Genomic DNA, 123,717 nt, shown 5'->3' with positions numbered 1-123,717 from the left:
TTCAGTGTACGCGACAAGCCGTAAGAGGGCGTGACAAGACACCCGAGGATTGCGATGCGCGATAGCGGGCGGCGCGCAGTCTCACGATTGTCGCTATCAGAAAAATTGCCCCCCCCCCCCCCCGAGCTTGGTTTGTCGCAACTGGCAAAATATCGCACCAAGTAAAAAGGGACGGAGCACAGACTGGGGTCAACCATGGACCTACAACAACACTCTGCTCTGCCTTTTTTCTCATTTTTGTCGATCTCACAAGCTAAAACTATTACGTCGGTGGCGGATCGGGGGGGGGGGGGGGAGGGGGTGGGGGGGGCACGGGGGGCGGGGGGCACGGGGGCGCCCTCTTTAATTTGTTTTCTTTTTATAAAAGAAAAAATGAAAGGGGTCGTGCCCCTTTTATGAAATTGCACGATGACCAACGAATATTAAAAAAAGAAAAACTCTCCCTATCGTTGAGAGGGGACCCATCCCCCCCCCCCCTTGTCAGCCGATTGACATGAAGTGGCACCAAAAAAGTGATAGGGCCTATTAAAGCTGTTCATTCTCATCCCCACGCTAAAACCGGGTCATTTTCAATTCTAGCCAGCCTTCCCACTGCATGCATCCTTACGTTATCTAAAGAAAATTCGAAACCAAATGCTGTAAATACATGTACAGAAGTACAGATCATCCAACGGAGAAAACTCACACTCTATTTCAAGTAGTTTTAATGAAGACCATTTTTACACTTTAGTAATCAGTGAGCCTTATAGAACAATTGACATTAATAAACAAATATAAACATTCAAGTTGGAGAGAAGAGAAGAAGTCAACATTCATTTTATGCACAAAAGAAATCAAAGTTAATCAAAATAATCTAGGCCTTTATAATCAAACGTATAATGGCAGGTTAAAGGACAAGTTCACCTTCATAAACATAAGGATTGAGAGAATGCAACAATAATAGTAGAACACATCAGTGAAAGTTTGAGGAAAATTGGACAATCGATGCAAAAGTTATGAATTTTTAAAATTTTTGCGTTGGAACCGCTGGATGAGGAGACTACTACAGCTTGTGAGTCATATGCGTACAACAGTATAAAGAAAATGTAAAAGAAAATTCAACATATTTTCACTTTTTTCGCATAATAAAAGAGCACTTGACTTGCCTCTTTCTATGGGCGGGGGGAACAATATTACCCATAACATTTGTCGGTAACGAGTCAGGGGAATATGTACTTTTTTCAAAAGATGGAATTTTGTGAAATTCTCTTTATATTTTCCTTGTATTGTTGTACGCATGTGACATCTAAGTTATACATACACTGCAGTAGTCTTCTCATCCAGCGGTTACTGCACAAAAACTTCAAAAATTCAAAACTTTTGAACGGATTGTCTGATTTTCCTCAAACTTTCACTGATGTGTTCTACTAATATTGCTACATTCTCTCAATCCTTATGTTTATGAAGGTGAACTTGTCCTTTAATTCGTGTTTCGTTTATAGAGGGTTAACCAGTCTCATAATAGGTCTCTTGACTAATAAATAACTCTTTTGTCATTTGATATCCTATTGACTTATGAATAACTATCTTGCCATATATCCAAGAGGGTTTTAATGGATTCTCTATCTCTCAAAAAAATACACATGTAATTGATTTGTTGAATATTGTACTTGATCTGCACACCAGATCCATGGAAACACACATTAGACAACGTTTCAGAGAGTGGGGGGGGGGGGGGGCAGACTAGAGAGAGTGGGAGGGAGAGATGGAGGGAAAGACAGACAGAGGGGAGAGAGAGAAGGCGCCGTCAGACTGGCAAAAGATTTGCCAGTGTGACCAAGTTTTGCCAGTGTGACCGCAAACTTCCCGCAAAACTTCCCGCAAAACTTCTCACGAAACTTCCCACGTCAACTAGGAATTTTTCCCACTACTCCCTCCAAACTTCTCGATCTTTTGCCAGTGTGACCGCGAGAAATTCGCGATCTGCGTCACGTGACCAGTCCACCACCTGCATGCTTGCGGGAAGTGTCTCCGAAGCGCGAGGCCATTGTTATGTACAAGCGTGCATTGTTATGTCACAATTACTAGTCATCAGAAGGCGCGCTCTTTTTTCTTTCTTGCGCGCGCGCACCGATGACCCAAACTTCTCGATCCACAGAAGTTTGACTGCCAGTGTGACCGCATGACAAAAGATCGCGAAGACTTCGCGATCTTAAACTTCTCGATCTTTTGCCAGTCTGACCGCGCCTAATGACCACGTGATCGCCGTCAGTGTCACGTCTGTTAACACAGTAACTTGTTATAGCAGTGTAGCAAAAAAAGTAAATAAATAAATAAATAAAAGCTCTTGAAAACTGCTTATCCAATACTAGTAGTGGCGAGCCAAGCCCATGCCCCTTTTGACTCCAAAGCAACTTTTTGATAGATTGGAGGTGTTCCTGAAGCTTAGATATTACTTACTTCCTAAATTTCACATTTATGGCGAAAGTTTTATCATGACATTTTCGTTTAATATTTGTGTAAGTTTCTTCTCGAATATGGACTTCTGACTTATGTGAATTACAATCCATTCTCATTCTCAATGTAAGAAAGTGTTTCGTCACCTTTTCTGTTATCATTATTATTATTATTATTATTATTATATTATCATGAATATTGCTATTATCATCATTATAATCATTGTTATTATGATGATCGACATTGTGATTATCATTAGGCCCTATCATTATCATTGTCATTATAACTATCACTTTTGAGTGCAACATATTACTCCATATAACGTTGACTTGGATTGAGAGAGTGAAATCCAAAAGCCAACATATACAGTTGAATCATACTTGAACAAACAAGAAAACTTCACACGTTGTTATGACTCAATCATATCCGTAACGATTATTATGCAAACTACATGAAGTGATTATAAAACTCTTATAGTTCGTATACACTCAACAATGATCATGAAGATCATTATGCGATCAATAGTCATAACAATTGATGTGGCAACGTATATTTCCCTTTAGGCATGCACTGCTAAGTTATTTAAAGAATTACTGCAGAATGATTTGATACGAGGATCATGATTTCTTGTTTGCGAAGTCATAGAAAAGAACATTTAGATATTATAACGCAAATTTGAAGAACTAAATCAGTAACAGAAGAGAATGATAATGATCGCAAAGGCAAGATTGTGTGTGGTGTACAGGAATCACCGAGTACGAGCAGCAGCAATAAATGCATTTCCATGCCTTTCGAGGAACGCAGTATATCTAGCACATTCCCCTGACGTTACGTTGAGTCGATGGTCGATACCGATTGGGGCCCAATTTATTTCGCTGATACCCGTCCCCGTTCTTTAAAGCTTATTACATGGAAAAAACATCAATAACATCGGTGGCAGCGATGAAGTAGATTTGATAGTCTCAGTTTCCACAATCATAACTTAAATCTATTGTTATGCGCTTCGAACTTCCTTCTTTATAAAGTAGGCCTATGTATGTGTATGGATGTATGTATGTTTGTTTGTTTGTTTGTTCATTTCCATCTAAGAAGATGGCTGGATAGCCCATATTCAGCTACGTTAAAACGGTGTGGTGTGTACAGTTCTGGTCGTGGTGAAGATTTAGCTTTTAAAGGGATGGTACAGTATTGGTGGCGATGAGAATTGGGCTTTTAACTTTTTGTGAGATACCAAGAAAACACTTATGATAGAGTTCAGATCATACCATTTTAAGAGGAATTCAAAGTTTATTTGATGAAAATCGGGTTTGGAATTACTGAAACACCCAAAAACAAATTAAAACAAAGCGATCGTAATAAAGTGTGGGTCCCACACTTTATCAGAATCGCTCTTTTTTTGGCTATCATAGCCATTTCAAAACCAATTTTCATCAAATAAAACTTGAATTCCTCATAGAATTACATACTCTTTCATATTTCGTAAAAGGTTTCTCACTATCTCACCAAAAAATGTTAAAAACCTGAAATTAGGTCTCAACCAAAACTGTACGATCCCTTTAACGTTTTGCGAGATATTCAGAAACTACATATGAGATGTCAAAGAGCATGCAGTTGTAAGGGGTATCAAAAGTTTATTCGATGAAAATCGGTTTTGAAATGGCTGAGATATCCAAAAACAAGGTGAAACAAAGATATCCTAATAAAGTTGGGGCATGTCGCCTTTTATCATTGTTAGCACTTTTTTGGATATTTCAGCCATTTGAAAACCAATTTTCATCAAATAAACGTTGAATCTACCCATGCTCTTTCATATTTCATAAGAGGCTTTTCATAATTTTTCATAATGTTCAAAACATGAATCCCTACCTCAACCAGTACTGTACAGTCCCTTTAAGCTGGTCTTCCATGGGGTCCAGTTGGATGTGAGGTGGGGACCACTTCACCGGGTTAGACACCCTGCTCTTTGCGATGGATGAATGAAGCGGGATCTTTTACGTGCATGAGTTGTGACTCTCTCATACACGGGACCTCCATTATGTCCTATATCCGAGGGACAGCTATGTTTGTATGTGTGTATGTGTGTGTATGCATGTAGGGCCTGTGTATGCGTGTCTGCACATGTGTACATACAATGCATCTAACGTTAGGCCTATAATGTAGCTATGTAGGCTTCAGTGTATGTTATGCATGTAGTGTGTGGGCCTAGCCCTACCTATATCTCTTTGATAAAGTTAAACCCTATGCCGATCACATGATTGCGGGCCTATATGCCTATGCTTGTTTCGACAGGTTCACACACAAAATGATGATAATAGCCTATTTGTTCTTTTCTGATATTTTGTGTATCACATAACAGTTTTTACTTGAGTGACATGAGGAAACTTACTATAAGAGAGTAAAATACCTATTTAAATAAGTCAAATAAATGGCCCTAATGATGATACAACTCGACTTTTGTCTTTACAGATGATAATTTCCCGAGAGGCTTGTCTGTACAAATTCTAAAGTGAAGGAGCAAGATCTGTTATTATGCAAACCATAACTGTCTTCGCCAAATACAGGACATTTTATAATAATAATAATAATAATAATAACAGTGGCTACTTGTATGTATAGCGCACAGGTCTACTTTTCAGTGCTCATGGCGCTTCAAAAATGAAAAGATATCATATATTTACATGCATATACATATTCAAACATTTCAACAAATAAGAAAATGGTAAACAAAAACAAATATATACCAAATAAAGAATACAACATATACCAATTAAAAATACAATATTGATCCATGTAATTAATGACATACAGCAATTACAGCAATTACATTTTATGATATTGAAGTATGTAAAATAAGGGTGGAAACCCATATCGCTGATCACATGCATTTTCTTTGTTGTTGTTGTTGTTGTTGTTGTTGTTTTTGCATTTTGTCTGTTCGTTTGACAATATTGAAAGACGGCGTACCAGGCAGGAATTACACCGTGTCATTGCACTAAACAACGGCCTGCTGTTGATGTTATCAATATTTAGTGTTACAGCCTGGATGTCAGGCTAACCTTAGGCTGCCATATTGGAGAGAATGTATAGGAGTGCCTCGCATGTTCGGAAAGTGTTATTAAAATACACGGTTTAACCCGGTATATTTTAATGTCCAGTGAGTCGCTGGTGGTGACTGATTAGTGACCGAAGAAATTTGGATTTAAAAATGAGTTCAAATGACAGTAGGCGATCCAAAAGAAGGCGAAATAAACGGGGTGGTGGAAAGGCCAATTCTCGCCCTGTTAGCAGCAATGGCAACGCGATTAACGTTAGTAGTGCACCGTCTGCGAAGACAGATGGCCAGGTAAGGGGCGAGCGTGTGTGTGGAGTTGCGTTGTCTTGGCTCTGCGTGCGTGTGTGTCCTATTGATTGAACGTGTCATGTGTGAGTGCATGAATGTGGCAAGTGAACTTGTTTACAATTCAAACATTCATTCAGCAAAAATGCATTTGATCCAGGCAGACAGATACACTGAAAATTATAAAACTATACCGTATGAAGAAGGTGTACATGTAGAAAAAGTATAGTACTATGAGTGGATAATGCATTGTTACATCTACAAATCCACAATGTTAGAAAACGGTCAACTCCATGCCAGGCCATGACCCGTGTCCATGACATCATGACACGGCCTGGCCATGTCTTGGACTTCGTTGATAAGTTGGTCATCCTTCATAACATTTGTAAAAAAACGCGCACCAAGGTTCGTGCCAATATTCAACTGCGCACAAAAGCGTGGTTTTTACTAACCCCGGCGCGGGGCGCCGCGCTGTAACTTAGTTGTATTTGTAAGACTAGTGTAGTGTAAACATGCAGTAACGGCGCCCCGAACGAAGACTTGTATGCAAATTAGGGAGGTAATCAAGTACACTGTGATGCTTGCAATTCAGTAAACAACTCATCGTTCAAAACGACACTTGGATTTGCAACGAAAAGCCACATGTTGTAATATCCTATTGTTGAATATTAGAATCTATAGGCAACTAGATCTATAGTATCACTCGCCATTAATCTCCGAAAACAAGATTAATAGTCATCATCTTTGAGAACATCTCCACAAGATGCGAATCGCCATTTTGAGCATATCACGTAAATAAAATGATCTGCGCATGTGCAAATGAATATTCATGTCAGTTCTCAGCAAGCCGTCCTGTTTTTTTTTTCCACAGGCATACATTGTGTATTATAATATGTGCTACGTTTTATCCATACCCGATCGACAGCAAGGCTGTTGGCGCATGCACTGTGTAAGTTGTACTATGATACGAAGTGCGGAAAGACTAAAACCTCGCATAAAATCTTTCACTTGGCTCTTAAAACAGATCGTATTGTAAATTGATTTCGGCGGCTCTGATTGTAAGTATCTTATCTAACAGTACGGCAGTGATTTTCAATGTAAAACCCTGTATTTTGGTCTCTGGTCACCAAAATGCTACGCCATATCAGGCGTTTCTTCGATAGCCATAGGGCTGCCATGCGACCCCGACTCTGTACGGGTTGGAGTAGCTGGTGCGGTTAGGTTTTTACATGTAGTCAATTAGTTTGTCAAATTTTGGACATCGTTATGGTCTAAATATGTTAGATCTAATTACTTGTATAAATGGGCGGCTTGCTTTCTTTATGTCAGTGTACAGTGTAGGTGGTGCTAAACTGCTATATATTACTGCTAATCAATCGATATACTTTCATATCCATGTCAATATCTCAAAATCTGCAAACCCAAATTGCACCAAAAATCCCCACAGGATGTACATTGTACATATCGTACACATACAGTACTTGCTACAGTCTGACAGTTGCGGTTGTAGCTTACATGTATTTCAATCACTCTCATCAATTTGAACCAGATCTTGTATCGTATATTGGGAAGCTAAGAAGACATTTGCTGAAGCTGTTTGTTCATAACTGCTCAAAGGTTGTGTAAATGTGAAATGACTGGATATTTGAAACCCACACTTCTGAAAGGGTGCGTTTGGATTGGAAATCAACTCACTTCTGGCATAGAATTAAGGTTTCCAAAAGACTTTCAGGAAGATTTGGGCAGATGATAAACGCAAAGATGGTTTGATTACCATATGGGGTTAGAAACGGCTTTCTGAAACATGGGATAAAGTGCAATCTCGAATGAGTTTGAGCCAGAAATGCTTTTCTGTAGAGATGATAAATTTTTATGCAGGTTGTTTTGAAAGGCGTTTGTATCTCGGACCTGCCCATGCCAACTACATGACTTCTGCTCCTAGGGGTCAAACAGCGCACTGGTGCTGCCTTCCTCTTGACTCACGATGGAGATGATAAACGCAACAACTCGAGAAACGCGATCCAAAAGGCCTTTGCAAATGCGTTTTGAGTTGGGTATTGAAACATGTTTCAGTGATGGCTCACATATTTGGACATTTGTGCAAGTACATTGTGTATGCAGTTATAAATTGCTAAAACTCTTTGTGAATTACTTTACTCTAGGAAGATTGCACAGTATACTGATCATTATTTTTCTTTATTTTTGTAAGATTGTATTACCAAATGATTATTCCCTAGTATTCTATTGTTTGCATGAACTTATTGGTCCTTTCAATTATCTTACATCTTAATTGATTAGATGATGTCATCCATGCCTGCTTCTAATACCCTTTCTGAGTTGGACTTGGACAACATTCCTCAGGTGAGAGGCACTGTGTACCATAAGTTGTGAGACTGCCAGGAATCTATTAGTATACCTATTAGTATGACATGGCATGGAAATTAAAAGAGAAAATCTGTGCTCTTGCTTGAGTTTGAGAAGCAATATTGATTTGTGGGGCAAGCAAGAATGACACTTTCCTGTTACATAATGAAACATTTATTCCCATTGCCTCCTCTGCCCCGTCCAAACTATGAGTTATCTTTCATTTGCCCTGTAGGACAAATTTTTCAATTTTATTTGAATTGGCCATATTTTGCCGGCAAGTCCCTTTGTTCAGTTTTGTTCAGCTGATGACTGATCAGTGAAAATATCCGGAGAATTCTTAAATATGTAGCTTTATCTAGCTATACTAAACAATTGTACAATCTAGCTGTTTCTTACAGCTCTTGCTTCTATCTTCATTGCTTCTAGTTCTTCATGACTTTAAAAGTACCATATTTGCTTTTTCTGAGAGACCCCTGTATAGAGTCCCCTGGTTGTCTGGCATGAGGTTGGTATACGTTTCTATGGAAACAAGTGGGCACACGTTTCTCCTCGAGAGAAGTGGGCAGTTTCTTGTGTGTACATACTGTATGAGCACTCCGCCACATACAGCGCTGGTCACAGGAAGTGTGTGCCATCTCACCCGAGACAGTTTAGAGTCCCCTCAGGCCTCATCTAGCACAAGTTTAGCACAACCCTTGGAGGTTGTGCTAGACTCGTGCTAGGCTGTGTAGCGCAATCTTTACCTCGGACTTACGCCAGACTCACCCTAGACTTGTGCTTTGTGCCATGACCATGTAGAGTCCCCATCAGCTGGGGTAAACACGGCACAACTTGCGGAGTTTGTGCATGTTTTGGGGGACTCTAAACTGGTACAAGATAGGTCACTCTGGTTTTGATTCGTTTGTGGTTTTGTGTGTTTTGCTTGTTGTTATGAGGCGCTTGAGCTACATAGCTTATAATTGAAGGTCGTTCAAAAGAATCACACATTTCTACATGCACACACACATGTACACATACACATACACACATTCTTTTTTTTTTTTTTCTTTAGAGGAAAATGAAGCAAACAGAAATATGTTGAATGTTGTGTGTCTTAAAGTGTCTCTGGCTCAAGAAAAAAAAAATGTCTTTAAGATTTGCGTGATTGTATTCATTCTCATTTTTTTATTTTAAGGAGGAAGTGATTTGCAGAGAAAATCTACATTAGAAATATTGTTCGGCAACATTTTCAAAGTAATACTTTGACAAGCAAGAGGAAATCTACACTATCTCAAAATTTAAATTGCCATACAGTATGTGCCGGGACATACTTGAATAAGTGAAGATGATTATGATGAATTACACATCATTCATAATGCCTGTGGGAAAATCACTTTTGATTTTTTTTTCTTTTTTTTTCCATGATGAACTTAATCTTTAAGCATCCTGGTTTGATTGATATCTGTGAAATAATGGCACATTTATTACTGGAGAATTTTGAGGGGTTTGGGGCGTTCTACATGTAATTCCAGTTCTTAGATATCCTGTTAACATACTCATAAAACAGTATCTTCTGTTATGTGAGCAAGCATTTGAGAATACAATGCATTAGGTGTGGAAACCATTTTGTGGTCAACTTCAAATTTGTGTAGATTTTTCACTGTATAAGTTTGCTTGTGGTAGTGTGAGGGATAGGCAAGAATATGACAGTAAAACAGGCTAGCAGGTGATTTAGAAGTGAGTTCACTTTAAACAAGGTGTCCATCCCTTAGTCACATGAGAACCCTGCACAGTGCAGCTTGATCAAACTCCTCTGACATGGCTGCTCTCATACTCTGCTTGGTTTGTCATTTGTTAAGACATAGAGCTCTGAGTATGCCGAGTATTAGTGCGAAGGTTTTTTGCAGGCTTGCTCCTGGTCAGGTCTTGACTATAATAGACACCTTGGTTAGCTGTAGAATCATCTTGAATTATCACAATAGCTTTCAACTAATTTTACAATCTAAAAAGAATACTGTAAAACATTTATGATTGTCATGACAGTTATAAACAAAAAGAAAAAATACCCCCCCCCAAAAAAAGAAAGGAATCTACAAATGCATTTTCGTGAATAATGTGTTTTCACAAATACATGTATGTGATTATAATCGGTACCTATTTGACATGGTGTCAGCTCGTTCATCCGTTTTCTTCACTAAACCAGTCCACCGTTCCATGATTGTAATTTACACCTCTTGCATATAAACATAACTTCAGTGACACTGTAAGACAAATGTTCCCCCTTTTTTGTTGTTGTTGATTTACAGCTACCTTACTCAAACAAATGTCACAAGTACAGGTACAGTTTGTTGCAGTGAAACGTAATCAAACCTTTCACAAGACCAGATTGAATTGAGACATTTATGGGATTGAGTGAAGAAGTTGTGAGTGTGACTGATGATACATTAGTATTTGTAACAATATATAGTTTGTTGATACTCTATTATCATCTTTTCCTTTTTGTGGGGGGGGGGGGTCTATTTTGATAGTTAACTACTGTATACGGCGAATATTTCGTGAGGTTTTTATTTTCGCAAATTTCGCAAGTCGGGTGCTATTCGCGAAATTAAAGACACACGAAAATGTTGACTCTGATCCCGATATGAATGTGACGTAGGGGTTTACACTTCTCCGTTCAGTGTACAGGACTCCACGATCGCAAATTTAACCACTCGCGAAATAGTCGGGAATACCCGATTCTTGAAAATTTAGACTTACGAAATATATGGCGTATACAGTATCTCTACAGGCTGTTTCACTATTTAGCACTGTAATCAATCCCAAGTTCAATTCAACTGATCTTAGGGACAATTTGGGGATCAATCAGTCCTCAGATGTTAGGAACTGTTTCAACAAATCATTTGGGAACAGTATATTGTGCCTACCATGCCGCATTCTAGAATACATTTTTAATGTCTATGTATCCTTCCCAACTACACAACTAGCTCTTATCTGAATTTGTCCCAACTTTAGGTTCATTTTTCGGCTCGATATACAAGTTGTAGTTCCCATGTTAGTGAAACAGGGCCCAGGCCTGTTTGAGCTTATATCCTGGGTAAAGTGAACTAGAGCATAGAGTGGAGTTCTACTTGAACTTGTGTATCCATATTGAGTGTGGTAGACATTGCTGCATGAAGAGGGTGGTGACATGAAAAAGACAAAGCTGTCTTGCATAAAGGAAGGAAGGTGTAGGCTCTTGGAGGCAAAGAAAAAAAAAGAAGAAGAAGGAAATGTTTTACACTTGAGGTGTCTTTCAAGCCTGTGTGAAATTAGTAGGATTTATAACCATGGCATGTTACACACACCTGTAGGCCTACTTAATTATTGTTGACACTGGCGTTGGGACATGCGTATTGTACTTACAGGCAAGTACTGTGGACATCAAACAATGCCTTGTGCACAAACATTTGTGTAGTAGGGTCGCTACAAGTAACAACGCATCGTCACTATTGGACAGGAGGCTCTAAGTCTCCTGTTCTAATGTACATCATTGGTATGGTAGGAAGAAAGAGTAGGGCATTGCAGTACAGTGTAGTCTTGCAATAAGTGGTGTGGTGAGATCCATGATATCTTTTTCATTCGATCACATCAGTTGTGTACACGTAAGTACTCCTGCACTTTTGGTGTGGTGCTACAAAATGATGAATAGAAGGTAAAACGGTTCTCAGAAGGGCTCAAATTCATCTTACAACATTTGGAAGTTGCTTGCAACATGTCAAAAGGGTCTACAAGTACCAAGAAACTTGTCAGGCTGCGGCAATTTGCCAGGTTAATGATATGTTTTGGAATATTTTGAGATAAATAGTGAAAATTAATGAGAATAAAGTATACTTGACTTTTGTTCCTGGAGACCCCTTCCTGTTCAGCAGTGGGTTTGTAGAATGTTTCATAATGATCTACAATGTATCATGCCCTAGCAAATGTATTTACCAACAAACTGCATGCGATTTATACTCGCACAGAAGATCGATGGATACTTTTGTTAGTTATCAATAGTCAATTATAAAACATGACGTAGCAACCACAATTGAATAGTTCTCAGATTGCAATACAGTTCGCGTACCGTTTTAGCTAATATTTCAAATTTTCATCTACATATACCTACCCAACTAAAATTGTGTTATCACGGCATTATCTCACACATTTGTTTGAATGCACTATAAAAGATGTGTCCATTTTAGAGCAAATATTGACAGTTTGTGCCAGTGCATGGAAACGTATGTTTCACCTTTAATGTACAAAGAGTGGTGAGAATGATGTCTTGATGAGTGTATCTCTGCTGAATCAGGCAGGTGGAAACCTCTTCTTTCCACTTCCTGGGTTGAATCTACAGTACACGGCATGCTCCAACGGATGGTCTGTTGGGCACTGTGTGTTGCCGTATATTACTGGGTGACCATGATGTGGTTTTTGCATCTAATAAATGCCTTCCAAGTGCTCCCCATGAGTAGTCTTGTACCATGGAATACATTCCTAATCAATCTTTCTTTGAAGGTAAATTTGCTTATTACCTCCACGAAGGAGGTATATTTTTTGTGGTGTTTGTCTGTCTGTCTGTTTGCAAAGTAACTCAAAAGTTATGTATGGATTTCAATGAAATTTTCAGGAAGAGTCGATAATGACACAAGGAACAGATGATTGAAATTGTGTGAGCAGTAACTATTCTTTTTCTTTTCTTTTTAAAGGCCACATTATGTGAATCCCATTGATATATCTTATTGCAGAAAAAAGGAGAACAAGAATTTGGTAAGAAGTAAAAATCTATACCAATGTAAATGGATATTCAGTAAATCATATGAAAAAAAAACCACACATACGTGGAAACAAAAATATACTAGGCCCTATATATTGAGTTATCCTATACACTAAAGAGGAAAAAAAATCAACCAAAACCAAGCAACCATGAAGTCCTCTTCCACAATGGGTAGCTGTGTTGTAATGTTACAATAGTACTTACATTTGTACATACAATGGAATGTATTCTACCAAAATGTTCACATGAACCTACATTTACTTGCATTATAAAGAGTCTGCTGAGACAGCACATCAAGAAATAAACAGGATGACGATGTGATTCTCTTTGAGAAGAGGCAATAATGGTGCAAAAGTATTGCACGTTGGGAATTAGGAAAAAAGAAGAATAACTTGAAATGCTGTAAAGTGCATGTTGTGAGACATCATAGTTACCGGTATTGATGCGTGTGAGTGCTGCATGTGGGGTTTTGTAATGGCAGGTTTCATCATGACGCAAGGATGGTGTGCCTATCAATTGTGATTTCAAAGTCATTTTTGTGATGGTACAATATATGCCATGTTGTTTCCTTGTGTATATGGCACACCTTGTTTTCCCTGGAAAGTGGTCAGAGAACTGGGTGACTTTGGTGCCTCAAGAGCAGTGAAGTGTGTGATAGATAGATGTGTTTGGGCCTGATGAACAGCTTGTCTGTACTACCAGGGAGGTGAGACAACTCCCTGGTACTACCTACATTGTAGGTATGCATGTGCTGTGCTGTGAATGATTGCTCAGCCTTTGTGCTTTTAAACTGCTTGAGTGCTAGTCTGTATGTGCAATGTGTATGTTGCATATGATGTGTGTGTATGCATAAGCAATTGCCAAGACATATATTGTATACTTGTAATCATACATTGTGAGATATGAAAGACTTTGTATGCCTGTGTACCTTATGGCAGTTTTCGACAGAAGATGCATGTAAACCGTATCAGTTTACCAATCTACCAGCTCACCTCTCTAAGGCTACACATACTATAAAGAGGGTTCAAAACAAATTGTGTAACTGAAATTACAATATTAGTCACTCGTATAGTCCCTTCTTCATATCTTTTTCCTTAAGTAAAACAAGGGGGGGCTGGGGCATTATTTTTTTTTTAATTGTTAGAATTTCATTTCTCCAATATTGAGCTACAGTGTACAGTGCAACTATACTGTAGTTGTATGCTTGGAGTCCAGATGAGTACATTGTACAATGTGTCACTTCAGTTCATCATGTCTAGTCAGTTTTTATGAAAGTCGTAGATAATGTAGCTTGATTCTTCCATATTAGATTCAATCTAATACAGGTTTTATCAAAATCATATCTTGCAGCCAATGGCTGAATTGTACATGTCTAACTTGGTAAAGATAAAAGGTAAACTAAAAGGTACATGTGAAAATGATAAAGGTAATTACTACACACAGAATTAATGTTAATATATAACGATAATCTAAAATTCATGGAAAAACAAAAATGTAATTGAGGTTTTGTTAGATATGTAGGGCCGTACACAGATAAAAGAAATTGGATACAAAATGTAACAAATTGATTTATCCGTTAAAACTTATTTTCACTTGGTGTACAAAAATAGTAATGAATAGATATCATAACATAAATAAATGACCGAGTCTATTAGAATATGAATATCACATACTCTAAAACGAGGAATGTTCGCGTGCATTTTGATTTAGCGAATTTTGCGAGCGCCAAGATTCACAAAATTAAAATGCACGCGAAAGTTCTTGTTTACACTCTATGCTTTGAATGCCAGTGGCATTTTGCGAAAATTTCATGCTGCAAAAAAAGGCCATTGGCTCCAATTTCGCGAAAAATTCATGCCGCAAATATATCATGTTTTACAGTATTCATAAATTTTGTGTGACATTTGAGTCATTCCATTGGGTTTGGTCAACAAATTGCATGATGTCCATGTAATGGAGGTACAGCAGGGTTGCCAACCTTGAGCGAGAGTTTAGAGTGAGAGGGAGTGGATATTATGACATCTATTGTTGCCAAAAAGTGGGGGGGGGGGGGGGAGGATGGTACACCCCTGATGCTACATAGTGTTCCAGAGCTACATTTCAACAATGAAAATGAAAAGAAAAATGATTGAATGATTTTTGTCCGTTATACATTACAGACGACTACATCCTCTTGGTAGAAGGCATTCACAAGATAAAGTAGACCTACATGTAGGGCTATAGAACTCGGCAGCATCATCAACTGCAGTTTCATTGATAAAAGTGTGACCAGGAAATGCCTTAGGAAGTTATCATGCACAAGTAGAGACTGTTGCCAATATGTAGGATGTTGTTAACCACTGAATAGCTTTTTAGGCACTGACTACAAGTGAGATATAATGTAGAGAATGGCTAGGCAGTTAACGAACCCTACACTGTGTTATGCCAGTCTGACACTGAGTATAGTCACACTGTGAGCCCAGATCACAATTTCCCACGACCTGACAATGCACACATACACACAAACACACACTCCCCTTACTCCCAAGGGCTACACACACATAGCAGTCTTTGACACAGACATTCCTCTTGATGGAGCAGTGTGTATGTATGTGTGTGTGTGTATGTGTGTGTGTGTGCTTTTGTGCGTGTGCTTACATTTATATGACTGCATTCTCTGTTGTACTGTGGAGCTCAGGGTTCAGTGTGGTTTCACAGCCACCCTTCCAAATACCCATCCCCCCCCCCTCCCTACACTTCTGCTAGTAGTAGCCTGAGCTCCATGTGTGTTGCTTGTTTGCAAGGGTATTGACACAAGCCCTACAAATAAAAGTAGTAATGGCCTGTACCAGGCATTTACTGTGTTCTATCTGTGGTATGCATTTGGTCTCTCTCTTTCCTGCTCTGAGTGTATGCAGCTAGCTGTCATAGCAGTACATTCTACAAGTTTAATTATTATCAGGAATAGCAGCAGAAACAAAGGAATATGTAGGCCTACCCTCTTTAATGCAGGCTGTACAATCCCCCTTTCAGCAACTACAACTTTTGTACAGTACAGTGTGTTGTATTGTATTTAATCTTAGTATACAACAGTCAATAGACTGCTACATGTATGTTTAGCTGGTTTCTAGGGAATTCCCTGTAAGGAAATACATGCACACCCAATCTACATGGCGATGTGTGTACAATGTACATTATGTTCAGATAGCTTTGAGTAGAGGGAATTCCCTCAGGCTCAAGCAAGTGCACTCCCTACAAGAGAGCCATTTTTATAAAACAGGGGAAGCCCAATAAATAGGAGTTTGTATCATAGAACAATAGGCCAATGGTCTAATTGCTATGGGTGCTTGTAGAGGAAATGGATTGATTAGACAACAAAGAATGTAGTTTGGACATAACAAGACATCATCCTGTGATACTGGTACAGACCCACTAGAAAAGTTTGTGATCTTACAAAATTGTGAATGGGGCACATTTGGAAATATGAAATAGAGAAGAAGAAAAACATTTTTATTGTTGGTGCAGCATTCTGAAATCATAGTACAAGACAGTGCAATACATGTACAATATGCAGGCCTATTGTATCGTACGTCATTTCCTATGTTGCAGAGATCAGAGTTAGTTAGCTTACTTTGTAGAGCTGCGTTTGAGATTGACTTAGAAATCTTTGAAGGGATTGAGATTTTTATTTGAATGAGATAGGGTTTATTCTGATTTAATACACCATTTTAGTGATGTGGATAGCTGAAATGAGAATGTGTGATGATACATGTTTTGTTATTGGTCTTGGGGCTTATTGTTAATTCATATAATGTAGATTATTAACATAATGAGAATTGTACAATAAAACTGTTACTGAAAGGAAATCATCAGTATTAGTTGTTGTTTGCTATAGTTATAGGGTAGGGCCTATTTTTTTTTGGACCAGTGTACAAGCATGTAGGCCTAATATCATACATGGTTGTACTTGCACCAGAGTGCTTTCTGATTACAGAGATACAAACTTTACGTATAATATGGTGTCCACCCACTTGGGATTCATTATTGGGACAGGCTATTCAAAATTGTATCATATGTTGTCTTTCGACAGCTTGAAATACCTACAGTTTTGACCCTTTGGGCTGTCATTTTTTTTCTTCTTTTCTATCTTCAGATAGGCCCAACCTTGTTGTAGGAAATGCAGGTTATGATGTGATCACAATTTATCCTGGCCAATCTATTTGCTCCCCTGGTACAGTTATGACTGCATTCAACAGCCAAAAGTCCTAGCAGCATTTTAAATAATTGATTCTAGGACTAGGATCGCAGTATTTGTAGATCCCATCCTAACATTTTTACTGATGTTAGTTGAATTTGGTATGTGATATTACTTCTGGCAAGGAGTACATTTGTACATGAAAGGGAGTGCTGCTTGAATTCCTGTCTACCAACAGGGAGGGTAGGAATTTGACCTCCCCCATGTCTGGTCAAGTCAACATAGGTATACATGTACACACCCTGCTGTGTGAGCAGGATCCTTGAAACCAAAACTTGGTTCATGCTGGGCTTTTGACCTTGGATGTGTACATCATGGACTCCTGTACAGTCTTGAAGTTCCAAACACTTGTTATACAGGTTAAACCGCGTTTAATCAATGACTAACCATTGTTTTGATTTTAAATCAGATCTTCACTTTCTATATGGTCGTTGAGGACCTTGAATAGCCCTCTCTTTTATGGGTTGAAACAAAAAAAGAAGTTTTGGCATGCATGAATGGAATGAAATGAAAAATTAATAAGATTTGACCTGCATGTATTGGTATGCATCAAATAACCAGTTGGTAATAGAAACTGCAATTCAGATTTTATATCAGTATTGATACTAATGATAGCTAGGCAAAGAGACTGCACCTGCCGTGGTATAAATTACAGATTGTTTGATGTGACTACAGAGTAGGCCTATTCTCTTTTTCTGAGTGACACAGTCTGAAAAGAAAATAGTACCATGGAGTCACCAAAAGGTGATTCAGATTTTTACTGGAGCACATCAGGATGTGGTTCATATCATTTATATCTGTATCTAGGCCTACGTTAAAAAAAAACAAAACTTTTTTTTTAAACATTGAAAGGAGAAGTGGGTCAAAAATTTCCTTACTTTATACCATTTCATTCCAATGTACATTGTGCACATCCATATTTATCATGTGATTTTCTATTTTAGGCCCTACATCATGTTTATAGTTATTTTAAAGTTGCCACTCAAAGTCTGTGCTGTGTAGTGAGTAGGCCTACATTATAAACATGAAATCCAGAACTGCACAAAATCCAAAGACTCATAAGTTCCCACAATCAAACTGCAGCTCAGGATTGGTTACAGTAGTTTTGATTATTTGCCATGAGATTTCACCACACATACACGTATATGACAGTCATAATGTGGATATTTGCTTATACGTTGTAGTAAGCAGACCCATTGTAAGGTAATTGAAATGTATAGCATCAGAGTTTTCCATAATTGTGCAGCTTTCTTGTAAAACCATGACATTACGATTAAATGAAATTGCACCTTTTTTTTTTTTTTTTTTTTTGCAAAAATGCCGACATTACACATATCGTGATGCATTATGGTCACTACGGAAGTGAAGGAGGAACTATTCTGTGTTACTCAGGGCATCCCTGACCAATCCATGGGCACACATTTTTTAAAATGAAGGATTATGAACATGATATGCTCTGTTGCTGCTATTGATATTATACCAGCCCTTTGCTGTAAAGACAGACAAACCTTGTATGAGTTATTTGAGGGCATAGGGACACATGCATCATGTGTTTATGTATTTAATGTGCTATTCTAAGCACTGTTAATTATTGTTATTATTATCAACAATGCGCACATTTTATATTATGTTTATAGTATAGCTCGTAATATGTAGTCCAACCAAGTGTACAATGTATTTTCCACTCCTGAACACATTTAAGACAAGTTGTAATGAATTTTGATGCAGCATTGGTTTGCATGGTTCCTGAGAATTTGTATTAAATCAGAACTGGAGGTATTTGTGGGAAATGACCAAGAGTATAGTATCTGGGCCATCCGTTGCGGTAAAAGCATCGCAACACATCTGCTTTGATCAGCAGTCGCAGTTACGATGAAGTTGATATGGAGCCTTGTACGAAAGGTACCAACGTACAGTGTATAGCGTGCATTTTCACTTTACTTTCAGAGTCATTAGCAATAGATCATTCTAAATTTTTGAAGTGGGGTTGTGCAGAAAGATCCAGGCACTCAGTAATGAAAATAGACCTTGTGTATTCAAACATTATGGCCCGATTTCACAGAGGTAGTCTAAATTTTGCCCATGGATTATGCAAATTTTGTCTGTGTATTAAATGTATGTGACAGATTGTGCATGGTAACAGGCGTCCGATAATGAATGTGAGCTGATACGTGCATGTGAAAATTGCTTCTATTCAGCGCTTGTTTTTGGTCCTTGAATTAAATTGAAACCATGGATCTGATTTAAACCACCTTTGTGACTTTGGGCCGATGATTCTAAGCATACACACAGACACATACATACCCACTCAAATAGTGACATTGATAGACTACACACAGATGTTCATATGTGTGAGACTGCTGCAGTAAACCATTAGTTATTCTTTTTGCGTGTATTTTTTCTTCGATAAGGATGTGTAGAAGGTGACATATTTTTAACTGTGTATTCTTCATGATACTACTGCGCGAATAGTGGGATCTCTGCCAATTGTCAATAAGAAACACTTACTGTACATGTACAGTTCATCTCCTTTGTGACTACTTTCAAATCTTCTATGCAGGATTAATATTTTGTCAGAAGTCTCCTATCAGATATAAAAATGTTGTTTGCCAGAATTTGAGCCACCATCCGTCCGTGCTAAATCGATAGGGTTGTTTGCGGATGACAACCGCTAATTGCCCTTGCCTGGTGACCCCGCCGTCTTTCCATTCACCAGCTTGCGCAGACTGCAACAATAAACCCTGCTCCACTGCGAGGGCCGTGTGGTAACTTTCCTGTTTGGTAACACCAAGAAATGTGAAAGTCGTGAAATCGCCGTTCTGCCCTCTGACAGCTAATTCTCGCTGACTGTTTTTCCAGTTAACATGATGTCCTCAGTGGTATGGCAAAAGGAGGAGTTTGAACACAAAGACTGCATTGCATGAAGACATGGTGAGGTACAGACAAAGTGAAACTATTGGAGAGTGTATCCATTTCCTCCGCAGATTCGATCACCTTTGTTTCTCACATCTCTTACACCATATTGTAAATGCATGCTCATGTTCGAGACTTCAAAATATTTTGCTCGGATGATGGGCAATTTAGCAGTCTGACCATCCGCGCAAAAAAGTATTTCCGGCCAAAGAGGCTCCCATTAAAGATGGAAGTCTGCAGTATTTAAAGAGGCCATGGTTATGCAATGCTATTGCTTTGACAATGACTACATCTTGATGTGATCTCATTTGTGTCAGCCTCTTTAAGAAAAAAAAAAATTTGTCTATTCACCCCTGACTTCAAGGCCTCTGTCTCAAGGTGATTCCTGTTATTGGGGGACCTGAATTGTTAAAGGGAAAGTCCACGCGATGTTCAAGGTGACATTGGTAAAGCATGTAAAATCAGCCAAAAAAACCAAACCAAACCTAAGCAGTAAAGATTTCAGCAAATCTGCATGAAATAAGACAAGTTTTGGAATTTGACAATTTTTACATCTTTACAGAAACAGCGATTTGTCATAACCACAAAGTACATAAAGCATCATACGATTGAATGATATATATATATACATGTATTTTACTGTTTACCTCAGCCGGTTTGATTTTTCTGGAGTATGATAGAGAAGATTATGGATAATTGCTGAGGCACAGCTGTTTTTTTTTTTCCGAATAGTTGCTAACAAACAGTGTTTTCCAGGTTTTTGTTGTTAGAAAAGGAAAATTGTACATACCCTGTATCTCTGTGAAGACTCTGAGGTCCAATGACTCATAATTTAACATACCGGGTACTGTATACACAATATATCTAGCAAGTCTTTTTTTTTTTTTTTCAAATAGGGACTTCACAACAATTCTGCAAACAGTTAAATTTGCGATCGTGGAGTACAGTACTGAATGGAGAAATATATGCTGGCATGTCCAGCCATGTCTGAATGAGATTTGATATTTTTGTGCGTTTTTGAATTTATGAATAACAAAATTTGCGAAAATAAAAGCCTCGCAAAATATTTGGCCTGGTCACTACTCTTAGGTTACACAGAATTACTTGCAGTTTTCCACACATCTCATCAAATCTTTCTGGCAGTTACAGAGACTCCAACCCCAAGCACCTTCTGATCTGGAGATTCTCCCGCCCGAAACCCCTAGCAAACGGGAGACTCCAAGTTGATGTGTGCGAAGCGCGAAGTTCCTAGGGTTCTAGATGTTCTCTGGTGCTATCTAAGGCTTATTTTTTCAACATGCGATAGCAATAAGTAAGAAATCCTTTCCACCGGGAGACACAGAGCCAGGGCGGGAGAAATCAAGTCTCAAACGGGAGAACGGGAGATTTTGCAAAAAATGGGCTTTCGGCGGGAGATCTCCCGTCGAAAACGGGAGAGTTGGAGTCTCTGCAGTTAAGTCATCAGCGTGCAGTATACATTGTCAGTACTGTGCTATATTAACTGTACTGTAGTCTGTATTGATTTTCAAACGGTATATGCCTCTGTAGTGAATGTGAAAAGCTGGCATTGATCTTTGCCCTGGTTATTGTAGTTGTGAGTTCAGACTGTAAAGTGAATTGTATAATTTGCAGCCTTGTGGCAAGCCAAATTACAGTTGTATCAGAACTGCAGGTATGCATTATCTAAGAAAACTGCTTGAAAGTCAAGGTTACAACTGCCAGCAGCTGCCCCATACATCTTAGAATTTGTTTCTAGAGAGAGGGAAAAAACTTTTTTTTTTTTTTTGTCCCTCACACTCTTTGCAGTATTGAAATATTCTAGGCCTTTCTACTTGCTTAAATCAGTAATTAAAGAATGTAGTAAATTTTTTGTCAGTTTGCAATTTGGAATTCTAGGAATATGAATCATCAGCCATTCAGAATAAATTTGACATTTTGTTTCAAATAGTTTATTACTGAAACTTGACTTGTTTTTCTTCTCTTAAAGTGTACAACATACATACTTCAAACTATTGCAATATTCACCCAAGTTGGCTGTGGAAAATTGAATACACATAAATGAAATTAGTAAGATTTTAATTTTTTTTTTAATGAATGAGTATTTGCAATTTTTAGTGGTATTTGTTGCTGTTCTTTTAAATCTAAAAATTAATCAGCAGTCATGATTAAAAAATATTTGGAGATTATAAATGAAAAAAACAACAACAAACATTAATTTCGGCAATCTTTTTTCAGCCACTGACTTTCCCACTGGTGCATATGTACAATGTACATGCCCCATGTATTCTAATGTGGGTGTGATCACAACTCAAACATTCATGTGTTATAAGTTCCACTTGTTTGTGTGTTTTTGCCTCAAGGATGGTGGTAAACTCTCATCGTGAGTTTTTTTTTTTTTCATTCCCTTTGCTTTGTGATTCACAAAATGTGGCTAATTATATCCGTGCCAAATGATTAGCGTATTTGACTGTGACATTTTCAGTGCGTGGGGAGAAAAATCCAGTGTGAGGGAAAAAGATTCAGTGTGAATGAGGATAGACGATTGAACGCAGCCATAATGATATGAATAACATAGAGTAGAGTAGAGGCAGGCGGCTGGCAGGGGTGGTCTTTGTGGAAATGTCACAGGGGCCTTGTTGCAGCCAGCCCCAGCTCTCTCCGACACCCTTCCATTTCTGGTGGTGAGGACGGTAAATGCCATGGATCTACGTGTTCTGCTTTACCCTTTTACACTATCGCAGTGACTCCTCATCAATTATTACAAGGCTTTACCATACACACACTTATTTTATCTTCTTTTTTTTTTCAAGTGGATAATTAGCTTGTGTTTGCATATATTCTCCTTGGTTATTTTGGGCTAGTGCATAGCCTTCCTTGAATGATCGACAGAGTCGAAATTGAATTTTGAGACGGGCTTTGCACTCTTATGGCATACCCATGGCCTGTGATACTGTTTAATAATCATGATGACTAGTCATAGCATTTATTTGTGATAATTGAATATAAAGTGCTGAGGTGTGGTTGTGGAAAGAAGGATATTTCTAGATTGTTATACGGATTTATTCCCACGTAATTGCTCAAGGACCTTGGGTTTTATCATAGAAAAAAAAAAAAAAAAACACACACACACACACACTCACTCACTCACTCACTCACTCTGTCTCTATCTCTCGATATCTCTTGCATACTCTACGGTGGAAATAAGATTGAAATGTATCTAAATGATAAAGAAAGTATTATATAAGCTACATGGGTGTAGCATATCACCAGCCAGTGATTACTCAATGACTGTGTTTAACCTGTTTAGGATGGACTGATTTTGCTATAACACTCTTTTCCCATAGACACACACCTGAGTATACTGAGGACTACTGTAAAACGAGGAATTTTCGCGTGCACTTTAATTTCGCGAATTTCGCAAGCGCTAAGATTTGCGAAATTAAAATGCACGCGAAAGTTCTTGTTTACATTATATGCATTGAACGCCAGTGGCACTTCGCGAAAATTTCATGCCACGAAAAAGGCTGTCAGCTCCAATTCGCAAAAATTTCATGCCGCGAATATATCATGTTTTACAGTAGTCTTCAACGGGTTAATAGTATGACAGGCATTATGCATTAAAGATTGCTAAAAAAAAAAAACATTTCCGAATACCAGCTAAAAGAAATGTTAAGGTGCTATTTTAGGGGATGAAAATTTGTGGCCAGATCGATGGTGTAGGCCCCATTTCCTAAAAGACTTGCTTGTACTAATCACTTTGATAACTAATGGAATGGCAATAACCAGTCACTGGTTGGTACCGTGGTGATTCCTGTGGGGGGGGGGGGGGATGTTTGTGATGGTTCAAAAAAAAGGGGCATGTACAGATCAAAACAAAACAAATTGATTTAGTCATAGAATTTCTGGAATTCTAGAAGTAAATGTTCAAGATGTCATGGAGAATAATTATGTAAGTCTGTCTTACCTGGTATCTAGGCCCTATATAAATTGTATCTAAGAAACATAAACTCTGAATTTGACTGTTTTGCTGTGCAAAAAAACAACAACAACAACAAACAAACAACATTGTATTCTTGTAGTATGATACAGACTAACACCAGGTCAGCTTCTCAGAGAACTGGATAGGTTCCAGTAAACGTGTAATATTTTGTTGTAATTTTTTTTTGGACAAATTTGGTGCTCCATACAGAGATAATAGTGTCATGTGAATAGTTTTCGTTATGAAATATTAAATGATACATGAAAATTGTATCTTCTGCAAATCATACACACCTGAAGATCTCTGAAATGGGCCCAGTAGAATTTTCTTTAAGTATGAACAGGACCATTTCAAGACAATGAAGGATGAATAAGTTAATTTTTTAAAAGACATTTTAAATGCTCTTTGAACAGAAATGACACCCAACAAGACAGTATAATTTTCCCCAGCACATGCATTATATAATCAATCTTATGATATGCTGCATGTTCACAGTTTTACATGTATGTATTTTTGTAATACAAGTGCCTTTAATTACCTCTTCTAAATATAGGGCAAGTCCAAGATAATGTCCCCTCAGATGCTCAAAATTCATCTTGATTTAATCAAAAAGTTATTGATATCATGTTGTAGCCAAAGGGTTAAATCATATATTTCCAGCAAAGAAAATATTGAATTATGCAAATTTATGCAAGAAATATGGCCTTGATTTGCATAAATCAAAAACAAACCTTACGTATGGGACAAATTATAAATATTCACCTAAAATCAGTTGAATTTGTCCTTGACCTAGTTCCTTTATGGACATGACCCCTGTATGAGCTAGTATAATCTGCAATTGGTAAGACAAGGTCAGCACATTAATTATGCAAATTATGCACTTTTCCAGAACATAGTGTCCCATACGTAAGGATTTGAGTATGTTTTTTTAAGTTTTTTCTGAAGATTTCTTACATTGACCAATCATACTTTAGGAAGTTCTAATTTATTCATTTCAACTCCAAATTAGCAAAAATAAATGTGGAAATTTAATCAGTCCTTCATCTTATAACTAATTAAAGTTTGCTTACGTATGGGACAAATGCCTTACGTATGGGACATTACATGCAAAGTGAATGGGAAAACCGCCTTTTGACATGGATGCTATATGTCCTTACATTTGTTTGGTTAATGGCTATCTTTGCACCTACTCTGAAGGATATGTCTATATATCTGCCTCTCCTACTCAGTTGACCTCAGGGAGAGTGTAAGAACAGCATTATTGAGTCATTCTATGATTAAGAAAGGAAAATAAAGAATCTTCATTTATACTTGTATTTTCTTATTTTCATTAAAGGCTGTGCAGCTGGTCTTAAATTAACATTCCCCATTAACATTTTGATATTGGACATTTTCTTAATTCAGTTATCATTTTCAACTTTACCTCTCTACAAAATGACTTTGTCCAAGAGAATGGGATTCTCTGAGTGTCATTTTAGGTGCAGTACACTGTTCATCATGTACTACAGGTTGTACAGCCTCAAAAGGGAAATCAAAACAATTGTGCTTATGGCGCTCATCAATGACAACATTATAGGTCTACTGAAAAGAAAAATCACTTAAGGTGACAGCAAGTAACTTTGTCATTACTAGAGTTGATAGCAAAGGAAAAACCCTGTGAGAATACTTTTTATTTTGATATGATTGTTAATATTTCAACTGCCCACCCTCAGAATATGTCATGACTTATCAAGGTCATGAACATGATTTCTGAAAATCCTGTAAAATGAAGACTATAGTTTACATTTGCCATAAACCACAATATCAATACTGGTTCTTTGGTTGGAGTGCTAAAAACACAAATTACACAAACGAATAGGGAATTCAATATTCTTTTCTATTTTGTGTTTGAAGAGACAGATGTGCTCTGAGACACCTTCATCAACTCATACTTACTTTGTACCCCACATCTACACAATTATCAACATACATTGCAATCTGGTAGTGTATGATCAAATGAGGTTATTAGAATTTATTCAAAATTGTAAGTTGCAGATCAGTGAGTTACTTAAGTGTTTCAAATCTAGATTTGAATGTGCAAATGATAATCTTTCCTGTATCACTACACAAGCATGTATGTACAATTGTATGTACAAAGTAACACAAATTTTGTCGTCTTTGGTTTCATAGACATGAAGCCAAGCAATTTGAAAAAAAAAAGCCAGTATTGGTACATACATTCTTCTATCTCCTTAAAATCTAAAACTTTCATTAAAATTTGATTGATTTTGCAGTTCAGCTAAAATTCATATGGCAAAACATGATGATTACAGAGCAAAATGAAGTACTCTTGTTGTTGTTGTGTTTTGTGCTGCATTTCAAACAATTATAAAGCTTTATAAAAAATTAGACAACTTGCAAGGTAAGCCTAGAGCTACTGAAAGTACCCACTTCAAACTATATTTGCAAATTACATTGTACATGACATTTTGATTCTAAAGTTAAAATCATCAAGACTACAAATTAGTTACCGGTATTGTACATGTGCATGTATGCTATATCAAGGTCGCAAGCTAGAATTCGCTCATTTTTTTTTCATTTGATAAAAAAATATTGACTAGAGTATTACAAATGGGCTACAAATAAGAGTGTCAGTATATACTATATCTGTATGTGTAGACATCATGAGGACAGTGTTATGCATGACGGAATCCAAACTAAGACATTTAATTGTAAATCGGTAATTACTTTTATTTGTTTTATTTTAGCTTTGCTAGGTACCTGAACCGGGAAAGTACCCACTTAGAAGTCTATTTCATTTGTTACATGTTGTAGTATGATTTGTGGAACTGAATATGACACTATGGGGAAATTTAAAGTCATTCCCATGAATGCATTTGTGCACTAAAGACAAATGTCCCATACGTAAGTTGAGCCATGTCCCATACGTAAGGTGTACTTTCGTTAATTAAACCAACTTCATGAAAATATGCTTTATTCTTTTGCAGTGAAACTTTGTTGAAAGATACTTCAGTATTGTACCTTTCTTCACTTCTAAACAGAACTTGATCAGTAATGTACTTTCAGAGAATTTTCAGTTCAAACTTTATTTTGAAAAATCCAGTTTTTCTCTGGTCCCATACGTAAGTTGCCATATTTTTCTTAATAAAATACTTAACCCAAGGTCAAATGACATCAAACTTAAACACAATATTCTTCTCAGGGATACCAGTCCTCCTGATGATAAACAATAAAATCCAAGTGCTCCTTCAGTACTTTTCAGAGGTTTGAAATCTCTGAATGTCCCATACGTAAGGTGCGCGATATCTTGGACTTGCCCTATAACACATTGGGTATGCCTAGTGAATTATTGATAATGATTCTTCATGTATTGACATTGAGATCTGATTCATACCTTTAAAATTGTCACCTCCAGACAATTTCCTGTTTGGCAAGCACATATTCTTTTTTCTCTCTCTCTTTTGGTGAGATGAGGATGAATCAACATTGTGCCAAAGTGTTGAACTTTTTTTTTCCTCTCTTCTTGACCCCCCCCCCCCCCCCCCTTTTTGTGTGCATGTGTGTGTGTGCATGTGTGGGAGGGAGGTGACAGAGAATCAGGATATTTTGGTTCTGGAAGGCATGTCTATTTTTTTACCCCCTTGTTGAATAAGACTTTTAGCAGAATATGTCTTTGATGCAAACATGTATTAGTTGTGAAGAAAGTCATTAGTGGGCACGGAAGTCAGAGAATACGAGGGGGTAGTACAGTACATGATTATGAGTGACAGCCTTTCATACATGGTCCCCTGTCTTGCCTCGCCATGTTTGCCTTGTGCAGTGTTCACACATGCAAAATGATACATGTACTTTGCTTTTGGCACCCCGATGGCATGTCAAATGTGTTTTAAACTCATATCCTTTGAGAACAGTTGCTTAAGTTCAAATATTTGATGTTTTGTTTATGATTACTGCATTATCAGTATGTGGCAGTGCATCTATACAATGTATTTATGTAGAATGCAACAAAAATACAAAATCAACAGAGGACTGGTCAGTGAAATCAGTCCAATTGTTTAGATGTAGAGGTTTCATGGATGTTAAAGGCACGATGCAGCAATATATTTCAGTGCCTCGTGTCTCATATTGTGCATTCCAAAACTTTTGAATATTGTGCATTTTTCTTTACTTTTTTTGGGGGGGGGTTGGATGTGGGAGATGGGAATGGAAAGTGGATTTGTCCATTCTTGTTTTGTTTTAAAGAGAAGCATGAGACTGATGATTGTTTGAACAGTTACAATGACATGTACACGTGATAAAAATATCTTTATATTATATTGCTGGTTAAGGATTAGTCTTCTATTCCCACCTTGTAAACAAAATTTCATTTCATAGTGAACGAGTAACATGATTTCATTATTATCATTATCATTATTATATTTTGCTCTGTAGTTAATTTGACCAACTTCTGTTTCATTTCCATTTGTGCAGCCATTGAGTCAGATGCCACGTAGCCACAACCCCTACCTGGACCGAGACCACTGCGTGCTGTGTCACCAGGAGCGCCCTGACCTGCCCGGCAACCGCATCCCTCTAGGGTCTGGCGACGAGAAGGAGAACAACAGGCAGCCACACTCCACACATGTAAGCACTGTCTCTCTAGCTGTAGTGTATTAACAAAGGATCAGCAGATGGTGTAACGCAGTGTAGTGATAATGACGCTTAGTGTAAGTTAATCCTCTATTATAAAAGGAATTGAGAGGTTCATTCATTCAATTGAGTGGTAAAGAAAGGGGAAAACAGCGGGGATGTGTGTAATAGACAGAGACCATAAGTCTGAACCGGACAGTCACTGGAAGAGTGATATTTGAGATTTGAACCTCACATTGACTTAGTAAGATTGTCGTTCACCCAAGGAGAAGTTGGCAATCAGCATAACAAATGATGAAGACAGTGAACAGTTCTGTATACGTCATATATTTCGCGAGTCTAAATTTTCGCGAATCGGGAATTCCCGACGATTTCGTGAGTGGTTAAATTCGCGATCATGTAGTCCTGTACTGAACGAAGAAGTGTACACGCGTACGTCACATTCACATCAGGATCAGAGTCAATATTTTCGCACGTCTTTAATTTTGCGAATAGCACCTGACTCGCAAAATTCGCGAAAATAAAAACCTCGCGAAATATTCGGCGTATACAGTATGTACTGTGAGGGTGTTCACTATAAACCAGTATATGCATGCATGGAAATTGCATAATCAAGTCTCATTGTCTTCTACATGGACTACACTCTGTTCAGTAGCAGATGGTGTAGAAAAGTAGAATTACACTGTACTTGTTTCATTCGGCCATATTCATACAAATGAGTCCACGAATGGTGACCCAGTGATTAAGGGGCACTGTGGCTGTGTGTACATACCAGGTAGTCATCAGGTCAGAACTCCAAATGTTGTGAGAAACAAATTATTATGACACAGCCATCTACTATTTCGTACTTTTTGTATAGATTAGCATGACAGCTAACAAATATATCTTGATACAAATAGTAGCTGAAAACAGGTGCTCACTATCAGCAACTGATGTGTATGTTGTAGCATCTTTTTATTATTGCAAACTAATGAAAACCTTTTTCACCAAATCTGGATGGGGCTGACTAATAGGAAGTGAATATCCAGTGCATTGCAGTGCTTTAATGTGTATGTAGTCTGATATGGAATGGCTGCAGATCTCCAATAGTGAACAAGAAAAGATATTCAAAGATTTTATTAATTACAAACACTAATTAGATGTCTGTGAAGGATGATATGATTTCAGATAAAAGAGAAAAGAATCACAGAGGCAAAGTACCAGTCACAGACATGACCTTCTGGCACTTTACAAGATTCGAGTCTGAAGTGGAAGACTAGCTATGAGGGTTTTGACAGTCGTGAGAGCAAGCCATAAGCAGGAAGCTGCAGCTTGTTTGGCCAGAGAGTAACAGGAAAATTGGGGGATCATTTGAAAACGTGCCCTTTTTGTTGCCTGTGAAGCCCTTCCCCCCTCCCACATCCAGATTGGACGCAGATGTTTGAAGATCATGCATCACTTCTAATCAGTGCTATAATGTGTTTGGGTAGTGTTCCGCCATCATCCATATTGATGACTTGCTCTTGATTAGCATTTCTGAAAACACACAAAGTTAGAAGTATCAAGAAGCCCCTGTACAAATTACTGTATGTGCTAAAAATTGTGAGCTAAGAATAGCAGCTACTTGCATCTAATTCTCAAAGACACGCATCTTATAAATACTGTAGTAGGGACAAGATGCTTTTGCAGATGAGTTAGTAAGCCACAGTGTAAATGCTGGTTGTCAGGCCAGGCAATGTTTCTAGGGACTGCATAAAACGAATGATCTCAACAGTAAAGCAAAGCAAACAAGGCTGTAACTTTGCATACCTCAAGAAAGAAAACTTTCTCACACCTCAAGAAAGAAAACTTTCTCACATGGTAGACTGTAGTATGTATAAGTTTTCATGGTAAGCATCACAATTTCACACGATGCCAAATTAAAATCAATTTTTTTAATGGAATTGGTCCATTAGAGTGTTTTTGAAATCATGTCTTAAAGTATGGCAAATAATTTGGGATACCATTGTATCAGCAAGGCATTATGCCTTTACATGTGACAATATTTGTTGGTTATGTTATTCATAGCTACTATTGTAGTCCGTACACTCTGTAAAAACAGAGAATTAATCATTAAGAATATATCTTTTAAAAATCAGGTTTACAAAACTCATTTTAAACACTTGTTTATACATTGCATCTGTATTTGAAGTAAGTTTCTATGTACAGTCATTCATAGTGGATTTGAAGTGAAAACTAAATGTGAAATAAGACTAATGTATCTCATTTCACAGATGCCGTTGTGGTTGTGTCCAAACTGTCAGCGGACTGTACAACAGGGCGATGCTGGTACTAAGAGCTTTGATCCTTCAACCTTAGGGGTGAGTGTTTGACCCTTTCTTCTGTGTTCCTTATCCCATCAAACCATTTTTAGTGCTTCATCTTTTTATTATTTGTTTTCAAACTATCCATTTAGTGTTTCATAAGGTAAAGTGGTGAAATTATCTTTCGATGAGCCTTGTGTTGTGCGTTTGATTGTTACAGTTGCAGAATTATAGAGGAGTCTCATGTTTTCCTAATGTTGTAGTCGACTATTAAATGACATCATTAAGAAGATTCAAGTTGTTGTTTCCCTCTCTTATCGGCAAATTTTTGTAAATTTCTATCTGAATTTGTGCATATTTAATTAATTTGGTCGCTTCCATCATGGAGCTACAAACGTTTGTAGCTCCATGCTTCCATCTAGTCTTCCTCCAATAGCTGTGAAATGCAGGTTCCTTTTTAACAATGGACAAGGTAATACTTTCTACAGCAAACTTCCCCCAGTCCCCAGTTTTTATGGGTTACTGTAAACATTGAATATTTCACACGGTTTTTATTTTTGCAAATTCAAAAACACACACAAATCAGCTCTGAGCCGGACATACATGTGACATACATGTATACATTTCTCCATTCAGGTTGTACTCCACAATCGCTACTTTAACCACACGCTTAAGTGTTGGGAAGTCCCGGTTTGTGACAAATTAGACTCACTAGAAATATGGCACACACTTTAATGGCATTGACTCCAAAGGTCACTGAATTTCACAGAACTCGTGCTCGAATATTGATGCAAACTTCAAATACGTTTTTCCATAATGGTTGATACCATCTGTAAGTGCTTTAGTGCAAGGGTGCAAGGTACATACAAGTACTTGGTATAATTACTGGCTTAATCAATCATGTTTCTGAGCATGCCTCCATGTGTGAATTCTCCCAAAATCATGTCATGTGAAATGGTGAATGGTTTGAGTAAAGCTTGTGCTGTATTTTCCTTCAAACTGTTATGAAGTTTGGTCAGTGATGTATGATTCTATATCCTGAATTCCTCATTCTTTCCTGTGAAGTTGTACTGCACTTTTGAATAGCTCTGTGGTGGGAATAATTTCCTTTAGTGTCAGACAAATGGTCATTTTGACCTTGTATTGAGTTTGTGGTTCTATATATATATTTTGTGTGTGCATGTATATTTATAGGTATGAAGAGACCTTGAATTTTAGGGTGCTTTAAATCAATATTGCCAAAGCTATCCAACAGTGATATCCACATAAGGGTGACTTCATGGATTTACTTAAAAATCAGAGGCTGAAAGTTTTTCTTTTCAGATTTTTTTTCCCCCATCACTGTGTAAGTAGCAGCTCTTGAACATAGAATGTATGATGAGTTGTGGTGAAATGCATTTGCAAATTGTTATACTGAGCTGATTTTAAAGTAAACAAGACCAGATCATCATATCTGTTGTAGCTTATGGTACTCCAGTGATAAGTGTTCTGTATCGTAATGATGCAAAGCATCACTAACACTGGCTCTATGCATTATTTACATGTACTTCTATGAAGGAATCTGGCTTTATTAGCACATTTAAATGAAATAAAGTGATACTATACAGCTCTGTTGTAGACAGTATGAGAAAGATGTGACTCTTTTTAAATTTGATTCTATTGCATAATAATATACTCGTTTATATTAATTACATAGTCCGAGAAATAGACTTTATCCATACAAAGAGCATTGAGTATGATGACTTAGGTTGGTATTGTACATTCTGAATAAATACAGTGTAGTTGATTGGGCTGATGTATTGCATTCTGCTATTTTGATTCAAATTTGAACTGAATTTGAATAGGAACAGGATATTTATGGTATTAATCCTCATCAATAAATCATCATTTAGCAACATAATTCGTAAGACTAAATGTTCACATTATGATACGATAATATGGTGTTTCCTGTTTTTGAATTTGTCCACATCGCAGGAGCTTCTGCTACCACCTACACTCCCACTGTACCCCGGTCTGCAGAATTTTGATGTGACATTTAGTACGTCCCCTGGGGCAGGGGACTCTGTGTCCTCAGTTGTGACCAGCAAGGTGGGAAGTGGGGCTGGGAGTGGGGGAGGAGTAGGAGGAGGAGGCAGTGCTGTTGCAGGAGGCATAGGTGATGGACCGTGCCAGTGCGAGCCGTGCCGGGAGCGGAGGGAGATCGCAGCGGAGCAGGAGCATTCGCGCCAGCAGCTTGGGGAGTGTTGGACAGAGCTGAGTCATTTGGTTCGATGTGTGTACTGGGAGGCCGGTACCTCCCTCACAGGTGAGGAACACATGGCTTCACTTCATTGCATTCCATCCATTGTTCCTATTGCAATTCATGTATGATGATGATTCTAGCTACAAGTGATGGATAGAGCATTGTAGTCCATGCTGTATGGAATTTCTCAATTATGTTATTTGTGTAACAGCCACCAAATATACACGCAGCATAATGAAAGACTGCAGTAAACTACTCCAATCAAGATTTTCAAATGTTTATGGAAAGAATGTTAAGAAAGTTGTGTCAAAACAGAAAGTAGGATGTGGTCATTTTTATACCTTTCTATTTAGTGCTAGGCCTGTGGTAAGAAACTTCTGGTATTTGTTACACAACCTGTGAGAACTGGATGGAACAGCTGTGAAATATCACCTGGATGAGAAAGAGATATTGTTACCCACATCAGACATCTGAGCTGTGGTTTTGCAAAATCGTTTCCCCTTATATTAAGTGCCAGCTGTGAGAAAAAGGCATATTTCTTGTATTCTTCTTTGTACGAAAGCCTAAGGGATTTCCATGTTTTAAAGAGAGAGGGGAATATAGCATCCGGGCACTTGAGCACTGGATGATGAAGGTTTGTGGTTGATGAGAGTTTCGCGACAGGGGCAATTTCTCATATGTTAGCACGTTAAAAAGGAGACAATCACTGCAGCTGTCTTCTGTGTGACTGTGTGCACTGTACACGTATGCATGCCGCGGCTTGCCTAAACTGTGTATGTGTGCATGCATGGTATGGATGCAGCGCAGTGGTGTAGAGCTCGAACTGGGACTGAGTGGAAATATGTTGTATGGAATATGTAAACTGTTAACCTAGCACTAAATTCTAATATTGCTCAAGACGTTGAAAATTGGTAATAATAATGATATGGATGGGCTACATTCGGGGAATACGACATTGCCCTCATAGAATCGTAATATCGTAAATGTTGTATCCCCTCAAGGCCAGCCCATATCATGATATTGCCTTCAAATTCTTTTCATGGTAGGCAGATAAACTGCATTTAAATTTGTGTAACACTTTGAAAAATTGAAGAAAAGGGTTCCTTCTGTATTTTTTGTTTCTTTTTGTTTTTATATATTGTTTTACTACTGTAACATCGCATATTGTTGAAGTGTTCCCATCAAGAGAAGATAGCATACAGAATTAACCAAAACTAAAAAAAAAAAAAAAAAATCTTTAAATTGTGCAATATTCCTCACACTTTTTCAGAGTGTTTACTAATCTCGGTGCATGTTCAGGGGAAACTTACTTGTTACTGAGCCACTCAAGTGGATGAGATGTGGGTGTCTTCATGTCATCATTAATGTGGTGGATGAATTATATATATCTGATATTGGCAACCCAAATCCAATGTGCAGGTGAGGAGAGCACCACCAAGCTGAGTCTTCCACGCATGAAGGAGCTGGTGCACCGGCTGTGCGCCCACGACCCACACCTCCTCTACCTCTGCCTGGAAGCCGAGGTTGAGGACTTCATCAAGGAGATGCGGGAGCGTCTCCTCAAGCAGCTGGAAGGGGGCTTCCGCACCCCGCCCCTGGCCAAGCAGTTCATCACCATGCTCCTGGAGGAGTACGCGGCCCTGTGCTCGGCCGCCCAGACCCTTCTGGCTATTCTCGAAGAACTGGTGAGTGGCATTGAGCTAGCAGTCATATTACGAAGCTCCTATGACCCCATACATGGAAGGGAGGACTGGGATATGGTCAATTAGGTGGTGCACTCATTCACCCATCTCACAGACCCTTGGTTGGAATCTTAGCCAAGCCTACATTCTGTCCAAGGATGCATTATGAACTCCAGCCCTTGTGACCTAGGTGTATGAGTGGATACCTGGGAAACATTTCAGGAAGCAAATGTGCTCTTAGCTTATCAGGTGTAAAGATTTCAGTAGCTTATAACAGGCTATCAGAAATAAAATATCTGACAGAATGCTTCATAAAATGCCTCTCTGGCAGTACTTGGATGATGATAATGGCAAGGATTCATCATTTTCTTTTACAAGGAACCCATTTCTGTTTGAAGTATTTCCTTAGTTTTAGCAAACTAGGGTTAACCCTTTAATATCACAGAACAAAATAAGCCTTGTTTTGGTGTGGTTATGTACAGCATTTGGCTGTGTCTTGCTTCTTGATGTAAATACCATCGTTGTGTACCCTTTCAGGAAAAGGAACACCTGCACAAGTTTAACCTGACATGGCCGCTCCACAACAAGCACCTGTTTCACTCGCTCATCTACATGGAGCCTGGTCTCCATGACAACCTGGGCACGCTCATCAAGCAGCTGAGGGCCGTGGCCAATCAGAAGGAGCCATACTTGGAGGAGAGCTACGCTAGCCTCCTCCAGAGGTGAGTAGAAAAAAGGGGGTCAAGATGGCTCTGAATGATTGCCCAGTGCAGATGTGGAGTAGGGTATGTTTGTGACTTGGCAGGCTCCAAAATGTAGCAAGGTTGGCAGGACATGTTCTGACTATGTAGTGTCATACATGAACTGTGACCGAAGGGTCTTCTTCAAGAATTGTCACTTTTACTCCTACAAGCAAAACTCTGTTGTTTTAAATGTCCCATGGCCCAAGTGTTATCAAACTGGTGTCAATGATAATTTTTTTCCCCCTTCAAAACATAGTATAATTCTATTTGGAATAAGTAATAGATAGTTTTATTTTGGTCAAGAATGCAATGTGAATACGGGTATTGACCGATTCGGGTTCGTTGAGGGCAGCAGACATTTTATGGCACTGGGCGCAGCCATGAGGTGTCTCAGCTGACCCCCCCTGCTCTCCCCCACCCCCCGGGCAACATGTTTATCGCGCACTTGTAACAAAGGTTCGCGCACTAAGCAAGCATTCGCGCACTCAGTACGAGACGCCCATTGGCTAAAGCAACCATGCATCAGTTTTTCATTCTGCGCGCGTGCTAACGTAGGTAGAGGGGTGGGGGAGAGGGGAGGGGGGGGGGGTCGGCTAAGACACCGCGTAATGGCGCTGCCCATTTTAAAAATACACATAGCGCGTCACAGAATCGGTCAATACGCCATATATTTCATGGTGGCCATATTTCTATGAATTTCATGAGTTGTGAGTGATATTCCTGAAATAACAATATGCCAAAATACTGCATCCCTCCAACACAAATATAATGTTTATCATCTCCAATATAGGAAATTGCTTTCTCTCGCTCTTGAAAAAAGAACAATGCCCGTGGTCCATGATTTCCATGAGAGTATATGAAAATCATGATTATGGAAGTCCTAATTCACAAATTTTTATGCTCATGAAGTATATAATGTATTTGGGAAGCTGTAGCAGGATCATGCACTGAATGTGTGTGCTGATGACGGCTCCTCCACTCTCTTCTCTCCGACTTTTCTTGTAATAGGTATCTTCAGTTTGACAATGATATGTCGGTGGTAGGCGTGGTGTGGAGGGACTGCCAGCAGCTCATCGAGGATTATACCGACGAACAGGTGCGCTATCTCAGTTCTTTCACCCCTTTCCCCACATCCTTATTAAAGGGAGGGTATAGTATTGGTGCAGATGAGGATTGAGTTTTTAACTTTTTGTGAGATACTAAGAAAACACTGATGACATGTTAAAGAGCATACATTTATTCTAAGAGGAATTCAAAGATTATTTTATGACAGTTGGTCTTGAAATGGCTTAGATATCCAAAAACAAAGTGAAACAATGGGATCCTAATAAAAGATGGGTCCCACCTTTTATTAGGATCGCTCTTTATGGATATCTCAGGCATTTCAAAACCAATTTTCATCGAATAAACTTTGAATTCCTCTAAGAATTACATGCTCTTTTATATTTCGTAAGAAGTTTCCTCATCTCACAAAAAATTTGGAAACCTGAAGCTCCATCTCAACCAAAACTATACTATCCCTTTCATATGATATGGGAAAGGCTTATCAATATTGGAATTACTCCCTACCGAGAGGGGTAACAGAAACATTCCTTTATCTGTCCGTCCGTCCCACCCAGACGATGGTCTCATGTAGGAAGAAAAAAGCCTATTCAGTGTGTTTTTGTGATACCAGGTCCAGGTATGGTACACATAAAGTTTCTGTGCTAATTGAACATGGTGCACAATCCCTGAAGGTCAAAGATCAAAGGTCACTGAAACTCTGGCTAGAAATTACATTATTCAGCTGCAACTTCAGTTAGGAACTTTCATTGGTAATATGATTTGTTAGAAAAAGGTACAAACATATTACCTACATAGGTTGTTAGGGTTTTAGGTCAAAGCAATGGTTACTGTACTTTCACCACAAGAGGTCATTTCCAGCCATTTTTCAGGTGGAAACGTTTAGTGATAATGTGATTTGGCAGGCAGGGTAGTGAAAAATGAATGATTATTTGCCGTGTAAGTCGCAGTGGTTAAGTCGAAGGCTACTGTACTTTGTTCATTTTTGCATCTTGATGAAAGGCCATACTTTGGTGATATATATGATGAACAAATGAGAATGCAGAGACATTCCGGTTGACTGTACAGCCATTAACTTGCCTCTAGTCAGTGAGAAATCTTTTGATTTCTTCCCCAAACAACATTTACATTCATCTTTATGACAGCTGAATTTATCAACATTGTTGCCTTTCAGTAATCTCTATCCTTATTGTCCTGATATTAGTGGCATTTTGCCATATTTCATAGCTGTCAGCTCTGAAGATAGACATACATCTAGGCAACACATGACATGGGGAAAATATTCGAAAAGAATATTCCATGATTTGCAGATTAAAAGCTACCTCTTGTGGCACTCCTGTTTGAATGAATATTACGTGGATGGGAAAAATCTGAACTTGGACTCAAAATTTTTGACGAGTTTCTTACTTGCATGTACATAGCTGAACTGTATAGTAGAGTGTACCAAAGGGATGATGTCACAATCTTTTGTTTTAGCTTTGGTTGGAACCAGGTGTGAGCATGGTTAGCAGCAATAGTGCTCACAGATATTTGGGCTAGGTTAGATTGTTAAGAACCAGTTCTCATGGCGATGAATTGCTATGACATCACACTTTGGTACTCGCTCAAGGTTCAGGTATTAGCCTATTATTTTAACGTTTGTACTGCCTGCAATGTTGTGTTAGTACGTTGTATGTAGTGTGCCAAATAGGCTATGCATATGTGATATAAATTTTACTCATTGTAGAATGATTTGAGCATGCAAGGGTAGGATATTAAAAGTTTCAGAGGGCTCAGTGCTAGCCATTGAAGAACGGTTTGTCTCTTATATAGGTATGCCTTGCACATTGCTGTAAATTTATGTGATTTTATTTTTTGTGTGTGACTCAAAACAGGAATTGTATAAAGGGAAGGATGCACTGAACCGTTCGTGGGATGTGGGTGTGTCGTCATCCAAATCATGCCCGCTCTTCTCCGATGCCTCCAAGGCTGCAAACAGCAGGAGCATGTTTCACAGTCACTCAGCTCTGATTGGTCACATGGGAAACGGAGGCAGCCCGCACGACGCCACGATGAACCACAAGGGCTCGACCAAGAAAAAGTGAGTTTGCCAGTAGGAAGTGAAATTGAATAGATTGATAGATGTCAGTGTCTACTACTTGGACTCCTTTAGGTTTCGGGGCATAAGATCCTTCAATTTGACACGGTGGTGAAACCTCCTAAGCATTTTGTCTTCAAAGTTTGGTATTTATTAAACCAAAGAAACTATTAAGGTATGTCATTTTAAAACTAAGAAAAAAAAGTATGATAATATATGCCAGGCTGCTATCTTTCCAGTGACAACCAATTTCAACACCATGATACCTATGTAAACTCATCTAGACTGTTTCACAGCCCTCTGAGTTACTGTTACATTCTATGGTGATGGGCCTTGAAAACAGTAATATGTGTTAATCACGGTGCCCAAGTCGTAACTTCTGTGTATCATTGTAGTATCCATTGTAGTTGCCATTTCAGACTCTGAAGAAACAGGCTTTCATACATCCTTGTTCAAAACCAGTCTCAACATTTAAATTAATGAATTCTTGCATCGAGCTGTTTTTATTGCAATTCATTGACCCATTGCCTACATCGATTTAAATCAGCACTGATTAATCAGTGTTTTAGTAGTAGCCATGATGAAAAACTCAAAAGCATACATACTCGGGCTGGATTTGAACCAACAATCTTCTGGTAACTGGACAGGCATCTTATCCATTGGATCGTTGGTTTGAATCGAGCCAAGTATGTATTCCTTTGCTTTTTTATCATGGCTTCTATGAAAACACTGATTAATCGGTGCTTATTTACGCCGATATAGGCTCCTCTCAACAAGTTGTGGGATGTTGGGTCATGTGTACACAGTCAAAGCTACTGTATACGCCAATATTTTCGCGTACAGATATTTTCGCGAATCACGGTATCAGTGGCATTTTCGCGTGTTGTTAAATTCACGATTGATACTAAGTAGTAGTAGTAGGGTCTACTGCCAAGCCCGAGAAACACGTTCAAACACTTGCCAACAAACTCGTAACGTTTTTCCATTTGCATTGTGACTTCCCAAACATGAAAATAGAAAAGACACGGTAGAAGATTTATAAAATGAAACAATTATGGCATTCACAAGTACTCAGTACCTACCAAATGTTGCAACAAATAGATAGACGACAAAGTTTCAGAGCTGCGCTAGCGCTAGCGAAAGTTTTACATGCATCCGATTATACACGGCCCTGTCGCTGTACGTGTACACAAGTGTCGCGCTAGCCGCGCACGGTGTCTGGTCGGGCTAACATGCATCCTGCGCACACGGTGTCGGGTCGGGCTACATGCATCCCTAGGCCTCACCCATAAACCACGTCGAGCCAGTTTTCGTTCGCGTAGGGTAACGTAGCACGGAGATTATTGCACATTTTAATGCATGTTTAGCATCGTGCTGCACTTCCACAATCAGTCGCACCGTAGCGTACGTACTGTAGCGTACGTACTAGTAATACAGTGGAATATAGTATGTGTACGTACTGGCCGGTGTAACAGCCGCGTTCAGGTCCGGCCAGCGTTGGATGCATTTTGTCATCAATTTGTACACAAGGTATGAAGAGGTAATATTTTCGCGTGTCTTTAATTTCGCGATCAGCTCGAAGCACGCGAAAATAACGGCGTATACAGTAACTGTTCTCTCTCTCTCTCTCTCCTTTTAACAAGGTGCCTATGTGATGACTGCAGCCTGAATCGCATAACGTCCAGCCTCTTCACCCCTGACCTCTACGAGGAGATTGGCCTCAAGCGGCTGACCGAGGCGGCTCCCGGCGGTCAGCTGTCGACCCTGGACACATTTTTCCAGTCCATCAATCCCCCCGACCTGTCTTCCACAACCTCCTCCGAGTGCTCCTCTCAGGAGGATAGCGAGGAAGTCATCCCCATCTTCTCTCGGAACGATCTCATCTCGTCGGGGTGAGTCAAGCCATCTCCGATTCTATGGATCCACACATGTAGGGGCCAAAATATGCCAAATCACCCCTATATCAAATGGAGTGTAACGCTTAAGATGAGCTTACTGCTTTTTGCAATGTGCGAGGAAATTACTTTAGGTGTTTTTTTTTTATTAATTCATTTATCGTTATCAATTTTGTGATTGTGTGTTTTTTGTTAGTGGAAATGAAAGAGACCGCATTACACATACAGCGTTTGAAAAAAGAACAGCTGTGAGCAGATAAAGATGTACAATTTGTGTATTCTAAAAACAAGAAATGCTATGCTGTAGAGAGGTTACTGAGTGTCATTCTGATGATAAACTTCATAGTTCATATGTATTCAACGAAATTACGGCGAGTGGCAAATTCTTGGAGATGTATACAACTCGCCATTCTCTTATAGGCATAATTTACCATTTGCAGAAGAAACAAAAATGCAGCATTATTGCTTTAAAATAAATCTAAAATGTGAGTTATGGCTAGAAACAACCACTGTAAAAATTTACATCCGCATAACCGATGATAAGTATTGTTAAATACACAAAATGTGAACAATAGTTATAATAAAAAGTTTCCAGACTATAAACCGTCTACAGTTATGGTTTAGTGAGAAAAATACTGATATCTCCTTATATTTTAGGCTTTATTTCAAAACTTTTGTATGGTAGGATGTTTTGTGACACGACAGACCTACACATATGCATCAAATGTAATATCTTGAACATTTTTTCAGTCACTGCTCCCAAAGGTAACAGGACCTTTAAGGGTGTTGAAAGAGCAGATAAGAGAGTAGTTGTATCACCTTGTTCACTCACGATACAGCTTCTGTTCTCCGCGGAGCGAAGACTCGGATGACTCCGACGACCTCGACTCAGAGTCGTCCCCTTCACCGTCCCACGAGAACGCCTTCGAGGAGGAGGAAGATGACGAGGATGGGGAGAGACGGCATGGCCAGAACCAGTCAAGAGGGAGGGGCAGGCCAGACTGCCGAGCGGCTTCCCCGGGGCAAGTCGGGGAGAGGCAGACTGGTGGTGGGGACTTGAAAAAGGTGAGCCACCAGCCCTGTCCTCCACAATGCTGATCAAAGTTTGCATGCCATGCAAGATAGTTTTGTCATGTATGGAAGAGTTAAAAGACCTGGGGGATGTTTCATAAAGCTGTTCTCAAAGTTACGAATGACTGGTGATCACTTCTGATGTGCTATACTTATCAGAATTTCAATAATTAAGCACAGGAACTGATCACCAGTTGTTCGTAAGTCATTCGTAACTTTAAGAACAGCTTTATGAAACCCCCCAGGTAGAGTAGGGATACCATGGACTGGGAAGGCTAGTTTGACTTGGACATATTCGAGAATCTCCGGAACAACTTGTATACACCTTTTTTACTAATCTCTGTGTATCAATACACACAGCCAAAGAATTGACTGGAGTCGACCATTACAGATGAGCGCATGCTTTGATGCACATATTTGCTGACCGGTGCTATTCTTGGTTTTTAGCTCACCTGAGCCAAAGGCTCAAGTGAGCTATTGCGATCGCCCTTCGTCCGGCGTCCGTCGTGCGTCGTGCGTCGTGCGTCGTCCGTCGTCCGTCGTCCGTCGTCCGTCGTCCGTCGTGCGTCGTCCGTCGTGCGTCGTGCGTAAACTTTTTACATTTTCATCTTCTTCTTGAAAACCCCAAGACCGATTTTCATCAAACTTGGCAGGTAGCATCCCTAGGGGGTTAGGAACTCAATTTGTTAAAATGGGCACCATGCCCCACCCAGGGGGCCCCCAGGGGGGCCCAAACCCCCCAAAATTAAGGAATCTGTAAAAATCTTCTTCTCTAGAACCAGAAGTGATAGAGCTAAGTTAATACTATGAGTTAGTACATTGATGACTGTAGTTTCAAGTTTCTTCATGGCAGAATCAGGGGTGCCCCCCTTGGGACCCAGGGGAGGGGGTGGGGAAGGGTTCTAATGGGGCCTAAATTGTACATTTTCATCGTCTTCTTGAGAACCCCATGACCCATTTTCACCAAACTTGGCAGGTAGCATCCCTAGGGGGTTAGGAAATCAATTTGTGAAAATGGGCACCATGCCCCACCCAGGGGGCCCCCAGGGGGCCCAAACCCCCCAAAATTAAGGAATATCCGCACAAATCTTCTTCTCTAGAACCAGAAGTGATAGAGCTAAGTTAATACTATGAGTTAGTACATTGATGACTGTAGTTTCAAGTTTGTTCATGGCAGAATCAGGGGTGCCCCCCTTGGGACCCAGGGGAGGGAGGGGGTGAGGAGGGGTCCTAATGGGGCCTAAATTGTACATTTTTATCTTCTTCTTGAGAACCCCATGACCTATTTTCACCAAACTTGGCAGGTAGCATCCCTAGGGGGTTAGGATCTTAATTTGTTAAAATGGGCACCATGCCCCACCCAGGGGGCCCCCAGGGGTCCCAAATCCCCCAAATGAAGGAATCTTTATAAATCTTCTCTAGAATCAGAAGTTATATATAGAGCTGAGATAATACTATGAGTGAGTACATTAATGACTGTAGTTTCAAGTTTGTTCATAGGAGATCCAGGGGTGCCCCTCTTGGGTAGGGGGGGGGGGGGGTGGTGGTTGGAAAGGTCCAAATGGGGGCCTGAATTGTACATTTTCATCTTCTTCCTGAAAACCTCATGATGGATTTTTGTCAAACTTGGCAGGTAGCATCCCTAGGGGGTCAGGATCTCAATTTATCAAAATGGGCACCATGCCCCACCCAGAGGGCCCCAGGGGGCCCCCAATCCCCCCAAATTAAGGAATCTTAAAAAAATTGGGCCCTTATTGTACATTTTCATCTTCTACTTGAGAATGCCTGGTCAAATTTTGGTAGAGCTGTGAATAATTTAGATTAGTGACTGCGTGAAAGGTGAACTTGCGATACTCAGGTGAGCGCTAGACCCGCGGGTCTCTTGTTTAATGTACCCTGGTGGGCAGTGAATGAAATGGGCCACCCATGAATCCCCATGCTACCAGGCCTTTAATGCCGCTTTTCATTCAAAATTTGTGATAAATTTTTGTGTGGGGACCAGTGCGTCTCTGCATATCAAGCTTTTGATTGTCACTTTTTTCTGCCAGAGAATTTCTCTCGATGCAACTCCAGAATTCTTGACCAAGTGAGGCAATCTCAAGCAGATGTTTGAAGATGAGAAATATGATTATTCTGTAGTTGTGGCACAATCTGAGGAATTTTTATGTCCGAGAAGATTAACTTGTGGTCCCCAACACAATTACAGAATGCATTAAGCCGCCCAGTTGGGATTTCAGTGAGTTTTAAAAATTGTATACTTTTGGAAATAATCATCACAGATTCATCATGTTCATGATCATGTTAATGGAAATGCATAATCTTGGTCTCTCTAGAGTGACTGTAATTTTGACCAATGAAGGCATGAAATGTAGCTGATGATTATTACAAATCCACATTGTGTCTCTGTACCCTTTCCAAAATGAGTATCACTACATATTTAGAACTTAAATATTCAGGTAACCAGTCAATACAAATCTGTCTTCGCATTTACAAATCTATCTTAAAAAGTTTCCATATCAGTGAAAAGATGTTTTCTTGTTGATCATTCATGCAAGAGGTTGTTAATACTTCCTGCAGTGAAACCTGTGCAAGGGTGTGTTTTTATGCCAGCCAAAGGATTTCTCACATCTGTAGATAAACCTCTCAATTTCAAAGAAATGTATTGTTGAATACAGCAAGGCCATATTTGTTTTAACTTCAGGGGTTTTGACTGCTATTATTTGCTGGGTTTCTTTGTGCAGGACTCTTACATTTCCAATAGTCGACCCTGTGAGTGTCACGCCTGTACTGCCAACCTCAGTTCTCATCTCCCTGCTACTACCACAATGACGGCCAACATTGGGGACAAGAATACCCTGCCCAACAAGCCCTCGTACCTCTTCTATCCAAACCTCCCAAACCACCAACCACTAGACCTCAGTCATCACGGCATCACTGCCAAACACCCTCTCATCCACCCACACCTCTATAACATGGCTTCCCAGAAGCCCACCAAGATTCCCAACCACTCCCAGCAAGCATTCCAGCTCAACCTGGATACCACGGACGGCCTCCAGGCCTACAGTGACTGGAACAGTGCCTACGAGAGTGCGAAGATGGTTCTGCACTCCCACTCACACTCCCATGCCCACTACAGCCATGAGGATGCGCCTGACCTCGTCCAGAGTGTCAAGGCCACACTCCAGTCCAAGCAAGCATCAGTACACCAGGCACATCACGAGGCGGAGAGCAAGGCAACTAAGGAGGAGAAGGGCAGGAAGCATGGTCACGACTCCAGTGGAGTGATGGGCAGCATCTCTTCGCTACCCCTCAGCGAGTGGACGAAGCAGCACCGGCTGCCACACGGCCAACAACTGCACAACGACGGCATCGGGAAAGGGAAGATCCTTGGGCAGGCGCAGGAGCTATGTGCCAAGCACAATCTCCCCACAGTACCCAAGATACCAAACAACAACCGGTTCTTCCCACCCTTACTGCAGGAGGCTGATGCGATAGCTGCAGGCTCACTCACTTCCGAGGCGCTGGCGCAGCAGTTCAGCCAGGGTGTACTGACCCAGCAGGGGTTGGTGACGCCCAACATGTTGGCAGCTCCGGGGGCGGGGCTGCAGCTGCAGAATGCTGGCATTCATATGGCTGATGTACACCACCTCCAACAGCAGCAGCAACAGGCACCCAGTGGGGGAAAGAAGAAGAAGAGTCCGAGTGGGGAAGAAGCACTCCCTGCGGAGCCAGTCATCAGGGTACCTGGTGAGTTCATGTCCTGCATCTTTTACAAGGTTATACTGCAACCAGAATGGATGTTTAATTGTTGGGAAACAGCAACAACTACAGGATAGGTTACTTTAAAACCAGAAATGTTAGCGTGCATTTTAATTTCGCGAGAGCCAAGATTCGTAAAATTGAATTACACGCAAACGTTCTTGTCTACACTATATGCATTGAATGCCTGTGGCAATTCGAGAAAATTTCATGCTGCGAAAAAGCCACCGGCTCCTATTCGCAAACATTTCATGACACGAAATATCTTGCTTTACAGTATTTGCCCAGAATACAAACTGCAGTCTTCTGTCAACAGCTGTCCATTTTCATGTGCACAATGTCTGTTGCTGAACATGAGACGACTTAGCATGAATGATCTGCAAACATTTTTACTGATGTTTGTTGGTTCTTTGATGTCATGCAGATTACCTGAGCGAGCAGCAGCTTCAGCCGTGTTCCCACCACAACCCCATCTCTCACTCCTCCAGCATACTGGGCTCGGGTGCAGGGTTATGTAATAGCTCCATGCAGACCGCCAACAGCACCCCAACCTCGGCTAGTGTGTGCAGGTAAGGCATTCTCCCCACTGTCTCCTGCCCACATCCAAAAGAAATTTGTGTTTGATGTTACTAAAAACTTTCTGTAGAGATCTTTGTTCAAATAAATGTCTATAAGAGTGGGATGGTCCATAAGTATTTCATGATTGTCGCCTGCAAATTGTGATGATGATATATTGCTTGAGCACAGAAGTGGAAGAAGGAAGATTCTCCTGCATCAAAATAAATTAGTTTCCTGAAGTGCAGATTCTTCTGTTATTACCAGAATAGTCAGTTTACTATCAACAATTTTCAGACAAGTAATTTCATTTGCAAAAATGACCAGAGCTCAATGTAATTGGATTAAAACTGTCTGCTCAAGTTTTGTGGTTTGCATGTTTTTCAGAGCAGAACTCTTGATAGTCACACGTCAGGTTTGGCCAGCAGGGAGGATTCTTATTTTTTCTCCAAAGCTATGTATATTAGTCAGAATAAAATTGTCATATTCTGTTCAATCAGAAAATAGTTACTTTTGTGTTTTTCTATGTTAAGGTAGAGAGTGCTTAAGCAGACCTTGTTGGGCAAACCTCTGTAGAACTGATGATGTATCTCACTGGGCTTTCATGGGCTGCCCAAGGATTTGACGCAATGAACCCAGATTAAAATATCTTGATCCCGTCCTTCGTGCTCTTTCCCACCCACAGCAGTGAGCCAGACTACGAGACTCCAAACTACACCCAGGAGGAGGACATCCACGATGACAAAGACTCCAACGCCTCCAGCACCACCAGAGAACGAGAGTCCAAGCACTGCGAATGCTGCTACTGTGAATTCTTCGGGCAAGGGGTAGGTTGCGTCTTTGGTCATTGCCCACTATCAATTGTTCTAACGAAGTAAAAATGGTGTGAGGCAATTGTATTGATAAATTATCTGGCCATCCTTGTGTGTGCCCATTGGCAAACCATGAGTGATACCAGACTCTTCAGTTGTAGCTGTCCCTTTTTGTTACGGTGGTGGTGAGGGAGTGGGATGGGGACGGTGAGGTGTAGGGACGAGAGTAGTAATGAAAGTAAAGTGGCGTGGATGACTCTGCACCCTTCTTGTCCTCAAACAACTGTGCAATATTCTGAACTCGGCTGGTGTATGTTGTCATATCTTTCTCAAAGCTTACCAGACCTGTGTAAATGTGTCATCAGAATCAAGTGGCTCACTGGCATGCTTCTTGACTCCGCCATTCTTCAATGTATTGTCACCAAATTGTCCCCAAAGTCGAATGTTTGAGTTAGTGGCTATTCAACTTCACTGCATAAATTTCCATTTAATCCAAGATGGAAATCACATTGCACAGCTATGTGTCTCACCCAGCGTTAGTGTCTGTGTGTTACTTGTCGGTTGCGTCATATTTCCGGCAACATGGCTCAACCTACTGTAGTGGTCCCGTACAGGGAAGTCTTACACAGATATCAACGGAGAGAAAGAAATTTGTGGCTTACTGGAAAACTGGAAACATTTGCCGAATGAAACGATTTTGAGCCGACGGCCTTTTTCATGGAATGAAACTTTTGCAAATTGCCACTGGCATTCAATGCATTATGTAGGAAAAACCTTTCACATGCATTTTACTTTTACGAATTTACTTTTACGAATCTTTCTTTGCAAAATTGGCAAGAGTTTCACGCATGCAAAATTTCTGGTTTTACAATATATCATCGGAAGCCCACTTGTCGGTGCAATTTTTAGTGTCATAAAACAGACAGGCATTGGAATAAAACAGTGTTTCCTGTTAGAAATGAGCCATGTCACGTATACCTTCTTTTAAGAAATGATAATTAGCACATCAAATAACTTAATGTAATGTAATTTGGGAAGATCTGGGTAGATGTATGTTATTCAGTTTATCAGAGAGTTGTTACTAACACATCCTTTAATGCTCTACCCTCTTGCAGCCCCAACCTGCACCAACGAGTCGGAACTACACTGAAATCAGGGACAGACTCCGGCTGAGGCTGAGGGAGAGAAAGGTAAATGAGTCATGGGAGTGATGCACTGAAGTCTAGGGAGCTCTCGGAGGCACCATCTCATGGATAATTTGTACTGCGTGATGCCACGTGCCAACTACAAATTTTGCGTTCAATAACCATGGGTTCTGAATTGACACAAGTCTTTGACTCCTTGAGTGTCCATGTGAGAAGTAATAGAAATTTCGATCATGAGGGCAGTTCTCAATGGAAGTGCAATGTGCATTCACAAGCAGAGTAGAGATTGAAGAGCCTTTAAGATTTTACTGATAGAATCCAATGTCACCTTAGCTCACAGCTCACAGCATATTGTTCAAGAGCAGCCCATCAGATGTGTGGAAGTGTTTCTCCTTTTAAAGCTCCATGCATCAACTCATCAAGGGCTCGATTGATATTCTTCACAGGGCTTCAATATCTATTCAATATGTAGGTTTCTTGTAGTACTGATGCCCAAACAGGAAAGGACAACTTCTAAGTATATATGTCTTGACTCCATTTGTATACAGATTAGAATTATGATATCTATATACACTGTATATTTATATGATTATCTTCTGTGGTAAAGATGGGTTAACAGCCAGACATTAAATTCTTGGAAGATTGTTCTGAAATACAAAGGTACAGATGTTAAGTCATACTTTCTCACCAATTTCTCCACATAGCAACCCAAGGACCATTCACCCTCTCACGAACCCGTCAGGCCTCCACCAGCCACGGAACTGCTGCAGAACGACGACCGCACTGTGGAGGATTTGCTCTCGTTCATTGAGGGCGCCAAAAAGAGCAAGAGTAACTCTAAGGCGGCCAAGCGGCAGAGGCAGAGACAGAGAAAGGTGAGTTACAGGAGACCATGGACAAATACCCATTTAGTATGGAATTCTACTTAATATCATGAGACGAGTCTTACAGTTTTCACATGCGCATACATCAGGAAGAGTGTCGTGTTGATATAGAGACTTTGTGAGTGTCATGGAATTCTGCGCTGACCACTCTCCACTGGTTATACTGCCAATGTAACGATGTACATCTGGAATGACTTAATGTGCCAGGGTGATTGGGATAAACCTGTTTTGCCTTTTGTTCTAACATGTATGCGTATGGGATGCACCACATCACCATGCTGTTTGATGGGTGTGAAGTGGGAATGTGTGTGTATTGTGTTCATTTCCTGTCTGAGGTGTGGAGTGTTTTGCACCCTAAAAGAGGGAATGGCATGATAATGTACAACATGCTCAGCTACACTTGATTGATTAGACGTGATTGATAAGACTTGATTAATATTTAAGCACTTGCCCAATTTGATTCCCTGAATAACTTGCATGAAAAATACATGTACATTACATCATGCGATATGAACTCTCATGTCTGTAAATTTTAAATGTCTCTCTTTGTCACAGGCTGAGGAGAAAGCTAAGCATGTGCCCGACAATGGTCACAAAAACCCAGTCCATGTTCCAGTGTCTCTCCACCACCATCACCACCATCACCATCACCACCATGTAGAGGTGACGAGAGAGAAGCAGCTGGATGCTGTACGTCACAACACCAACTGCAAACTACAGCAGCAGCAGCAGCAACAACAGACAGAGGCACCATCACCACTTCCGCAACACCAAGCAGCGAAGCAGGCTGCACCTCACCAACCTGTGGTAGCATCTCTCCACCAGCCTACAGCCTCGTCATCTACCACACCAACCACATCCTCGGCATTGCCAAGACCATCAGCTGCATCCTCCAAGACCAAACCAGCCCCATCTGCACCATCACTGGAAAGTCAGGGTAAAGCCAAAACAGACAATTCCAAGAAAAAAGTGAAAGGTACAGGTTTGACCGCGCCCCAGTCGTCGAGCGACGCCGGCACGCCCTCAAATGCAGGCACGAGGAATTTGGAGAGCAAGTCCAAAGGAAAGCAGAATGGGGCAGGAAAGCAAGGACCGTCGTTAGTCCAGGCGGTTGATTTATCGATGGCTGTGGACCGGGCGAAGGAGGAGCAGGAAAGGATCCAGAACCAAGAGTGCATCAAGTCCCAAGTGAGGCGCGAGAGGAGCAACGGAACCAAACAAGTGGGGCAACAGGAGCCACCCAAGCCCCTGGCACAGCCCCAGCAGCAGAAGCAGCAGCAGGCACAGAGGGAGAAGGGTGACAAGTCCACCAAAGTAGAGGAGAGCAGCGCGTGGAAGACTGTTGCTGCCCAGGAAAAGCGTCTCAATGGCAGTGCTGGCGACAATCACCGTTCCAACGTTGTCAGCACTAAGAACAGTAATGGTAAAAACAAGCAGAATGGCATCGGCGTTGCCAGGAGTGATGACCCTCAACAGAGGAAGGCCAACGCCGTCAAATCTCTGCAGGGACAAGGTTCCCAGAATGGCACAAACATGCACAACCATAAGACGGGACATGCCACCGTTGCCAAGAGGGCGAGCACTGGCTCCCTGTCAAACACCACCAGGGAGCAGGTGCAGCAGAAGGGGGATGCAATACAGGCAAAGTCCGCGGGCAAGAAACTTGAAAATAACCATCACACCAAGCTGGACGTGCAGCCTTCACAGAATGGAAGCAGCCAGGAACCACTGACCAATGGGACTGCTGTATCCAATGGCAACGGCACCACTAGCAAGAGGAGGAAGAAGAAGAAGAACTCCTCTGACAACCCCAATGCATCCATCGGTGAGTATTCATCTCATCTCAAAATACAGGAAAGGCAAAATGAAATCATCAGCAGGTTAAGAGCACTAGAATCCTTAATCTTGACTTCTCTGTCTTAGAAGGTCATGACAGACCTGAATATTCTTCAGTTAGAATCCAATGAAGACACTAGTAATATTGACTTTAGACAAGCATGTTTAGTCTTTCATATGAACCCTGAATGGGTGGGATACCTCAAACTTTCTGTGGCTGTAAGAATTCATTGTAAAGGAATTGTTTTAGTGACTTAATTGTATATCGTATGACCTTGGCGTTGTTTGACAACCGGGCAGGCAGTCATATTTTCTGTCTTGTTGAAATATATGCTACCCCAGGTGTTCAGACTTCTAAGGGTTAAATTCTCACATGCCAAGCTCTCAAAAAATGTCTAGAGATAGAAGCAAATTGTTATGATATGGTAGTTCTGAACCAGAAGGGAATAAAACCCTGCATGAAATCTGTGAATGTTGCACGCTTCCGCCTCTCAACCCAGATGTAATTTAACAAGCGTTTGTGCCTCTTCTTTCAACAGATGAGATCTTTCTCCCAAAAGAGAATGTGGACATGAACGAAATGGATGAGACAGAGAGAGAATTGGAGGCATTCAAGAGGTGAGAATTCTCAGAATTCCTAAATAATGTTTGCCCAAGCAATAAAGCAAGTCTCTCAAAAACCTAGAACATTTTCTTGCAAATTTAGCCAACCTGTTTGCCAGTTTTCTGAGTAACAAATTGATCTGGACCCTGTCTTTTACGTGAGCATTTGCTTTGTGGAAGTATTCAATTATGAAGACATCCTACACGAGAGCTGCCAAGTCTGTATGATCATACAGGAGGCTTCCTGAAAAGACAAAAACAAAAGAGACAATCTCTTTACATTTTGACAAAGATCACAAAGTCTCCCCGACTTCAGAGGTATTTTTAATATACTTCTTGTAACACAGAAGTGTCTCCCTGGTTGCATCTCTGAATCTCACTCAATTTGATGTGTGAATAGAGGCCGTCGTGCTTAATGAGGCCGACTGTCACTGGATGCTGAAAGATTTTGTCCCAAAGTCATATCAGATCAAGATGTGGAAAGTTCTGTGGATATGTGCCAGATTTTTTTTTTTTTTTTTTTTTTTTTTGAATACACTGAATAAACTTAGCATTCATGCCAGGAAATGATTTGGAGGCTGGCCATATTGAATTTCAAGTGTGGAAGTTATTCCTTGGATGATTTTGAACTATTTTAGCATATTGTTTACACTTTACAAAATGCCACAATACAACCCCGCTTGCTCCCTCTGCAAGAGTCAGTTTCATTAACTATGAGGATGAAAACATTCCAGGGCAGTAACGAGTCAGCAAGTATCTCATTTCTTGTGCTCTGCTGAAGCAGTCTTCATAGATCAAAAAGGTTATGTTGTGAGCAATCTGTGTGTGATGGAGAGAACCAAAGTAAGGAAGATGTTCACTTTTTTTTTCATCTCTCTTTCTTCATTCTTTCTCTATCAGATTCTGCCTGGCCTCCACTCCCCAGCAGCACAAAGAGAAGGTGGTCTTCAATGTCAAGGACCTAGCGCTGAAGAAGAGCAGCCTACAGGCCCACTGAGCCCAGCCCCCGAGTGTTACCATTCCACGTCCACCGTGACACAAAGAACTCTAAACTCCCGTAACATACACAACACTTGCATATGATTTGGGTTCTTATCTGATTAGATGTGACTTGTGTCTGCTCATACAAATCGAAAGATTACAGGCCTCAAGAAATTAATACAAAGCTGCCTAATTGCCTGGATGTTGCTATCAACAGTGTTAGAAGTCTGAATAGGATGTTTATCACTGTCAAGATGAATGTAAGCACTGTTTGTCTCTATGAATTACTTGCGCATGGCCAAAGAGATTAGTTTGCAATGACATTTAAAATTGAGGATCAACACCAAAAACTTGACAATAGTGCAGTTATACACTTTTGGTGGAGCACTTTGGTGAATTACTGTGGTAATTGTAAGTGTAACATGAATTTTGTGATAAAAAGAGTTTCACGGAAGGGAACTTTAAGGATTTTTCAACAGGTAACCTTCAGTCTCCTAGCTTGCAAGTCAGATAGACATGTCCCATAACAATCACAGTCCAGAAGATTGCAAATGGGTGTGCCCTGTGTTTGTGTTGTGTGAAGGCACAAAAAAAAAAAAAAAATATTGCAGAGATGAAGATGTTACCAACAGACAAAGCCTGCAATGATACGTGGAATTGATGATGATGAGTTGATGTCATGACAGGGTAGGAATGGAGAAACAGTAAAGTATGAGAGGATGCGTGTGGGAATGATGGCAGTTTCACTGAAAGGAAGAAGAACTGAAAGGAAGAAGAATTAAAAGGAATGAAATCACCGGCAAGGACAAATCTTGATTCTCACACTCACAAGACCAGGTTTGAGTGCTCAATGGGACTTCGTATTTGCAGTAGGGAAAATTGATGTTCCATTTGAATGTTAAGTGTATGTGAATACACATGTGCACTGAACTTTGTGACAACTGGATTTCTTTTTTTATTTCTTCCTTTTATCTCCCTTTACGTAACAGTGCTTGAAGCCAATGCATTCAAGTTGTGCTTTGATTGAATACTTGTACCTTTTTTTTTTTTGGAGGGGGGGGGGCTAAAAAAAATGGAGGGAAGTTTGGAAGAACTCAAACCATTGGTAAGCAGAGCTTGTGAATGTTGCCAAGGTGTGGTGTGCTGCCTGTTAGGTGAAAAAAAGAATATACTGCAGATAGCATCTCATGTGGTGTGGCATCTGGAACTTGGGCTGCACTAAACCATATAGTGATGTATGCAACAGCTTGAAGTAATTTTACAGTTACTGGTTACAAAACGCAGTACACGGCTGCTTGCATTGTCGTATGGGGTGATAGACCTTTCTTTGTTACTGCTTTCCAAATATCTGATCAACCCACTTTTACTGTCAAAGAAATAGCGCAGAAAAAGAATAGATGACCAGGAGCAATTCATTGACTTGAAGATTTAGATCGGCAAGGCTTCTCCGAGAAGAGTGCAAGGTAAATGTCTATAACCTCCCGAGATTTACAATAAACAGAAAGGACTTCATGGAAGAAAAGTGATGGATTTGTGTTGGACTGTACAGTTTGATCCGTGATGTGAGGTTGTCTTTTGCAAAGATGGCAGTGTGTGTTTGCGGGATGTATGCAACTTTATTCATGCGGGCTCGATTTTGAATTTGAAGTTTTCGCAGTGGCTTACAATCTGGCATCACTCAGTAATGAGGACTGAGGAATTCGTTTGGTATTTATTATTTTTTACATGAAAAGCGCATGATTTTTTTGAGAATTTAAATATGTGACGAGAGTAAAGTAATGGAAGAAAAAAAAAAACCCTTAACTTTGGAAGCAACTTTTAAAAACAGTTATTCTTATTTTGTGAAGTGGGGTGGATTTTAAAAGGAAATGTTCGAAAAGAAGAAAAAGTATAAAATGTTTGCATCTTATTATTTAATGAAAAATTTGAACATGTAGAGTATGAAAGCAATGATTGCATTGTGTTGGAGTACTTCAGAAGTGTTATGGTGGGACTTGTCGTTTTCTGACAGCTGTCATTTTGTGCTATGCAGGAAGTTGGAAGAGAACGGAGGATTGTTACCAGTGGCATGGAAAATTTTGCCATTTTGGGTGTGGTCGAAGTGTGTTAACATTTATATATTTTTCTGTTACTTGTTGCGTGAAGAAAATGCAAGGACTGTATCTGTGAAGCGACGGAAATGCGGATCCCGTTGGTTCTCCTGGATCATAGCAAGGTCAGGGAATCGCCGAGACGAGTTCTGCTCCAAGTTTTCTTCTGTCCCTCGATAAATTTGTAGTGTGGTTTAGAAAATACAGGAACTGAAAGGAAAAAGGAAAAAAAATGCGTTTATTACTGATGCGGAAAAAATTCCAGTGCATATTAGCCATTTTCATGATATGTAAACAAATGCTAACAAAAAATAAAACATTGATATTGCAATGATGATCCACATTGTTTCTCTGACTCTTTGTTTTTATGCCTCCGCCACGAAGTGTCACCAGAGGCATTATTTGCCAAATGTTTCTCGGACTCTTTGTGTTTTGCCAGAGAAATCAGTGGTGTGCTGAGGAGAACATGAATTCAGATATCTTGCTGCTCAAGAGAGGAGAGAATACAGTGAGACACCAATAATCCCATACCTTCATACATATTTGGATGTGAAATATATATGTACAGTGCACTCCCGTTACAACGAACACGGTTATAACGAAATTTCGTTATAACGAAGTAAATCTTCTGGTCCCAAAATTATCACCATTAAAGTCTATGGTACAAAATTCGCTTATAACGAACACGGTTATAGCGAAATTTCCGTTATAACGAAGTCTTTTCCGAGCGCCACAGACAAAGAAAAACAAAAGAAATGTGCTCCGTTATAACGAAATGCGAATTGCTTTCGAAAATACGTAGCGGAACAAGCATATAGCGTCTCTGCATGGGTGAACGCTTCACACCACTGTGTGTTCGCTCCTTGTGTCACGCGCAGTTTCTGAGGGGAACTTGCGTTTATTATTGTAATACAGTTATCCCATCACATTTCACATACCTTTCTAGTGTATGGTGAGTATTCAGCAAACAGAATATGATATATATACATGGTTTCCTTGTTTTCGTTATATATTGTATTTGTTCGGTTATAACGAAATTTCGTTATAACGAAAGAAAACTGCCGGTCCCGAGCATTTCGTTATAACGGGAGTGCACTGTACTGTAAAAGTGGATTATTTTCGCGGGACTAATTCTTCGCGCTCGGCCGTGCAAGATGAGTTTCATGTCTTTTTAATTTCGCGGAATCAAGACATCAATCACTGGGACATATGGCAAGCAAAAATGTCTGTGTGCTTTTATTTTTGCACTAGTTTCTGGTTACACAAAATAAGCATAAATTTCAACACTGCAAAAATCTCCACTTTTACAGTAGTGTTTTTCAGTGTTAAGTTTATTGACCTTTTGACCCTTGACCTTGTCTGACTTCACCAATACTCAAACTTTATTAATGTCTATTTCAGCCCTTACCAGGGCTACCAGGGCTTTATTCTCTGTTCCAACCATTCAAAATATTCTGAGAAACCATGAACAAAATGTATTAGCAAGGAAAGCTAGTCAGAGTATGGAGGTTTTAAGTAATTTTGAGATTATGGAAAGCTAGACCTAATTTCAGGTTTCTAACATTTTTTGGTGAGATAATGAGAAACCTCTTATGAAATATGAAAGAGCATGTAATTCTACGAGGAATTCAATGTTTATTTGATGAAAATTGGTTTTGAAATGGCTGAGATATCCAAAAAACAGCAATTCTAATAAAATGTGGGACCCACACTTTATTACGATCGCTTTGTTTTACTTTGTTTTTGGATGTTTCAGTCATTCCAAACCTGATTTTCATCAAATAAACTTTGAATTCCTCTTAGAATGGTATGCTCTCTCCTATATCACAAGTGTTTTCTTGGTATCTCGCAAAAATTTAAAAGCCCAATTTTCATCTCCGCCAATACTGTACAATCCCTTTAAGTGGTGTGACAAATATGGTTTCAGGCTCAGTTTACACAGTCATGAAGAAATCTTTTTACAATGCTCACACAAGTGAAGACGTAGTGAATCACATCGCAGACAGGTCTATTTCCAATATCTCTCTAAAAATTTAATAGGAATAAATTTGAGGCATTAATCATGAACCTTGTAAAACTTCTTATGTACATGAACAGATGAATATGAATCAAAACATCTAATCTGTCTAAAATGTCAATAATTTACAAAACTTGTTCAAAATCCTCTCATCACATGAAAACAATACATCAAGTGAACCTGCCACACAGGAATAACATTTAGAACACAGGTTTACACACGTCATGTTACTATGTATTCCAGGCCATAAAGAATGAAAATGTCAAAATTAGGTTGTGTTGGAAACATTAAGAAGTTGAATATGCACTAGAATTGAATAGATTTGCCTAATATTGTATCACTCATACATAAGTTACTTTATGAGATATATTCTCTTGAATTTCACTTGCACTGACAAATTTCAAATTCCAAGAAATTACAATATTCCAAGGTAAGATTTTCTCACTAGCTACAGCAGCTGTGTAGACTAACGATAAACTCATAAGGTTTCCCATTTTAAAGCTGTTAACCCGTTGAGGACGGACTAATTTTGCTATAAAACACATTTCCCATAGACACCTGCCCGAGTATTCTCGGGACTCGTCTTCAATGGGGTACTCAGTAATGTATTGATCAAAAACAACAAACTTACAAAGTTACAAAAGTAAATCCTCTTAGAGCATGGTACAGAGATGTTGACAGTCGTGCCAAAAGACAGAGAAAGAGAGAGTGTGAGAGGGATATCTGGAGTGAGAGGAGAGGGAGGTGTATAGAGAGAATAGAGCCTACTAACATTCACATTGTGGCAAAGAAATCTCTTGGAAATGCAAACATGAACAAGTCCCCACCCCCCCCCCCCCCCCCCCCCCACTCCACACACACACACACACACACCGACTATACCATCATCACCCACACCTACTTCTCCGTAACAAAATTTCAGTATTTGTAAAGACCCTTTTTTTCTTTTCATTCTTTTTTTTTTTTTTTTTTTGCTTCAAAGTATCTCAAATCACCTTAGTTAGACACAATATGAACATGCTGGAAACATGCAAAACATGGCATATGGCAATAAACCGTTAACCAGTCAAACCATTGAATATGACAGAGATATGATGTAAGACATGTGCTAAGAACACAGCTTGACTTAACAGACATCACAACGTACTGCAGTAGAACAGAGAACAAGTAAGTGCATAAAATATGCTGCAAAGTCTAACAATAATTTGAACCTTTTCTTTGTTGATTTTTCCCAAAAATCCGTTTGAATGCCTGATTTTATTAAAGGTTTTCTCCGTGCAACCTGGCTCTTCTGTTTGTGAAGATTAGGCCAATGATACTATGCACAATTTGCTATGATTTCAAAAAATCATTGTACAATATTGATTATTTCTGTAAAAAAATTATATATCACAGCTTACAGTCAGAGACATAATCCCCATGAAATAATCTAAAATTAGATTCAACTGCACAGAATTACAATATTAACAAATTGCTTATCAGATTGATGCACGGACACTTTCATTAGATAATTGCTTTGTGCTTCTTTTGGTCCTGTCTGTTTGTACTAAAAAGCCGACTACAACTGCCAATACTGCCTTTAATGAAAAATGTTTCTCATCATATCAGGATTTTCTTCCACATAAGGCAGTACTCAGTGGCTCTAAGATAAACCTGGGCTCTTCAGTTCATTTCCAACCCCTCAGTCTCAGGATTCAGTGTGGAAATTTTTTCATCATGTCAGATGTCATAATTGGTTGCTGGACCTCCCTGAAAATTACTGGCAAGACATTCGATAATGGAAGAATCATATATCAGACTTCTGATTTTTTTACAGCAACACTAGTAGCAGTGATACTGGGAGCCCACACTCCAGAGGTGGATCTAGATTGATGAAGCAATTCCTTCTGGATGATCAGAAGTTCCTCCCTCTTCCGATGTAGATGTCAGCGAAAGGTCTTTCTTGGTGCACTGTGATCAATCCCATTGCTGCATACTCTACAGACAGGAAGGGAAAGATCAAGATGTTGTATAGTCATGTACATTTGGTGTATCGTGACTCAGAAGAAATTGTACGTGTCTGCGAACAATGACATATTTGAACAATTTTGTTGTAAATACAGGCCTTTCATAGCATTCACATGCAATATCGTATTCAGTACTAGTATGCATGGAAACAAAAGCTCTCATAAAATTTTAGTCAATGTCAACTCTTCCCATATATACTCATCATGTCCTCTGTAATATGACTGATGTAATGGAAGGAAAACTTTCCTTTATCTTTGGCCTGGTTTCCAAAAACTTCTTGGGCTGAAGTCAAAGCTTTCCCTCTTTTATCCCTTTAGATTCAACCTATACAATATCTCAACTAAATAATGAGCCGTGATCAATATGACTTCGAACTGTGCAATCTATACCTCTCCTTCAAGACCTAACAAAGTCTCCATGCATGGCTGCATGCATGAATGTATTTCATTATGCTGAATAAAAATCTCACAAGCGTATCAGATTTATGACAAGTACAACTTCTGCTTTGCTACTTTGTTAACAAAGGTGTATCAATTTTTACCATTCATCTTCCTATGAAGCAATGGAGAAAACAAAACTTCAAACAAAGAGTCCACAGATATAGTTACATAATAACAAATTAGTGCAATTTTATTTGTTTCTGTTTTAACACTTCAAATGTCATGGGGCATTCATCCTATATACATGATACATGATATGTTAATTCTGTGAACTTCTTTGTTGATCTTTTTAATAAATCATCTCTAGACTTACCAAGGCACACAGCGAAGATCTTTGCAGCCACCGAGCGATATGTCGTTACGGGAACCAGATCCTTGAATGTGATTTGACCGTATTCTGCTGTCAGTTCTCCGATCCCCCTGAAAGGCAGCAAATGAGAATCATGACCCATTTTTCAAATGTGCAAATCTAATTACTGCTTCTGACTGATGAATTGTACCAACTAAGGAGTGCACGCCAGATAAAATGAAGATTTTACCGACATAAAGCTACTGATTCTGACAAGAATGAGTCTTTAAAACACTGATATAGCAATTTCTCTGTTTCATTCATTCCCTAAAATTCAGAATTTGTCAGTGGGAATGCAATTACAGTCTCAGTTTATGAACAAATTCTGTGGCTTCTCTCAGGGTACCAGTATTCTTTGTATAGCTTTTACTGTGTTGCACTGCAATACATGCACATGACATCTTTATTTATTTTTTTTTAAAAGTGTTTTATACCAATGATGCAAGCAACTCAACTTATATTGCAGTTGCAGTGAAAAGCAATGACATCAGGCATTCAGAAACGATGTGATAGTACCAGATATGAATTAATATCAGCAAGAATTATTGTTGCAGTTACCAGATCAATACCAATTTCAATCATTAAGATCACAGCTAATACTGTGCCAAGTTTTGTTGTTGTTACAGTTATCAATAAGTACCATTACTATTATGTATTTGCCCAGTATGTACGTCTGATTGTTGCCAATAGTAACACTGTCACTCCATGTCCAGTATCACCATTATGTGACTCCCGTTATAACAAAGCCCTTGTACCGGCAGTTTTCTTTCGCTAGATGGAAATTTTGTTACAGCCAAACAAATAAAGTATAAACAGATATAAAGACAATAATTCTGGGACCTGACTTTTTATTTTGTTGCATCAAAATTTCGTTAGAACTGTGTTCATTCGTATTAGGGCAATTAACCCCCCCCCCCCCTCCCTCCAGGACAATCAACCCTGTTAGTGATAGGGTTAGAGTAAAGAATAGGATTAGGGTAAGGTTTAGAGTTAGACTTTGGGTTAGGGTTAGGATTAGGGTCAGGGGAAGGGTCTGGGGTAATTAATTGCCCAGGGGGTAATCGCCCTAGACCCGTGTTCATTATAACAAAACACACTGTAATTCTAACCCTGCAATATCCAACAAACCTTAGCACACTGTCATGTGGAATGATCTCCTCAACTCTTTTCTTCTCTCTCCTCCTCTTCCTTCCCTCCTCATCCTCTGAGGTGCTGGTCTCCGTCATGGTGGGTGCCCCCAGTCCCTCCAAGGGTTCCACGGCAACTAATTCCTCCTCTGGCAACAATGGAAGCTCCCCAAGGTCAAGCAATTCCTCTGGAATGGCCTCTTCCACTTCTTTGATGCTGTCCCCTGTGGGGCGGAGCTGGCCTCTGTTGCAGAGGGGATCCAACCAGTCACAAAAAAATATATCAAGTTCAATCTTTGAATGGAACTGCAACATTCACAAATTAATGCAAGAAAGCCTCAAGATTTCTCTAGTATCACAAGTACAAGTTTAACTGGAGTGTGCCAGTTTGGAAATTTAAGTGACAAGTCACCTTCTGCATCGTAACTTTCAGTTTGAGCTGTACTGTAAAAGTGGATATTTTTGCATGAGTAGTTTTTCGCGCTCAGCCAGGTAAGATGAGTTTCATGTGTTTTTAATTCCGCTGAATCAAGACATCGACTACTGAAACATAAATGGCAAGCAAAAATATTTGCGTGCTTTTATTTTTGCGCTAGTTTCTGGTTGTGTGAAAATTTCAACACCGCGACAATTTCCACTTATACAGTATTTAAGGGGTCGTTTACAATTATCAACATTTTCACAAGTGTACAAACCATACACTTTTCAAGACCCCCCCCCCCCCCCCATTAAAGTGTACGAAGAAAAATGTTGATTTTTTTTTTTTTCACATTATTTTCACTGTGTTCAGTTCTTGCTTGAGTTGGTCTGCCTTTTTTTCAGTTTGTGTCGACATTTTTCGCAATTGGATAGCGTACGCTGGGTGTTGACCCCCTCCCCCCCAGCGTACAGTTTGTACGCCTGTGAAAATGTTGATAATTGTGAACGGCCCCTAAAGCAAATGGAAATACCTGTATTAAAGGAAATAATGGATTTTGTTTTGATTCCTGCTGTACTTCATCCATGTAGTTTGAGGTGTGCATCCAACTGTCACTACATATCACTCAAACCCTTTTATTCTCCACTGCTGTTACTTTGCACAGCATGATACACAAAATCATAAAATCATACCCTGATCATATACTTCCCAAATTTGTATCTCATAACATCTGCCAAAATGTACATCTCACAAATCTACTGATGTGTTACATCAAAGTCCTGTTAGATATGACCTGGACTTCAAAGGTACATTTAGAGGTATTTGACACAAATGCCTATCATGCTCCTCATGAATGGTTTGATCAGTTATTTGACCTTTCATACTTAATCGTCAAATGAAATTTGACGAAATTCTACAAATTCTATCAAAATAGATCAATAAAGAGAGCCAGGGCAGCTTCTGCATGAGTTTGGAGGCATGAGATGGACCAATTTAGGCAAACACATTGCTGTCATTGTTTTGAGTTCTTTTTCCCAAAGACAAGATAACAATGTCAACCACATCATTCATTGGCAAACGTTTTAATACAAGATAAGAATTGGGTAAGCCTTCCCTCAGGGGGTCTCTAACCTCTGAAGAGATGTGTCGGAGTGAAAACTCTTCTGTCTTGAGCTATCCCTTGATTCCGACAGCCGGCTGGTGTCTGTATGTGAAGATGAGGAAGAGGCATCAATTTATGATTTGGATCATATCAGTTACTTGAATGTGTTTCATTTGTCCTAGTCAATGCAAAAAGCCTAACAATCCACATAGCTTTGTGGCTATATAAAGTTGCTTTGAAGGCATACTTCCATCGATTGTTTATGAATTACTGATTAATTACTTTAATATTTGTTGTCTTAACCAGAAAGACATGTGATGTGGCTATATATTGCACTCTCCATTTACTTACATAGGATTGATGAGATAGATTACACCAAATGTACACATAGAGGTATAATTATGCTCTATAAAACACCGGAGAGCTGCACGTAATATCCATGAGACAAAAGACTTTCTCCTTTGCAGCATGGAAGGTGCGTATGTGTATGTGCAAAGAACTGGTCTCTCTGCCAAAGTTTGAAGCATGGGCTATAAAGTAGGTGTGTGAAGCAGTGATGCTTACCAAGTGATCCAGCCTGTACTGTAACTCAACTACTGTCTGTTTCAATTACTGTATTCGCCGAATATTTCATGAGGTTTTTATTTTCGCTAATTTCACGAGTCAGGTGCTATTCGCGAAATTAAAGACACACGAAAATATTGACTCTGATCCCGATGTGGATGTGACGTACATGTGTACATTTCTCCATTAAGTACAGGACTCCATGATCGCCAATTTAATCACTCGCGAAATCGTCGGGAATTCCCGATTCGCGAAAATTTGGACTCGCAAAATATATGGCGTATACAGTAATCCGCAAGTTAAGTTCACATCAAAAGCATATTTGGCTGCATATGCTAACTGCCCCTCACTCTTAGGGGATGTATATTAATAAGGTTGCAAACATGAAGAACCCTACCTGATATGACAAAGGACTGGGGTGTTTCCTCCAGCTTAGCCCGTGGTTGGCTGGTTTCCAGGGAGATGTCTCTCAGACGCTCTGGACTAGCCGAGATCTCATGACGCAAGATCTTAGGGAAGTACAAAAAAAATGAAGAGTTTATATAGATTATAGAGAAGTGTATACACTAAATTGAGCAAGATATAGTTGTATTGTTATATTTCATGACTTGTTTTTCTATGGTAAATGAGTCTATACGTCAAAGAGGAGCTGTGGTCTTGTGGATTGTGCTCTGAGCTTTCAATGAGAAGGTCCAAGGTTCAAAGCCCTACTGCCCCACCATTTATTTTCTTGATTAAAACCCTTAATCTGCAATGCTTCTTTCTTCTATGTTTAGGTGATGAAAGGAAGCTGAATATTCATGATGTTGGATTTATCAGCATGTTGCTACCATAAAGTTGCAGCCTCACTGGCTGTAAATTTGTAAAGAGTATTGAGCACCATTGTACAGTGGTTAAAGGCTCTGTATAACTAATGACAACTCTTATGATTGTGACAACAAGGCACTCACTTTTCACAGGACATCTGTACAATGTCTATATACATTGCACTCCCTTTATAACAAAGTCCTTGGGACCAGAGGTTTTCTTTCATTATATCGAGATTTCGTTATAGCCGAACAGTAAAGTATATAAAGGTATATAGAGGATAATTTTGCAACCTGATTTTTTACTTTGATGTAATGAGAATTTCGTTATAACCGTGTTCGTTAAAACGGTAGTGCATTGTATTTTCCAGTAAACACACACAACAGAAAGTGTTGAATCACCTCTGGCACTGATTTGACGAGTTCCATCCTTTCGTCATCCTCCTCCTCCTCCTTCTTTTCCTCCTCCACACTGGTGGTTTCTGTGGTGGATCCATGCTGGATGACTGGGGATCTCATGTAGGCCGTACTCCAGGCCGGAGCGTCCAAGTCCTCTGTCTCTGGGTCTACAATGGCCTGCCGCAGCTGGGCACGAGACTTCCACAACTGATGCAGTGTGGGATTTCGCTTCAGTGCTGAGCGATTTAAAAAAATAAAAAATCCCAAGTGTCAACCCTACTAGAGAGTACCTTTTTTTTGCTGATGTATATCAACTGTTCTTTAACTGGAGTTGACATTTTATGGACTATGTTTGGATTTTGTAACCATGGCCACTAAGAAGCCACTAAATAATAGTGAGCAATCTACCACAGGATCAATGGCTTAATTCCCCTTCAATGGACTATGCAATGAGGATAAAGTGCCTCGCTAGAGGGTGTAACTGCATGCTGCTGATGAGCCAGCTAACTCAAATCTGGGACCGCAAGCATGAGATACCATGGTCCTATAATATCGAGCTGAGCCAGGATGCCTCAATTTCAACTGATATACAGTCAAGGGCAATGGATTACATAGATTCTTGATGATGATAATACTTTGCTCAATTACAGATTACTCGTGAACATTACCAGCCTTAACTTCTGAATAAGCAAATGGCCATATTCATAGAAGGGCAATTCTACTGAAACTATTGCATCAGTTGATTATTGGTTGTTAGAAACATTTCAACATAGTTTCAACTAAAAACTGCCTGAAGACACAATACGCTGTATAAGCATACAAGCAATTCAAGCAATTCACAGAGACTCCAACTCTCCCGCTTTCGACGGGAGATCTCCCGCTGAAAGCCCACTTTTGCAAAATCTCCCGTTCTCCCGTTTAAGATTGAATTTCTCCTGCCCTGGCTCTGTGTCTCCCGTTTGAAATGATTTCTTACTTTTTGTCTTCGTATGTTGAAAATAAGCCTTAGATAGCACGAGAGAGCATCAAGAACCCTATATTAGAGCTTCTAGGGCCCAAGCAGGCCCTGGACCCCGGCCGCAAGGAACTTTGCGCTCGTGATATGCGCTTCGCGCACATCAAGTTGGAGTCTCCCGTTTGCTAGGGGTTTCAGGCGGGAGAATCTCCAGATCAGAAGGTGCTTAGGGTTGGAGTCTCTGGATTCATGTATCTTTTTTCTTCTAATTTTTCAATGCCAAACCAGGAGTTGTTATAATAGCCAATTAGTCAAACCACACTATAGGTCATTAAAAACATTGATGTGAAAGAAGGCATTGCTTACCCTTTCTTGCTGGTTCCTCAAACAGCTCCTTAGCAGATGGATAGGTGATGGTAGCTAGAGACTGCAATATCACGAGATGTTCATTTATAATAAAAAAAGAAAATCATGTCAGCTTTGTATTATTGTTGCACATTTCAAACTTGAGACTGCTGCTCATATGAGAGGTCATGCTGTTCTTTGCCTAAAGTTATTTTTTTCCTGAATTTCATTTGATTAGTAGAGTTATAAGAAGTATTTTCTAATAGATATGTGGTGAGTTATTACGGAATACCACATGGCTAAATGGTACTTATTCTTTACCAAGGCTATCATTTTTCACTTGTCATGCCATCCAGAACTCAACTGCTGTCTAATATAAAGCTATGAATCAATGCTGAGGACAAAGAGCAGTGAAGCAAGACTTTCTTACATGAATGAAAAATATATATGCCCTGATGACATGAATACTGAGGAAACATCACCAAGATCATGACCATCAAACGTGAGGAAGCTCTAACCTCCGTCCGATTAAGGCTGGCTGCGGTCTCCATGTTGTGGCGGATATCCTTCTTGCTGAGCTGCGTTGTGGTGTCAGCAAACACAAGGCGACGCTTGCGTCCCCTTCGGTGAGCTGGACTTGGGGTGACGGAATCAATGGGCGAGAGGCGAAGGATTGGAAGCATGACCTGGAATCAAACAGGGATAAAAAACTTATTGCTTTCAATTCGTCACCCCTCTTATGATAAGGCTATTGATCATAGAGTATGCAGATCTGCAAATCAAGAATAAATATTCATCTTGATGGGAAGTTAATACTCACAGCTCCAGCTGAGGGAGTGACCAGTCCACGATCTTTGTGCTTGTCGGGCGAAGTGGCTTTTCCCGTCTCCACTTCCTCCATCTGAACATCAGCATCTCCTACCAACTCTGCCCTCTCTGGGGATGGCATGAGCTCCTCTTGAGATGGGATTGGTGACAGGATGGCCTGCTGTGCAAGGAACCCTCCCGGGGACCCTTTGGTGGTCGGGGAGAGGAGGATTTCACCCGTTCGTTCATCCAGGGCCCACAGCTGGTCATCTCTGCAGCACAATGAAGATGGTCAAGTTTGTGGAGCAACACATCAACTAATATTCAGAGTAATCTACCCCCTCTGTCGCCAGTACAAATGAATCCAAAAAATCCATGTGCTCTCTCTGTCCACTGCTAAGATTCCTATAAATATCCAAATGCAAAAATCTATTCCTACAATTTCTACTCAGCCAAATAGTCCATGAAGCTCAGACTCTCAACTATTTAAAATAATAAATTTCAAGTTTCAAGCAGTAGCCTCTTTATATTCAGTCAACTGTGAGCGATTGGCTTGAAAGCTGCAAGATTCGAAGGCCCAGTTAAAGGTAATAATCATCATCATTATTGCTGTCATGTATTAGCCATCAGCATCATGAACAATATTTCTCAATTATTATGATTATCATCATTAATGGTGATAAACTTTTAGTAGTATTATTATAATTATCATTACTATTACTACTACTATTACTACTGCTAATACTACTACTACTATTACTACTGCTGCTACTACTACTATCATTATCATAATCCTTGTTTCCAAATGGATTATGGCTCCCTTACAGACATACAGTGTAGATTTGTAGCAGTGAGTTTTTGACAGACCTGTTTCTGTCTTGTTTTGAGTCCTCTCTTGTCTGATCCACCATCTCATCCTCCCTGTCTCTCATCTGCTGCTCCTCCATTTCGGACATGATGTCTGGGATGCCATCCAGTGGGGGAAGATCAACCTCTGGTACCTATCAGGGGCATCAGTCAGATCAAGTTTCCAAGTCTAGTATCATATTTAATTTTCCTCTTCACAGCTTGAGTCAATCTGAAGGAATATTGCTGATATATTTATCCATGTGAATACATAGCATATATTTCTCTCTCTCTGTATGTACGTATACACATGCTGACACATATACTAGTTTCATATCTTTATAAACTCACATACAATAATATAAGTATACATTAATGCCTATTTTCATTCAAAGTGCAGATGCTGCTTCATGCTACCTTTTATACGGCCTGCCTGCATGTTGAAAATGGGCATGATCTAAGAACAATGTTCTGCCCCTAGACCTCTGACACTACTCTATTTTCAGTTTAATTGATTCTTTTATCAAAATCTTAAACATTTTCCCATTCAAAAACAGTTACAGGCCTCTCAGTAACAAATTTCACTCTTTTGCTCTGAGCCACAGACTTCACTGAACTTTAAAGGTGCATGGTCCCGGTGTTTTAGTCAAATGGGTATGCGGGCGCACAGCGCAAGTTTCCTATAGAGACCTACGCTATCGACTCCTCTTTAGCGCTTACGCTTTGGGCCACTTCCCCGAGTCCGAAGAAGTCTGATTCACTGTAGTCAGTGGTCGGATCACAGTTCGGCTCACGATTCGGCTGAGGGGGATGACAGCTTTAGCAAACTTCTTTTGTGATGTCATAATAACAAGCACATATGCACGCACCCTGGCATTACTACAGACTGCGCGATGCGCAGAGAAGACAACGAAGGCAATGTTACTTAGCAACAGCTACGCACCAAAACTCTTGATGACAGCTCAACTTCGGTAATCTTCGTATCAATGCTAACGGTGATCGGCAGTATCATCAGAAGCGCCCTCTACACTACCGGGACTATGCCCCTTTAAAACTTGTGAAAGGTCTGAAATTGTGACATTTGTGTATGCCAGATTAAAAAAAAAAATATATATATATATATATTTCCTCAACCTTTTTTCCGTAACAGATGTATCAAAATGTATAAATCTGCTGGCCACATTTTTCCATCGCTCCTCTTTATACTGAATTGATCTTTGACTCATCTTAGCATTTTTCTCTAGGAATAATTACAATGAAATATAACAACATATATGCATACATGATGCTTGATACAAGCAGAACAAAAGAATTCATGGTGCAGCATTGTATCAAATGTAAAACTAATGCCTACAAAGTGCAGGAAAACCAGAACTCTTGGAAAACTGCACACTTTTCCCAAGTTATAGTTAGCATGTCTATGATACAATGATTACCTGAATTTCCTCCTCTTCATGCGAGGTTTCTTCTTTCAAGCTGATCTCTGCTGCACTGGATACAATGTGTGATGGACTTTCTATCACTATAGACAATAGATAAGAAATATAGAAATGAAGACATTACTTATAGTTCAGTGAATGCTGTATTATACTTAGTGCAGGCAACATAATCTATTTGCAACAAATATATCTCCTGTAAAGTATTTCTCACCACAAGTCAAATCCAGGAAAGCATAATGTACAATATTTATGGTAGACCCTAAAGCTTTACTTGAATACAATCCAGGAGTTTATTGATATGAGGGATCTAGTCCTCTTACTCTTTGCACAATGCAACCAAAGATCAAGCCATGGGTTTTCTTCCAACAGTTGAAAAAAAAAATAACAATGCATCATCAACAATAAATTATACAACATACAAAACCTAACACCTACTGACATTAAACAATGACAGAGTTTTTAAAGCTATGTCCAGAGATTATTTTGATGAATGATTGCATCAATCAAAGTTGAAAAACACAAACTAGAAATATCACTGAAGGTGATTAATACCCCCGCCCCGTGACGACAGTCTTACCCAAGGAATGATTTTTCCTTGATCTTCTGCCATTTAAATGCCGTTACCATGGCAACGCAGCTTCCGACACGTCCGAAAAATGTCTTGCACATCTTCCCACCAAGACTATTGTGTGTGCCACATTTCATAAGCTTTTGTCAAAAACTGAGGAAGTAGTTCAATCCACAAGATCTTTCCTTGATCTTCCGCCATTAATATGCCGTTACCATGGCAACGCAGCTTCCGACACGTCCAAAAAATATGTCTTCCACATCTTCCCACCAAGACCAATGTGTGTGCCACATTTCATGAGCTTCAGTCGAATACAGAGGAAGTAGTTCAATCCGCAAGATCTTTCCTTGATCTTCTGCCATTTATATGCCGTTACCATGGCAACGCAGCTTCCGACACGTCCGAAAAATATGTCTTCCACATCTTCCCACCAAGATCAAGGTGTGTGCCACATTTCATAAGCTTTGGTCAAAAAACTGAGGAAGTAGTTAAATCCGCAAGATCTTTCCTTGATCTTCTGCCATTGATATGCCGTTACCATGGCAACGTACTTTCGGGTACTGTCAAAAAATGCGTCTAACACATCTACAACCAAAGGCACACATCTGTACCAAGTTTCATGGAAATTGGGCAAAAACTGAGGAAGTAGTTTGCAACACAAAATTTTCCATCATTTTGGCTCATAATATGTGAGCTGTTACCATGGCAACATACTTTTTGTCACTGTCAAGAAATGTGTCATGCTGACCTATATCCTAAGACAAACATTCAATATGAATTCCATGAGAATTGGAAGAACACTGATGAAGCAGTTTTGCCAATATTTTACCAATAACATGTCGTTACCATGGCAACACACTTTTTGCCACTGCGGAAATATGTGTCTTGCACATTAACATATTCAGATGAACATCTGTACCTAATTTCATAAAAATTGATCAAAAACTGTGGGAGGAGTTCGCGACGCAAGATTTGTACCCATTTTTGCCCATAATATGCCGTTACCATGGCAACGTACTTTCGGGTACTGTCAAAAAATGCGTCTTGCACATCTACAACCCAAGGCACACATCTGTGCCAAGTTTTATGGGAATCGGTTGAAAACTGAGGAAGTAGTTCGCGACGCAAGATTTGCAACGGACCGACCACCCGACCGACCGCCTGACCGACCGCCCGACCGACCGACCGTCCGCTGATTCCTATATACCCCCTTCAAACTTCGTTTGGCGGGGTATAATTAACAGCAAGAGCCACCACAACATATTTTTGAATTCCCAATAGGCCTACCGAGTTTCTCCATCTGAGAGGGGCTGAGTTCCAGTAGAGAAGTTGAGAGCTTAGCAGCACGGTAGGGACTAACAGATATCAGCTCCTGCATTAGTAAGAAAGATGTCAGGATCTCACATGATATGTTATCAAGCTTTTAAAGTCCTGGTTATTTTTCAATTTCTTGATTCCTATGGACTCGCTTTAAGTCATCTCTGAGGAGTTAAACATAAACATTCAAAGAGAATGTTTCAAAGGTAGATTGGCTACATAAACGAGGAGGTATTATCAATCATATCTTATTTCATTTAAACATTATTTCAATTACAAAACAGAAATATTAAGTTAATCATATCATTTTATAAAATGGGTTCAAGAATGTAGCCAATTGGAAGCGCTGAAATGAGTCACGTGTGCGTGCATTATTTTCTTCAGGTAAGCACTAAGAAGAGTCTCTCTTCCACCTCCCTGGCCTGACGTACGTCACAATGTTTTACACTAGCAGTGCGCACTCAATCAGTTGTTACAAGTGCGTCATGCGCTACTATACGCGCTGTCAATCCTGTAAACAACTTCTAGTTCGGGCAGCGGGCTGCCACAACAGCCGGCGGCCTTTCTTGTGCATAACAGTACGTGGCGTACGTATACTCTTATACATACGTACAGTACTAGGTGAGTGTGCGGGATTTCCGAGTGCGACGTGCGTAAATGTTTGGGACGAACATCTTCGGACATCTTGACTTTTGAGCGAGTGCTACATGTAGCTGACTGGTATTGACCCACAAAGGTACGTGAATAATGCTGTTAGTTTTCGACCCATTTTATAAAACTAATGATGCACAGGATTATTTCGTGGCGTTAGTGAAGGTGCGGCTCACTCTCGAGTATTGACAACGGTTGCAAACATGCACTCGGCTGCGCCTCGTGCATGTCGCACCATTGTCAATACTCTCGAGCGCGCCGCACCTTCACTAACACACTCTATCCTGTGCATCATTAGTATAATAGTCAACTGACAATGCCTTCTGTATATCCTCAAAACAACTTGACAGAAAGTGTTGGACTTGAGCAGAACTTGCTTTAACAAGCAGTATCACTTATTCAGATGGCCACTGGTCCCAACAGGGCCACTAACTGAGGTTGGACTACATTTGTTTAATGCACTTGTTAGACTGGCTTTCCCCTGAAAATACTTTTTGATCCCTGTCAAGAAGTGAAAGAAAAAGTTGTCTCCGCACATTGTTATTGGAAAACTAAATTAGACGAAATGAGAATCAGAGGCAAGTTATCAATACCTCCAAGTAAACACAAAAAGATTTACTATCAACTCCCAGTCAAGAGATGTAGACCAGAAATTTACCAAATGAAGAGTATCCTTTATCATACCTTGCTCAAGTTTTTCTCCTCCCTTTAAAAAACTACACAGTACTCTAAAAGCTGATATTTTCAACGAATTTCGCAAATCACTATTGGGCCACAAATTACAATATCATGTGAAAATATCACCATGTACAGTAAAGTGGCATGCACCTACGATAGCCTTGGTGTCAAATCGCAAATACATCTCACAAAACTGTCTGCGATATCTCCTCATTCACAAAAATATCTGTATTGAAAAATGATGCTTTTACAGTATTGTGTTCATTTGTTTGCGAGTGTGCATGTATATATATACACGCATCGTAGTAGGCAGTCTTTCAGAACTCACAATTTCTGGCAGGAGTAGTGGGTCAGGGCTGACGTCAAGTGACCCGCGCATGACCCCAAACTCTTCATCATGAAACAGCGCGGATTCTGGCATGGTGCAGAAATTACCTGACCTTATGGAGTATAGCAAGGGAACCACAGAATAATTCTTTGAGTAGGACAAACAAGCAAACATACTAAACTCTCTCTTAATGACATTAAGTGAGTGTGATCATATGACATCAGAAATGGAGTTAGGGAGGCTTTTGCGTAACAATTCAGAGATATGTGATTGATCTGCACAAATATCAGTGGAATTGTGAAACAAAAATTCTCACACTTATATTTTCTAATAAAGATATTAAATAGACAGAGGTTAACCGTTTTATAGTTCTTAATTTTCCACAATGATCTTTACTGGTTATTCACAGAAAAGATATCTGTTACCAAAAGAAATACCATTTGAAAGCAGAATAATTTGCATGGGAATATATTTCTGGAAATATTCAAGAATTTGTATCGGCATACAGCAATAACTTTTGAAACAGCAATGCAAGTGAAACAGAATTAAAGCTCGCTAGAATTATTGAGCCTATATCTTGGTTAATGGGACATTTCATTTTTTTCAGTTTTGAAAGTCATTCTGTATGGTGAAAGAAAGTGAAGATGGTGGAGTGATATCTAAGCAAGTGACTAACCTTGCGGATTTCTTCAGCTGAATGTGAGTGGAGAGAGGATCTTCAAAGCTCCCCGTCGTCAGGCGACAAGTGCGCTTGTGGAGTTCATGGACATCAACTGAAAAATCAAACATGACCGCATATTCTGAGATCTTGATAGTAAGTCAGATTCGACTATAGTATATGATGCATCACGCTTTACCCCGGAGTACCGTTGTACCCCGGGGTACTACATTGCGTAGCGCCATCTCACGTCCACTCGAGGACAACCGCAGAGAAATGCATGCACTGTGTGTGCGTATACATAGTCATTCCCATGCCACTGCATGTTATATGGATGCATGGTACGCTGTGCTAGCAATAGCGTGTGCTTCAGTGCAGTGGCTAGTGCGTGCTAGCTCCAGCACCAAAATAATTTCCACTTTTTGGCAACCCAGGGTACAACCTTTAAAAAAAGATAATAATTCAACAAAATGGCTGATTTTTATTTGGTACCCCGGGATACCATTTATGTCATCATATGTAGAGATTCTATATGTTGAATAACAAAGTGGACATACAGAAATACTTCACACATACTGTCTCCAGGTTTACAAAATTTTACGAAATGTGTCAATGTGTTGCTCTGTAGAGAGAATGACGACAAAGATCTTATGAAGACACTCATATATATCTTTTAAACTGCAGAAAGATAAATCAAGTACCAATATGAGAAATGCATAGCCACAAGAGCTTATGGACACTGACTGAACAAATACACCTGGTTATACAGAACATAGTTCATTGCAAATAAGTATCTGAATGCTTCTGACGCTGTGTGTCCTGAAGTTTGTGTGAACTGACCAATGAAGTAACTGAACTGCTTCTCAAAGACCCTGGCCACGCCCACCATCAGTTGTGAAGACAGGTAGAGGGAGAAACGTGGGCGGGACCCCTTGGGCCCGATGGGCGGAGCTCTGAGGGTGATGTAATTGATGATGTCTTCGCTGTTGAAGGAACAGCACGTACCAAAAGAAAAATGAAAACAAAACAGTGAAGAAAGTTAGCAGTATAAAACGGTTTTATTGTTCCAGTCATCAGGCTTAGATATGAAATCATTAAAATCTCATCATAAGAACACTGCACCAGTTTAATCAACAAAAATAATTCCATACATGAGAGTTTTTCTGGGAAGATCAAGTGTTTTCTTAAATAAGGTTTCCTCTAAATTGTTGAAGACCATTCACAGGGTATTGGAAAAGTTTAGCAGAGTACTTGAAAATACAAAGAAAGAAAACACAAATCTTTATCTCATATCATAAGGAAAGGCTATAATTCTCTTTACTATGTAAAGCTGTAGTTTGCAGTATCATTTAAATAGGAAAGAAAATGAAGTTGGGGAAAAAAAAACCTCACCAGGATTTTGGAACACACACACTGCAGTAGTCCCGCTTTGTAAGAGAGACTCCCTTGGTAGCAGCAATCCTAAGATGTTGTGGGGAAAAAGTGACAAAAAGGTGAAGAAAATGGATAAAAAGTGCCATACAAACATCAAACAATCAACACAGTCTGAAACATGCTATCTAGAAGACATAAGAACACAGGGACAAAAATCCAACCTTGAGAGTAGGCTTTCCATAACATATCAATGCAGTTAAACCAGTAGGTTCTACGGTGTAAGCTGTTATTTTCGCGTACTGATACTTTCGCGAATTAGGAAATCACAGATATTTTCACAAGAAATTGTTTTTCGCGAATTGACACCGAAGCTAGTATCATAAATGCATTTCTACCATAGCAGATGGCAACATTTTCATGTGTTTAAATTCGTGAAAATTAAACCCTCGCAAAAATAACAGCTTATACAGTCTAACAAAATTAGGCGTTCTACAGTATCGTCGAACCAACGTACATGTATGTGGTCATCTGAACAAAAACAAAAACACAAACTTACATTCCCCCCCTCCAAATCATTCTAACATTGTTAATGTTAAATCATAGACTTTGCATAATATATCATTTTTTAATTTTTTCTTAGATCTGCAAACTGCATCGTCCTACTTTTCTGCTTCTTACCAAATGACACCAAACTTCCCTCCTCTCTTCTGTAGAATGTCGTGTGCGTAGAACATGGCTGCCTCTTCTGTTTCTTGGGTACTGATTTCCGTCGGTCTGCAATGCAAAACACAGATTTGGTCTATTACATTAATCCATCTTTCAGGAGCAGCCGATCAACTGATCAGACTAACTATTAATAGATCTAACGTGTTTAGTACAGATCTCCAGCACAGCAGCAGGCTGCCTAGCCAAGTTCTGTTCTGCTGTCACTTTTTAGTGTCAGTGCTGATATTAAGTGATAAGCCCACTGACCGGCTTGTGAAACTTGGCCAACACTTTACTAACGACGTTAGTTAGTCTAAATCCATTGTCCATTGACCATTTTCAATGCCAGTGGGATAGAACCTACACCAGATTTTTTTAAGATCAAAATCAACTGTCTGCCCTAACGTCTAAAATGAATAAAAAGTAAAAGTAACAAGTTAGACCTTCTAACGTTAATCATAGTACCTCAACAAGTAGCCTAACGCCTTTAAGTCTAACTGTTGAGCTCAATGATCACTGGAAACAGTAGCATAACATCTAACGTCACGACTCTAATTCAGATTGCATTTTAACGTTAGACATCACCAGGTACCCGTTGCGTGGATAGGCCTAACGTAGGCCTGTTACTACTAAGAAGAATATCACAGAACTCGAGTTCAGGCTCAAGATTGGATCCGTTGAATGGCCCCCTACTTTGACTTTAATACTTGGCGTCATTACACTCATAGCCATATGTAATTCAGATAATTAATACCAGGTACACTTTATTTAATGACTTACCAGTATAAGTCAGGTCACCGTTGATTGTTTTGCAATATCGTGCTTCTCTAGACTACTGTAGCTCTTCGAATGACGGGGCTAACATGAGGGAGCATTTCGCATCATCACAACAAACACACGATGATGTTGATCACACGTACGTCCACACATTCGAAGAGCTATCGCGTCGCAAACTATCCAATCAGCGATAGGTTTACATCTACAGCCACGCCTACGAAATAGCTTTGACCAATCACAAACCGACTGAAAGTTCCCGCGGTTTGCATCACCGTTAACAGAAGACAAGTGGCGGGAAAAGTTCACTAGGCCCATAATACTGATACTAGTAGTGCCTCGATCAGTAATTTGGTACGCAGTATAGGCCTACCGGCAGCTCTCATATCAACAAATTATTCAAAGTTTTAGACGGACGATTAACAAAACTTCAATTCAATTCAATTTATTTGTTCAACTTCCATATGATTCCCGCATAATAACCTACTAGCCTTTTGTCGGGTGGATTATGAATTGTTCCATATCGCGCAGAGATGCCAAGTTCAAAAAACTTTTATGAGTGAGAATTTTATGACTCGGCGTCTCGGCGCTCGCGCACATGCGCACGCGAGCGAGGAGGGTGTCCCCCTCCCATGGTAGGGAGCTTTTTTAAATTATTAGCTCTTAATGATGCGATCTCATCTGGTGCATACTTAAGTGACTATTTTTTACTAATTTTGAAAGGCAAAGGGAAATGTACCTTCAATTGCAACTATCACTTTAATCTTTTGAGCTATGCTCCTTATTTTTGGCCCAAATTGCAGACTTCACCAGATGCGTGAGAAAAATGGGTGCCATGCGTGAGATCGTGAGACAGACCCTAAATGCTTGAGTCTCACGCAGAATGCGTGAGACTTGGTAGCTCTGTATCGCGCGACTTTAGAAGGAAAACCCCGAGGAACTTTAATGCTATACTTTTGCAGCTGAATACTAAAATACAATACTAGCAGTAACTGTGACGTTAAATAAGAGTACACTCTCGTTGCTAAAAAACTGTCACTACAGAAAAGCAAGGCAAAATACACACAACTGTCAAGGAGTGTGAGAAGGAAGAGTAGGCCTATAGGCCCTATCTATACCGGCACAGATTTTCAGTAATTACAGATGTAGCTTTCTCAATTTATCTTTCAGTCTGGTCGAGTCATTTGAAGTCTAAGGAGAAATTCCTGATTTAAACCCTTGTCAGTCCATGGTACAGTAATTTTGTTACTGGAAATTTGGAGTTACCTTCTGATTTCAACTGGTACCAGTTGAAACCAGTTAAGACCAGTTAAAACCAGTAAAGACCAGTTAAAAATGCTTACTGGTTTCTACTGGTTTTTCGACCTGGGTAGTGCCAGATTCCTTTTTTTTTTTTTTTTATCATTCCCCAATAAACAAGGAAAAGTAGAAATTACGCGGTGCATATTATATGTCCCCGCCGGAAGTAGCATTTAGTAGCAAAATGTACAATATAGGTAAAAAGATGAAGGTCAAAGGTCAAAGAAGTCAAAGGTCAAAATTCTATGTAGAAGTTTTGAAGCCCTCACCTAGTGCCATCACATAAAGCAAACGGAATCGAAATCGGGTTAGAAATGGCAAAGGAGTAGCATTTTGTAGCCAATGTACAATATAGGTAAAAAAATCAAGGTCAAAGGTCAAAGAAGTCAAAGGTCAAAATTCTGTGTAGAAGTTTTGAAGCCCTCACCTAGTGCCACCACATAAAGCAAACGGAATCGAAATCGGGTTAGAAATGGCGAAGGAGTAGCATTTGGTAGCAAAATGTACAATATAGGTCAAAAATCAAGGTCAAAGGTCAAAGAAGTCAAAGGTCAAAATTCTGTGTAGAAGTTTTGAAGCCCTCACCTAGTGCCATCACTTAAAGCAAACGGAATTGAAATCGGGTTACAAATGGCGAAGGAGTAGCATTTTGTAGCAAAATGTACAATATAGGTCAAAAATCAAGGTCAAAGGTCAAAGAAGTCAAAGGTCAAAATTCTGTGTAGAAGTTTTGAAGCCCTCACCTAGTGCCATCACATAAAGCAAACGGAATCGAAATCGGGTTAGAAATGGCGAAGGAGTAGCATTTTGTAGGCAATGTACAATATAGGTCAAAAATCAAGGTCAAAGGTCAAAGAAGTCAAAGGTCAAAATTCTGTGTAGAAGTTTTGAAGCCCTCACCTAGTGCCATCATATAAAGCAAACGGAATCAAAATCGGGTTAGAAATGGTGAAGGAGTAGCATTTTGAAGCAAAATGTACAATATAGGTCAAAGGTCAAGGTCAAAGGTCACAACTGAAATTCTGTCTAGAAGTTTCAAAGCTCCCATGTAGTGCTATCATATAAAGCAAACAGAATCAAAATCGGGTTAGAAATGGTGAAGGAGTAGCATTTTGAACATTTTGATCACACACGGACGCACACACGGACGGACACACGGACGGACACACGGACTGACACACGGACGGACACACGGACGGACGGACGGACACACGGACACACACACGTACGGAGCCCGTTTCATAGTCCCCTGCTCGAACTCGTTCGGCGGGGACAAAAATGGTAGGCCTATTGAATGAAAATTGGTTATTCAAATTTTCAGCACAGTACATGTTTCTAATTTTTTTTTTTTCATCCATTCATGTATGTTTGGAGCTCTGCTATACGTATGCTACATGTAGAATGTGATGGACAATTCCTTTCTAATCAAAAAGATATTTTGTTCTCGAAACATATGAGATATAAAGTCATACATGCAATTTCATGATGTGGGCAGCGCATGATAGATAGCCTATCTGAGGGCCTATATGTTTGTCAAGTTTTCTAAAATATGTACTGTACATACAACTGTTTTATAATGATATGAAGGAGGACGATGGCTAAACTCGCAAATTGGTTCATGTCCACCTGAAGTAACCTCATATCTCATGTTGCTAAAGCAACAAGAATTTGTTCCCTAAATTTTGAAGAGAGTCTGATCAAAAAGCTTGCAATCGATTTCCCTATTACATAACTATGATATGCAGTTTGTCAAGTTGAAAGCGACCAACTTGACAAGAGAGCACTTAGAAGAAATGTTTTTATAAACCTCACCTCTAATAAATCAGATAATAATATCTAAAGTTTTCTTGCCCAAGGCTGATTGCCATCAAGGTCTAGCTGACTATTAAGAAAGACCTAAAAGCAGGAAAATGCCTAATTTCCCTTTTATCATGTCATTACAATGCACTCCCGTTATAACGAAATGCTCGGGACCGGCAGTTTTCTTTCGTTATAACGAAATTTCGTTATAACCGAACAAATACAATATATAACAAAAACAAGTAAACCACGTACTTAGTATATATATCATATTCTGTTTGCTGAATACTCATCATACACTGGAAAGCTATGTGAAATGTGATGGGATAACTGTATATTACAATAATAAATGCAAGTTCCCCTCAGAAACTGTGCGTGACACAAGGAGCGAACACACAGTGGTGTGAAGCGTTCACCCATGCAGAGACGCTATATATGCTTGTTTCGCTACGTATTTTCGAAAGCAATTTGCATTTCGTTATAATGGAGCACATTTCTTTTGTTTTTCTTTGTCTGTGGCGCTCAGAAAAGACTTTGTTATAACAGAAATTTCGCTATAACCGTGTTCGTTATAAGCGAATTTTGTACCATAGGCTTTAATGGTGATAATTTTGGGACCAGAAGATTTACTTCGTTATAACGAAATTTCGTTATAACCGTGTTCGTTGTAACGGGAGTGTACTGTACGACACACAGAATATTCTATTGTAAACATTCTATCGTAAATCAAATCTGATGGCCTCTTGTTGCAGCTTTTGAACTGATGTATCATCACTTCACTAAAGTATATAGAACTTTAGTAAGATATCTCACTCAAAACAAAATGTGACAACTGAGATCGATCTCAACAACTTATGAAGATGAATGGATTATTCATTAAATTCTGACCTCAATGTTACAAAAAAGTAATCATTGACAGTTTGAATCATAATCATGTGTGATATTGAAAACATGTTTTTGTTTGAAGTTTTGTATTAAGTTTTATTACTTCCATGTACCATGGCAACCATACACAGCTGGATGGTTGTTTCCACACCAGCTGCAATCACTGCAACTCATTGGGCAGTTACTTTGTGTGTTTGCTTTCTTTTTATGGAATTTGATTCAGGAAAAAAAAAAAAAAGTTGAAATATGGTCTCATGTAATTTTCTAATGAGTATTTTATATGTACAGATAGTTTACCTAACGGTACTTTAATAGCAACACTACAATTAAGAACTGCTGCATACACACATGTAGATTCAATACCAACTCCAGGTTAAATATTCAGCTGTTTCTTGGTTGCAAACCATGTACAATGAATGCATTTCCGTTTGGGTTACGATGTGTTATTGTATATGATCACAGTGATACACATGTAAAAAAAAAAAAAAAAAAAAAAAAAAAACCTCAAAACATTCATTTAAAATAATACAGTACATTCATTTACCACTTCAAATTGCTTTTTGGCACACCTTTATACCAACATTTGTAAGTATAAAAATCAAAAGGCCACAGAGGAGATCTGCAGAGATTCATCATATTAGATTTTTTAATGGTACAGTAATATAAAATAAAGATATACAAATATTCAGTAAATTGCATATATTTCTCACTATAGTACAGCCTCAATTATGCTCCAACATCCCACTTCCCAATGATTACAAAAATATTGTCTGGTCTGTTAGAAATGTGATGGACAACATCATCATACGAATTAACATAAAAAGGTGTTAAGAAGACATTGACAGTACTGCAAGATTTTTTTTTTTCCATTTGCTTCTTTTTGCTGTTTCATTGAGACACTGGATAGAGGTTTGTCAACTAATCCTGTGGGATACACAGAGAAAATATTGTATTGCACATATTTTAAACTGTCCAAAGTGAGATGCATAGATTGAGGTAATGCAGTTCTTTAAACATACAAAGTGTGTTGGATAAGTGAGTACAAATAAACATCAATGTAGTTGGCTACTTGTATGCCTTCTGAGTTACCAGGGTATCTAGGTACGCCACAATAGCTAATCATTCTCTCTTTTGCCATTCCAAAATAGGTGAGCAGATTTAAGTAGGCCTAAGTGAATTTGTCTTGGGCAAGAATAGAACATTGTTTCAATAACATTTTACTGTCAAACAGTGCACATTTACTGGCCCCACAAATTTGCAGTGACAGCAGAAAGTTGACTATACACATGTAAACAGTAACACAAAAATACAGCGATCTAAAATCATCCTATAATATAATTTCTCAATCCCATTTGTCATACATGTGGTAGCATATTTCCATGACTTTTGTTGTTGCATAAGAGGAAGGGTGCCAACTTCAAAGACTTTGCATAGTGTTCATACCCTTGTGATTTCAAGTGATGAGTTAGCATGTACTGTACAAAATAATAATATTTTCCCTGAACTCAAATTGCATCATATCTGAAACTATGATCTTGCTACAAAATCATTGTGAAAAGTTATGAATAAACATTAACTGAGGTAATTGTCCCTCAATAAGTTATGTACAGTCAACCTTGCTTAAGTCGACCTCACATAAGTCGAATGATCGCCTAAGTCAAGGGTCTTTTTAAGTCCTCTTCTCTTTATATCATATTCTAATCCCTCATAAGTCGAATTGTCTCTAAGTCAAAGCTATTTCTTTAGTCCAAATAGATTCAACTTAGGCAAGTTTTTTTTTTTTTTCCAAGGTTGACTGTAAAACCATTTCAATGACACTGATTTTCAGGCAGAGACTGAACGAAGTTCGGAAGGTACAATTTCAACTTTTATATGTGAGAACATGGTAGTACAATGGATGAGACTCCAAACTCTTGAAGAAGATTGCCCAGATTCATAGTCCCAAACCCCAATTGATGTTTATGTCCTTAGATATGATAGTTTTACCTACTTAATCCCTCATCAAGAAGGTACATGTATTACGATCAGATACCTTGCAATGGAGGAATAAAGATAACCATGTTAGGGCCAAGATGGGACTACGACACCAAGGTTAAATGGTAAATTGTGCCGTTTTATGTAAATTTGCAATTGTAACCATGGAAGAACCATGGTGGTACTCTCATTCTGTAGCACACTGCAGTAGCATCATTAGAATTTCAATTGCAGTATGAAAGCATTTACTGTTGCAAGTGTAAAAAGACACAAGTTTAGACGATACATTCATACATTCATATTTGTCAGTTAACCTGTAGATTTCATTTGCTTCGATAAAAAGGCTGATGCATTCTAAAGCTGGACTGGTGTCGAGTACGGCCCCGGTTGATTCCAGTAGTCCACAGCTCTCACTCTATACCATCCATCCAAAGCTGATCCTTTGCCTGTTCCTGTCCAAAGAATAATACAGTAATAATGATGCTAATGACCACACACATTTCCAATGCTTCAATACTGTTTTTGAAGTCAATTTTGCAGCATTTTGATTTTAGGAATGTTGCAAGTCAAATGATATTCAGGGAATTAACAACTGGCAAAATTACTGCCACTCAGAACACAAATGGGCTGTACACTACCACCAATGTGGGAAATTACTATTTTTTTCTCTTGAAGAGGGATAATAAACAATTTCTTTGTCCTAGTGGTTCTTAATCGCAACGGCGACCACTCGCAAAATTGTCTTCCAAGTCCCAGTTCAGGAAATATTACACTAAAGAAATGTAAGGCATATACGGTACTACACTTCGAAGCCACAATATATCAATGTAATACATGATATGCATCAGTGTTTCTTTAAAGTTCAAGTAATGGGTTTAGACAATTACACCAATTAAAAAATAGCAAAGACAATATGTAATGATTAGCAATTACTGCATTATCATTATTTTAACCTAAGGGCAAGATACTATCTTCCCTAAATTCTGAACATCTCACAAGTCTTACCACCTAGACAAGTTTTGACAAGTTTATTGTAACAAATGTCACACTTTCAGCACTTCTTTTGGTAATAATGAAATACTTTGACCATTTGCCTTTGAGGAAAAATCTGTAAATGTAGCCATACATGCATATTTACATTTACTATATACATTGGGAAAACATTACGCTCATCAAAGACACAACAGTAACAACACAACATGGACAATCAAAGTAGAAGTACCAGGTAAAAATAACTTTAAAATCTAATTTTTGGAAGAATGCTCAATACACACATACCTGTATTCTTCTGTTCATCTGGTGAATACACAAATGTGGTGAATATGAGGTCGATGTCGTTTATCTGTTGATACGGCCCCTGTGAACCTTGGATGGCGTGTTCCACCTGATAGGTCAGAATGCATCGACAGGAGATGGCGCTATCATCCCAGATGACAAGGACATCAGATGCTGTGTAGCGATGCAGACGCAAACTCGTCACCTATGACAAAAGATAGTGAATTTGCAGTCAACTCCAGATATCAATTTCTCAAGTGTGTGACATTTCTGCTTTCGCCTGCTTAGGTAGATAAAATGCAGAATGAAGATGTCAACATCCTATTAGAAGGCTATGAAACCCAAATATGCATGTGGATTGAGTGAATGCTGCAATAATAGTAGAACACATCAGAGAAAATCGGACAATCCGTTCAAACGTTATAAATTTTTGAAGTTTCATTCAGACATCGTATATGGAAAACAATATAAAGAAAATATAGCAATAGAGAATTCCACAAAATTTAATTTCTTGTGAAATGTACACATTCCCTTGACTTATTGCTAACATATGTTAAGGTTAATATCATTCCCCCTGTTGTCTACAAAGAGGAAAGTCAAGTGCTTGCATTACGCCAGAAAAATGAAAATACGTTGAATTTTCGTTATTACCCACATACGCATAATCAGCATACAATGAACAGGAAGAATCTCTGAATAGTAACTGTCAAAATAATGTTGAAGCAATTATCTGTTTACCAGTGAGCTATTTCAACTCCGAATAAATAATACCAACTGCTCGATGAAATTCTAACATCACTCATAGTCGAGAAATAATGCCTATGGAAAAGATCATATCGTTATCACCTTTTCTGGTACTTTGTCTGGCTTTGCACAGATGTGTAGCAAGGTGACTCCCGGCTTGCTAATCGACAGGTCAAGGGTCAAACTTGGTCCTGTGACCGACTTTGGACCACTGATGCGAACTGGTTCCTGTGTTGCACAGACACATCAAAACTCTATTACGACAGCAGCTAGGCTTACATTAGTATTAAACTATATAAAAGAAACGGCTTGGAAATAGTCGTAGGTTTCCCACTGATGATGGTCTAATTTTGATGGAGAAAAGATTCACCATAGGTTAATATTAGGGACAATGACGACAGCTCACTTGTTTACCATATATCTCTTCCGACATTCTCAAAAGGCATTATTGTTATTGAATGCACTACAAAACAGAAGAGTCATGTTGTGAAACAGCGCTAAGTTGACACTGCTCAATATCAAATTGAGTAATAATGCCTGCATGCGATAAAATATCTCTGGATTTCAAGTCAGCTCCTGCATAAATTTTGAACAAATCATTAGTGAGGGGATACATGCTATTCTGTAAATTCAAAAAGCAATCACATTTCACACATCAGTAAGAAACTATGGAATGCTTTGGCAAGGTCAGTTATTAAACTGAATTGCTTTCTTTAACACAAACTAATACATGATCTTTAAATCTGCAAACAGGCCACAAAAATAATGTTCAGCACCTCTAAAAGTTAGAGGAAGATTTTTTTTTAATGATAATTACCAGTCTTTCAATGCCGAAGGCTTTTGTGTAATTGACTTATGAGGACTACAAATACATCATGAATGAAGGTATCACAAAGATACAAACCTGGTTTTGCCTGATCTTCTTGAACTGATCTTGAGTTGGGTAGACTGGAGATTTAAATTGTGTCCAGACTCCTGCTGGATTGCCATGCGTATTGTTTAGGATGTACTCAGTGTAAACAATGTCGCCAGTACTGTCTGCACAGTGTATGGGGGGAGGAGGAGGTGGGTGAAGTTCAACAAGGAATGATTGTTTAGCGACTTCATATTTTGCTCAATCTTCTATTATGCATGCTTTATTCAATTGTTTAGTCATTATTTATTGGTTCCAAATGGCCTACAGATTAAAGTGTCATATCAGATGGAATTATTAAGGCCTATTGTGAAAATAGAACCTCATTAATGTTTTCCAAGGTAACAGCTCCGACTAGGACTTGATGATGACAAATTCAAGAAGCATTCGATCATAGCATTACACACTCTATTAACTCAAATCGGGACAATAACTGAAATATCACTCAAAAAGTACTTGTTGTACAGTTAGGCAAGGTAGAACCTTCAGTGTTTACAGTTGCCTGTCCGAGGGCAGTTTGAGTCTAAACTTTCCCTTTGGCATGGCAGCAAATAAAGTACAATGACCAAATATGTTGAATTGTTGTCTACCTCTGAAAACAGTTCTTTTCCATTGCATAACACCATGAACCAAAATAAGAGCAAAAGTGGAAAAGTTGCAGTCTGCAGAAGTGTATGGAACACTGCAGTATATCAGAAACTTTATGAATGGCTACTTTGAAGATACACTACACTTGCTCTTTCCAAATTTTCTGTGCTTTTCTTTTGTTCCATTGCAAAATGAACAACAAACAAAATCTGACTGTCCATGATAACTCAAAGAAAGCACTGGGTACATGCCTCATTGGCTTACCTATAGTATTGGAGAAAATAGGCGACTTAATCCCAGTGATTTGAAGCTGGACACTGTCCCTGCCTGTCACATTAGTAGTGTCTGCGCTGTTGAATATCAGGATTGCTGCTTGCCAGCTACGGAATGAGAAGAACATACAAACTGAATATACACACACACATACACAAACTAACAAATACATAATTCTGAGTGATTTCTGTTGAATGTCATTATAATGGTATATAGTAATGCAGGGAGAAGGAAGTATGTCATTTCATTGCCAAGAGGATAAACATTTACACCAATCTAAATATATATCTTGTATCAGCTCAGAAGAAAACAGAGATTTGCAAAAGTTTCACGAGCATCATGAAATATCACTGAGAACTTGGCATTCCCCAAGTTAATTCTAGATTCAGATATCCTAGAGCTCCAAGGCATGTTACACATCATGTTGACTCACTGAATTTGTTTAGTGCTATAATATCCTTGCTGTTTGTGACATTATGATAAAATTTGTGAATTCACCAACTTTTAACCAAACCATATTGCTGTCATTATATTATGAATGCTGTCACAGAAACATGTATTTCCAGGCAAACACAAAGATATGAAAATGCTGCAAATTAAATAGAAACTGGAAAGATCTGTTTGGGATCCACAGCGATGCAAGGGAAAACTTGGGTTGGCATCTGCCCTTAAAAAAGTTTGCTTTAAATCTATTCACTGAATGAAAATTGTGGGCAATGTAATGGCATTAGGCTTGTGTACTCTTCACTTAGTTTCATGTAAGCTCTGCAGGAGTTCAGCCTGGAGTCACTACAATGTATAGATCTTATAAACTTGAATTATTCCTTCTATAAACATTATGTATTATGATCAGTTATCTGAAGGTCAATTGATATATCATTCCTACCTGTCTGAATTTGACATCTGTGACGGAGTATGAAGAGAGGCCAGGACTCCTAAATCGCTCCATACTGCATTGGCTTGAAATGGGGGAAAAAGGCAAGAAATTGGGGTAAAGCTATTAAATGCAACATGTCTTCCCCAAATGAAAGCATGCTGAAAGTTCAAGGTTCTTCCTGGGAAAATAAACATTCCAGTCAATATCTTCTATTTCAAATACACTACATCACACTCAAATTCAAGATGAAATTTACAATAGACTGACAGTAATATATTGTCAATCAAATGGCAGTTCTTTGAAAAGTATGTGTATTAACCCGTTGAGGACGAGTCCTGAGTATACTCGGGCAGGTGTCTATGGGAAATGCGTGTTGTAGTAAAATTAGTCTGTCCTCAACGCTACGGGAAAAAACCCTGGAATGAACAGTAAGATGATATTACCAAGATATGGTATCATATTTGACTGATAACTTCAAAGAGAAGTGAACCCTTTGATGAAATGAAATGCATGAGGGGTTTTATTAATCTAAGTGATTAAAAAACAAAGTGATCATGAGTGATTTCTAGTATGTGATACCGGCACCATCCCTGTAAGTCATCTTCCGCTACACAACACTGAAGACAAAGTGAACAGAAAGTTTCTGGTACTGTTGGATTGAATGTAGTAGTGTGCGTGCCATCACATAATTCAAAACCAATTTGTTTCTCTCTCATTGTATAGTTTTGATATTTGTTCATTCTGAAATTCCTACATAGGAAGTATCTTATCTTGCAAGACTATAAAACAATGAGAGAGATAGAGTGGAAGAGAGAGAGGAAGATATAGATACACAGAAAATGAGGGAGGGATAGAGAGAAAAAGGAGAACATTAAAATTGTGTGTCTTGTGTTTTTTGTTCTTTTCTTGTAGAGGATGGGGAATACTCAGTGCAGTTTGAGCCGATTAGCACTTTCAAGATTTGTATGAGTGTGTTTCTCCTATAAAAATATAAGTTCGCATAATATGTACAATTGAGGGAGCTCTGATAAAAACTTACCTTGCCGGCCGCTTGTGACATTAGTCACCAGAACCTGCCTCTCCCCAAGCAGAGAGAGTAGCCCCATCACACTAAGCACTGGCTTCTTGACCGTCTGGACGCTAGGGGGCATGGTCTTATTCATCTGGAAGCGGGCCACCAGGGTACGCTGATTGAAGTAACTGGGGTAGAAATTGAGGAAACCATTGTCGTTGCTGAGAAGAGTGAACAGGAAGTTTGGATGCTGCCTGATTAGTTGGTCCTGGTGCTGAACTATGACCTGGGGTTAAAGGTTAGATGGAAATGATGAGATGAATGAAGACATCCAACCCCTGCTGATGGTTTTTCTTTCACTGAGAACAATTTGTTTTGAACTGGAGATGTAAATAGCCAGAGACATTTCAAAAGAATGCTAAAGCAAGACCAAACAGATAATACCACTGCTAAGACTGTTCAAACGTGTGAGTAATGTGGCATCGCAATGGAAGAGCAAATTGCATCTTGGCCAAGCCCCTATCCCATTTAATTAGAATTGGTCTTCATCACAGCCACCAAATATTACCACAGTCATGACATCTTCTTTTTATATGGGGGGGGGGGGACCCACATTCTTGATAAATCTGCTCAAATCATATTGTTTGGATACCGTAATCCCATACATCCTCCATCATAACAAAATGAACATTTTCTTGTTCAGAAAAATAAAGAAAATCTAACAACAAAGCAACTTAATTGAATGACACAATGGACATGGCCAAGGTTTTGAATATCTTTGGCATGGTGTGAAGGCAACCTCTCTGTCTTTTTAAAGGGATACGTTCAAAAAAAAAAAGAAGAGAAAAAGTAAGACAAAAGGCTGTTGATTTAAAGCAGAGAAGCTCTGCAATTTGACAGAAAGGTTATCACTGGTCTACTGGAAGAGAACATGAACGTACCTTGGCGACAACAGCAGCATACGTGGTATCAGCTCTCCACCACTCCGGCTTGCTCCACCCTACCAGAGGATCTCCCTCACTGAGAAAGGATCAAAAGCAAAGCATATCATAATATTTTTGCTTGAGATATAATATCTTCTATAAAGATCCATCCCTTAATACAAAAATAAAAAAACATGAATGCAAAAAGCAAACACATCCATGCGTGCCAAGGATTAAATGACTTTATTTTACAGACACTGAATCGACCCTAAAATGCTTTATTCACCAATTTGCACAAACACTGGAGTGCTTTCTTTGGTGACTGCCACAGATGTCTGGAAAGTAACTGTCAATAAATAAAGATATCATGAGTAACCATGGCCTTATCTCTAGACAGAGGCACATTGCTACACCCCAGTGGGTTTGGTAATTTATGATTAGGTCAATTTTTGATGAACTACAGAATGTTGATGAAAAAGCTTGGCATGTGAAGCTCACCCTGGGCAAATAAAGGGTAACCTTTTTAGGACCACACGGCAGAAAGTCTGAAACATTGCGTACACATAGCCTGCCAATGGCACTGACAGGCTCAACTGAACAACTAGGTTATGCTCCAATTGAGTCTGAAATATTGTAACATGGTATTCTAATGTCATTTGCAATCTTCTGACATGACTTTTCTAGACATCTACATGAGCTTTGAAGGGAGAGCTTATACGTTCTATGTGTGCTATCATCAATCTACATAACAATGAAGGCAGAAGTGTTAAGAGCAGGCTATTACTCACTCATTGTAGAATGGAGTTTTCGAGTACTGTGGGTACTTCTCCAGAACCTCAGTAATCTTTGCTATTTCATCAGTAATAATAGTAGATGAATGCCCACCTCCCTGAAATGACAGTAAGAGAATACCACACATATCACTTTCACATCATTTGACTATTAAAAAAAAAAATGAGCCTAACTAATGAACATTCAAAAACGAAATACTTGGAAAGGGAACCCCACCAAGAAAAATCACACAACAACATCTGGAAGTAACTGCATATGAAAGCCAAGCAAACAAGCAAACAAAAAACAAAACAAAAACATAATGACGTGGAAATGGTAGAATTAAATTCAATGTATTCTATCTCATTTGACATCTACTAAGGATGGAGTAAATTGAGCAATTGATTAAGAGTATTGCTGTAAAGTAAACCATACAAACAGAAGGGAAACATAAAAACAACAACCTGAGGACAAACATATTCCCACAATGCTTCATTAACAGTTGCAACTATAAAACATAGATAATGTCATGGAAAAGGAAAAAATCTTTGGGTTAAGGAAAAGAAATAACAAAAATAGCACATACTTGAGTAGCATATATGTAACAGCCCAAAGCAGAAAAGTACCAAAACAGAAATGCAAATGAGAGAAGTGATATAACATACTTGTTTCATGAAAGAAAAAGACTGTTAAAAACTAACCTTGAGATGCAGTGAAATGTAGTCTAGCCTAACTCCCTTTTCCTTTGTGAAGTAGTTGATCCCATTGGCACAGTGGTCCAAAAGGGACCAGCTTTTTCTTGGGTGCCTTGGCTCAGGTTCCCTCATGCTGTCTGCTGGACCCCCAAGCTTCAGGCTGGGGTGAGCCGCAAGGAGACCCTCAGAGCAGGCATCATAATAATTCAGAAAACCTGGCAGAGAAGTAGAAGGAAGCATAAAGTTGAAACTCACAAATATCAAAATTGAACTTGAACTAGCTCTTCCAAAATGCATGTTTACCTGAGGACATTTCTGTAACAAGTCTAGGGAATGTGTATTTTTAAAAGAAGAAATTAGACTGGTAAATTCCTTCAATATTTATTCATATCATTTACTATTGTGACTTCACAAATTGCTGTATAGAGCTCCAATTGAGCAAAGACAGCAAATAAAATTAGCCAAACTTTAATGGATTGTCCGATTTTCCCTCCAAATTTCACAGCGTTTCACATAATTTTTCTTCAGTTGCCAAATTTGTATATATTTCTGGGAAACTGCCCCTTCAAAACATGCTGATCATACCTGTATGGAGACTTATACATAGCATTTCACAAAACTGTAAATTGTATGCATGGCCCTGTTCATTTTATTAAAAAAAAAGTGGGAGTTTCAGATTATCAGAGGGGTGGGGATGACTACCTTGTGCTGTGAAGTTCAGTGTATCAAAGTCCTGATGATCAGGTTCATTCCATGATTCAAAGTTCCAACTGCTGACATAATCAAGGCCATATAAATCTGATTGGAGAAGAAAAGCAAGGTGAGAACATATTTTGTGATTCATGTTTCTGTCTTGTGAATGCACACAATTTTATGGCTGTCAAAGCCTGGATGGGTGGCAAAGTTTGATTTACAATGTTAATTCTTTGAATTCCTAAGACAACATGAAAATGTTATGTGGCAACAACATGACAGGCTGGTGGTGTTAAACAAGTTTAATACATCTCAGCTGGATTCTCCTCGGACATAGCTACCTTTTGACATGAATAAAAAGATATCATGTGATATGTCAGTATCGGTTACATCTTTCATAATGCCTTGAATACGGGAGCAGATATGCCTTGAGAGTTCCTCCTGGCCACTGTTGGTTTACTTGTCGCAGAGAATGTTTTGATTAACAAAGATATCTCATTCACTCATTGCTGATTCACGTAATTGTCAATTTGTGCATTAACAGAATTTTTTTTTTTGTTCATATTTGTTTCATAATATGTAGTACTGACAAAAAGAATAAAACAGAACAATGTAAGTTTAGGAACACAAATCAGAATCAGGATTACAATGGGCAGCGCTTAAAGAACTCACTTCTATTAAGATTATTGACATTGATACATTAACAGAACAAGAAAAAAAAATCAAAGTAGGTAACTAAGAGGTAAACTGATTAAATGAAAGACATACACAGAATAAAAATTCTCCTCACATTCTAAGCTTCCAAGACAGTTTGTGTGAAAGAGCAGTCTCTTACCTATGTACCTCAGGGCCAAACTCTGCACCAAATCCCGCCAAGCATACACCTGTGTGGAATTCTCAAAGTCAGTGTACCAGTCCGATGGGTTTCCCATCAGCTCAAAGCCAGGCCGAAGATTATTGGAATGCAATAGCGCCACCATCTCATCCAGCAGAGTAAAGTTATAATTGACCTTTGACCCACTGACAGACCTATTTCAGAGAGTTTGGAGAAGCAACTAGGGTCAAATTTTGTGAGAGCTATTTGGTCATTAATAGCTACGCATTGCCTATTAGAAATTGTAATCAAATAAAAGGACCAAAGTAAATACAGGGATGTCAAGTTCAAACAAATTTTATGAGTGAGATTTTCATGACTCGGCATCTCGGCTGGCGAATGTGCGCGCGAGCGAGGGTGTGGGAGGGGTTTTCACCCCTGCGGCCTCCCCGGTAGGGAGCTTTTTTCAATTTTTAGATCTTAATGGTGCGATCAGGTGCATACTTAATACTATTTTTACTTATTTTGAAAGACAAAAGGAAAATATACCTTCAATTGCAACTATCACTTTAATATTTTGAGCTATGCTCATTATTATAGGCCCAAGTTGCAGACTTCGTCTGAAGCGTGAGAAAAATGGGTGCCATGCGTGAGATCGTGAGACGGCCCCTAAATGCTTGAGTCTCACACAGAATGCGTGAGACTTGGTAGCTCTGTAAATACAGCAAAAATATTGCAACAATTGTTCTTATTAGTTACTGCTCACATTGAAAGTTCACAAGAGATCACTACTTCATTGCAACATTCATGTAGATGTAGTTGGAGACAAGGATGTCCACCATAGGTATTCAATCTGTCTCTTTAAGGATTGTTTAGAAGTGGATTTAAGCATCAAAAATTATTCTGCCTTGTTTTAAACTTGAGCCGATACCATAACACATCTGTGGTATAATAAAGAATCGGAATCTATCTTTACAAAATATCTTAGCTGTACAATGGTCAGCCTTACCTAAAATTTGTCTTGTGAAATATATTCTGAATTGATAGATACTCACTCAACTTTGACAAGATCAAGTAGCCAGTGAATTCGGACTTGCTCGATGCCATTTCTTGGGACAGATCCAATGAAGGCCAAGTTCTGTTTCTCATCTTCACTCAAGAAGTACTTGTAGTCATCTTGATGGGGAGCTGGTGGACTGAAATTATGTTAAAAACAATGCGTAGATGGCTTTAAAAAAAAAAGAACCCTTCTTTACAGATGTCAGATGCCCAGCCAAGGTAAAATTTTATGCTTATTTCCTCTGCATCAAAACTTACTGAGAACATCACAGATAGAACTTGATATAGATTTCAACTAAATTCATAACTAAGTGGGGCCTTCAACACAGGCGGAGCCTATCTATGTAGCATTACGTAGCTACTTTGCCTCTGATCTGATTTCTGTAAAAGTGGATATTTTCGCGCGACTAATTTTTCGCGCTTGGCCAGGTAAGAAGAGTTTTGCGTGTTTTTAATTCCGCGGAATCAAGACATCAGCTACTAGAACATATGGCACACAAAAATATTTGTGTGCTTTTATTTTCGCGCTAGCTTCTGGTTGCGCGAAACGTGCGAAAATTTCAACACCGCGAAAATGTCCACTCTTACAGTAACCTTCCTTGACCTTGTCACCACTGCTTGTGTTTTAACATCATACCAAAATACTCATAGCTCAAAGCTTTTAAATGTAGACGCTTACTTGAAATGTAAAGAAAAAAAAAACACGAAAAAAGACCTAAAACGAAACAGAGACCTTTACAGGTACAGGCTTAGATCTACAAGTTAAAATTTACAATTGAATGTTGACTTTTAAGTTTTTACTCGCAGTCTACCCTGCTCGCCGCATACGTAACATCAATACAAATAGATGGGACTGTTATTTCAAAACTTGCTTGACGTGCCGTTACATAGTCACACAACAAATCAGAATAATATTGCCCGTATACGCACCAAAATCCAGTGCTCTTCCAAAACTGATGCAAAGTAGCTACATCTTGGTCGAGTGACACACGGAAGATATTTTTGTCTGATAGTGCATGACAAAACTGAATCATTAATAACGTGGAAAATAACAGGAAGCGTCGAAGAAGCAGACAATCCATTTTTCTCTTTCTCGAACAGACAGAAGAGGGCGCAGTATGTTAAACTTGTGCAGAGCCTTGGAAGGCTTTGAACCTGTGATGCTGTTTGTTTGTTTGTTTGGTTTTTTTTTTTTTTTTTTTTTGGGGGGGGGGGGTTGTCCTTCCGTGTTAATGTTCTGACGTCTTTATAAAGACGAAAAACTTATCATGCAAAATTTCTTATAAGTAGGGCGGGGCACACTTCCCGGTTTTATCAGCTGACAAGCATAAAAAAGGCCTTCAGTGTAGCTTCTGATGGCACTTCCGGGTTTCTTCAGCTGCTGACAAGCAAAAAACAAAAGCCACTCACACTTCAAGGTTTCAATCTACTAGTATTGTTTTTTTTTTTTTTTTTTCTAGTGCCACTTCCGTGAAGGGGGGGGGGGGGGGAGGTGAAGGGGCCCAAACAAAGTGGTAATTGGTATTCCAATGTATGGTGCAAAAATACAAAACAAAACAAAACAAAACAAACAAAAACAAAAAAACAAATGGGAGGAGTGCTTCCACTCTAGCCGGACTTCATAATCTACTAGTATAAGCTCCTTATCTCTTCATACAGGCAACATTTTGATTACCTGGTACACTAGCTCCTGATAAGATAACAGAGAATGAGGAATGAAAACTGATGGGTTGGATGAGCAAAGTGGGATCGAAAGGTTTTTTTACTTGTAAATATCTGACAAGAAAGGAGTTAACTCATTTTGCAGGCAAACTCTTCATGTGCAGTGAAGATTAAATAGTTATTTTAATACAATATGTAGGCTAACTTCCAGATTCATGAGAATGAAATTTCACACACACACACACACGTCCACACACACACACACACACACACACACACGCACACACACACACACACACACACACACACACGCACACACACACACACACACACACACGCACACACACACACACACACAAGAAAAGCTGTTCATGTCACTTCCTGCTATCTTTTGCTTTGTCATGATCATAACAACACCCGTAGTGAAAGTCAATCATTGTACTTCACATTCAAAATGACTGACATATTCGTCTTAGAGTAGACTCGGATCATTATCTACACAATGCTTACAAATCAACATCATCTCACACATATACAGTAGAAGCTGCACAGCATCAACAGCTACTCACAAAATCATGCATACATGGGACTATATTGTACAGCCTGTGGAACTTGTGATACAATTGCCATCAACTTCACACACATTGCGCCCAGTTGTAGACTGAAAACGGGATATATGTATATGGGTCTACATTGTCTGGACATAACACTAATGTTCAGTTAAATACAGACACTCGCTGAATCTCATGTACCACCAGAGAATACCACAGAGCAGACACTGGTTACTTATACCATTTTTTTATTATCAAAATTTAATTGCAAAACTATAAAATGTTATCTCTTTCAGGTATTACAATACTCCAGTACGCATACTGATCTTGCAGATTAACAATACCATGATAAAATAATAATAATAATAATACATACATACAATTTCTATACACCATTCTCCACTTTGATTAAATGCTCAAGGCGCTTTACATCAAAGCAAAAAGACTGAAGACACAAGTACATCACCGTAATAGAAGATGAAGAAGCAGAAGAAAAAAAAAGACATGAAAGTCTGACTTCAAAAGGCACTGGTCTTCAAAATGCACTGCTAAACAAATAGGATTTTAAATTACTCCTAAAAGATGTTATGGAGCTTGAGTCTTTCAGCTCATGAGGAAGTGAATTCCACAGTGTTGGTCCAGCGTGAGCGAAAGCTCGTTCCCCCCAAGATTTCCTAGAAAACGGAATATGTAAGAGACCTGAAGTTGAGGATCGAAGAGTTCATGAAGGTTGGTATTGACGAAACAAACAAACATTGTAATCAGGAGCTGTTCCCTCAATAACGTGATAAACCAAAGGAAGTATCTTAAACCGAATACGCTCCTGTACAGGCAACCAATGACGACTCTTCAGGATAGTAATATGAACTCAGTATTTTGACTGACATGATTTCACCAGGAAGACATGCAGATGTAGAGTGATCTGCCTTCAAATGGTCAAAATAGCACATAGTGCAAATATGAAAACACTTACCGGTAAGTGGAAAAAAATAATACATGTATCTAATTTATCACACAGATGACACTTTAGGCTTAAAACAAAATTTTTGGTCACACTGCCTTGACAAGATTCAACATCTTTCATAACATTGTTCCCTAAAAATTTGATCATCCACAATTATTTTCCACATTCTTAGCTCTTGTCACACACAGTTTTGTACAAATCACTTGTGTCATTTAAGAACACAGTGTTTCTTTAATTTCAAGTGTAAACAATGATTTATTTTTCCTATTTATCTTATGACCAACTTCCTTCAAAAGACTTTCAATGCAATTTGTTTATGTAATGTTTTTATACAATGTGCTAAACAGGAAGAGTCAAATTATCAAACATCTATCAGAGATCACGTTTTGGTATTTTGTGAACAAAGCCCATAGGGTAAGTACGACAAAAAGGTGTGTCATATCTATGTATTCAACAACAATGTATCATTTGAAGTGTCAGTAAGACAATCTGTCTGATGATGAGACATTTCTAAAACTGTCATAACTTTTTGAACATTTAACAAAATGTTGTTTGAAATTTCTTTGATAAGGCCTTGTTACCTTACTACTTTTTTCCTGTTCTTACATAAAAATATAAATATATATTCCCCATGCAATTGATTTCTCTTGCGTAAATACTACACATGATCTCAATGCATGGCATCAACAAATTACAAGCAAACAGCACTTTAACTCTGTGAAGTGATAAAGGTATAGGTGGTGTCTTTGTATGGTTGAATTATGAATATTACTTAGTTTCTTAAGTAATTCACACATTGGTCCATCAAAAAGCATGATTATTACCCATCAAAAACAATTCATGCGGTAAAAACAGCGGAACACAATTATCTGATATACTACAGAAGCCATTTCTTTCCCATCTTCAGCTTATGTCATTATTTCAATATATCATCCCTTTCCATGCAAACACACCTTTGTGAGGTAGTAACTTACATCAGTTTCCACAACACAGAAACAAACTTCCCCTCATTCTGCTCAATGATGCATACATAAAATGCATGCTATGCACAGATTTGCAAAGTAAAACTTAGATATCTATCAACAGATATTTACAACCAGCAGCTACAGCCATATGAAAGAATGAGATAACATATCAAAATTTGGAACAATAAAAACAAAACTAGACTAGAGAAGCCATATGAAAGAATGAGATAACATATCAAAATTTGGAACAATAAAAACAAAACTACACTAGAGAAGCACACACATAAAAATATTTCTTGATAAGTGAATTGCTGATTGGTTCCCAACAAAAAGCATGATACAGAGCAAAATTATTGTTTCGTTGTAATAAATTTGTGACATGATTTTCTAGTAAATATCATATCAGAATTTCTAATGCGTGAGAACCTTCTTTCACATGTACAAAGAAATAGAACACACGCACACAAAAAAAAATGCTATTGCTACGAATTAAAATACTAATCCTGATTATACTGGGCTGTCAAAATTTTAAGGATCACCATGGCAACAAAGGAAGTAGATCATCTCCACTTTGTTCTCTTACAGCATGTAGTTATTGCAAAATGTTCCAGACACTGCATATATAGACAATGCTATGAATTATGAAATATATCTACACCAAGTTTCCATCTTACAAGCAGTATCACAATTTCATTGCACAGTTCTTAGTAGTCTTACTTTTTAATTCACATGGCTAACTACCTGTAGCTTAGATTATGCAACAATAATCTACATGTCAGCAAATGCAAAAAAAATGTAATGTTTATCATTCCAGATAAAGTGAAGAAGCAGCAAAAAGATACACAAATGTTGAACAGTGTGTAAGTATCCACCAGACTTTTAACATGTACATAAAGTGCTAGAACTATTTACCATTAGCATATCATTGAATATTAATTCCCTCTTTGTAAGCACAATCTTCTCAATGTAGAAATGCCAGGAGTGTTGTGCACCATACATGACAAAATGACAACACATTGTACTGGAAAAGCAGGGGAAGGAATGCTTGGTCGTTTCAATTAAGACAGAATGCCATTATTTGCATGACAAGGATAAATTAGATATTTAGATGGCACCATTCAAATGCAGCTAAATGACATGAAGAAACCAGTATAATATGATACAAGCTATGTGATATATGGACAACAGCAATGGTAATGAATTTGATGGTTTTTGGACTAAAACTTTACAATTCAACTTCAGGAGCTAATTTCCTGAAAAGAATACCAACAGACGGATAAATGAGAGGATATTTGTGAATCTGAAAAGCCTCAGTGCCACCTCTTTCTTCACTGTCCTCCTCCATATATTGTTGGCATTTTGAAACAAAGTAGCTAAACAGTTTGAAAAACAACCAGCTCATCCTATTTATTTTCAGAATAATAGCCCACAGCATTCTTTGGTATTTCATCAAATTTGGCATGATACACTTGACCATATTATTACTCTGTCCACCTCTCACAGACAGAAGTCAGTTGTAACAACAGCCCATGGTATGGCACAAATTCAAGGACAAATATTTTATACATGTATACACACATACATAAACACAAGAGTTCTGTCCATAAGTTAAAGTACCAAATGCACATAAAGATAAATAGAAATACAGATGATACACAGGGCAACATACCATTGAATGTATATCATTTTTAAATGCAAATGCCATCATTTTCTGCAGACTCTTGTGCAAAGTAAAAATTTCAGGTTCCCATGTTCTCAAACATGGGAGGACTATTAATGCATGCATTTGAATTTCAGTTAAAATATCTATAACTAGACACACCTACAAACAAACTAACCAGAGAAGCTACCAAAAACTCTACCTAACTAACAAGATGCAAACACTACCCACACAAAAACTTAATGCCCTTTACTAGCCGGAATGTTTCCTTCACCAATTAGCACAAATTTCACAACATCCACAGTAGTGGTCAATGTATAGGGACATCCCACTCCATCCCCCACCCTCCAAAAAAAGAAAAAAGAAAAGAAAAAGAAAACACCTAGTAATCCTCACTGTATCAGAACAGCTTTCATGTGCAACAATTGCACTGTGGAATGTGGCTGGTTTTGCCCGACTTAATTAGGGTCACACTTGTAGGTAAAAGCCGAATATCAATAAACAGCATAGCATGCTACGGCCTAGTAAAGAGGAACATCTCGAGATACTGGGCTGAATCATTCCACCACATGACTGTGATAAGTGATGTCGATGTGAACGACCCTACTGGCATCCCCTTAAAATTCTTCACGAATGTAAAACACTGAAGATAAACCCGTTATTCACACAGCTCTCAAACAAAGAAACAGAGCTGAACCTGAGTGCATAAAGCAAATAACATCATAGAGACTCAAATAAAAAAAAAATAAGTTGTAGAATATGCTTGTTAAAGGCTGATATTCAAATTTAAATCAAAATATCTCAAACTTACAAGCACCTAAAAATCATTGCCAGTGAAAGAAAACCCGGCAATCAATTACACATATAACTCTGCATATTAGTTTCATTCATTGGTAATGGTACAGTACAGATACATTACTTACAATAAGACTACATGCAGCCTATGAAGACATGTGTGCTATAGATAAACATCATAACCACTTACATTTCAGAACATGAAGCAAAATCATGACACTAATCTCCCTCTTACACACCTGAAAATGATCTGTTATGAAAAAAACAAATAAACATTTGAAACTCCTGTAGGAGAAAGACTATTGTGTGCTACAGTTTGTTCTGCACTATGTAACACAGTGTTACTTGACACAAAATGCAAAACTCATATCCTCAAAGAGTGTAGCTCATTTATTGAAAAAAAAAAAAAATTGAAAAAAAAAAATTTCAGAGGTCACAATTTAAATGCCATCTTTTCCCCTATGAAAACCCTCTCATTTTACACTATAGTTCCATGACCTTGTTTGTGGCGACACTTTTTAATGCTTATAGAGGTATGGTCCACTCTAGGGTAGATAGATAGATGTTCATCTGCACTGCAAAGAATATGTCCCAAAGTAAACACAATTTCACTTTGTCATAGCAACTCTACCACCATAGAAATTAGCCCAAGAATACCTTGGACTAGTCTTCCATGGTATCCTACATGTCATTGATGGTTTTTCTTTGTATGTTGACTGTCTACCTGATTTAGCCAATACACAAATGTGCATCTGCATGTACAGGACCAGAGTGTTGGCATGTAGCTGTCCTCTACACTGGGGTGTGTCGAGAATTTAAAAACTTGCTTCATTTGCATTGAGTTGTGCACTGAATTGCATTGTACGAATCTTCATGCGCATTGACGGTTATTTTCAAGACAAGCAAGGAAAAATCTTTCAAGGTAATTTCTGTTCTAGGAGTTGCTATCTTACATCTTTTCAGAGTTGTAAGAGATTCAATGTCTGAGCACCATTCACATAAACATATGAGTGGATAATAATGATGCATGCAAGAAACTACACACTGGTCTAGGGAAGCTGAACAAAAAGTTGATATTGTGCAGCTCTACTTTGAGCTTTTAATAGTCACTCTACAGCTTTCACAAAGATGCAGCCATGCCATTGCAAAAGTTTCCTTCAAGCATCTCACTTTCATATGAAAAGTTCCCTTCCAAAAGATGCTGAATCCATTTTCCTCAAACTTGACCTTTTTAAAAAAAAAAAAAGGAAATGCTTATTGAATTCATTTTAGTACTCCCATGTATTAAATTCTTCAAAGTATATGTATTGATATTCTTGTGAGAAAATGGAGATATTAGGTAATTAAACATCAGTTTCATTCCAAAAGGTGCTAAGTCCAGCGGTGTCCATGCTTGACTGTACTTTCACCCCAGAGGATAATGCCACACTGGCTAGCTTCCCTAGTTGTGCAGCTTTCCAGATGACCCACATATTACTTGATTATTAGCTGTGAAATATTTCATTTCTATGCATATAAATTCTTGTGTGAGATAGAGGAAACAGGAGGAGAATGTATAGAGATAATAAACTATCTCAGAAAAATACACAAGTCACAGAAACCACGAGTTCACTGAAAGAACACTCATGTGATGCACATCACTGTGCTAAAAGTTTTGCTCCCAAAAGTGCTCAATCCATAAAATCCCCTCAAATATCAAATCTTTAAAAATTAGTGTAGACATGTAGATTTTTCTGCGGCACATGTCCATTATCCCATTATGGGGTATACTCCTATGGGACTTAAAGTAATTGCATGAAAACCTTTAGAAGCTTGTGAAATAAAAATGCAGGTGTTTCTTCTTACCATCAAAGGTGGATTTTAGCACCTTAGAGAATGGAACTTTTCATACGCATAGCTACCCCATCTGACCATTTGACCATCCTACTCCTAGGCCTGCAATCCCTCCACTCGCTCTCCCACCCCTGACTCAGGTTCCTGCCCGATAAATGTACCACATTAATGTGATATAAAGATGTGTCCATTGGGACTAATATGTGGCCCACAGGCTACACAACAACAACAAAACACAACCTCATGCTTCATCAGTTGGTCCTGACTCACAAACAAAGAATGAGCCGCTCTAACTAGACAGAGAATGACAATGCCACTCTACTATTTGCCCTCATTGATAATGCTGTCGATGGAGGCGTACACCCCCGAGACGCCACCAGCCACGCCCAAGACGATGAGGCAGATGTTCTTCACCCAGATGATGGGGTGCAGCTCTTTGCCCCTCAGGACGAGATGAATGGAACAGGGAAGAATAAATCCAAGTATTGTGCTGCCAATGGCACCTGTAATGCAAGCAAACAGAATGAAAAAACTTTACATACCTAGGCAGTTATCCATCATAAAGAAAAAACAACATGGCAGTATGGAAATATTTGCATATATCTAACACTTTATTTAACATTTATGAATATAGAAATAATTCAACAGAATATTTTTGGAGGTGCTACTTTTTTGCTCTCATTTGCCAAATCATATACAAGCCAAGTTTACTGAAATTGTCCCCGCACACAAATTTCATTGTGTGAAAGTTTCTGGATTTACAGGACTATTTGAGTATATCTACTCATCTCTATTTATTCTGTCCATGTTTGTCTACATGCGAATACACTAATGCACACATGCATATACTGTATACACCATATACATGTATTTCACGAGTCTAAACTTTCGCAAATCGGGAATTCCCAACGATTTCGCAAGTGGTTAAATTCGCGATCGCGGAGTCCTGTACTGAACGGAGAAATGTTCACGCATATGTCACATTCGCATCGGGATCAGTGTCAATATTTTCGTGTGTCTTTAATTTTGCGATTAGCACCTGACTTGCAAAATTAACGAAAATAAAAACCTTGCAAAAGATTTGGCGTATACAGTATATTACATGCATAATTACATCAATTGTTTGAATGTGATGGAAGTTCAGTAGAAGTAAGTAGACATATTTGCCCTTTCTTAGCTTCTGTCATGATTATCCAATGAAATTTATCCTTTACTGCATATTACTGTCATTAGCTGTTATTATCACAATCATCAGTACAATAATTATAATCACCATTGGCAGTAGCTACATTGGTACTGTTATTATCGCATGACAGCTAAGCATTCACTAATTGTTAACAATTCATTCTTTCTTTGGGAGATATTGTCATTTATATACTGTAACATCTAAAAATATTCTCGCCACACAGCTAGTTGACTGCTCACATTACGATATTTGCTAAAATGTTTCAATGCACACTTTTGCTACAAAGATTGTTACAACATGCTATCGAGCAATTTTGAGTAGCACATACAATAATACCACTACCACATGATACTGGTCCCATCGGCTCCCCATCTAACAGGCATTTCCAATTTCCTCCACCTTTAGAAATGGATGTTGTATTCAGTCCTCAGCTTGGATCATACCTGATAACATCCTAGCTATTTTTTTTTGCTAAGCAAATAAGTAACAGTCTTTATTTGTCCAGAGGAACAAAATCGCACACGGAGTGTACGTAAGATGAGACCCTCCATTTAAAGAGACAAAGCAGTGTCAAATAGAAAATCACATTTTGACCAAATACGTAACCTTGTACCATTGCACATATGACTATTCACAATCTACATCACATATGGAGACTATGCTGTACGTGTACATACCAACAAATGCTCCAAAGTAGGCAATACTATCATGAAGGAGCAAAGCTAGCCCAGCTTGGACGATCACCACCAGCGTTCTCAGAACATTCCGCTTCCAAGTGGCGACCTATCGGGCAGATCACACGATAATAAAGTTTGGTAATGTACAAAAAGGTTGCAAGAAACACAGGAGTACACAAACACACACTCACAATCTCTCACACACACAAAAACCTATATACATTAAAACCACTGTCTCTTCTTGATGAAATTGATACCTTTCACTTAGCATAATACCATCATGCTAGATGATAAATACCTACTACGCCATTCTAGCTGGATTGTATATTTAATCTGCAATGCTTGATCTGAAGGTTGTAACTTGAGTAAATAATGACATCATTTTGACACTTGTAAAACCATTACGGCAAAATCTGTTATGATGTACAAGCAGAGTGGAGCAGGGTCCAAACTTTTAGAGAGATACTTTGTTATTCCATCTTAGCAAGCAGGGAGCAGCAAAGGACTACTGAGTAGCACTACACGGTATAGTATGGCATACACACCAAACCAACATAATTTAGAGGATGGCTGTCAGAAATCTAGCTTGAAATGGAACAACATTGTTGAAAATTTTGAGAGTTCATCATCAAATGACATTTTCACAGAAGAAATAAGACCATTTTGAATTCCCTGCCTTGACAATGGAAGCTTTCTAAAAAATCACTCAAATTGTACTGTATGCGCCATATTATTAGCGAAAGTTATTTTCTGTGAATTGCGACTTTCAAAATAATGTCAAGAGTGATTCAAATTTGCACTTGTGGAGTATAGTAATGAACAGAAAAATCTATGTGTGCATGTCACATTTATGTCAATATTTTTACGTGTTGGTAAAGTCATGAATAGCACCCAACCCTCTAAAAAGTGCAAATGTAAAAACCCTGCAAAATATACAGCCATACAGTAAATCATTGTAATATTTGTTTTTGACACATATGTACAGGTGGAGATGAATCAGATTTAGAAATGATCTGGGAAAGAGAGGAGGAACTCACAGAGGATGGTATGGTCACCGTGACGACGCACTGTTTAAACGTCTCTCGCATGAAAGCTTCTTCCTCGTCCTCTGTCGGAGTGACAAGAGGTTTATTCTCGTTGTTCGCATAATAGGCCTCCTCATCACTGTCACTATCATTGATCAGTTCCCTGTCTAGTGATGGCCCAAGGCACTGACCTAAATTGACATGTGATTGAGTACATATGAAAGTATGTTTATGAGGATGTATTAGTAAAGCATACAATTAATAGTTGAGTGCACAAGTATTTGAGTGTGAGTACCAGGCACATACCCAGTACCTGGTATAGGAATATAAGTTAAAGGGATGGTACAGCATTGGTGGAGGCGAGGATTGGGCTTGTAACTTTTTGTGAGATACCACGAAACCACTTGTGAAATAGTACAGAGCATAACATTCTAAGACAAATTCCAAGTTTATTTTGATGGAAATCGGTTTTGGAATGGCCGAGACATCCAAAAACAAAGTAAATCAAAGTGATCATAATAAAACTTGGGTCCCACCTTTTATTAGGATTACTCTGTTTTGGCTATCTCAGCCATTTCAAAACCAATATTCATCAAATAAATGCTGAATTCCTCTTGGAATCACATGATCTATCACATCTTATAGAGGGGTTCTCATTATCTTGCCCCAAAATGCTAGAAACCTGAAGTTAGGTCTCAACCAAAACTATACGATCCCTTTAAGATTTGAAGGGGCTGGACAGTGCTTGTCCAAGTAAGTCAAGACGAGAGAGATATTCTACTAAAAGGTCAAGATAGTATTGAAACTATCAGCAAGACATGACATCACCAATTAAGATCAAATTAAAGGTAAAACATAATTCTCAAAAAGACTCAAAATTCATCTTCCACCACTTGCTTGCTATACATTACAAGGATCTACCAAGAAACTTGTCTGGCTGACTCAAGTTTCAGGCTGAGGACAAGTTGTTTTTTAGTATTATTATTGACATCAAATGCGTAAAATAATTGTGATGGTAGTATATTGTAAACAACTTCTATTCCTGAAGCACCCTCTCTGTTCACAAGTGGGTAGGTGGAATATTACTACTGTAGTATCTGATGATCAAATCGTGTCCTTTCAGAAGTACTGAATCACATGCAGCCAACAGGTTTTATGCGATTCACTCTCACGTGATAAGCACTGTGGTGGCCACATATGCAATCGATGAGATCCATTATAAAACATCGTGTAGCAACCACGATCTGGTATGCTCCGAGATTGTATTACTTCTAATAAACAATTTTGGGTAATATCTCGTATTACATTGTTAAACAACTGAAATTGTGTTATCTCAACATTATTTCACACATTTCATATGTATATGTCTCCATATCAGAGGAAAATTAAAGTTTTCTTCAGTCATTTTGTTTTATCTTTGAATTGATGTGAGAGGTTGATAAATTAGGTGGTTGCTTCACAGTTCTGATTTCCCTTACAATGAATTGAGCACAGTATAGAAAGTGGAAAAATACCTCGTTGGACTTTTGATCTATTGCCAACATTCAATCAGTTGTGACTATGATGTCAAAAACAATGCAATAATATACACGAGGTCAAAACCACAAGATTTGTGGGAACAAAAAGAAAACGAAACAAAATCATAGCAGGAAGTTAGTCTGCTGTGAACAGCGAGGCAAGTACACTGGATGAGAACTGAATTGCAAATTGAATAGAAATGCCCTGCCTAGACAAAACAAAGCATTGTGACATACACACAAATTTACATAACATTGGCTGGCCTTGAGGGGCAAAAACTGAACGGTATGGCCTGAGCTAGGTCCATATCATCTGAGTTAAGGACTACCAGCAGTGCAACATGATACTACTGAGGGCAATATACTTTTCTAGTCTTCCTCAGCTTATCAGCCTACAGATATCTTTGGAATAGTTTACATACTAAATGACTTACTGACATCTATCAAAGCTCCTCAGCTTTTTATGCAAACCTTGAGCTGCCAGCATTTACAATACTAGAGAAGCACTCTGAGAGCGCAGACCTCCGCCAAGCAGCTAATATTCACTACTGATCTTCCACCCATACGTATGTACATGCTGAAAATCACCCAATTTCCCAATATAGAAGCCTTTTGTTACATCATCGACTTCCAGCTTCGCAGCGCACCTCCCCCTAGCAGAAACTAGAGCACGCACTTTAGCATGTGTATGAAAATCTCAAAAATGCGCAGCTTGAACCCCAAAGTGCATTGACCCTAACTGCAAAATCTAGAAAATCCTTCATAAAATCCACAAAAATTTCTGGATCACTACCATAATTTAATCATCTGTTTATACTTGTGTCATTTTCAACCTTTCCTGCAAGTTTCATCCAAATCCGTTTACAACTTTTTGAGTTATTTTGCACACGGACAAACAAACGGTAGAAAACATAACCTCCTCCCTTGGCGGAGGTAATAACAAAACTAAAAGTCACATGTACTGCATGTACTCACGTGATTGGATAGTGAGTCACACACATTACGCAAGAATATGGAATTTTTGAACAGAATTGTAGAGTGTTATGGCAGGAGCATACACGTCAAAAGGCAATATGAGTCGGGCCTACCACAGCCTGCTGATTTTGTTCAAAACACTGTCATATAAACAACAGATATTCTAATAACATGATGTAACACATACAGTACCTTGCAAAATATACACCAAACCTAGGGCAGTTCCAGGAATCCGGGAACCAGTGGGAGGGGAGGGGGTGGTGCAAATAAATAAATAAATAAATAAATAAAGGAGGGCGCACGGGCCCCTTTCCATTTTTTTCTTTTTATTTCTTTTATTTAAAAGATTAAAAATAAGGGGGGCACCCTGTGCACCCCCTCCTGGATCCACCACTGCCGACTGTAAGAAAGGGCAGGTGGGACAAAATATGTTAATTTGTAATCTATTTATCACCAAGATGCCAATTGTAAATATTAAATAATGCTATGCTGTATTGGCACTCCTTCATGTTGTCATATATCATACAAACTACACTAGCATTTGCTTCTCCTGGATGTGTGGTCATCTTTCTATGGCCTTAAATCTTCTCTTGTTTTACGTTTGTGTCTTTTTGTTTTTCCTGCAGCTTTGCACAATACCTTGTGGCATAAATCTTAAGTGTGCCACAAGACCAGTATCCTGTCAAATTACTCGCCCAATATCATGCTGCCGTTGTCCCCGACAGGCAGGTACAAGGATTTCTTGTACCCTTGGTACAGCTGTCAGCCTGCCTGCCACAAATACAACTCATGTAAGGTTCTCGCATTTGATGTTCACTCAAACATAATGTTCAGTAATGCATCGCCAGTACACACATATACCAAGAAATAGATTGCTAATCCTTGGCAATTAGCATTATGTGACTATTAGTTACTCATACTGATATGAAATGAAGGTGACTAAAGGCAACTTGTGGGATCACAACGAAAAAGTTAAACCTTGCCACTAGTAGTACCCAGATGATACTTTAACAATATTGTTTCAGCACACAAAAATGGTGCTAAGTGCTGCCTGTTGCTCCCTGTCAGATATTACTTCTAACATAAGAAATGCCATGTTAGATGCATGTCTCTGGAAACGCATTAAAAAAGACGGCTACTACTTAACCCTAACTAGGCCGGGCTATTTAGGTAGATGATAGAGCCGGGGGGGGGGGGGGGGGGGGGGGGGGGGAGGGGCCTCCCAGGCCCCCCCCTCCAGATCTCGGCCGTCGACCGCGCTTTCACGACGAAAATTGGCACACATATTGCCTATTGATGTAATCTAAAGTACCATGAAGTTAATTTTTATGCTAATTTATGCATAATGATGCATGAAATCAGACAATTTGGTATAAATCACTAAAAAAAGCTCAAAACAGGCAAATTTTTTGTGCAAATATTCTTTTTAGTGTCCTTAGCAAATGTAAGAGAAAAAAATTGCGCAATCAGAAAAAATTTCCAAAGTATTTTATTGTTTTTTGAATTTCTTATGTATTTCTGTTTTTTCGACTTTATGTTTTTCATTGTTTTTTCGATGAAATTTGTCCGCGACATTGTTCCGAGCAAGAAAGTATGTTATTAATTGATTTTAATCAATAAAACCCCCAAATCATGCTTTTATGAAATTTGCCTGTAAACACAGTTTGCATTGAAATTGTACACGAATTCACGTTTTTGAGCAATTTTTGGTCTGACATGAACGTGCATATTTATGCGCAACTTCGGAACCGCTCGCCCCGGGTATTGCAAATTTGGTGTCAAAAGATGCGGGAGACTAAAAAAAAAAATATGTCATGAAACGTCGCGGCGATAGCTTGTCGCGATAGCGATACATAGCGCGAAACGTCGAGGGGGGCCTCGGAGGCCCCCCCACCCCCCCCCCCCCCCTGTCGATTCAAATCATTCATTTGACCTTGACCTTGACCTTTTGACCTTTTACCTCTAGCCAATGTCACTAAAATCTACTCAACTAATTGCCCCATCATACATCATCCTTGGACCAAGTTTGGTGAAAGCTGCTTCATCCAGTTTTGAGTTATCACGTAAACAGATAAATTTTAGGATTTTACCTTGATCTTTGACCTTTGACCTCTGTCCGTTTTAACTAAAAAACTAATGAAGTAATTGTCCCATCATACATCATCCTCCAACAAAGTTTGGTGAAATTTGCTCGATCCAGTCTTGAGTTATGGCGTAAACGGACACAATTTCATGATTTGACCTTGACCTTTGACCTTTGGCCTTTGGCCGATTTCACCCAAAATCTAACCGAGTAATTGCCCCATCATACTTTATACTTGGACCAAGTTTGGTAAAATTCCCGTCCATATTACTCAAGTTATCGCGTAAACGAAAGCGGACGGACGTACGGACGTACAGACGTACGTACGGACATACGGACGGACGTACGAACGTACGTATGGACGGACGGACAACCCGAAAACATAATGCTTCCGGCACCACTTCGTGGCGGAGGCATAAAAATGAGTGACGAAGCTGAATTATTTTAGCGTAGGAGAGGGAGGTGGGGGGGTTACTCTAGCAGAGAATTCCGTAAAGATCTATGAAGAAGGGTGGTGCCAGGGAATAGAAGAGTAGAAAGTTAACACCAAAGGGAACTCTGTCGTCTGCACAGTGAAACTGAAAGTTAAGGTCAAAATGTGACATAAAGCCTTGCCCTACTGGTGGCAAAGGTATGAAAGATTTTTCATTGTGATCCCTAATACATACAGAACTGTGTTAGTTTACACTCAAAGAGCAATGACCAAGTATGACAGCTAGTATACCACAACATGAAAGATATGTTTTACTGTGATCCCTCATACTGAGAACTGTGTTAGTTTACATGAAAAGGGCAATGACGAAGTATGACAGTGTACAACAACATGAAAGGTATGTTTCACTGTGATCTCTCATACTGAGAACTGAGTTACACGTAGTTTACACGCAAGGGACAATGGCTGGGTATGACAGTATACAACAACATGAAAGATAAGTTCCACTGTGATCCCTCATACTGAGAACTGTGTTAGTTTACACGCAAAGGGCAATGACGAAGTATGATAGCTAGTGTACAACAACATGAAAGATATGTTTCACTGTGATCCCTCATACTAAGAACTGTGTTAGTTTACACGCAAAGGGCAATAGTATGACAGTGTACAACATGAAAAATGTTTCACTGTAATCCCTCATACTGAGAACTGTGTTAGTTTACATGCACAGGGACAATGACCAAGTATGGCAGTGTACAACAACATGAAAGATATGTGTCACTGTGATCCCTCATACTGAGAACTGTGTTAGTTTACACGCAAAGGGCAATAAATGACCAAGTATGACAGTGTACAACAACATGACAGATGTGTTTCACTGTGATCCCTCATACTGAGAAATGTGTTGTTGTTTTTTAAACAGGCAAAGGACTAATGGCAAGGTAAGGCAGTGTACAACAGCAATCGTGTCCCCCAAAATGGCTCCCTCCTCATCGCCACTACCTGAAGCGTCACTTTCACTGCTGCCATTTCCGTAACCGGAATCATCCGCTTCTTCCATCTGCACGGCAGGTGGACCAAGACAGCGACCTATAGAGTGGTATGTATTCGCGTTGGACAGGAGTATCAAGGAAATATAAGAATGCCAGCATTATATATAGCAGTATGCATGGTCTTTTTGATATGTATATCAGTGTGAAATAGGACAATTATTTAATGAGAGAAATAAAAAAACAAACAGGAAGAGGATGCTAAAGGGTTAAATTCAGATTTAGTATTGGATGAGAGAAAGAGAGAAAAAGAAGGAAATTTGAATGAAATTATGGGCAAGAAGTAAAGCTTAAAGCAATGTTAATCATTAATAATGTCAGAATCATTAAACATACAATGTACTATTTGCATGTTACATAAGTTGATCTTTATGAGAATATAAGTCTGGATATAACCTACACGTATGTGCCATGTCATAATCACACAAATGATATACATTATTTTCTACATAATCATAGAGCTCAAAGCATCGCTTGAGGTGTCCCACACGGAAAAAAAGCCTGTGTGGGACTGAGGCAGGCAGAAAAATTATGTGATCTAAGAAGGAACATGTGAAGATAAAAATTTGATCTCATTTTGCCAGCTGAGAGATAAATTGCATCAAGCATCTATGGTTGAGCTGGGAGAAGAGCGCACTTCAGAGCAGTCTAGCTTTGTTCATATTATGTAATACAGATGAAACAGATTGAAAATATACTAGGATAGCATCATGACGACATTTATTCATTCAGTTCAGATCATGTCTCCATTTTGGGAGTGTGGACGCAGCTTTTGAAGGGAAAAAAAAATACTAGAGAAATCAAAGCCCATGATAATGCTCTATGATGATCGAACATTAGAAAAAGATAGTGTATAATATCTACATTTTTGTAATACAGTTTGTATCTGCATTAATAGCTTTGTTTATTTGAATTTTTGTACGCTTTTATCTGCCTTTTGGCAAATGATGGGGCATTGGAAGTAGACTCTCTTAAATGATAACAAGGAAATAAAAACAAAATGAGAAAATTCAACAGGATCATTGCAAACAGAGCAAATATGCCATCATTTCTTCAGAACCTAGGTTATAGAAAGTGCATAATTTGATATGCAATATGAATATGTTTGTTTATATGTGAGTTGGTGTGCATTCTACCCATCCATTATAACTTGCATCCAGGATTGTCTACAGGTCTGCCTCAAGGAGGCTTACAAAAGGCAGATCCAACTGATAGATGCTTGACTGTATACTTGCCAAATAGTCAGAATTTGGCCAAGAATGACAGAAACATGCACAAGTGATTTTTTACTTGCTGCAAACGATAGATTGTTATGTTTGGCATGAGAGCCTAGCAGGACCGGCCCCTCCCTATATTTGTTTCGTTTAAAGACAGTGTTGTATGCTATCGAAATAATGATAGACACTAACATGCATGTGATACTGATGTGCATGCATCAAGGTTTATGGTAATGGGGATCACATACTACATGCATGAGCTTAATGATGCATTCATACAGATGTACACGAAGTTATTCACCGAGTCACGGGAACTTTGCTGCTGGTGTTATCATATATTCATGATTTATTTGGCATTTATTTCAAATTTTGCTGCACATCGTGTACAAAAACAAAATCAAACGGAACTGGTTAAACTTATGAAAAGTGTGCACAAAGTCAGAAGAAATAGATTTTTTTTTTTTGCCATTTTGAGGGAGAAATAGGGACATTACTCTTCCAGCATGTGTTGCCAATTTACGAATCAATAGTATACTTAACAATTTAGAGGCTTTTGAAAATTCTGCGACTGAAACAAATGACTATGTTTGAACAACAAAGGGATGAAATGAAACTCGGATTTTATGCAAACACCAGCAGTGAATACGTAGTTATAGTTATCTTGAACGATAAAAAAATTGAGGTAGTTTCTCGGACGTGGTGAATAAAATCATTGTATTTTGGCAATCTCACAAAATATATGCCGAGTGCTAACAAATAGGTGTATTTTCCTTCATGACGATGTTGTACTGATTTTTTCTGTCTTTTTTTGCAATTATGTGTACCGGTATTTAAATGTCTATTTCCCAACATAGTTTGTTGGAAATGAAATAAATGAAAATGAACTGAAAAATGAAAACAAAGAAATTTACATATGCATGACAGCTATCAAGGGGGAAAATGTTCCTACATGAAAGATGGTCATTATCGAGTATTTTCATTGAGGCTCTATGGCACTACTTCAACCCCTGAATATGATTTGCTTCTTGTAAAACACATTCTCCAGAGTTAGAATTAGTAAGGAATCAGTAAAGAAACATACTGTAAGCACATGCATTTACATTGTGATGAAGCAGAAAACAAAAGGAGATATATATACACACTCACACGAGAGCTGTTATGATTGATTGAGCAATGGCTATGATATCTACTACATGAATTTGAAAATTTTGCTACCTGGCTGCTTTGTTTTGTTTTGTTTTGTTTTATATTTTTTTTGATAACGCAGCCTCAAGTAAAGAGTACCTGGCCCAAACGTGATCTGTTCCAGTATTTCGATGATGGGAAAGACTTGGAGGGGGAATGTGAAAATGACGGCGATGACCAGCGTGATGTTGACGGCCAGCGTCAGGGGGTCAGACAGGGGCAGGCTCCATGTGATGACCTGCTCGACGTTGGCGCCGTAGTAGAGGTATCCCATGATGCCGATGGAGGCCATGAGCGCAGTGAAGAAGAGGACATTGAGATGGAGAAGGAGCGGGTACAGGTGACGATTTCCCTCCATGCTGGACTCAATGGGGATGATCTGTGTGGACGGTGGGCAGTGGTATACAAATGATGAATGTTTATGAGTTGAATGGACAGAATGATCCATTCAACGCACCTGCACCTCGCTGAATGGATCATTAATTTCATCTTTCACTGAGTGAAATATTCTGTCCATTGCATGAATGAAAAACATTTACTGTAAAAGAGGAAATATTCGCAGTGTTGAAATTTTTGCGCATTTGTTCCAGCAGGTGATGTCTTGATTCCGTGGAATTAAAAACATGCGAAACTCTTCTTACCCTGCCGAGCGCAAAAAATTAGTCGCGCAAAAATATCCACTTCTACAGTATTACTTGTTCTACATAAAAACATTTGTTACTTGTTTTATATAACACCTAAAAGAAGATCCTTGTCATTTGATGTTTGATGAATTTAGAAACAAAAGAGAATGTGCGAGATCTGAGATCAAAAGGGTGCTGAGCGCTATATGCTAGCGCGCCGTCCGTGAATATGCTTGATCGCATGCACAATGCGAACGCAAGCATTTTACGTACGTGGTGTGCCGGGCTCTTGACATGTGTGTAATGGAGCAAATCGCATGGATCCAAGATTGCTTGGTAAATGGAGTTACAATTGCACAAATGATGATGTATTAGTAAAATGGGACAAATGATCAATGTCAAACAACAAATCAAATGACAAGGATCTATTTAGGTGTTATATGTAATGGGTAATATGTCAAACAATCCTCAAAGCCAGTGTTGGATGAAGACTATGGATGCCAGTAGGGCTACTTAATGGAGGGAAATGCTAGTCTTCATACACATAAGGCAAAGTAACACAAAGCAAAACTGTGTGTAGGTTCACTACCAGGTATTTTGCTTTGCATAGTTCAGGCTTGACCTCTGGAACTTCTAAAAAAGTTTCCCGCAAAATTTCAGCCAAAATTTCCTGCATGTATTTGGGAAGTTTCGTACTTCTCGCAAAACTGTGCGCAACTATGTGTAGTGTGACTGTACAAAGCTGAAACTGCCAGAAATTTGTGAAGAGATAATTGTTCCATTCATGCTGTTAATGCACATTGCGCATTCTGTTGCACGCTGAACTTACATGTTTGCATTCTACAATCACGGGGAAGGGGGGTTTTTCTCTTTAGATCGAAACTACAGGTAGTTTTGCGTCACTGAAACTACCCATAGTTTTGTTAGTAGTGTGACCACGTGCTCAAACTTCTTGAAATTACTGCAAAGCAAACTATGCATAGTTTTGCACGGTGTGACAGCAGCCACGGATTCGAGGAAAAATACTGTGTTATTTCTTTTAGACATGTCTAGGAATGATTTAGTGTAACATTATCAATATGAAGTTTAACAGATTCACATTTCAAAGTATTTCTTCTTGTTTACTGCTTTGATATACTATTTGTGATAAGTTTACGATGGACCCACCACCACACGCCCCCCCCCCTGTACATCCTATACCTCCCCCTCCCTCCCCCCCCCCCAAAAAAAAAAAAGGTGGGAATGAAGTGGAAATATGGAAAAAGGATGTCAATCGACACATATCGGAAAAGCAGGAGAAAATAAGTCTCAGGATTTCACAGTTCACAGGTAGGGTCACTTTACAGACATGAATATCTGACACTTACCGTTCCAATGCCCTCATATGAACCAGTCACCTGCCCAAAGAAGATGGGGAATTTGGCCCAGTTGACCTTCACAATATCTTTACTGACTTCAAAATCTGCAGCAAGAAGACAGAGGGTGAAATGAGAGGCACAAAAGTAGATGATACAACAACAACAAAACAATAGAAATGAATAGATCAAGAAATAAATGAAAGCATAAAATGTATTATAAAATCAACAATAAAGCATGATAATGATATACACAAACTAGTGCATATGTGTGGGTATGTGTGTGTATGGGGGGGGGGGGGGGGGAAGTACATTGTGTTTGTAATCATACAGTATACATATTATTATGTTCACATATACATATACCATGGCTCGACACTAACTTTTTTGTTTGGTGGCCCGATGGGGCCACCAAAATCCTAAATTTCAAATTTTTAGTGGCCCGAGAGAAAAATTTGGTGTCCCAAAAAAAAAACAATAAAAAACATTAAAAGTCCTTTTTTTCATGAGTCAAATATTTAAGATTTATGATAGTAAGAATTAGAAGTTGGACATATCTACTCATAAATAAACTTCAACAAACTTGCAACACTCACTCTCAGGTACTCATTCAGTCCTTTTCATCCACCCTTCGAACAAATTTAACTGCTAATTTCCGGCGCAAAAAGTTACGAATTTATTGACATACTTTTCAAAATATTTTGGTGGCCCGAGGCGGGCCACCAAATGTGCCCTTTTTTTGAAGTTTGGTGGCCCGACTTTCATTTTTGGTGGCCCCGGGCCACCGGGACACCGTTACTGTCGAGCCCTGCATATACATAAACAGCTACAGATACATAAATAGATAGATATACATAATTATATATCTGTATATGATATATAGAACAGCAATCACAAACTTTAACCTAGTGCACTTCTAGGAATAAAAGAATCAAAGTACTTCCACAAATCTTTATTGTCTCTTCAGGTGTCATCAATAGGCAGAATGAGGTCAACTGCTACAGTCTAATACACATACTAGTCAGAGTAGCTGCTCCATTGACTGTGCACTGATATAATTATTATTCTCTTCTGATTATACATCAAAACTATTCCCTTACGCTTCAATGATATGAGAAGCTAACTTCTTTCATCATGTCTGTACTCTCTGCAGGTTTTGGGTCTCTGCAACTCACCTCGCAATATGTAATACATGACAACACTGTACGCCACAAACACAGACAGGTTGGCAATAATGCTGCTTGATCCTAGCTGCCGAATGCTGCGCAGGTACGCAAACGCGATGAATATGGGGAAAGGAATGAGCATGAGGATTTGGTAGGGAGGCGCGGTGGATTGTAGGGCCGTGTTCTCAATAATGTACGATAAGTTCGAGAACGGCTCGGTGGCCGTTTCCGCGAATGGGAGAGGAGTTGTTGAGACGTTGGTCCAGTCACTAATAGTTGCATTCACAAAGGGGAACATTCTTTCCACCGTGTTGCCGATGAAAACGAAGTAATTCGTACAGAAACCAAACTGGGTTAGCACCAGGCTAAAATTGGTCAGCCAGATCCCCCACTTCCCGAGAGACAGGCGGGCAACATCGCCGTATGACAGCGACTTCTCGATGCTCTGCACCAGTTTGCGGTGCGTGAGGGACGTCTCCGGTGTGAGGTCAAACTTCTTGATGACGTCGGCGATCACGAAGCGTTTGCACTTGACGATGAGGTAACAACAGTGAACAGTCACAGTCGCAATGAGGACTAGACCAGCAATGCCAAGCTATGATGAGAAACAGAGGAAAAAGAGAGTGCATTATCCTGAAGACGTGTTCTCTTATGCATTACAAAGGACTCCTGCCTCCATTTAAGAGACTCTTTACTGTATACAAAAAGGAGGAACACAAATGTCAAGATATTAACTCGTTGAGGATGAGTCCCGTGTATATTCGGGCAAGTGTCTGTGGGAAATGCGTGTTGTAGCAAAATCAGTCTGTCCTCAACGGGTTAAAGTGAAACTTTATGCAGTTGTCAAATTGTTAACAAAGAAAAAAAATGTTAACCCATTGAGGATGGGCTGATTTTGCTACAACACAAATTTCCAATAGACACCTGCCTGAGTATACTCAGGATGTCGTCCTCAACGCGTCAACATTACGTTTGTGTACAAATCAAGGGGAGGGTTGTGAGGTCCAAGCGTTATCGTCTCTTGCGATTGCACATTCAGTTGTAAGCAATCTTACAGTTTGAAATTACATATAATGGGAAAGTTTCAACTTCCACAACTTCCTTTTAAATTTCATCACGGTCGCAATGAGGGCACATTAAATATTATCTTACACCATTCTGTTCATTTGCTCTTATTCTACATGTACTTATTAGAGAAACCTGAACATGTATGGCCTAGCATTGCATTATTAAAGGTCCTGTTTACCTTTGGGAACAGTGATTTAAAACATGTTCAAGATACCACACTTCATGCATATGTGAAGGTCAGTTGTATCACAATACATCCTATCATGTAAATAATGCCTTAAAAGTTCCTTCCTCATCAATTTTCTGGTTTGCTCTCATTTGCATTATGAATACTCGTTCAAATTGTAAGTCGGAGGTCTAGAGTTTATAGCCTATAAAGCCATGAACGACTTGTCGTTACATAAGTACATAAAAAATCAACTAACACTACAGGCAGAGAAGACAATGGCACTGTCCAGGTATTTATTGCATCCTACGAAGGATATACAGAAGTGAAGTTCACATGTATAGCTCAGCCACAGCACACATGCTTACTGTACTAAATTTTAACCTGTAAGTTTACGCTTCAGTGTGTTGTGTGTTCTTATCATTCAGTTATAACATTTGGCTCTCCATAGCTGTGTGGATGAAAAGGGGCACATACATGGATTTAAACATGAGGAACATTTTTTCTTGAAGGGGGGGGGGGTTATTGTAGTATCAAAACGAAAACTTCAAGACTTTTCTGTAGTGTGTGACTTCTGAATGCACATTTGTATTTCATTACTTAAAATTTGTCTAGATATTTTGATTTTTGGACAGATACAGTTGCTTGGAAATCTCTTATCACTGAGAGAAATGCAGTCATGCAATATGAATGCATACAAGTAATCCTTTTCCCTTATACAGTGCACTCCCGTTATAACGAAATGCTCGGGACCGGCAGTTTTCTTTCGTTATAACGAAATTTCGTTATAACCGAACAAATACAATATATAACGAAAACAAGGAACCACGTAGGCCTATATATATCATATTATGTTTGCTTAATACTCATCAAACACTGGAAAGCTATGTGAAATGTGATGGGATAACTGTATCACAATAATAAACGCAAGTTCCCCTCAGAAACTGCGTGACACAAGGAGCGAACACACAGTGGTGTGGAGCGTTCACCCATGCAGAGACGCTATAAATGCATGTTCCGCTATACGTATTTTCGAAAGTAATTCGCATTTCGTTATAACGGAGCTCATTTCTTTTGTTTTTCTTTGTCTGTGGCGCTCGGAAAAGACCTCGTTATAACGAAAATTTCGCTATAACCGTGTTCGTTATAAGCGAATTTTGTACCATAGACTTTAATGGTGATAATTTTGGGACCAGAAGACTTGCTTCGTTATAACGAAATTTCGTTATAACCGTGTTCGTTGTAACGGGAGTGCACTGTATCTTGATCTACAATATCCGATTCCAATATGCACACTTTCATTCCACTTACAAACTGAAAGAGAACCTCAACAAATAAATTCATTAAAGTGCAAGTCACGTTTGGACTAACCCATGACAGCCATGCAAATTTCAATGGACATGTGATCACTTTGCGCAATCAATCATTAGCCATGTGGTCCTTACAAATGTGGCATCGGTCAGGACAAAGCAAAGAAAAAAAAAAGTCATGATACTACAGAGACACAGCAGCAAACCAATGAATGTGGTTTGTTGGACTTGGTGGGTTGACACACTTTAAACAGGAAAATACCCCAAACACACATGTGAATTGAGTGAATTCCATGCATGCAGAAATATTGGGAGAGCACATACATTGTATAAGTGAAAGTTGAGTAACGAGGAAAACCAGAAAATCCATACAAAAGTTATGAATTTTTGGTGGCACCATCACTGGATGCGAAGACTAAAGTTTGTGATGTCATGCGTGGAAAACAATTAATGAGAGAATTCCATAAAATTTCAATTTTTATAAAAAGTACACATTCCTTTGACTTGTTACTGACATACAGTATGTAAAGGATAATATAATTTCTCTGCTTTCTGAAAGAGGTAAAGTCAAGTGCTCTTTCATTATGCCAGAAAAGTGAAAATATGTCAAATTTTCTTTACAGCACTGTCCATACTATGCATGATGTCACAAAATGCAGTCATTCTCATCAAATTAAAGTAGCATCAAAACTTTATAAATTCATAACTTTTGAATGAACCGTCTTATTTTCTTCAAACTTTCACTATATACATTTTACAAATGCTGCTGCATTCACTCAATCCACACATATATTTGGGTTTCACTCTCCTTCAAAATCTACAGAAGAAATTCAAGAGAAATAGCTTGTCAGTTCCTCCCTCTTACTGCCACTTTTTCCCCCATTAGAAACAACAACAACAAAATCCACAATGAATAACATCTAACAGCCAGTGGAAGTATAGTTCGCAATTTCCCCTGACTTAAATTTTCATCATTTCAAATATATTCCATTTGCAAATCATATTTACTGTTATGATTGCAGGTTTCATACATGGGTGCATGATGTATCTAGCCAAAAGACAAATATGTATTAAAGTCAATTAAGTTAATTTTTTTTGTCGTTCAATTAAATGAGTCTACACTGGAAAGCACTGCATCAAAACCTTCAATACAAACAGAAAACATCATCAGTATTATTCGTGCAGTGACAGTATTGTGGCTGTACAAATATCGCCTTTGTCCATCTTATGACTTAACCCATTGAGGACGAAACCCGAATATACTTGGGCAAGTGGCTATGGGAAATGCGTGTTGTAGCACAATCAGTCCCTCCTCAACAGGTTAAATTGCTCGTGGTGCAAGGTCTCCATTGGCCCAAGCCCTAATGTAGTCTCAAGGATAACTTATATATCAATTATGACAGCACAAATATGTAGAAATTTGTACACCCAAATTTCATAGCTGCAATAATGCTTTTCCGCACTTCTTTGAAAGGCATTTGGCCTCAGGAAGTAATGATGACTAAGTCATCCTTCCACAGTCAGATGGTTTCACAATCAAGTGTTCATATGATCAAACAATTGACAGTGACCTTCACTATTTAACTCTTTTCACCACAATTTGCCAGTTCAGAGATAGCTTGTGTGCATATGGGTACAAATGACCTTTTATTTTTCTCCACTGGTTAGGCACTTCACTCTATTCAAAGCAACATAATGCATCAGCTTGCCCAACACAACAATTTATGGAACTCGTATTCAAACAAAGAATGAACCTGTGTAGATCAAGTGACCAGATGGTTCGTCAATCAACACTTTGCTGGCGAAGCATCCATTTTATTGTTTTGCATTGAATGAAAATTGAAATTTTTCTGTAAATATTGCCAAATACCAGACTTTCTGTCAGGTGGATGTACTGGCAAGCACCACTGATACTGATTACATCGATCCTTACATCAAAGATTCTTATCTCAGCGAATATAAAGACCAACACGTACATGTCAGTACAAATTACCCTATTCTGATCATGTGCAAATCCCTATTATACTGACTTATAACTATGACAACAGCAATCAGGAAGCAGTGTGTACAGTATCCTCTCTCATTTCCTGTGTAGTTTCCATCAAAAAGCAGTGAAGCCTTCATCAACCACCCCCCCCCCCTTCTCCCCCATGAGACTATAAACTCACTTTGGTATGACACTCGACCTGGCTACGACTGCAGGGACGCACAGACAGACAAGTAACATCCATGTGTTTGTTTGTTTTTTTTCTCTCTCTCTCATCTGGCCTGCCAATTAATGTACAAGCAATTATTTCAATTAAATTGCAGTGTCTCAGGCAAGTCTCAAGCAACTGCTTGGCTCATCCAGTGTGAATAGGCATCTGGAACCATTTGCTACTGACCAATGCGAATGAATAGGGGCAGCTGTGTACAATTGTATATATGCTGTGTATCAATCCCCCCCCCCCCCCCCCCCCACCCCCAACAACAAAAGCAATGGGTTAACAGAGTGATGGGAGATCTAAGCTACCACTATGTAAGGTGAGATTGTTACACACTCTGGGCAAAGTAGCTACTGTAAAACGAAGAATGTTTGCGTACATTTTAATTTCGCGAATTTCGCGAGTACCAAGATTCGCGAACTTAAAATGCACGCAAAAGATCTCCTTAACACTTATGTGCATTGAATGTTAGAGGCAACTCGCGAAAATTTTGTGCTGTGAAAAAGGCTGTTGGCTCCAATTTACGAGAATTTCATGCCGCAAAAATATTTTACAGTACTTACATTTATACAGTAGTACAAACTAGAAATAAATTTAGCAATTTATTCAACTTGATACATTTCATTTTTTAAAGTATGCTTTTAAAATGATTATAACATGAGGTATGTGCAACATAATAAGCCTATTCTGGCTTTCTACGCACATACCATTTTCCGACCAACCAAACATACAATGATAATGAGTTTCTGTTCTTTATGTACCTTTGATATTTGAAAGGGAAAAAGGCCTTTGGGTGGAACAGGAAAACATTAACAAGCAAGGCACTTGAGTGCACAGAGAAAAAAGGCTCTTATAATGCTATCCTTATTTCCCTTTTTATGTGAGAAACTTGATGCCCACAACTAATGGAAAAGAAACGTTAGGTAAAGAAAAGAAGAACTCCGTAGCTCAGTTCTACCACTTCTCCTATGCTCCCATTGCATGTTTCTATGGCTGCGTTTATCTAACTTGAGAGAAAGAATCATGTTTCAAAACGCGTTTGGAATGGTGTTTGCGAACGTAGGTTTAAAATGCTGTTCTGGGGGTGCAGCGTTTATCTAAACCATCATACAATCGTGATTTGAGTGTTGTCACTGCGCAGCAACTTTGCACTGTTCGACCTGGGAAGTAAACGTCTAATGCGTACCAGCAAACATGCCTCCTCAGTCACACACAAAATAAAGGGTAAAGAGCACAACCAGAAACAGCTGGGATTTGACCTTGAGACATAAACAAGTTTCAAAATGGCATTTGAAAGGCATTTCAAAACGCCATTTCTAAGCGTGTTTGAAAACACAGTTGCATTTATCTAACCTCTGAAAATGCCTCAAACACATTTAGGATTGTGATTTTGCCACAGAAAATGTTTAGATAAATGCAGCCTATATTCCTTCTATGTGGTCTGGGCGTAAAGTTTCAGAGACTTACATAAAGGCCACTCATGCTGAGGGCGAACGAAACCATGAGGAAGTTAGTTCCGATGAAGGCCTTGAAAATGTTTGCATTGTCCAGGAGAAGCTGCCAACACTTTGATGAAAATGACCTTGAAAGGGAGATAGATAGATAAAAGAATATGAAGCAGAAATAAAATATAATCATATATAACCATATATAATGATAAAAAACAAAGTATGAAGATAATCATGCCACTTTGTTGCATAACAAACCAGTTTTGTCAGTGAAGCTGTGCTTGTATTACGCGGCATTATTCCACATTCATCCCCATGTTTGTTTGTTTGTTTTTTATGTAGTTCTGTTGTCTGTCAGTTGAGATTGATATTGATAATTGGCACTTTTGATGTCTTTACCACTGTTCATTAAAGATAGGGGAATACAGTGAAAATTTACAAAATTTTACTCACTTCAGGGGTAACTTTTTTTTTTCTCTCAAAGTCATGAAAAAGAAGAGATCATACCTCATGTTGGCATGTGAGATGTTGATTAAAACAGGATAAAAAGTTGCAGGAAGGAGTAAAATGCATTGTACTCACACTTCAATGTAGAAAGTCTTCAGACGATATTCACATTGATGAAAATATGGTACTTTCAGGGACAACACTCAAAAGAAATCCGGTCAATTATTCTCCATCAATTTCTTTTTTCATTACGTAAGCTATTCTTCAGTTTTTAAGGTACAATCGTACGGGCAGAACTTTGCTCCTTTAGTATGCACTACATACAATTATAATTTACATTTCACTTCAAGTTTTCAATAGGTATCAGAACAATACAAAACATTCAACGTTTTCAGTCTATACTCGCAAATGGCTTTGGTAGATTATCATCCTTTTTCTTTGTCATGAGTACTTTTGAAAATATCATCATGCTGCCAAATGAGTTAAAGGGATTGTATAGTTTTGGTTAAAGGGATGGTACAGTATTGGTGGAGATGAGAATTGGGCTTTTAACTTTTTGCGAGATACCAAGAAAACACTTACCAAATAGTACAGAGCATACCATTTTAAGAGGAATTCAAAGTTTATTTGATGAAAATCGGGTTTGGAATGACTGAAACATCCAAAAACAAAGTAAAACAATTCATTAGAATCATTCTGTTTTGGATATCTGAGCCATTTCAAAACCAATTTAAATCATCAAATAAACGTTGAATTCCTCATGGAATTACATGCTCTTTCATATTTCATAAGAGGTTTCTCATTATCTCACCAAAAAATGTTCTCAGAAACTTGAAATTTGGTCTCAACCAAAACTATATGATTCCTTTAAGACCTAGATTCCTTTAAGACCTAACTTCGGGTTTCTAACATTTTTTTTGTGAGACACTGAGAAATATGAAAGAGCATGTACGTCCTGATTAAAAAAAAGGGGGATTCGAAGTTGATTTGATGAAAATTGGTTTTGAAATGGTTGAGATATATCCAAAACAAAGCAATCCTAATAAAAGGTGGGACCCACCTTTTATTAGGATCACTTTTTTTTCATTTATTTTGGGATGTCTCAGCCATTCCAAAACCGATTTTCATCATATAAACTTTGAATTCCTCTTAGAATGGTATGCTCTGTATTATTTCATAAAGTTCCTTGGTATCTCGTAAAAAGTTAAAAGCCCAATACTCATCCCAACCAACACTATACTATCCCTCTAAGCACGTAATGTCTAAAACTAATAATGAATGGATACAGATGTATTAAATGTCATTCATAATGAATGTAGATTGTAGATTATGAAATGTTATCACCCACAGACCCCATGACAGATCCATAAAGACCACAGCTGATTTTGTTTCGGTCAGATGCATGTGTAATCCCATAATACTAACTAGGCTAATAACCTCCATTAATTGTGTAATAAGACTATGAAACCAGATACACGGTGTGTATTAATTACACAGTTTATAACTGTCCTTCTCGTATGAAATATTAAAGATTGAAACTCCTAATAAACTGTAAAAAGATCATTCCTCTACATAGCGTACTGCATAAACAGCACAAGGCAAATTTGCAGTCTAATGCCTGACATGGAAGGGAAGGTGTTAAAGATGATTCATATAAAATAATGATCAGTCATAATGTCTTTTATACACACACAAAAAAAGGAAAAGTAGAAATTACGCGGTGCGTAATATATGTCCCTGCCGGAAGTAGCATTTTGTAGGAAAATGTACAATATAGGTCAAATTTCAGGGTCAAAGGTCAAAGAAGTCAAAAGTCAAAATTCTGTGTAGAAGTTTTGAAGCCCTCACCTAGTGCCATCACATAAAGCAAATGGAATCGAAATTGGGTTAGAAATTGCGAAGGAGTAGCATTTTGTAGCCAATGTACAATAAAATGTAGGTCAAAAAATCAAGGTCAAAGGTCAAAGAAGTCAAAGGTCAAAATTCTGTGTTGAAATTTTGAAGCCCTCACCTAGTGCCATCACATAAAGCAAACGGAATCGAAATCGGGTTAAAAATGGCGAAGGAGTAGCATTTTGTAGCAAAATGTACAATACAGGTAAAAAATCAAGGTCAAAGGTCAAAGAAGTCAAAGGTCAAAATTCTGTGTAGAAGTTTTGAAGCCCTCACCTAGTGCCATCACATAAAGCAAACGGAATCGAAATTGGGTTAGAAATGGCGAAGGAGTAGCATTTTGTAGCAAAATGTACAATATAGGTCAAAGGTCAAGGTCAAAGGTCACAACTAAAATTCTGTGTAGAAGTTTCAAAGCTCCCATGTAGTGCTATCATATAAAGCAAACAGAATCAAAATTGGCTCATAAATGACAGAGAAGTAGCAAATTGAACATTTTGATCACACACCGACGGACACACGGACACACACACGTACGGAGCCCGTTTCATAGTCCCCTGCTCGAACTCGTTCGGCAGGGACAATAACTGAAAATGGCAAGGTTTT

The 123,717-nt window shown here is 38.9% G+C and overlaps 3 protein-coding genes across 3 annotated transcripts; 1 reads left to right on the top strand and 2 right to left on the bottom strand.

Moving 5' to 3' along the window:
- The first annotated feature begins 5,523 nt into the window (after positions 1-5,523).
- LOC139715558 (uncharacterized) lies at positions 5,524-52,311 on the top strand. Its single transcript, XM_071627120.1, has 19 exons — positions 5,524-5,779; positions 8,072-8,134; positions 28,508-28,660; positions 30,919-31,005; positions 32,923-33,253; positions 34,610-34,875; positions 35,410-35,594; positions 36,624-36,711; positions 38,552-38,757; positions 40,398-40,646; positions 41,489-41,714; positions 44,462-45,467; positions 45,904-46,048; positions 46,720-46,861; positions 47,962-48,036; positions 48,696-48,866; positions 49,431-50,700; positions 51,251-51,329; positions 52,215-52,311. Exons 1-19 carry the CDS (start codon positions 5,642-5,644, stop codon positions 52,309-52,311), a joined length of 4,977 nt encoding a protein of 1,658 aa, XP_071483221.1. The 5' UTR covers positions 5,524-5,641.
- Positions 52,312-80,773: 28,462 nt separating this feature from the next.
- LOC139715552 (alpha-L-iduronidase-like) lies at positions 80,774-92,640 on the bottom strand. The gene is given in 14 exon segments (XM_071627115.1): positions 80,774-81,457; positions 82,290-82,497; positions 83,139-83,264; positions 83,941-84,074; positions 84,802-84,917; positions 85,697-85,753; positions 86,723-86,985; positions 87,641-87,719; positions 88,411-88,511; positions 89,095-89,303; positions 89,791-89,886; positions 90,617-90,810; positions 91,651-91,791; positions 92,585-92,640. Coding segments are annotated over 12 exon segments (1,620 nt in total). The 5' UTR covers positions 90,762-90,810; positions 91,651-91,791; positions 92,585-92,640; the 3' UTR covers positions 80,774-81,371.
- Positions 92,641-100,405: 7,765 nt separating this feature from the next.
- Positions 100,406-121,283, bottom strand: LOC139715536 (proton-coupled amino acid transporter 1-like). The gene is made up of 9 exons (XM_071627102.1): positions 121,279-121,283; positions 120,791-120,905; positions 114,585-115,170; positions 113,422-113,516; positions 111,531-111,810; positions 108,983-109,069; positions 102,985-103,163; positions 101,948-102,053; positions 100,406-100,587 (listed from the first exon to the last, which is right to left on the bottom strand). The coding sequence occupies exons 1-9, from the start codon at positions 121,281-121,283 to the stop codon at positions 100,406-100,408; spliced, it is 1,635 nt and encodes a 544-aa protein (XP_071483203.1).
- Between the last annotated feature and the right edge of the window lie 2,434 nt (positions 121,284-123,717).

Source organism: Diadema antillarum, unplaced genomic scaffold (assembly GCF_040938485.1).
Source record: "Diadema antillarum isolate AM-2024a unplaced genomic scaffold, OU_Dant_1.0 scf00000050, whole genome shotgun sequence".
Lineage (NCBI taxonomy): Eukaryota > Metazoa > Echinodermata > Echinoidea > Diadematoida > Diadematidae > Diadema > Diadema antillarum.
This window is presented reverse-complemented; position numbering and strand designations above follow the sequence as displayed.

Coding starts and splice junctions, on each gene's coding strand:
- LOC139715558 (XM_071627120.1), top strand. CDS start 5,642: ATGAGTTCAAATGACAGTAGGCGATCCAAAAGAAGGCGAAATAAACGG. Junction 28,661..30,918: donor GGCAGCCACACTCCACACAT/GTAAGCACTGTC, acceptor CTCATTTCACAG/ATGCCGTTGTGGTTGTGTCC. Junction 51,330..52,214: donor GAATTGGAGGCATTCAAGAG/GTGAGAATTCTC, acceptor TTTCTCTATCAG/ATTCTGCCTGGCCTCCACTC.
- LOC139715536 (XM_071627102.1), bottom strand. Junction 111,811..113,421: donor CATATGAGGGCATTGGAACG/GTAAGTGTCAGA, acceptor CCGTCCACACAG/ATCATCCCCATTGAGTCCAG. Junction 103,164..108,982: donor CAGTGAAAGTGACGCTTCAG/GTAGTGGCGATG, acceptor ATGTCAATTTAG/GTCAGTGCCTTGGGCCATCA.